The sequence below is a fragment of the Narcine bancroftii genome, chromosome 7 (assembly GCF_036971445.1).
Source record: "Narcine bancroftii isolate sNarBan1 chromosome 7, sNarBan1.hap1, whole genome shotgun sequence".
NCBI lineage: Eukaryota > Metazoa > Chordata > Chondrichthyes > Torpediniformes > Narcinidae > Narcine > Narcine bancroftii.
The window spans coordinates 177,846,423-177,990,601 of NC_091475.1; the positions used below are offsets into that span (position 1 = coordinate 177,846,423).

Genomic DNA, 144,179 nt, shown 5'->3' on the forward strand with positions numbered 1-144,179 from the left:
CATGACAAGACGTCCAGCAGTTCTGTTTTTTGCACTACACCCCTGCATCTGCACATCTCCTGTTTACCTCCAATTTTGTAATTTCATGAATTATTTTGAAAAAAGTTTTTTGTTATCTATGAAGAACAGATGCGTAACATTGACTTGTATAGTTTTAAAGTATAGGAAGTATTAACTTATTTTTAAGTGCTGTATTCAAATCAAATAATTTGAAAATAAAATTCCATAGCTTTGTACAAAATGACGAATTCCTTTTCGGTCAAGATAATGACTCATTAAACTCAAGTTATTAGAAGAATTTGATTATCTCAAACTCAAGTTTCTTCGATTCTAATGACAGAGAAAGCAGGAGCAATTTAATTAATTCAAACCGAATGATTCTGTTAGTTAAATAATTGGAAGGCCCCAGAATCTAAATATGCCAAGATAATTCAAACAAAATGAATAATTTATCCTGCCTCTTGCCGAGAAATTGCAAAATACTCAAAGCCCTTTTGAAACAACAACTAGAAGCTTGCATCACAAGAGGCAATTTAAATACCGTATATTTCGGCGTACAAGTTGACTGACGGATAGGTCGACCTTCCCTTTTTTGCCTCATTTTAATGGTTTTATGGTATATCCGGCATACAAGTCGACCCCCATGTTTTGGGCTGTCCAGGCCTCTCAGGGGCAACCCAAAAATTTTTTTAAAAACACCCCAATTGCAAGTAACAAAGCTGTAAATTAAGTTTTAAAAAAAACCTCGGCCTCCCGGGCAGGAGCAGCGACAGCCCACGAAGCTGGAGTAGCAACATTGTACTCCCAGAGGGAGCAGAAACCTCGACCTATCAGGCAGGGGTGGCAACATCAGGGTCCCAGATAGGAGCAGTTAAGGCGGTGCCCAGTGACAGGGAGGTGCTTCCAACATTGACATGTGCCAAATCAACATCAATCTGTTTTTTTTTCCCCAGTGAATTCAAGGTCTCAAAAATATGTAGTGTATGTTGACCCCCATTTTTGAGTGATTTTTGAGGGTTTACAGCTTGGCACATGTCAAAATATACTGTAGATCCTGTTCATAATTGTTAGTAAACCATAGAATGCTACAGAACAGAAAATAGGCCATTCGGCCCCTTCTAGTCTATACCAACCATTGTTCGTCTAGTCACAATAACCTTATCCCATTCCATAACCCTCCAGACCTCTCTCATCCATGTATCTATCCAATTTATTCTTAAAACCCAAGATCAAGTCTGCACCCACCACATCAGATGGCACCTCATTCCACATTCCCATCACTCTCTGAATTCCCCTAAACCTTTCACCCTAAAGCCATGTCCTCTCATATTTATCTCAGTGGAGCTTACTCACATTTACTGTGTATAACCCTCATAATTTTGTAAATTTCCCTTTATTCTTCTTCGTTCCAAGGAATAGTCCTAACCTGTTTAATCTTTCACTGTAATTCAACTCCTGAAGACCTGGCAACATCCTAGTCAATCTTCCCTGCACTCAATCTTCCTGTAGCTAAGCAACCAGAACTGCACTCAATATTCCAAATTTGGCCTCACCAATGTCTTATACAACTTTAATATCCCAACTCCTATATTCAATACTTTGAATAATAAAGGCCAAGATGCCAAAAACTTTCTTTACAACCCTGTCCACCTGCAATGCCACCTTTAGTGAACAATGTACTTGTATCCCCAGGTCTCTTTGCTCCTCCACACTCCTCAGTGCTCTACATTTACAGTGCAAGTTCTTCCATGATTTGCTCTTCCAAAATGCAATACCTCGCACTTGTCTTTATTAAAAGCCATCATCCATTTACTGGCCCATTCTCCCAGTTGGTCCAGATCCCTCTGCAAGCTTTGAAAATATTCCTCACTGTCCACAACACCTCCTATCTTTCCGTGATCAGCAAACTTGCTGATTCAATTTATATTATCATCCAGATCATTGATTATAGACCACAAACAACAATGGTCCCTGAGGCACACCACAGGCCTCCAGTATGAGACACAATCATCCACTACTACTCTGTTCTCTTCCACACAGCCAATTTCAAATGCAGTTTACAACCACTCTATGGATACCTCGTGCCTTCTGAACTAACCTCCCTTGTGGGGCCTTGTCAAAGGCCTTACTACAGTCCACAAAGTTTTAAGAGGAAGCGTTGAGATGATGGAAGGATTCAGTGAATAACCCAGCATTGTTTAATTACACCAAATGTGTAGTTTGGTAATGAAAAGTAGTTTGCTTGTGAGCAGATGAGTTATTTAGTGCAGATTTACATTCTCCCAACATGTATAGTAAATGCTCATTTAATCTTGTTTTTTTCATTTAAAGGACACGGCAGCAAGGCAGTGAAGTTACTGACCTAGTATCTAGAGTAGCCGTTATCATTGGGGGCCACAACATATTTAAGGGGGGGGGGAAAACACAGACTGAAATCATAAATGAATTTTTAATGTTTTTATAGGACAGAAGTGCTTCACAGGGAAGGGGGTGCATAAACTTTGAGCAGAGTCCTAAGTGGGCCACAGCCAAAATAAGGTTGATTGAGAGCCCTGACCCTTCTGCTCTATAGACACATTTACATCCTGCCATAGCAGTTGGGGAATTTGCATTCAAATAAACAAATCTGGAATTTAAAAAATCTCAGTATGCGTGACCTCAGAACTTCTAAATTGGAATAATATATTTGGTTCACTGATGTCCTTTGGAAAAAGAATCTACTGCCTAGTCTGGCCCCTCACGAGACCCCACGTCCACCTAATGTACCCATCTTTTTAAACAGCAAGTATTGTCTACATCCTATCAATGAAAACAAAATGATTCTTTAAAGTTTATTTATGTATTCTGAGAAATTCCACACATACACATAACCAATTTGCTGGAAGGAAATCCCTGACATTGTTAACCAGCTGGGTAACACCTGGAACATTTTTGGAGAGGCATTCAAATGTGAGCCATTAATAAAGTGGTTTTTTTTTAAAAGGCAGAGAAGAAAAAAAAGTGGGACATCGTTTTTTTTAATAAGTTCTTAAACCAAACTGAACTTTTGCTTCAATTGCTAACAGAATTTTCTCTGAGAATCAATTTCAATTGCAAAAACATCTTCCACTTGAAAGAATAATTTAATTGACTGTTAAATGTTTCCAGTTATTACAAAATTAATGTTTACATACTAAATTAGTCTGTTAATAATAACAGAAATTTCAGGTCAGAGATTGCATTATAAAATCTAGATTTAAAATCTGACTGTAAATAGTGTCCTGGCAAGTATTTTTGGCATAAAATACTATGATCGCAATTCAAATAATTGGGCTACAATTAGATCTTCTTGCTACAAATGTTTTACTTCAAAATGGGACAAATTACATTGTGCATTCATATCTAATAAGATCTTCCTGTACAACATTGCATCACCTACAGACTCCACTTTGTTTACAAAACAAGCCCAATCAATTAGCTTTGTGGCAAATGATGTGTGAAAAAGTACATGCAATAGATAATATTTAAACATTTTGAAATACCATAAGTTTGAAGACTGCCATACAACTAAGCAATACTAAATTTAAGCAATACTAAATTTAACCAACAAGCACTTGTGAATGCTGTAAACTTTTAACAAGTGCCATTCCAGGTGTCTTAACCCCCAGTGAAAAATATTTATGAAATACATTCCCATCCTACTCATCTCAGCAAAGACGTATCAAAATTTTGTTCTTTTTGACAACTGTGACAAACTACAAATATTATAGTTGAGATCGTTTATTCTAACAGGGTTTTTTTTAAAAAAAACAGGACTAAGTATTATCTTGTGCAATAAAATGTAACTAGATAACTAGATAGTGCAGAGAAGGTTCACGAGAATGTTGACAGGATTTCAAGGTTTGAGTTACAGGGAAAGGTTGTGCAGACTAGGGCTTTTTTCTCTGGAGCGTAGAAGATTGAGGGGGGACTTGATAGAGGTGTTTAAGATTTTAAAAGGGACAGAGTAAATGTGGATAGGCTTTTTCAATTAAGAGTGGGGGAGATTCAAACTAGAGGGCATGGTTTAAGATTGAAGGGGGAAAATTATAAGGGTTACATGAGGGGAAATTTCTTTACGCAAAGGGTGGTAGGGATGTGGAATGAGCTTCTGGCAGACGTGGTTGAGATGGGATCATTGGTTACATTTAAGGAAAGACTGAATAGTTACATGGAGAGGAGAGGACTGGAGGGGTATGGACCGGGTGCTGGTCAGTGGGACTAGAAGGGTGGGGATTTGTTACGGCATGGACTAGTAGGGTCGAACTGCCCTGTTCTGTGCTGTAAGTGGTTATATGGTTATATAACACATTTTAAGAAAAATCTCCATCATTTGAAAAGAGAAATAAAATTCAAGCAGTCCTTAGACCAGTAAATTATATATTTTTTTTTATTTATGTAAGACAAAACATAATTAAACAACAGTCTGTCTTGTAACCCCTTAAATACACCTAAAAATCAGTATCAAAAGTGCAACAATTTATAATTTAGAGTAATTTTTCAATATATATATACTGTATATATACATACAATATTATGCTATCAAAGAACATACATTTTTTCTGTAGAAATTTCTGATGCAATATACAAAATATTCAGCTGTGTCCCAAAGAACTTCTTGACAAAGACACAAATCAATTCCATTATTTACTAGTTACATTTTTCCCCTGATTTCTGATGGCTAAAATGCAATTTTGTAGTACTTTATCAAACTATGCACCATCTGACTACAATACAATAGCCAAATCAATTTCTAATCATGAAAATCCACACCCAATACATTGTTTCACAAAGCCCGAACACACACAGGAACAAATGCATAATGCTGCAATATTCAAAACGTTTCTCATTCTACCAATGATTTGGATCATCTTTTATTTAATTGTAGCATTCTCTTTTAAAAAAAAACTATAGAGTGAGTATTAAATGTACAATCCTTCCAAAGAAAAAAGTAGGGAGGCAGAGGAAGCAAAAGTGTGTTCAACAGAATATACATAGCTTCCCTATTCCTGAATCCCAAAAGGTGTTTTAATGCAGGGATAGAAGGGCATTAACTGAAGTACTTTTTGGTCCAACAGGCTTTAAGGACAATTTTTTTAAATTGAAAAAAAAATCTACCTTTTGAACTTAAACAGCTACATGACCTACTTAGAAGCCAATCAGACTGAACTCCTGTTGCCCACAACTTGCCACAATAATATAATACTATATAGCTCTGATGAAATCTATACATAAATGCCAAAGATGAAATGGCATCATTTGTTAAGACCACAGTATTTCCTGAGGCAACACATCAAAAAGCATTATTCTACGAGCTACAGAATGTTTTCTGATGAATAGTTTTTATTTTTTTAGCAGCAGATAGATATTCTTCATTGGATTTCAAAGTATTAATATTAAGTACTGTACAAGTGAAAGGTGGGAAAATTTTCCACCTGGTTTATTCAAAACAGTGATTCTGGTCTTAAACCCTAGGTTAAAGTTTTTGCAGGCCACTTTAAAATTCATATAGGATGAATATAGTAAACTCTCTCAATCAATCAGTAGCTTAGATGCTCAGATCCTGTTGAATTAAATTCCAATCTATCTTCCAATTAGACATTTAAAATCAGACAGCTTCAAAACTTTCATTAAAAAGGCATGGACTGGTGTGTATCATAAGGAGAAGCCAGGCAAAGATTTAATATTAGGTTTGATGGAACTTGATTTGAAACTAATACAGGAAGTAGGAATGTTTACAAAAAACTGCCATTTATGGGAACTATATAAACTGTGTGCTTTGATACCCATAAACAGAAATGAAAAGCTGTAGACAGTGTCTTCCAATATTACATTCACCTGTGACTGTGAGCTTAAGTGTATGGGAGCACAGAACATATTTTTCCCAGGCAAAATATTGTCACTTCATTTGACGTACAAGTTAATGCGAACACAGGAGAGATTCCAAGATGCTATGACAGAATAAGTTTACACAATAATAAGCAACCAAAGATTTATAGGAAATGAGATAATTAATACAAACTACTGAACTTTAAAATGTATAATCATATTATTTATATACTATATACAACTGAAAATAATTAGTGCATGCTCCAATATACCAGAACAGTAGAAGGATTTTATTCTATGGAGGCATTTAAAATATGGTCATTTACCTTTTTCATGATATATTTGCATGGAGACAAAAAAAAATTGGAATTACTTTTGTAACCCTTTGTCACTTAATTCCTCTGGGATTAAAAAAATCTTACAAAATGTAGTTATCTTTTTGACACTAAAAATGTTTTAATGTTGTATTTACAAGGCTCTACAACTCTGCTATTGGTTCTGCTGTTTTTAAAATCTTCACCTATTTGATGTTTCTTGTGCATTCGATAACTCCAGTAATCAGCACCAGATTTTTTTTGAAACAAAGAGTTCAGATTTATGATTAGATAGTAAAATAAAAACTTCAAATTTAATGCAACTCAACACCAAGACCTGCTGAAATAATACATATTCAACTTGTGGAAATTGAAAATAGACAACTGCAAGACTAGATGTTGGTCAAGTTTTTGTTTTAAGTCCATCATAACATGATGGTCTTTGGTGACAATTCCTGCGCAAAGTTGTTATATAAGCTTTTATCATTTTTGGTCAATTACAAGATACAAATTACTTCAGTAGTTCCAAAATTTGAGGATGGAAAAAAAAAAATGCTCAACTTAAAATGCCCACTTAAAACATGGGAAGATTAATCAAATATCAGTTCATTTTGGTTTCATACATATGCATTAGCATGCATCACACCAATTACATCAAATTGAGTTCTGGAACCAACATTCTAGCACCAGCTCAGTGGCCCTCTTATGCAAACATACATAGCTGTTAATTATTTCAATGTGATGTTCATAAGGAATAAAACTGCTTTCATCACATGGATACTTAGGATTTATCATTACAATCAGTATTACTCTGGTGTAACCCTAATTCCACAAACACAATGAGAAGTTTTCCATCTTCTGCATGATCTCAGTGCCTCGTTCCTCAAGGCTGAGCATTTGGGAGTGAGATGGAACTGTTCTGCATTATTTAATCCCTGGACTGGTAGAAAAGGATATAGCCAGATTCAGAGGTCTTTGAGATATCGGAAGTCAATCCATAGAACTCTTCAATGGCTTGTGCATCTATTTTCTGTTTGATAGATAACAAATAATGTTAATGGAGGAAAAAGTACAACTCTCATAAGCTCAGTTTTTCAAAATACTCAAAAACAATTCAATACAGTTAGGGCTAAAATGGATCTCAAAAAGGCTTATCCTAAAGATGCAGATAATCTACATTCCTTGGTATCAAGTCTCAAATTAACAATCTACTGTGTTGGGTGGAGAATTTAAAGTTAATGGAAGCACAAGGGTGACAAGAAATCAAAAGTGGATATTGCAGTGTTCTGATTTACTATCACTTGTTTTGCAAGAGGGCTCAGGAAAATTTTCAAACCCAACCAGTCCTTAAATTATACTCCAAGAAAAGCAACCATTAAATGTAATCTCAAAGTCTTTGAATCCATCAATGGGGAGTGCATCCTTCTCAAATCAGGCTTAATAGAGAAATTTATCTTCATTTCATATTTGCACACAAACCATTCTGAGCCAGTGGGAACAAACCAGTCCCAGCTGGTGCCATCTAATTTATTCCCCCAACACATTTCCTAATCTTTGCCCTAACAATGCAAAACACCAGCTTCTGGAGAAGCTCAGTGGATTCAACAGCATTTCTAACAGAAAAGAATTAACACTTTGGGTCAAGACCCTGCATTAGTACCAAGAGTGTAGAGGGGATAGTCAGTATTAAAGAGGGGAGGGGGATGGATGAGGCAGAAGCTTTAAAGTAATAGGTGGATCCAGGCAAGGAGGGTTTGATGGACAGATGGAACCAAATAGGAGTAGGAAAGGATGGAGTTGTGCCAGAGGCTGAGGTGACAGGTAGAATCTAAGAGCCGCAGATTAAGGAAACTGACAACAAAGTATGGAGTGGAACTAGATAAGGGAGGGATACTGGACAGATGGGAACTGTGAAGAAAGGAGACCAGTGTGAGGAGTGCCTATCTGGTGCATAAATGGAGCCAGGTTGGGGAAGGGAAATAAATTGAGTAACAGGGGTTGGGAGGAGTGCTGTGGAAAGAAAGGTGTGTGTGGGGAACTTGGGTAGATCAAAAGAATACAAAAGGAAATGAGAGGGAGGTTAACCGAAATTGGAAAATTCGATGTTCATGTCAATGGGGTTTAGACTTCCCAGGTGCAAAATGAGGTTCTGTTCCTCTAGTCTGCGTTAGCTTCACTATGTCAGCACACGAGGCCGAGAACAGACAAGCCAGTGTGTGAATGGAAAAAGAAATTAAAATTGCTTGCAATCAGATATCCACTGTTAACAGTGCATTGGTGCTCAGTAAAGTAGTTGCCCAGTACATCCCTTGTCTTGTTAATGTTGAGAAAGCCAAATCAAAAGTACAGAATGCAAAAGACAAGGATGAACGAGGTGCTGTGAATTTCCACCAACTTGAAGTGCTGTTTTGGTCCCTGGATGGAGAAGAGAATGTAGAGGGACAGGACTTGTACCTCCTATGGTTGAGGGGAATGCATCTGTGGAAGTGAATGGATGGACAATCCGAAGTTGTCTTTGGGGAGAGCAGAAAAAGATGGGGAGGAGATTACATGACTGGTGGGATCAGGTTAAAGCTGGCGAAACTGTCAATAAGTGACGTCCTGGATGCATCCGACAATGGTAAGAAGAATCCATGTTTCCAGAGAAAGGAAACTTCAGATACCCTGGAGTGGAAAGCTTCTTGTAGAGAACAAATGCTGGTGAGAATGGAGACACTGATGACATCCTTACAAAGGGCAGGTGCTGAGAATCAGAATTTATTGTCATGAACAAGTCATTAAATTCATTGTTTTGGCAGCGGCGTTAAAGTGAAAACATTCACACAAACCAGCTTACAAAAATAAACAAGTGCATGAAAAGTAAGGCAATGTCTTTAACATTGATCATTCAGGAATCTCACGGCAGAGAGAAAGAAGCTGCCCTTGTGCCACTGAATGCTCGTCCTCAGGCTTCTGTACCTTTCCCCCCCCAATGGTAGCAGAGTGAAGAGGGCATGGTCTGGATGGTGAGTCCTTGAGAATAGAGGCTGCATTATTAAGACACCACCTCATGTAGATATCCTCAGTGAAGTGAAGGCTGGTGCCTGTGATGTCACAGACCAAGTTAACAATCCTCTGGAAATTTTTTTATCTTGTCCTAAGCATTGCATCACTGTCTGGTACAGAGGTGCCAAACAGCCAGAACGCTCTCTACACCTGCAAAAGTTTGAGCCTTTGGTGACAGACTGAATCTCCTCAAACAGTATAGCCACTAGCGAGTCTTCTTTATGATTGCATTGACATTCAGATTCCAGGACAGATCCTCGGAGATGCTGACACCCAAGAATTTGAAGATCTTGACACTCTCCACTACTGAGCCCTCAATGAGGACTGGATCGTGTTCCTTAACTTCCTCTTGAAATGCACAATCATCTCCTTGGTTTTGCTCATGTTGAGTGCAAGGTTATTGATGTGACATCATGCAACAAGCTGACCTGGGGGACATCGCGTGTAGAGGTAGAGTCAGGAAGTGGAAATCAGACTCTCCCGGGAATTAGTTTTTAAAAAGTGTAAAATTGGCAAAGAGATCGAAACCAGAGTTTTGGAAGCTGTTTAAGAATAAACAGGAAGTATTTTTTCTATGTCACCAAAGAGGGGGAAAAACTGGCCCGTCAGGAACATGCCAAGAAAAATGACAAGGAAAAGAAGCAAGGCCTAACACAGATGGATCCTGGCGCCATGGCACGAGCTCCTACTAAATGATATTCAGTGCCATCCTAGCTGCAGTTACAGAGAGATTGGACGAGGATGAAGAAGCGGTACTGCGCATGCACAGATTGGAAGATATGACACAACCTAATGCTACCAAAGGAGGTAGCAAACTTAAAACACAGCCAAGACCGCATTAATGTTAATGAGAGAGTTGAAGCAAGTAAGATTGGATATTAAACAATCGGAAGAAAAATGTAGAAATATTATGAAATAGAATGCAAAAAAGATTTGAAAATATGGAGGAGAGTCAAAGATGCGGAATTTGGTTACGGAAATAGTTCAGGACAGAATGGATAAAATGGAAAAGTCAACGGATGCACTTGTTGCTGAAAATAAATAACTGTGTGAAAAAGTAGACCGGTTAGAAAACATTAGTGCAATGGATTCCTGAGGTTCTTGGACAAAATGATTTTGAAGATGTAATTGAAATAGAAAGAGCACGTAGAGCTCGAAGACCGTGACCATCGCCAGAACAAAAACTATGATCTATATTGATACAGTTTCTTCACTATCAAGTCAGATAAAATATTAGAACTAGCAGAAAAACAAGCCAAAGAGAGAAAGATTCCAATGAAATATCATGGAAATAAGATTTTTCTTTATAAGTTTTGAACTGTTGAAAATTTTTTTTTTGAATCCGGTAAAGAATACCCTGTGGAAAAAAGGTTATAAATTAATCTTATGCCACCCTGTGACTCTCAAGATCTTTGTGCAAGAGGGAGCAAATAAATTATTTATAGACCTTGTTCTTATGCAAAAATATGCTGACAGTCTACCAATTATTCGGCAAGAGGCTGAACAGGGGCGGCACAACACATGAAAAATGAAGATCTTTTGATTAATAAAGAGTGATTTTTCTTTTCTTTATTTCTTTAAATGAAAAATGGGTTTAGAATAACAGTGAATATCCCTGTGGTCTGGGGGTTGGGGGGGAGGGGAAGAGGGGGTTGGAAGTGATATGAACTGACTTCTATCGAATCACATGTGCAATTATGGACTGGGCCATAACCCATTGAATGGAGAGGAGGTAATGTTGTGTATTATTTAAACAACATTAATGGGAGATTGTTGTTATTTTTATTCTATTATTATTCTATTATTATTCTTAACATTACTGAATTCTATATATTGGAAAAAAATCTGAATTTTTTTTTCCTACCTGGATTGATGAGGTGGATACATCTTAAAACGATAGATAATAAAAGTTCAAATTACCAAGGAGATGCCAAGCAAAGGGGAAGTAATGTTTGAAATTGATTAAAAAACATTAATGAGTAAATTAATGAACACTAAGTTTTAATATTAATGGGCTTAACAGCCCAGTGAAAAGAAAAAGGATACTGGCACATATTAAGAAAATGAAAGTAGATATAGCTTTTTTGCAAGAAACTCATTGAATTGAAAAATAGCATCAGAAGCTAATAAAGATATTGGGTATGATATGTGGCAGATTCTTCATTTAATTAGTTGCAATTTTAATAAAGAGTCTTCTGGTTAAAATACAAAATGTCGTAATTGACCCTGCATATGTCATGGTACATTGTCAATTTTTTTTTCAGAACATTGGACACTTCAGAATATATGCAACAAATGAAAATGATGAAAAATTTAAACAAGAAATGTTTCTTAACTTAGCAAATGCACATGACAATATGTTAATAGGTGGGGATTTAAATTTTTGTTCAGTTTCAGTTTTTGATAGATCAACAAGAGCAATAACAAAGACAAAAGCAGCCAAAGCTACAATGCTATAATGAAAGATTTAAATTTGATAGATGCATGAAGAAGAATTCATTCAAGAGAAAGAGACTATTCTTTTTATTCAAATAGACATGAATCTTATTCTCAGATAGACTTGTTTTTAAATCTGCACAACTTCAGGGTAGAATCCAACAAGCTAATTAATAGGCAAGAATTTTATCTGATTACTCTTTCCCTTGTTGTTGACAATAACATTGTGGAAAAAAAAGAATCAGTTGATAGATGGAGATTTAATTCTACGTTATTAAAATAAAAGACTTTTGTGATTTTATTACAGAACAAATAAGATCCTTTTTTAAGACCAACTCTAATTCAGTTAATAAATTTATTTTATAGGGCATGATGAATGTGTACTTACAAGGTCAAATAATAAGATATACTTCTAAAATTAAGGACATATGAAAGAGGTAGAACAATTGGAGAAAGATAATAAATTTAGAAAAAGATTTGCAAAGACAAATTAATGAGAAACAGTGATGACTTATTAAGATAATTCAATACTTTATAAACATAGAACAGAGAAAGACAATAAGAACTAAACAGATATTATGAATTAGGTGAGAGAACACATAAGGTCCTTTCATGCCAGTTAAAAACAGAACAAATTTAAAGAACAATTATGGCAACTAAAACTGATCTTAATCTAATTACTTATAAACCTCAAGAAATTAATGAGTTTTAAACAATTTTATACTAATCTATAACAATCAGGGTCTCAAAATGATAATAAAATAATTTTCTGTCACAAATAAATTTACCAATAGGGGTGAGGGAAGCATTGAGCTCATTACCAAGTAATAAGTCTCTGGGAGAAGATGGCTTCCTGCCTGAATGTTATAAAAAAAATTAGATTAATTAATTCCCCCTTTCATGGAGGCAGCAGAAACACGTACTTTACCAGAATCTTTTTATACAGCAATAATAACTAATACTAAAAAAAATTGGGATCCTTTAAAACCATCATCATATAGACCTATTTCATTGTTAAATGCAATTATAAAATTGTAGCAAAAATATTAGCGAATAGGTTGGCAAAATTTTTACCAAAGTTAATAAATATGGATCAGATATGTTTTAAAAAATCTGCGGATAATGTGACAAAATTATTGAGAATAATACATTTGGCACAAAAGAGAGGGGAAAATGTAGCAGTGGCTTCAGATGTAGAAAAAGCATTTGATAAATTAGAATGGGACTTCTTGTTTAAAATGCTAGAAAATTTGGGTTGGGACAAATATTTTCAAATTGGATTAAAGCTTTATATAATGGACCTATAGCTAAAGTCACAGCAAATGGCAGATATCTATACCCTTTCATTTAACTAGATCTGGTTGGTAAGGGTATCCATTATCTCCAGGAAGTTTTTTTAAAATTAATCAAATGGAATACAAGGTTAAGATATTTGCAGGTGATGTTGTAGTGTTCATGCTACGCGAGCATGGAGAAGAACAATATGCACACCAAAGCCTCGGAAAACAAGACTGATTTATTGCTCTGGCCATTGCACTTATATGAGCCCCAGGCACTGATGTCATGGCCCCACATCGTTGGAGCGCTGTCCTGGCATTGGCTAGCGTTCCTCATCTTCCCGCTATGCAGGAGGTCACCTGGGATGACAGCTGGTGTCACCCACAGGTCCGCGCGGTCACCGCATTCGTTGGTCATTTTGTGGGCCGCTACACGACACCCCATCCAGAACTGGCGATCGGGCCATTGTCTTGATCAGTTTGGCCTTCTCCTTACCGCCGATGTCAAGGACAAAGGTGGAGTCGTTGTCCCTGACGATCCCCTCATAGGGTTGTTATAGGGGTGGTCAGTGTGCGCCCCTTCTCACAAATACGTACCAACAAGTCTTTAAATCCATGGGGGAGTTATGTTTGGGCTGGCCATGTGGTGGAGTTTGCCGTGAGACCAAGGACCCAGTTTTCGCCGCATGTTCTCTAGCATTGCGAAAACTGGAGTCACGTGATGGAGTAGTGGCCAGTAGGAGAATACCAGCCCTCTCCAGAAATGAAGGAAAAAAGTGAGGAAAAAACAAAGCCCCAGACACACAAATCACAACAAATAAAAAATAAAGATGCGGAGAAAATGGCATCAAAGAAAGAAAAGCCAAAAATAACGGGAAGAAAAGAAGAAAGATGCTGGAAGAGAAAGGTGAAGGCCTTACCTGTATGAAGAAGCAGGGACCCGCCGTGAAAAGAAGAGCCCACTCCTTGAGGTCAGTGGAGACCCTGCATGATCGCGACTCATCGAACGCAGAACTGCAAAGATAGGTCACAGAGCCAAACAGACATGCGCAATCACGCATGCGCGATGCGCACAACAAAGACAACACCGACGTGAGGGGGGACCAGCTGTGGAGTGGAATTCAACAGAACAGCTGAGAAAGACCCGACAGCAGAGCTCCCAGTGGGAAAATACAGAAAATAACGGGAACGGGAGGGGTGAGAATGAAAAAAGGAAACCAGAGACACAACAGATAGCCAGCCCAGAAGAAGAGGACCAACATCAAGACACCATTAAAAAAAATACCCAACAAACTGAGACAAGCAGCTCAACAAGAAAGTCAGAAGAAACACAGATACAAGGAAGAGAAATAGAAGACAGAAACCCTAGAGCAGACACAGATGAAGAAGAAGGAGAACATCAAGCTCTGCACAGAGAAATAGAAGGTAAAGTGAATGGACAACATAGATTAAAAAAAATTTCCAAAAATATGTGGAAGCATTAAAAGAATGGCTGACATGAGAATTTAGTGAAATAACAAGAAAAATGAAAAGTACAGAAGAAAAAGTGAGTAGAATAGTCATAACAGAAATAGGGAAAAGATTAGAAAAGGTGGAAGATTGTAGATACGTAGGGGAATATACCAATAGGAGGGGTCTTTAACCTTAATTTGGACTCAAAGATGGATAAAACTGGAAAAAAGACTAGCAGAAAGAACAAAGTAACCAAATTTATGGTTAAATCGATGCAGGAAATGCAACGTTTGGATATATGGAGGAGACAAAACCCAAAGGAAAAGGAATACTCATATTATTCGAGTAGACATAAAACATACACAAAGATTGACCTGTTCCTGTTATCAGCCCACATCCAAGGGAGAGTTAGAAAAATGGAATATGAAGCTAGATCACTCACCCCTGTTATTAGCAATAGAGAATTCATTGAGCGCCAAATTAAAATGTACTTTGAAATAAATACGGAATCAGTGAAAGATAAATTTATACTATGGGATGCAATGAAAGTTTTCATCAGAGGGCAGATAATAAGTTATGCAACCAAGATGAAGAAGGTCTACAATTGGGAAATAGAACAGCTAGCAACAAGGGAAGATACAACAAAAAGAGAATTAGCGGACAAAAAAAAAATACGAAACACTACAAACGTACAAGGTGGAGAAGAACATAATGAAGACAAAGCAGAAATATTATGAGCTAGGAGAAATAAAACGCACAAAATACTAGCTTGGCAGCTTAAAACAGAACAAACTAAAAGAACGGTATTGGCATCAAGGAAAAAGGACAAACAAATTACATATAACCCAAGTGAGATCAATGAAAACTTCAAGGAATTCTACGAGCAATTATATCGAACTGAGAACGAAGGGAAAGAAGACAAAATAGATGAGTTTCTAGCTAAAATTGAACTACCGAAATTGCAAGAAGAGGAGCAAAACAAATTAATAAAATCATTTGAAATAGAGGAAATACAGGATATATTAAAAAAACTACCGAACAATAAAACGCCGGGAGAGGACGGACTCCCAATTCTATAAAACATTTAAAGACTTATTAATTCCTCCTCTCCTGGAAGTAATGAACCAGAATGAAGAAACATAAATCATGCCAGATTCATGCAAAACAGTAATAATTACAGTAATACCAAAGACGGGGAAAGATCCACTAACACCAGCATCGTATAGACCAATATCTCTACTCAACTCAGATTATAAGATAATAGCTAAATTATTAGCAAACAGATTGGCCGACTGTGTACCAAAAATAGTAAAACTAGTTCAAACTGGATTTATTAAAAGAAGAATAACAGATAATATCTGTAAGTTAATCCATGAAGTACAAGGAAACAAGACGCCAACAGTGGCGGTTGACTTAGACGCAGAAAAAGCCTTTGACAGAGTAGAATGGAATTATTTATTCAAAGTACTACAGAGGTTCAACCTACCAGAGAAATATATTAATTGGATTAAGGCATTATATAAGGGACCATTGGCGAAGTGACAGTAAATGGATATAAAATATCAAACCAATTTAAATTAAGCAGGTCAACTAGGCAGGGATGTCCACTATCTCCCTCACTGTTCGCGTTAGCTATAGAACCCTTGGGAGAACTGATAAGAACGGAAAATAAAATAAGAGGGATAAAAATAAAAGAGAAGGAATATAAAATCAGTATATTTGCAGATGACATCATAGTATACTTAACAGAACCAGAATTATCAATAAAAGAATTACATAAGAAATTGAAGGAATATGGAGAAGTATCGGGGTACAAGATCAACGCAAATAAAAGTGAAGCGATGCCTGTGAATAATGCAGATTTCACAAAATTTAAGAAAGAATCACCATTTAAAAGGCAAACACAAGCAATCCGATACCTAGGTATTCAACTAGATAATAATCTAGGCCATCTATACAAATTAAATTATCAGCCATTAATGAAGAAATTACAAGATGACTTAGAACATTGGAAAGATTTACCACTAACACTGATAGGAAGGGTAAATTGCATTAAAATGAATATCTTCCCAAGGATACACTACCTATTTCAATCATTACCAATTTACCTAACAGAGAAATTCTTCAAGGAGCTAAAGAAAATAATAAGGAAATTCTTATGGAAAGGGGGGAAACCAAGGATAGCACTAGATAAATTAACAGAATGGTACAAACAAGGGGGCTTACAGCTACCAAACTTTAAAAATTATTATAGACCAGCACAATTAAGATACCTATCAGGTTTTTATCAACAAAGGAAAAACCAGATTGGACCAGATTAGAGCTAGATAAAATAAGGGAGAAGGTACCTGAACATGTACTATATAAGTGGGATGAAAAGCTGGTGCAACATAAGAATTCACCAGTACTGCACCAACTGCTCAACATTTGGAAGAAGATTCACATAGAAAGGAATAAAACAAATTACCAACTACCAAAATTAATATTGATGCAAAATCAACTAATCCCTTTCACAATAGATAACCTTTCCTTTAGAGGATGGGAGAGAAAAGGGATCAAAAGAATAGAAAATTGTTTTTTGGGAAATAAATTATTATCTTTTGAACAAATGAAGCACAAATATGGTATAACTCATGGTACAATGTTGGCATACCACCAACTGAAAACCTACTTGAAGGACAAATTGGGAAGCAGGCTGAGGCTACCAGAAGGAAGCAGTTTTGAATATGTGATTACAGACACAATGATAATTATTTTATAACAAACACGTACATCAAACTGCAAGAGAAAGAGAACGATGAAATAAGCTGTAAACCCAAACAAAAGTGGGAACAAGATCTAAACATAAAGATAAAGAATGAAACATGGGAAAAGCTATGCTCCTGAACTATGAGAAATACAATAAACACGAGGTTACACATGATACAATATAATTGGTTACACAGGCTATACACCACACCCCAAAAGTTAAATAAATGGCACCCAACAGTATCAGATAGATGTTTTCGCTCTAAGGAGGAAACGGGAACAACAGTACATGCAATGTGGGCATGTGAGGAAGTGGAAAAGTTTTGGGAAGATCTAAATCAGGTATTAAATAAAATCACAAAAAATAACATACCAAAAAATCTAGAGATCTTTCTTCTAAGTAATATAAGAAGTAAAGAACTTGGACTCGATTTGGATGAAGCACAAAATAGATTTATTATGATAGTCTTAGCTGTAGCAAAAAAATGTATAATGTCAACGTGGAAATCAGAAGATAGCCTGAGAATACAGCAATGGTACATAGAAATGAATAAATGTATTCCATTGGAAAAAATAACATATAATTTAAGAAATAACATCACAGTATTCAAACATATTTGGGAACCGTACATGGAACACAACAGAGAGGTCCTACCATGGACCTCCATCACCTAAAATGACAGAATGAGAAGATGACGAAATGAACTGACCTAGTGTGTAAAAGTAGATGACACAATTTTCTTGTTTATTTTCAGAGAGTGATGACATTGTTTAATGTATCATATATGTTGAATGTTTAATGGATGGGGAGGGGGGTGGGAAGGAGGGAGGGAAGGAAGGAGAGAAAATGACACTGTGTATTGTTAGGTCTGCTTTGTTCATGAATGAGTGAGACAAACACCAGGCTGAGTCGAAATCAGGGTTCTTTGTTCTTTATTACCGGATTGTAACACTTGCGACTAACAAAGTTAGTCGGAGAATGCATTCTGCCGTTATCAGCAAAATGGTGATTTTTTATACCCTTGGATACGTGCTTAGAACATCATCATATCATTACTTGTCCAATGACTAAAACTGTTGCTATCCTTTCCCTGCTAGCTTCCTGCCTCTCAATCCATCAATGTCTCTCTTATCTTGTAAGTACAAGGATGCATTCTGTTACTCCTTAGTACTGGGTGACTCCTTCTCCGGTCCCATCTCATGATGTTTTACCTAACAGGAGTACAAGGACACCTCCCCTTCTTGTTACTGCCCTGTACAGGGTAACTCCCTACACATTCCCATCTCATGATGTTTTACCTTACAGTATGTTCATGAGGGAAATGTTTATGTGTATTTTGGTCAATATGATTCATAGTGTGAAAAATAAAAAAATTTTTTTAAAAGTTCTCTAGCATTGCCACGGTGTCTTCTGGATGTTTATCATGGGCCAGGAACTCCCTGGGAATGATTAAGGGCACGTCGTAGACCATCTCCGCCACCGAGGCATTGAAGTCCTCCTTCAGCACGGTACTAATCCCCAACAGGACCCAGGGCAGCACGTCAACCCAGTTGGGACCCTTGAGCCGGGCCATCAAGGCTGCCTTGAGGTGCCTGTGAAAGCACTCCACTAGCCCATTGGGCAAGGTGTGTGGAACTGTGTCCCCAGGAAGTTAACCAGTGCTGCCCAGAGCCCAGAAGTGAATGGTCTCCCCCTGTCTAAGGTTAGGGGCTCTGGGACCCTGAATCTGGACACCCATATGTCAATGAGTGCCCTAGCACAGGTTTCTGTAGAGGTATCAGTCAGCGGGACAGCCTCAAGCCACCTCATGGAGCGGTCAACCATGGTCAAGAGGCATCTTGCCCCACGGGAAACTGGTAATGACCCCACTATGTCAATGTGCACGTGGCTGAATCTCCACCGCATTAGTTCAAAAGTCTGTATGGGCGCTCTTGTGTGAACCTGCACTTTGGAGGACTGGAATTTCATGCAGGTTTTGGCCCACTGGCTGATCTGCTTACAGAGGTCATGTCAGACAAACCTGCTAACCACCATTTTGACCGTGGCCCACGAGTTCATGCTGTCCAATTTACACTTAACCTAAACCCCCAGTGAGGAAACCAGAGCCCCTGAGGAAAACCCATGTAGACAGGGGGAGAATGTACAAACTCCTTTCAGACAGCACAGGCTTCAAATCCTGGTCCCGATCGCTGGCGTTGTAAAGGCATTGCACTAACTGTTACACCGAACGTGCCGTCCATATACAACTGTTACACCAAACACGCTGTCCATTTCTCTGGACCACAATGCCCACCTATACACACAATTCATTTCTCATGCGAATTGGGAAGAGTTGTGGCTGTCACGTGACAGCACTGCCCCCTACCTAGTCGGAGGTCACACCGCTTGGTTCCAACCCACCCATTAGTGCACACCTTGCTGTTGGCCCACTGTAAATTATCTGGACTGCACTCTCCAGTCTGACTGTACTTGGCCTTGGGTCATTGGCTGTTGCAATCGGATTAACCCTCCTAGCACCGAGCCATTGTTCCCTGTAAATGATCTGGGCTTGTCCCTCCAGCACTATAAAGGTGCCATGTGCTCTTTGTTCTCTCTCTTTGCCAGCTTGGGACCACCCTGCTTCACTGCAGGTCTAGAAATGTGCTGGAGAAAGGTGTTGGTAAGATGTGCACTGTTAAAAAGGTTGGAAGTATTTAATTAGGGTCCTTTGTAGCATAGAGCCGTGCCTGCACTGAGTAAAGGGGTGGTGGGCATTGTAGTGATTTTTCCTTGGTCATTGGAAGTAGCAGTTCAGTGTGAGGGTGAGAGAGTGAGTGTCTGTGTTTTGTTCCCAGCTTTTTTCCCCACATTCATTATTAATTGTCCGCTATTTCTTCCCACGGCTGCTGTGTATGTGTTTTTCATTAGGCGCTTTCAAGCTGCCTTGTAAAATGGGGTTAACCAGGTAATTTGACCAGTTAGCACCCCACTCACAAGGCAGCTTGAAAGGATCCAACCCGTTTAGCGAACTCCCAAATCAACCGGGTCCCTGCTCTACCTCGGAGTTAGTTAGGGAACCTAGTTAAAATTATCTAGGTCTCATCCACTGGTGGCTTGAAAACGAAAATGGCCAACCTAATTATTCTGGTGACATCAGTGCTTGCATGCGTGCATCACCGGGCAGCATGTTGGCACCAAGTTCAAATGTAGAGGAATAACTCAGCAGTGGAGGTCAGGAAAGGGGATATTGCAATACGATTTAAACATGCTTCCAAGGAAGAACAAGGTTTAAATCTTTTACTCCATTTCATCCGGTGAGTGTGTGACATGCCACTCACCACATTATCCCCCTTAAATCGCCAGGTTGACGATTTAATGAGGCGATCCCCCGCAGGTTAAAAGGTGCTTGACCCATTAAACGCACCTGGGTCCCAGGAGGGCTACCCAGTTGCAGCAGTTTATGTGCCTAGTTAGCATTTTCCCGCACTTGCCTTCTGTAAATAAAATCCTTTACTACAAAAAGAAACTGTGTTCAGAGTCCTTGCCTTTGAGACCTACCAAACCGGTTTCCTCACTCACAACAACATGGCACATAATAATCATACACAGAAATAATAAAAATATGCACAAACATTTTGGAATAATTTTCTCAGTTTCATAGACAGGAAACCCAAGGTTACAGGATACCATTCAGTAATTTCACAGCTTGTGGGAAGAAACTATTTCCCAACCCTGGCAGGCCTAATATAGATGCCACCGTATCTCCTACCTGATGGCAGTAGGTTAAAAGATTCTGTGCAATGGATAGTGGGGGGGGGGGGGGGGTCATCTATTCAAGCAATGCTCCTGGTAAATAGAGGAAAGGGAGACCCCAGTGATCTTCTCAGCCATTTTAATGATCCAGTTCAATACTTTGCAGTTAACAATAATACACAATGATGCAGCCAGAAAGTACAGTCTCAATTGTGTCGTGTAAAATGTTGTCAAGATGGGGGTCTCTCTCCTTTCCCTCTTTAACCTCCTGAGGAAGTGTAGGGGCTGTTGCACCTTCTTGAATAAATGAGGTGTTATTGCCCCAATTTGGCATTGCTGCTCTCTGCTACAAAGTTGTTAGCTAGAGGCAATGCAAGAACAAAACCTCCCTCAGGACATCATGCAACTCCAGTGCACATTCTGTCATGACCTTTCTCAAAAAGGTAAATAATTGCCTTTAAAAATATTTTAAAATGTATCAAAATACTGATGTTTAACATTTAATATAATGAAACACATTCCATAAATGACATTCTAGTAATCTTTTGTGTATTTGTTCCTCAGAATAAACATTGCCTTCCCAAGCATAGAATCATTTCCAATTGAACTATACAAATTACTACCAGAGATGGGAAATCATGACAAGTTGTTTAATGATTCATATTTAACCTTTAAGTTTAGAACTATGCTTTAAATAGTTGCCAGACCACTTCAGAACATTTGAAATAGAACATTTTTTTTTAAAGAAACACTGCAGGGCCCATGGAATTGAGCAGTTCCATTCTGCCCATCATATCTGACTCTCAAAGAATTACCAAGCAGCTTGGTCTCCTTGCAATTTACAAATGGATTTTTTTATTTAAAAATAATTTTTTCAATTATATTATTAAAATGGTTATCTTTAATATTCTAGGAGAGATAGGGAGACAGAGGCAGACACAGGTGGGGCTAGAGACAGAAGAATGGGACCAGAAAGACTGAGGCAGAGAAGGGTGGACCCAGAGATAGAGACAGAAATGGAAGGGAGAGAAAATGTGCAAGGGCTATAGTTAGTGGGTTATGGTCGATGAGATCAGAAAGCTACTTCAATGAAGATTATACCTTCCAATGCTTTGTTTAAAGTGATTACTGGAAACTAGGTTCCAGAAAGTTTAAACTCCCTTTTATCCAGTTTCTAACGCTTCCTTTTAACACGTTTGTTATACGTATCTGTAGCATTTCCACAAAGGTGAACCAAATGTCTGTTGGTGTATAAATAAAGTAATACTATCTACAGCTCAATGGAATCCACTAATCCAGTATCAAGTCTCAAGGATGTGAATTTTTGGGGTTTTACTGTGACTTGTTAAAAATTGTTCATTAACATAGTAAATTAAGCTTTATCTCTCAACATCTGTTAATTAACAGGTGGAAGTTCTGCCTGTGACTTGCATGTTTTGATAACTTGATAATATTATTGTTGCACTAAAGATATCCTTTTCTATTCATAACCAAGTCTTTTAACAGTTATCGGCAGTCCACAAGAATTTGATTGCTCTATTGCAGACAAATTTCCCTCATTTTGCTTTGATCAGTATGTATTCCAGTGATCCCAAATGATTAATGCAAGAATTCAAATTCTACATAAAACAGGGATGGTTTATATGTGATCTCAAAATTCTATGAAGTTATTCAAAGTTTTGTGAATTATTAAGAATTATCTTTTTTTAATCTATGTGTCCCATTTTAGCCCTTTTTACACTTTTAATATTTTTAAAACATTTAGAGATACAACATAGTAACAGGCCCTTCTGACCCACTAGAACAAGGTGAGGCTTAAGAATATTTTAGTGGGGCATAGGAATATTTTGGGAAATAATTAAAAAGTTGGTTTGAAAAAATAAACTCGTTATGTTGGTGTGAAAGATGTGACTTGGTAACACTGTCAGTCTAACAAAATTCCAAGTAAAATCACTTTGTTCTTTTTATTTTCATAATTTGTTTTTGCTCTTCCAATGTTTCTCTGTTGTTTCTCCGTTGTTTCTCTTATTTTAACTGTTGTTATCCTAAGTTAAACATTATAATTATATTTTTTTTAATGACCGCTCTTATTATCAACCATTCCAAATTATCTCACTGGCAATGAGGATTCCAAATTATCTCAACAATCACTTCTCTGTCCGTACCCCTTTACTTTTTCAGTTCAGTAGCGAGTGAGACCTGTATATGTCTGCATCTTTGTGCACTAGCCTGAGGGGGTCACCAAAAATCAGAAAAAAAAAAATAGGGACCCCAGAAAGCAAAGCACGAAGCTAGTGCAGTTCTGATGTACTTTCTGCGAGAAAAAAAGTGTCAGAAACTGCGCTAGTGTTTTTTCTCATTTTTTTTTTAGGGTCAGTATTCTTCCTTTGATCCAATCATTATTTTTATTACATTTTTTCAATTTTAAGACATAATAAAATATTGATTAATCTGTTTCAGGGAACTCATGTTGTTGTATTAAAATGAACAGACCAAGCAAGCAAAAGATTTGTCAATATTCAGTGGAGTTCTGAAAGTTTGGGTTTATACCTGCTGTACACAATGAACGTGTGTCTTTTTGTCTATTATACCAACAGACTTTGACAAATGAATCAATGAAAGCAGGCAATCTTGAAACTCATTTGAGGGTAAAGCATCCCAACCATGTCAATTCAAAATTCAAATATTTTAAAATCATTGAAAGAGAAGTTTGAAAATAGGTCAAAAAATCACTTCATTATTCACTATGCAAACTACTGCCCTGAATCGTACCCTTGAAGCTAGCTATGAAATTTCTCTGTTGATAGCAAAACATGGGAAGAATCATACTTTAAGGGAGGTCTGGAAACAAATAGCGGGGCGGACTGACAGTGATTTTTTTAAAACACATGGGGTGGTACCACAGGATTGGAGGGTTGCAAATGTTGTTCCATTGTTCAAAAAAGGCAGTAGGTCAAATAATTATCGGCCAGTAAGTTTGACTTTGGTGGTGGGGAGGGTTATGGAGGGTATTCTTCAAGATGGTATATAAGTATATCTGGATAGGCAGAGCTTGATTAGGGGCACCCAGCATGGGCTTGTAAAAAGAAAGTCACGTTTGACGAACCTTGTTGAGTTTTTTGAGGAAGTAACAAAAAAGGTGGATGAAGGTTGAGTGGTGGATGTGATCTATTTGGATTTTAGTAAGGCTTTTGATAAGGTTCTGCATGGAAGGTTAATAAGGAAGGTTCAGTCACTAGGAATTAGTAGAGAGATTGTGACATGGGTTCAGAGGTGGTTGGGAGATAGACAGCAGAGAATCATGGTGGACAACTGTCTGTTAGGTTGGAAGCCTGTGACAAGAGGTGTGCCCCAGGGATCGGTGCTGGGTCCCTTGTTGTTTATCATTTATATTAATGATTAGAGGAGGGTGTGGTTAACTGGGTAAGCAAATATACAGATGACACGAAAATAGGGAGAGTGATGGATAGTGAGGTAGATTTTCTTAGATTACAGAAGGATTTGGTTTGTTTGGAAGAGTGGGCTGAAAGATGGCAGATGGAATTCAATGTAGACAAATGTGAGGTGGTGCATTTTGGTAAAAATAACTAGAATAGGACATATGCAGTTAAGGGGAGGGCATTGAGGCACAAAGAGGAGCAAAGGGACCTGGAGGTTATGGTACAGAGTTCACTGAAGGTGGATTCCCATGTAGACAGGGTGGTTAAGAAGGCATATGGTATGCTGGCCTTCATAAATCATAGTATAGAGTACAAGAGCTGGGAGGTGATGCTGCAGCTGTTTAAGACATTGGTGAGGCCAAGTTTGGAGTACTGTGCTCAGTTCTGGTCTCCAAATTATAGAAAGGATATAGATAAGGTGGAGAGAAGGTTTACAAGGATGTTGCCTGGCTTACAGCATCTGGATTACAGGGAGAGATTAAGGAGACTGGGACTTTATTCATTGGAACGTAGATGAATGAGGGGGGACTTGATAGAGCTATTTAAAATTATGAAAGGAATAGATAGACTAGACATAAACAGACTCTTTCCCGAGGGCAGGGGAGGTTGGAACAAGAGGCCATGAGTTAAGGGTAAGGGGGCAACACTTGAGAAATATTAGAGGTGGCTTTTTCACTCAGCAAGTAGTGGCAGAATGTAATGAACTTCCGAATGAGATAGTTGCGTCAGGGTCCCTTCTGTCATTAAAGAGAAGGTTGGATGAGTACATGGAGGTGAGGGGGTTGGAGGGTTATTGGTGGTGAGCAGGAGGTTTGAGCTAGTGGAGTTGTTCTAGTGAACCAGTGCAGACTCGAAAGGCCGACATGGCCCGTTCCCGCTCTGTAAATGGTTATAAGGTTATATACAAATGGAGAGGAAATTATTTAACCCACAATATTATTGTTCCTCAAAACAGTTCTGCAAAAGGATGACAAAGATATACAAGCAATGCCATTGAGTAATAGTAGTGTCTGCAACAGAATAGATCACATGGGTCAAGATGTAGAAAAAGATTATTGAGAAGTTGAAATCACAAAAGTTCTCAATACAACTGGATGAATCTACCGTACGAGACAGTAAGGCTCTGTTATTGGCATACACAAGATATATTGATCAGGAGAGTTGAGATGTTGTTTTGTGAATCATTAGAAACAACCACTACTGCAGTCGATATCTACAGCAAGCTCAAAAACCATTTGGATGAAAATGAAATACCAAAAGGAAACATTCTGTCTTGTGCTGCAGATGGTGCACCTGCTATGATGGGTAAAAAAAAAACCCAGGATGTTTAAAATGAATGAAGGATGAAAATCCAAACATGTTGGTTGTGCATTGTGTTATCCATCAAGAAAACTTAGTTGCCAAGAAAGTTTCTCCTGTTCTACAGGAGAGACTGCATTCTGTGATCAAGTGTATCAATGCCATCAAAACTAATGTCAAATGTGAACATTTGTTGCGGTTTTGTGTCGATAAAAATGCAGAACATGAGATTATTGCTTCAACTCCAGTAAGGTGGTTGTCAAAGGGAAACTGCTTCAAAAGGTTTATGGAATTGTTTGATCTCAGCAAATTTTTTGAAGGACAAACCTGAAATGAAGCTCTTGCTAATGACACATGGCAAAGCTTACGCGAGTTACTTGACGGACATTTTTGAGAAACTAAGTACATTGAACAAAGATATTTGGATTCATGACACTTCTAGAATTATGCCAAAGGAATATTTCTGCAAGAAATTTAAGTCAATTCTATTGGTTGAATAAATGTGAGTTAACTAATGCTACTATAAATGTCATTGTTGACTATTTCAAAATATTGGTTACCAATTTCAATGATAGATTTTGTGATTTAAAGGCAATGGACTTTTAGTCTTGGTTAACTCCGCCATTGCTGGTGGACTTACCTGAAGTTCCAGTGCAATACCAAGAGGAGTTATCAGAGTTGCAACATGATGAATCTGTGAAAACTCTGTTCAAAGTGAAAGGAACCACAATGTGGCTTTCTAACGAGATTGAAAAGAAATACCCAAACTCAACTACTTTAGCAAGGAAACCATTGATAAATTTTCCTTCATCTTATTTAGTAGAACGTGGCCTCAGTGCTGTTAGTGATTTGCTACAAACTAAGAGAAACTGACTGGAAATTATAAAATGTGGAGATTTAAGGTTAAAACATAAAATTAGTCCCTCAAATCAAAAAATCTGCAGCCTGCAGCAGGGGCAAGGTTCCCACTAAAGTGACAATTGTTGAATGTGTGTTTGAGATGGTTGACATATTGAATATGAAATATGTGTTCCAGTGTATTCTCAACTTTAATTGCATTGAAATACACTTGCAGTAAATCAACTTCTTTTGAATATATAATTTTTTTTCTGCTAATGGTGGGGCATATGTTTTTTTTGAAAAATTAAAGTGGAGCCTAGGCTAAAAAGGTTGAGAACCACTGCACTTGTACACGCCAAATAAATACCCCTCACCATGAGTTTTTGCGAATCATAAACAGTTCTTAGAAAAATATACTTCATCAGTTACTGGAATATATCAATTCTGGCCCTAGATTCAACTGTTGACATTTAAAGTGTGCAAGACCAAATATTACACAGAACGTCATGATCCTTTAATCCAATGGTTCTCTGTTTTCCCCCCACTCACATTACCACCTCAAGTAACCCTTTACTAACCACAGAACACCAGTAGCATCCTAAAATGAATTGATAACAATTTCAAAAAATAACTTGCAATCATATTATTTGGTAATAATTGACTTACCTCGACAATATCATCATCAAACAGCAACCAAAAGTCATGGCTCTTCACTATTGCAATATAGTGCCCTCGATTAGGACCACTAATCAAAAAAAAAGTTGACATTATTAGTGGTAAAATACTCTTCAAAATTCTCAAGATAAATTTTACTCAACTTTTGTATGAAAAAATTGATCGATATTGCCATAAAATTTATTAAACAAAAGATTATGTACTGGATATTGGAAAGGAAAATTAAACTGTTCTCAGTTAATAATTAACAAATACACAGTACTGGTATCTGTACCAATACCAAAAAGGAGAAAATGACATTTCAAAATACTTTGATCATCCAAAACTTAACTAATTTTATCTGCTTCATAATTACACCCAACAATATTTCACTCTTGAATTCATAGATGAAAGTGTATTCTACAGGTACCACACAAGTTTATAAGAATAATTTGATTCATTCAACACAAGAGCAACAAATATCTGAGAGCACTGTGGGGTCATGGGCCCCAAAATCAGCCTAGCTCTGTTGAAAATTAGTCTAATTAGCCCCTTTCATATTACTAACCCTCCTAGGAAGTGGGTAAGCAATTCATACTGGACCATGATTATCTGGATCATCTGGATCTCTTGGATCTAAGGGGGCCCCCACCTCCAGCAGTGGCATTATGAGTGGCATCAATGAGTAAAGCCCTAGCTCCCTTAATCTCCGTTCATAAGGCATACTCTTTAAACCAGGTATCATCCTGGTAAACTTCCTCTGCACCCTTTCCAACACTTCCATGTCTTTCCTATAATGAGGCGACCAGAACTGGACACAGTACTCCAAGTGTGGTCTCACCAGAGTTTTGTAGAGCTGCATCATTATCTCACACCTCAAGAGACTGAGTTTAAGAGCCAACACCCCATAAACTTTCTTAACTATCGTGTCTACCTCAGAGGCAACTTTCAGGGATCTATGGACATGGACACCCAGATCCCTCTGCTCTGCCACACTACCAAGAATCCTGCCATTAACTTTGTACTCTGTCTTGGAATTTGTCCTTTCACAGTGTACCACCTCACACTTCTCTGGACTGAACTCCATCTGCCACTTCTCTCCCCAGCATGCTCATGTGCGTGTCTGAGTCACCATTTTGATTCCCGATGGCGCACTCGAGGATTTTGTTATGGCAAAGAGGTCTGCAGATAGCACTGTGATGGTGAGTGGAATTTCAAGTGTTTGATGATTTATCTTATTTTGTTCAGGTAGTATTTTTGGTGTAAATTAAACATTATTTCATGCTTAAAAAGCCTTTCCTTCTTGTTTGTTGTTTAAACACTCTTACAAGTGATTTGCTGTTGCTACTGGGCTGTTTTTTAAAAAAATGTTATCAAAAAAAATGTTATGTGACATAGGCCCAGTCCCAACCATTTTGGATAATTGGAGCTAGACTGTAGTGTTTTCAGATGAAAATACAAAAGTCAGCAAGTTGATGAGAAATGGAAGAATCTGGTGATCATTCTGTGGGGAAAAGTTGAATTGAAGGAGAGAAACCATTACAAGCCATTCTCTGCCCAAGTCATAATAGATAAGAATAGAACGAAATAAATGCAGACCAATTCAGCTGAGCAAGACAATGGTGGAAAGACACTGAAGACTGTGCCAAAAGTTGCAAATGAATGATATGGTTGGGATGGAGAGGGGTGTCGAGTTACATTACCCCTCTTACAATTGCACAGGATTTCAATAATTACTTTAATAATAAACTACAATAGGAGGAGTCACGTGATGGAGTAGTGGCCGGACGGTGAACTCCAGCCCTCTCCAGAAAAGTCGGGAAAAACAAGAGAAAACACAAAGGCACAGAAATAAAAGTTACAGAAAAGTGAGTATAAAGGTGGAAAGAAGATGGCGACAAAAAAAGAAAAGTCGAAAGCAACGGTAAGAAGAGAGGAAGAGAAGACAAAGGAGGAAAAAGGTGAAGGCCTTACCTGTCCGAAGAGGCCCGCTGCGGAGAGAGAAACCCGCTCCCTCAGGTCGGTAAATAATGGACTACAAAAATGGCTCGCAGAGCCGAACAAAAGTGCGCAACCGCGCATGCGCGAAACTTCGCGCATGCGCGATGCGAATGAAAAAAAACACACCGACGGGAGGGGGGACCAGCTGGGGAGTCGATCTCCACAGCCGGCAACGACAGCTGCAGAACACCGGCAGCAAGAAGAGACCACAGAAGACAATAGAAACAAGATAGAAGAGGAGGAAAGGGCACCAAAGAAACAACAGATGGTCAACCCAGAGGAAGAAGAAGAGGAAGAGTATGGTGAAATAGAAGAAGAAAAGAGAGGCAAGGTAAAGGATATACTTGCTCTTATTAGAGGATACATGGAATCATTTAAAGAATGGCAAACACAGGAATTTAAGGATTTAAGAAAAAGAATAAACAACACAGAGGAGAAAATAATTAAAATGGAGATGATCTTAACAGAAATGGGAAAAAAAATGGACAAGATGGAAGAGCGGGCAGTAGCAGCAGAAATGGAGGTAGAAGACTTAAAAAAGAAATTGGAGAAATCTAATAAAAAAACTAAAGAGACACAAGAACTACTAGCTCAAAAAATAGATACAATGGAAAACCATAACAGAAGAAATAACATAAAGATAGTGGGCCTTAAGGAAGATGAAGAAGGCAAGAATATGAGGGAGTTTATAAAAGAGTGGATCCCTAAGACCCTAGGATGTCCAGAACTACAGCATGAAATGGAAATAGAAAGGGCACATAGAGTATTGGCCTCTAAACCACAACCACAACAAAAACCAAGATCTATTGTAGTAAAATTCCTAAGATATACTACAAGAGAAAAGGTACTGGAGAAGACAATGGAAAAAGTAAGAGAGGGCAACAAACCACTGGAGTATAAAGGGCAAAAAATCTTCATTTATCCAGATATAAGTTTTGAACTCCTAAAGAAGAGAAAAGAGTTCAATACAGCAAAGGCGATTTTATGGAAGAAAGGGTATAAATTTATACTAAAGCATCCAGCGGTATTGAAAATATTTATTCCAGGACAGCAAAACAGACTATTCTCGGATCCAGAAGAAGCACGAAAATTTGCAGAACAATTACAAAAATAGACTGAGGGAGGAAGACGGGTAATGAGAGTTAAAATGATCACGACTGATATGTATGTGGGTAAAGACAAAAATAGACTGAGGGATGAAGACGGGTAATGAGAGTAAAAATGATCACGATTGATATGTATGCAGGTAAAGAGGTATAAGAGTGAATAGAGACAATGAGCATACATGAATGTATCTGTACTTAGAGGAAAATATAGATAGTATAGACAAGAATTAATAAGGGAAGGTAATGGAATAGAGAGAATAAGGAGGGAATTAAAAGAGGGACCTTTGTGACATATGAAAAGTGAAATCTTTTCTGGGGGAGGCGGGGTGGGGGGAAATAGCGGTCACTGCACAATCAGTTGACGCTTGCGAGTAGATTCGCAAATCCAAATGGAGAGGGGAGATGTGGTTGTCCGACAAGGGATAAAGGACAACTCAGGAGGTGAAGGGGAGATTGGGGATAAATAAGATAGAAATAGGAGAATAAGGAAAATGTTAGATGTTGTAGGAATGTTGTCTTATGAAGAGTTGAAAATAAGAAAACAGAAATGGAAAAGGAGGAAAGGTAATGATGGAAAAACGGAAAGAGAAGATAAACAAAATATAAAAGGGCTACGCTGAACTATATGTCTTTAAATATTAATGGAATACATAACCAAATTAAAAGGAAGAAACTACCAAATTTAAATGAATAAATGTATTCCATTAGAAAAAAATAACATATTGGTTAAGAAATAATATTGAAATATTCGAACAAGTATAGGAGCCTTACATTAAATACAATAGCGAAAACCTACCGGGGACAAACATTACCTAAGTTGATGGAAGGAGAAGGAAAGAAAAGAATGGACTCAGTAGAATTTCTGGTGTAATTTTGTTGAATGACAACATTGTCTGACTGGATTAATGCAACCTAGATTGTATACCTAAAATGGATGAGAGGGGGGGGTGGGGGGGTGATTTGGGAGGAAAGGGGGGGGGGGGAGAAAAAGTCACTGTATATGTGTGAAAAGAAATAGTGTATATCATGGCTAATGTGATTTATGGTGTGAAAAATAAAAAAAATTACAAAAAAAAAAAAAAAAAAAATAAACTACAATAAAAGCCCGAAAATCAGGATGCCAGAAATTAGGATCACCTGAGAATCTGGAAAATCTGAACCAACCCATTCCCAGAGCGGACCAAATTTTAGGACTTTTACTGCATTTTGATTCTGAGACAAGGGAAAAATACGACAGAAGTGGTTCAAAATTGTGCACAATATTTTAAAGTTATGATCTGGTCCAGACTTGAAAAATTAGAGATGGAGTTCTTGTCTGCAAAAAAAAATGTATGATTACGATTTCTTTTGAGAGCTAATGAAGGAATATCCTAAGCAGGGACCATTTGTAACACTGTCAGGTGACAAGTGGATCAGGAGTACAAGTTTGAGAGGCATTAATTATAGTAAGAGACATGTTTAAGAGGGAGATGTGCCACATGTTAATACAGAAAGTTGCAGACTTTGTTTGACTGGAAAGGAGATCATTAGATAATATGCTGTGCTCTTACCTTCCACAGTGCACTACCACAGCAACCAGGTCATACATTCTGTCTGGATTGGTAGCATCCCCTGATGTGTTGAACAATCTTAGTTCTAAAGGAAAAACTACTCTGTAAGATAACTTTGTGTATCGATGTAATTGATCCATATATTTGAATCTTTTCAGATGAAGTGCTAAAATCATAGGTAGCTTTTTGACTTTCATCCTGCAAAATGACAAACAGAAAGACATGTGACATATGCTACACCCCAAATTACAAAGTTTCATTTCAATCTCATACTCAAAATGTTTGACGTTTATATTATAGTCCCAAATTGCTGAACTACTGACTAGATAATTAGTTCTCTGCTCTTAGTTTCTCGAAATTTCATCTAAGCCATACCATGGTTGATCGAGAGTGGTTATACAAATAAAAGAATACTTCCCTCTACATCTTACAAGTAAATATTATTGTGAAGGTTAAACCTGTTCCAATGAAAATAGACCCAATTTTCCTTCTCTGGAGTTATTATTTAACACGTATTTTAATTCAATAATTTTTATTTGTTTTATGTACTCATCTGTGATATTTATCTTCTTGCTATACAGCATATTCAACGTAAAGGCCAGTATGCAAAAAAGGTAGTGGTTTTTGTTATAAATGCAATAATTACAGAAACACCTGCCCTACATTGTACAGACAGAGGACCAACTTATCACATCTGAACTTAAAAACAAAGACAACGGAGAATATTATCCTTGAATCTCCACTCTTCAACTTCTGATTTCATCTGTGCCCAAGCATCTTGATAAGGAGTAAAAATCCAAGGCACAAACCTACAAATTCCCAAATTTATCTGGTGTCAACAAAAGTGAAGAGTAAATTCTGTATTCACCAACAAGTGTAGTTGGCAGTGAACAGATCAGAAGAAGTCACAGATCAAGCAGGATAAGTGGGAGAAAAAGAATGGTTGACATTGAGAGCCCAAATTCTTCATCAGGACTGAGGGAAGTTGGTACAGAAGCAGTGTAAAGAGGATAGAGTGGGAGGGGCAAGACAGGGGTCCCACATGGGGTTGGCGAACCAGGCAGAGGTGAAATATAATAGGTGGAGGAATGGCAAATGCCAGTCAAAGGGAGAAATAAAAACTATCTGGTCTTTTGGAGGAAGACTAGGGATGGGTGATTAAAAAGACAAAGGCTGCCAGATCTGAAATCGGAGAAGTGGCAACATTGAGAATAGTGGTACAAAGAGACCACATGGAATTGGAGAAAAGTGGGGTGAAAAAAAGAAAGCAAAAAAATCTAGTGTAGAGATAGTGGTGGAGGAACAGTAAGAAAAACCAGAGGAAGAGCAGAAGGGGCACAGAAGAGAGAGGGGGCTTATTTGCTGAAATTAGAAAAATTTATGTTCATACCATTGGGCTGTAGACTGCACAGGCAGAATACAATGTGCTATTCCTCTGGATTGGAATAGGTGTTGTTCCTCTTCCCTGTACCTGAACAGTTTACTTTACTTTTCTACCCTTCACCAACCCCCCAACCCGCCCCCCTTGTCTGGCAACTGCCACTTCACTGCCTCTGTATATTTTACAGAAGCCTGGTCCACCAATCCCATGTGGGACTTCTGTCCCAGCCCATCCTCTTTATACACTGCTTTCCTCAGTCCTGTTGAAGAGTTTCAGTTTGAAGCATCAACCATCCTTTCTCATGTTGCTTAACCCACTTAGTTCCTCCAGCAAATTGTGTATGGCTCATCTATCACAGCTACCTTAATTATACTTCTTCCCATGGAGGACTCCATTTCATTTTCCCCATTTACTCTATAACATTTGCAAAAATGTTTGCAGATGACAACAGTAGTTGGCCTCATCAGAAACAATGAGTCGCACCACAGAGAAGAGGTGGAAAATCTCATGATATGGTGCGAGAGTAACAACCTGAGATGAAGGAGATGAGTATGGACTTCAGGAGGGCCAGGAACAACCACCCTCCACTATACGTCAATAACTCTGTAGTAAAGAGTAGAGAGCACCAAGTTCCTTGGAGTTCACTTAACTAGGACCTATTGTGGACTCACAACATCATCCCATTTGTGAGGAAGGTGCTATAGCAACTGTACTTCCTGTGAACACTGAAATGGGCAAGGCTACCGGTCACCATTATGTCAACCTTCTACAGGAGTTCATTAGAGCGTCCTGGCCGGCTGCATCACAGTGTGGTACGATTGCTGCAGAGAAATGGATCGAAGGTCAATCCACAGAACCATAAGAGTGGCAGAGAGGATCACTAGTCTCCCTCCACCACCCCCCCCCCCAACCACCCCACCATCTACTGGGATCACTGTCTGAAGAGGGAGTGCACAAAATCATTGAGGACCCTTTCCAGCATGCACATAACATCTTTTAGCTGCTCCCATTGGGGAAGAGATACAGGAGGATCAGAGCCAGCACCACCAGCTTCTTCCCATCGGCAGTGAGAAAGCTGAGAACAACCAAAGGAACTGCTCACACTAACCTTCCGAGACTCTCATACTCAGGAAACAATATTTATTTGCTTGCATACATAAACACTGCATATGTATTATTTGTCTGCATGTGCATTATGTCTGGTTGTGTGTCTGCGTGTTTTGCACCGAGGACCGGAGAATGCAGTTACGTCGGGTTGTACTTGTGCAATCATATGACAATAAACTTGATTTGCTCCAATGATGAGATATTTCTTGCAAAATGTGTCTGAGGTGTCATGCTCCTTTGTGAACTGTGATTTCCCTTTGATCATAGTGGACAGAGTCCTTGACTGCATCTCATTCATTTCCCACACTTCGATCATCAACCCCGTTCCTGGATGAGCTCCTGGCCCTTACCATCCACTCCAACAGCCTCCACATTCAATAGATCAATCTTCACAACTTCCACCATCTCTAACAGGATTTTACCATCAGAAAGGCACCCCACTTTTTTCAGCATTTTAAAGGGCGTTGTGAAAGGAACAATTCATTGGATCTTTGTGGCACTTTCCCATTCAACAGCAAGAGGTGAAAGGACAGGTGCTGAATTTTTTCTCTTCCCAATATACAGGAGCACAAACAGTCTTTCCAAGTGAAGCAGTTTTACTAAGTATACTGTATTCAGTATTCTCAAGGTGGCCTCCTTTACACTGGAGAGACCAAAAACAGATTGGGTGCTTGTTCTACAGAGCATGTGCATTCGGAGTGAACCTAACTAGGCAGATGCTTGCTACTTTAAAACATTGTTCAACTCAGACCTGCCTATGACAACAAAGGCTTGAAGATCTCTTTCAGAACCCACAGTTTTATATTTGATTCTCTGACTCTGCTCAAAATCAACTGAAATTGGAATTTGAGGAATCACTGACCCCTGACAGTTTCACAGCAAGATTTTTCCAGAAAATCTACTGTTGTAAATTGTGCAGCAAACAATGAATATTTTAAATTTAGACAGCACAGTAACAGGCCCTTCTAGCCCATGATCCCGGGCAGCCCATATATCCCAATTAACTACAAACCCGGTACATTTTGAAGGGTGGGAAACTGAAGCTCCCAAAGGAAACTCACACAGACATGGGGAAAACATACAAACTCCTTGGAGACAACAGCAAATAGAAACCCAGATGGCTAGTGCTGTAATAGCATTGCATTAATCACTACACTAACCGTGCCACCCTTCCAATACAATAGCTTTGCTTATTAGAGTTTGCAATACATTCTGATCCACATTGCCAATAATCTCATGACACCTATAGCAAATAAAAAGTCTGCAACACTTAATTTTGTGTGAATAAGTAGAATGAGCACACACCTTCATGGCATCGTGAAGAAAGCACATCAACGGCTCTACTTCCTTAGAAGTCTGTGGAGGTTTGGTAATGACATCAGAAACATTGGCAAATTTCTACAGAGGTGTGGTGGAAAGAGTCCTGACCGGTCACAAAACAGTGGGGTATGGGGACACCAATACCCCTGAGCCTAAAGCCCTCCAGAAGAGTAGTGGACACAGCCCAGGACATCACAGGCAAAACCCTCCCCACTACCAAGAACATCTACAGGGAATGCTGCCATCAGAGAGCAGCAGCAACCATGAAGAGCCATCACCACCCAGCACCCATTTTTCTCACTACTACCATCAGGAAAGAGGTACAGGTGCCACAAGACTCACCCTACCAGCTGGTACCCCTCTACCATCAGATTCCTCAGCAATAAATTCAATCAGGAACTCATTTAAGGACTCTTACCTGTGAACGTTATTGTTTATTCCTCTATGCATTGCACAATTTATTTACATTTCTTTATTTGTTTGCAGTTTTTTTCTGCACAACCAATAAGTGGTAATTCTGCTTCGCCCGCAGGAAAAAGAATCCCAAGGTTGTATGTATATATATATATATATATATATTAATATTATATATATATATATATATATTAATATTATATATATATATATATATATTAATATTATATATATATATATATTAATATTATATATATATATATATTAATATTATATATATATATATATATTAATATTATATATATATATATATATTAATATTATATATATATATATATATATATATATATTAATTATATATATATATATATTAATATTATATATATATATATATATATACAGAGCCGTTGTCATACCCACACTCCTGTTCGGCTCCGAATCATGGGTCCTCTACCGGCACCACCTACGGCTCCTAGAACGCTTCCACCAGCGTTGTCTCCGCTCCATCCTCAACATCCATTGGAGCGCTCACACCCCTAACGTCGAGGTACTCGAGATGGCAGAGGTCGACAGCATCGAGTCCACACTGCTGAAGATCCAGCTGCGCTGGATGGGTCACGTCTCCAGAATGGAGGACCATCGCCTTCCCAAGATCGTATTATATGGCGAGCTCTCCACTGGCCACCGTGACAGAGGTGCACCAAAGAAAAGGTACAAGGACTGCCTAAAGAAATCTCTTGGTGCCTGCCACATTGACCACCGCCAGTGGGCTGATAACGCCTCAAACCGTGCATCTTGGCGCCTCACAGTTTGGCGGGCAGCAGCCTCCTTTGAAGAAGACCGCAGAGCCCACCTCACTGACAAAAGGCAAAGGAGGAAAAACCCAACACCCAACCCCAACCAACCAATTTTCCCTTGCAACCGCTGCAATCGTGTCTGCCTGTCCCGCATCGGACTGGTCAGCCACAAACGAGCCTGCAGCTGACGTGGACTTTTTACCCCCTCCATAAATCTTCGTCCGCGAAGCCAAGCCAAAGAAAGAAAAAATATATATATATATATGACAACAAATTTGAAATCTGAGCACTTTGTATTGTTCATTTAATTGCTTGAGACATTAAAACCAGAGGTTTTTTTGATATATATATATAAAGTGAAAAACCAAATGGGATATTTTTGTCTGAAGACCTGGTCAAGCAGGATCACGTAGTTAGAACCATAGCACATTACAAGCACAGAAACAGGCCCTTTGGCCCATCTAGTCCACACCTAACTATTATTCTGCCTAATCCCATTGACCTGCACCCAAAATAGAATCAGAGAACACAAGAAATAAAAAAACATCACTCCTTCACTAGAAGCAGAAAACAGGCAAACATCCTTTCATACAAATACCAATCACTATCTGAATATTAAGGAAAGCAATTTACACAATAGTCTAAAATTAGTGCAATATACTTAGCTAGAACCATAGAAAATTACAGCACAGAAACAGGGCCCCTCTCGTCTGTGACGATCCATTTTGTAATTTTATTGGACTTGATTTATTTCCTTTTCGGTCTATTCTTTAACCATTCAGTTAAAATTTTTTCTTAAATAACATGATTTTTATGACTTTAGAACAATGACCATTTCAAGTAAATCTGAGAAATATACAGATCCTCAAGGTATCCTCAGAAAAATGGCAGATACTTAACTGTATATTCTTCATAACACAGAAATACCAATCTCCCCTACAAGGTACAATTTATAACTAAAAGCAATTCACTGCAGCCCTTTTTTATATGGTTCATTATAGTCTTACCTTTTCTGGGCTTCTTGTTTACTGCAGCACACTTCACAGTAGTATTTATATTCACTACACAGCGTCTCTGTATTACTAAACCCCCTGTGCAAAAAACGCAAACCTTGTAATAACTTCTAACATTTGGGGAAGAAATCCATTTTAAAAAGATGAAAACGGATTACACTCAAAAGAAACTATTGATAAAGTTCAGGACTAATCATTTAACATGCAAGATTAGTAAAAATTATATGCTGCATGGTTTCCACAAATAAAATTGCAAAGCTATTTAAATATTTTACTCAGCATACCTCAAGCAATGCGTAATTGAAGTGTTCTGCTCCACATCAACAGAAAGGTCTAAAAAGTCTTCATCTTTGCTACTTACCTGTGAAGTAGGGACAATTTAATTATTAATAGCAGCAACCAGGGATGCAATAATCTGAAATTATTGAAATACAACATGTAATAGAAATTTCTGTTCTGGCTTCGGTATAGTTAAATGAATAAAATGGGGTTCTATTTTTAAAGCAAAAAATATTCAAACATGAAATAAGAGAATTGAAGAATTAAAAAATGAAAAGTGCAGGGACATGGGTTGACAATAGATACTCTGATGTGGAGCTAGCACTGGTACAACAACTGATTAATAATGATATCCTCTGTACTCATGCTACAATTGCGAAGGAAAAGAGTCCAAATACAAGCTTCTGATAATTATCATCAGACAAGTTAGTTAATATTCCTCTTCCTCACAGTTCCTTACAAGTTTAACCAATTCAATAAGAATTTGCAAATAATATTTTATCAATTTTAAAACATAAAGTTCACTCTACATTGAACTTACAGTTTCACAGTTAAGACATCTAGTTTCATTAGTTAACATTCCTTGAAACATCTCATGTACCCAGGTGGGTTCTGGTGCGTCATTGCCATTGTCATCATTAATACAACCATTATGTAGCTGGCCATTTTGTTTCTCTTGCTTTTTTTCTTCCTGCAGGATATCGGCAATAGTGTTTAACAGATAGTTCAGGAACTCGTGCGCATCTTGTTGCATGTAATTATCAAAAAGTTCTGAAACAAACAAAATGTGGAGTGGTGAAAAACTTGTGACTGTATAAACAGGGAAATTAACAAATCATACTTTGAACAAGCTACCCAAATTATCTTCAACTAAAAGACCAGTCAGAAGTAAAAATCTTAAATAAATGCTGGAGAAACCTAGATTAGGCCATATATCTGGGAAAATAATGAGTTAAAGTTTCAGAACAAAAATCCTTCTCAAGCTGAAACATTACTTGCGTTTCTCCTCTGACTGATGCTGCCTGGCCTGCTATGCATTCCCAAAATTTCTTTTTATTTTTGCACAACCTAGACAGGGATTGATGAATAGGAATGTAATATTTATATGAAAATGCCAGAAAATGACCATCTCCAACAACAATAGTTCAAAAACCTATACTTGATTTCATGAACCCATGGTTTATAATGGTCAGAAACTACACTGCATAAGCCATATTGGGCTTATGAGGCTGAGAGACTGGTCAGATTCATTATCCTGCAAGAAGTGACTTAACTCGTATAACACCAAACCTTTTCTACCACCTACAAAACACAGGACAGAAATATGATGGTATGCTTTTCATTTGCCCCAATGAAACTCAATCAAGACTTTAAAGAGTTCACTCAGGACAAGTACCACTAATCGATTCACTCCTTCCATTACTAAAGTACTTTGATGGTATTGGATTGGTTCTCCTACTGCCAAAGATCACATCAACATGGGAATGGAACTTTGAGTGGGTGGAAAGCTTATTGAAATTTTAGACAAATTGTGAGGTACAAAAGCTTAGGAACTGAAGATCAAAAGTACATTTCAATTCTAAAGGTTTCAAGGACAAAATGCACCCATGGTTTTGGAACTGGGAATAGGCCATTACTGAGAAGAGAATGGAGTCGCAGAGCAAAATTGAATAGGAAAACTTTTGTTCCTTACAGTAAAATTCTGACAATTCAGCATCCCAAGAGCTTTGGTCAGAATCAGAATTTATTGTCATAAACAGTCAGGAAATTGATTGTTTTGTAGCAGCATTAGAGTGTAAACATTCGTATAAACCACCTTACAACAAGAAATAAAAAAATAACGCACAAAAAAGTCAAAGGAAGGCAGTGTCTTTGTTTCATTGATCATTCAGGAATCTGATGGCAACAAGTGAGAAGTTGTTTTTATGCCACTGAGTGTTTGACTTTAGGCTCCTGTACCTTTTCCCCGATGGTAGCAGAGTGAAGAGGGCACGGCCTGGGTGGTGGGAGTCATTGAGAATAGAGGCTGCTTTCTTAAGACACTGCCTCTTGTAGATGTCCTCAATGGAGTGAAGTCTGGTTCCCATGATGTTGCAGACCAAGTTAATAACCCTCTGGAGTTTTTTTTTCTTGTCCTGAGCTTTGGCACCTCTATAATGCAACCAGCCAGAATGCTCTCCACAGTACACCTGCACAAGTTTGAGACTTTGGTGACATACTGAATCTCTTCAAACACCTCAAAGTATAGCTGCTGGCAAGTCTTCTTCATGATTGCATTGACATGGAGGCTCCAGGACAGATCCTCGGATTGGTTGACAACCAGGAATTTGAAGTTCTTGACTCTCTCCACTACTGAGCCTTTGATAAGGACTGCTTCATGTTCTCCTGACTTCCTCATGAAATCCACAATAGTCTCCTTGGTTTTGCTAACATTGAGTGGAAGTTTATTGGTGTGACACCACTCAATGAGCTGATCTCTCTCCCTTCTGTTCACTTCCTCATTGCCATTTGTGATTCTGCTGACAACCATGATATCATTGGTAAATTTGTAGATAGCATTGGAATTGTGCCTAGCCACACAGTCAAGCACGTGTAGTGAGTAGAGCAGTTGGCTTAGCATGCATCTTTGAGGAATGCCTGTGTTGACATTGTTTCCAATTTGTACTGTGGTCTTCAAATGAGGAAGTCAACAATCCAGTTGCAGAGGCCCAGGGTTTGGAACTTCTTGACCAGCACTGAGTTGTAGTCTATGAAGAGCAGCCATATGTATGAATTGCTGTTTTCGAGGTGATCCAGAGCTGAGTGGAGAGCCAGTGATATTGCATCTGCTGTGGAGCAATTGTGATGATAGATAAATTGCAGAGGGTCCAGACCTTTGTTTAGGTAGGTGTAAATTTTGGCCATGACCAACCTCTCAAAGCATTTCATCACAGTGGATGTTAGTGCCACTGGGCGAAAGTCACTGAGTCAGTTCATTCTGCTTCTTCTTGGGCACCAGAATGATTGATGCCCTTTTGTAGCAGGTGGGAACTTATGACTGCAGCAATGAGAGATTGAAATTGTCCATGAACATTCCAACTAGTTGGTTGGCATACATTTTCAGAACTCTGCCAGGTACGCCATCAGGAACTGACTCCTTGCGAGGATTCACCCTCTTGAATGATGTTCTGACATCAGTCTGAGAGACACAGGGTCCTCAGCCTTTGCAGGGATTCTCATTGGCGCTGTTAGATTCTACTTCTCAAGGTGGGTATAAAAGGTGTTCAGGTCATCGGGTAGTGAAGCATCACAGTCATCTATGGTGTTTGCCCTCACTTTGTAGGCCATAATAGCCTGCATTTCCTGCCATAGTTGGCGTGTAATCGTGTCTCTAGCTTTCTCCAGAATTGCCATTTTGCTTCAGAATTGTTACTGGCCTTCAACAAGTCATACCTGGACTTTTTGTAGAAATTGGAAACCCCGGCTCTAAACACCCTTGACCTTGCCCTCAGCAGGTTGCAAATCCTTTGACTTATCCAAGGCTCCTGGTTGGAGAAACATCCGGTATGTGCGCATGGCCACACATTCATCCATGCAGGTCTTGATGAAGTTGGTGTCACCTGTTGCATATTCATTCAAGTTTATGGATGAGTTCTTGAATATGGTCCAATCCATTGATTCAAAGCAGTCCTGCAGACACGTCTCTGCCTTCCTCGATCATACTTTTGCCATCTTCACTACTGGTGCTGTGATTCTTAGTCTCGGCTTTTACACCGGGAATAGTACAGCCAGGTGATCAGACTTGCCAAAGTACAGTTTTAATATGGCTTGATAGGCATTCTTCATGGTGCAGTTGTCGAGTGTGATGGCTCATCTGGTCTCACATGACGTATTGGTGGTAGTTCATTAGAGTCTTCTTCAGGTTGGCCTAATTGAAGTCCCCTACAATGATCAGAAAGGCATCAGAAGGTGCCATCTCGTGGCTGCTAATCACAGTGCGCAGTCCCTCAGGTGCCAGCCTGATGTTAGCCTGGGACAGAATGAACACCGCATCCAGGTTGATAGCGGTGAACTCTCTCAGCAGGTAGAATAGGTGACACATGGATTGCCAGATGTTCCAGGTCGGGGGTGCAGAACTGGGACAGAACCATGATGAACCACAATGAATTGATAATGACACAAATGCCATCACCCCTGGTTGTTCATGATGCTAGCCCTCAGGCTTTATCTCAGTCTCCAGAATGTCCTTGTTTAGCCATGTTTCTGTGAAGCACACCACACAGCACCCCCTGATGTTGTAATTTGGCTCGGAGTTAAAGTTAATTTTCCAAGGATTGTACGCTGGCCAGGAGGATGGCAAGGAATGGAAGCCCCAGAGCCCGGCATCTTAACATAGCCCCCCTCTGCGTCCACATGGTTGAGTCTTCTTTAAATAGTCAGTGGCTTGGCTGTTGATAACTCCTGCGGTGTTTAAATGGTGTGTGCAATGACTCTTTAAATCTCCTGTAACGTTTAAATGGACTGAGCATCTGCTGCCTGAAACTCTTGCAAAATTTAAATGGCCCATTTGTTGGCTGTTTAAATTGCCTGAGAGTCAGCTGTTTAAAGGTGCCTCTATCCAACAGAGACTGCCTTTTTTGCCAAATGCGAGATTTTCTAGTTCTTAGGACATCCTCATTCACTGGCAAGTTTGATTCTATGGTTCTGGGGTTGAGTTTTAATAGTTCTGAACGGAAATATTTTATAATTCCCGTCAGAGCTGAATGCAGAGTTGCCATTGTAGGGCGCTATCTTGTCCATTATGTTGGACTAACAGATATTACTCAAAATGCATTTTTATTGTTCATGCTACACAGATTAATCAGACGTATCACGATTTCAGAATAATACCAAATTACTGAAGTTTTACTCTTGTTCTTCATATCATCTGTAAGTCCTGTGATCCAAATATTAAAATTAATCCACGATGTCACTTAAGACAGATTATAGATAGGTTTTTGGGAGAAATTGGGGCAGTTTCGTTTTAGTGTAGGTCACATACAAACACTTTATAACAGATCTTATTTAAAATACTGGAGCTCTGCTCATGCTAGACAGGCCAAGAGCCTTTGCAAAAGCTTTGAAGAGTACCCAAGAGGGGAGTCACGTGATGGAGTAGTGGCCGGACGGTGAACTCCAGCCCTCTCCAGAAAAGTCGGGAAAAACAAGAGAAAATACAAAGGCACAGAAATACAAGTTAAAGAAAAGTGAGTATAAAGGTGGAAAGAAGATGGAGACAAAAGGAGAAAAATCAAAATCAACGGAAAGAAGAGAGGAAGAGAAGACAACGGAGGAAAAAGGTGAAGGCCTTACCTGTCCGAAGAGGCCCGCTGTGGAGAGAGGGCCCCACTACCTCAGGTCGGTAGAAAGAGAACTACAACAATGGCTCACAGAGCCGAGTAAAAGTGCGCAACCGCGCATGAAAAAAAACACACCGACGGGAGGGGGGACCAGCTGGGGAGTCGATCTCCACAGCCGGCAACGACAGCTGCAGAACACCTGCAGCAAGAAGAGACCACAGAAGACAATGGAAACAAGAAAGAAGAGGAGGAAAGGGCAGCAAAGAAACAACAGATGGTCAACCTAGAGGAAGAAGAAGAGGAAGAATACAGTGAAATAGATAAAGGGAAAGGCAAGGTAAAGGATATACTTGCTCTTGTTAGAGGATATATGGAGTCATTTAAAGAATGGCAAACACAGGAATTCAATGATTTAAGAAGAAGAATAAACAACACAGAAGAGAAAGTGAATAAAATAGATATGACCTTAACAGAAATGGGGAAAAAAATGGACAAGATGGAAGAACGGGCAGTAGCAGCAGAAATGGAGGTAGAAGACTTAAAAAAGAAATTGGAGGAATCTAATAAAAAAACTAAAGAGACACAAGAATTACTAGCCCAAAAAATAGATATAATGGAAAATTATAACAGAAGAAATAACATAAAGATAGTGGGCCTTAAGGAAGATGTAGAAGGCAAGAATATGAGGGAGTTTATAAAAGAATGGATCCCTAAGGCCCTAGGATGTCCAGAACTACAGCAAGAAATGGAAATAGAAAGGGCACATAGAGCATTGGCCCCTAAACCACAACCACAACAAAAACCAAGATCTATTGTAGTAAAATTCCTAAGATATACTACAAGAGAAAAGGTACTGGAGAAGACAATGGAAAAAGTAAGAGAGGGCAACAAACCACTGGAGTATAAAGGGCAAAAAATCTTCATTTATCCAGATATAAGCTTTGAACTCCTAAAGAAGAGAAAAGAGTTCAATGCAGCAAAAGCGATTTTATGGAAGAAAGGATATAAATTTACACTGAAGCATCCTGCGGTATTGAAAATATTTATTCCAGGACAACAAAACAGACTATTCTCGGATCCAGAAGAAGCACGAAAATTTGCAGAACAATTACAAAAATAGATTGAGGGATGAAGACGGGTAATGAGAGCAAAAATTATCACGATTGATATGTATGTGGGTAAAGACAAAAATAGACTGAGGGATGAAGACGGGTAAGGAGGGTAAAAATGACCACGATTGATATGTATGCGGGTAAAGAGGTATAAGAGTGAATAGAGACAATGGGCATATGTGAAAGTATCTGTAATTAGAAGAAAACATAGAGAGTATAGACAAGAATTAATAAGGGAAGGTAATGGAATAGAGAGAATAAGGTGGGAATTAAAAGAGTGACCTTTGTGACATATAAAAAGCGAAATCTTTTCTGGGGGGGCTGGGTGGGGGAAAAGAGCGGTCACTGCAAAATCAGTTGACGCTTGCGAGTGGATTCGCAAATCCAAATGGAGAGGGGAGATGTGGTTGTCCGACAAGGGATAAAGGGCAACTCAGGAGGGGAAGGGGAGATTGGGGATAAAGAAGATAGAAATAGGAGAATAAGGAAAATGTTGGATGTTGTAGGAATGTTGTCTGGTAAAGAGTTGAAAATAAGAAAACAGAAATGGAAAAGGAGGAAAGGTAATGATGGAAAAACGGAAAGAGAAGATAAACAAAATATAAAATGGCTACGCTGAACTATATGACTCTAAATATTAATGGAATACATAACCAAATTAAAAGGAAGAAACTACTAAATTTACTGAAAAAGGAAAAAATAGATATAGCATTTGTCCAAGAAACACACTTAACTGAATTGGAGCACAAGAAATTAAAGAGAGATTGGGTAGGACATGTAACAGCAGCATCGTATAATTCAAAAGCAAGAGGAGTGGCTATATTAATTAGCAAAAATGTGCCATTTAAAATAGAAGAGGAAATAATAGATCCAGCAGGGAGATATGTTATGATAAAATGTCAGATATATTCAGAGCTTTGGAATCTACTTAATATATATTCACCTAACGAAGAAGATCAAAAGTTTATGCAAGATATCTTTTTGAAGGTAGCTAATACGCAAGGGAACATACTAATAGGAGGGGATTTCAATCTGAATTTGGATCCAAATATGGATAAAACGGGGAAAAAAATTAACAGGAAGAACAAAGTAACCAAATTTATAATTAAATCAATGCAAGAAATGAAACTTGTGGACATATGGAGGAAACAAAACCCAAAAGAAAAGGAATACTCATACTACTCGACTAGACATAAAACATACTCAAGGATAGACCTATTCCTGTTATCAGCCCACATTCAAGGGAGAGTTAGGAAAACGGAATATAAAGCTAGACTATTATCGGACCACTCACCCCTGTTATTGGCAATAGAGCTAGAGGACATCCCTCCAAGAATGTATAGATGGAGATTAAACCCCATGCTACTTAAAAGACAGGATTTTAGAGAATTTATTGAAAAACAATTAAAAATGTACTTTGAAGTAAATACGGAATCAGTGGAAGATAAGTTTATACTATGGGACGCAATGAAAGCATTCATTAGAGGGCAAATAATAAGTTATGCAACCAAGATGAAGAAGGACTATAATCAGGAAACAGAGCAGTTGGAAAGGGAAATAATAAACATAGAAAAAAAATTAGCAATAAAGGAAGATACAACCAAAAGAAGAGAATTGGCGGATAAAAAAATAAAATATGAAACATTACAAACATATAAGGTGGAGAAGAATATAATGAAGACAAAACAGAAATATTATGAACTAGGGGAAAAAACACACAAGATCCTAGCATGGCAGCTTAAGACAGAGCAAACTAAGAAAATGGTATTGGCAACAAGGAAAAAAGACAAACAAATTACATATAATCCAAAAGAAATTAAGGAAAACTTCAGAGAATTCTATGAACAATTATACCGAACCGAAAACGAAGGGAAAGAAGGGAAAATAGATGAATTTTTGACTAAAATTGAACTACCAAAACTACAAATAGAGGAACAAAATAAATTAACAGAACCATTTGGAACAGTAGAAATACAAGAGATAATAAAAAATTTACCAAATAATAAGACACCAGGAGAGGATGGACTCCCAATAGAATTCTACAAAACATTTAAAGACCTAATAATACCGCCCCTCCTGGATGTAATCAACCAGATTGATGAGACACAAAACTTACCAGATTCATGTAAAACAGCAATAATTACAGTGATACTAAAACAAGGGAAAGATCCACTCTCACCAGCGTCATATAGACCAATATCTCTGCTAAACACAGATTATAAGATAATAGCTAAACTATTAGCAAACAGATTAGCAGAACAGGTACCGAAAATGGTAAATTTAGACCAAACTGGATTTATCAAAAAAAGACGCACAACAGACAATATTTGTAAATTTATTAACTTAATTCATGCAGTAGAAGGAAATAAAGCACCGGCAGTAGCAGTTGCTTTAGACGCAGAGAAGGCCTTCGACAGAGTAGAATGGAATTACTTGTTCAAAGTATTGCAAAAATTCAGTTTACCGGAGAAGTATATTAATTGGATTAAAGCATTATATAAGGGACCGTTAGCGAAAGTGACAGTAAATGGACATGTATCAAAGCAATTTAACTTAAGCAGGTCAACGCGGCAGGGATGCCCACTATCACCATTATTGTTTGCGCTAGCTATAGAACCACTAGCAGAATCGATAAGAAGAGATAATAATATAAAAGGAATAAAAATAAAAGACAGGGAATATAAAATCAGTCTGTTTGCGGATGATGTGATAGTGTACTTAACAGAACCAGAACTATCAATAAAAGAACTATATAAGAAATTGAAGGAATATGGAGAAGTGTCGGGATACAAGATAAACGTAAATAAAAGTGAAGCAATGCCTATGAATAACGCGGATTTCTCAAAATTTAAGGAGGAATCCCCATTCAGATGGCAAATGCAGGCAATAAGATACCTAGGTGTGCAAATAAACAAAAATCTAGGCCAATTATATAAACTCAATTACAATCCACTAATGAAAAAATTACAGGACGATTTAGAGCATTGGAAAGAGCTACCACTAACACTGATAGGAAGGATAAACTGTATTAAAATGAACATTTTTCCAAGGATACTATACTTATTTCAGGCATTGCCAATACAACTGACAGAAAAATTCTTCAAAGAGTTAAAGAAAATAATAAGGAGATTTTTATGGAGAGGGGGGAAACCGAGGATAGCACTAGATAAATTAACAGAATGGTATAAACAAGGAGGCTTACAATTGCCAAACTTCAAAAATTATTATAGAGCCGCACAATTAAGGTACCTATCAGATTTTTATCAAACAAGGGAAAAACCAGACTGGACGAGACTAGAATTAGATAAAATAGGGGAAAAGATACCTGAACACATATTATATAAATGGGACGAAAAATTGGTACAACATAGAACTTCTCCAGTATTACACCATCTCCTCAATATATGGAAGAAGATTCATGTAGAAAGAAATAAAATAAATTACCAAATACCAAAACTAATATTGACGCAAAATAAGCTACTCCCTTTTACAATAGACAACCTTGCCTTTAGAAAATGGGAAAAAAAAGGGATTAAAAGAATAGAAAATTGTTTTTCAGGAAGTAGATTCTTATCCTTTGAACAAATGAGAGATAAGTACAATATAACTGGAGATACAGCGCTGGCATATTACCAACTGAGATCCTACTTGAAAGATAAATTAGGAAGCAACTTGAGTTTACCAGAGGGAAGTAACCTTGAATATGTGATTACAGATACAATGTTAATCAAAAGATTTATAAAAAATATGTATATTAAACTGCAAGAAAAGGAAAATGAGGAAACAAATGGTAAAACTAAACAAAAATGGGAACAAGATTTAAATATAAAGATAAAAAAGGAAACATGGGAGAAGTTATGCTCTGGAACGATGAGAAATACAATAAATACGAGGCTGCGTATGATACAATATAATTGGTTACACAGACTATACATTACACCGCAAAAGTTAAATAAATGGGACCCAACAGTATCTGATAGATGTTTTCGATGTAAAAAAGAAAGGGGAACAACAATTCATGCAATCTGGACATGTGAGAGAGTAGAAAAATTTTGGGATGATCTCAATCAGATATTAAATAAAATAACAGAAAACAATATACCAAAGAATCCAGAGATCTTTCTCCTAAGTAACATAAAAAATAAAGAATTTGGAATTGACTTGGAAGATGCACAAAAAAGATTTGTCAAGATAGCCCTAGCCGTAGCAAAAAAATGTATTATGTCAACCTGGAAATTGGAAGATAATTTGAAAATACAACAATGGTATATAGAAATGAATAAATGTATTCCATTAGAAAAAATAACATATAGTTTAAGAAATAATATTGAAATATTCGAACAAGTATGGGAGCCTTACATTAAATACAATAGCGAAAACCTACCGGGAACAAACATTACCTAAATTGATGGAAGGAGAAGAAAAGAAAAGAATGGACTCAGTAGAATTTCTGGTGTATTTTTGTTGAATGACAACATTGTCTAACTGAATTAATGCAACCTAGATCGTATACCTAAAATGGATGAGAGGGGGGGGGGGGTGGGGGGGTGGCTTGGGAGGAGGGAGGGGGGAGGGAGAAAAAGTCACTGTAAATGTGTGGAAAAGAAAAAGTGTATATCATGGCTATTGTGATTTATGGTGTGAAAAATAAAAAATTTAAAAAAAAAAAAAAAGTACCCAAGAGACGTCACTAATGGATTGTTGTTCACAAAAAGACAACAGATGAAAGAACTCTTAGAAGCCGTAGGTTGTCTGAGTGGAACTTGTAGTTCTAAGAAGGTCATGTGGTTTTGCAAGCAGAGAGAATAAAACAGGCTTTCTCTGAGAGAGAGAGAGAGAGAGAGAGAGAGAGAGAGAGAGAGAGAGAGAGAGAGAGAGAGAGAGAGAGAGAGAGAGAGATCAGTTCTGCAGTCTTATAGTTAACAGCAGCAACTGGGACTGAAACAGGACAAGCTGGCAAGTTTGTTGAAAATCCCATTTGGAAGAAAGGTTTTGAGTCCTTAGTTCAGCCTGGTCAAAGCCCTCATGGTTCATGCAAGAGGAGAGAACTGGCTGCCTAATGTTTCACTTGGAATAAAAGAAACAAAAAGGAACTCTGTAGTGACCTGAAAGAAATAAGTTATCATCTGGAGAATCCTGAGGGGGCAAGTTTCTTCAGCAAGACATTGAAGTGGCTGATTAAAAGAAATCAGTTGTGGGTGTCCAGTGAACAACAAATCTCTCTGAAAACCAACCATTTACCTTTCAAGCACCAAAGCCTGGTGAACTTCATAAATGTTAAATTCTGTGCACAGTATAAGAATTGCCAGCAACCAGTGAACTTAGAGGAATAAGTGAGATTGGACTGTGAATCGAAGAACTTTTTTGAACTTATACACACATTACATACACGTGCGCTTAGAATTAGAAAGGAGTTAAGTTGGGTTAGTTTAAGTTAATAATGATAGGTTAAAGTAACCATTTGTCTTGGTGAATATCTATTGCTGCTGGGTTTATGGGTCCTCTGGGCTCGTAACACACTACAAGACAGAAGTTAGACATTGGTTTTTCCCAGTGATTTACTCAACGATCAATCATCTCCATTTATTTTGTCAGTAGCTTCTGGGTCAGATTTTAAGTCATTGACGATTACTCTATTGACTGTATCCCTAATAATGATCAATTTAAACTAAACTAATTCCCTTCTTTTTTTAAAATCTTACCATTTTCTTTTCGTAATCTTGTTATAAACTTCTTGGGAGGTATTACACCGACTTTCTTCTTTTGTGTGGCTATATTATGGAAGAGATCAGCTAAGCACATGAGTAGATTTTCCTTTCTCCTTGGCTGGTTCTTGTAGGCGAGAACCTTTTCTCGAAATGGACGACAAAAATAAAGTGCCTGAAGGACTGAATTACAGTAGCAGGTATTCCCAAACTGAAAACAAAGGGACAAAACAAGTTGAAGTCTGTCACAGAGTAGTGCCAAAAGCAATTGATTGAAACAAAACTTTACAAAGTTTTACAAGTAAATGATCACATTCCAGCCATTCTAATATCTATCATAATTCCCAAGTGAAATATTATTGCTCTATTTTAGTTTTCAACCCAGCGAAGAGCAAAAAGGTTGCAGTTTATTTTAAAATAAATGTTAAAGGCTTATGTGACATATCATGCATGAACAAAATAAGAATCTTATTTTAATTATCAAAATAAATGAATATAATTAATAGAAATGGAGGAACAAAAACAATATGTCGTGAACTATATATACCTCCTATCACAATCGGTTCTCAGAACTTCTTGCTTCCATTGATCCTTGCCCAGTGCAATTATTGTGCTAAACTTAGATCCGCCCAATTGTAATGTAGCACAAGCTATTTCATGTGAATAGTTGCGCAGAAATGGGGTCAAGTGTAAAGAATGTCAAGTGCAAGGAGATGGCTCTCTTGACATACATTTTGCTTGATTTAGTCAGAATGAAATTAAATGAAAAGGCTGAAGTTCAGTACCAGGTAAAGATGGGTCATTTTGAACCAAATATCCACTAATTCATACTGATATTTCCAGGCTATGCAAATGAGGAAAGAATACCTCAGCCTATACTGTAATCCACATTAGCATTTTTCTCCCTCAGCCTGGCATTCAAAACTTATTTTAAATAAAATGGTGCAATCCTGGCTCAACTATAGTAATATTAAATCATCCCATGAACTCGCCTAACTGTTCAGAACATATACTGAAGCCATGGTCCTGCACCAATTCAAATCAATTAAAAGTATGATGCACTTATTGTCAGAAGCCCAATCTGCAGCAATCGACGTTCTGAAGTAATATCACATTGATGTGTCAAATTCTAGTGTTGAGACATTTCACATCAAGGTGGTACAGAGAAACCCGCAGTCAGTACAGGGTATGCAATCAAAAATGACTGTATATGCTACTCCAGTATATCTTATAATAGAATACAGTGAATTGGGTGCCAGTCAAGTGAGTAGCTTTGGACTGAATGACATCAAACTTCAAATGTACAGAGGTGGATAGGGGAATCCTGTATAAATTAGTGGACACAGCCCAGCACATCACAGGCAAAACCTTCCCCACCATTTAGAACATCTACATGGAATACTGCCATCAGAGAGCAGCCACAATCATCAAGGATCCACATCACCCAGGACACACTTTGTTCTCGCTGTTGCCATCAGGAAAGAGGTATAGGTGCCAAAGATTCGTACCATCAGGTTTAGAAACAGTTGCTACACCTCCACCAGACTGCTAAACAACAGACGGAATTAGAAGCCCCTTTTCCACTGGCATCCTAGTTAATTGGCTGTGCAGCGTCCTGGAATAGGAAGTCCTTTGCGCAGTTTCCACTGGCCACCCTTAACTGGTTCACTAATTACTTTTCCACTGAACACACTCATCCCCAGGATCGGAGTGTTCTACCTTCAACTGGAAACAGGTGATTATCTGCTCTCTTTTTTCTACTGGTTTTATCAGCAAACCGGTGTCAGCAAATGCCAGGAATACAAGTAGGGGTAAAGGGGGTTAATCCCTGGCGTGAAATGACATCACTTGATACCAGCATTCAGCAGTGTTCCTTTTCCATTGGACCCTGTCCCAGTAAATTCCTGGGACAGGGTACCAGTCAAAAAGGGGCTACTGACTCATTTAAAGACTTACTTTGCATACAATTATTACTGAATATTTATTTTTTTCTGCATTTGCACAGTTTACATTTATTTGTTTACATTTCTCCTCGAGTACAGTTTACAGTTACCAACAAGTAGAAATTCTACTTGATCTAAAGGAAAAAAAATCTACAAGTTGTATGTGATGTCATGTATGCACCCTGATAATGAATTTGAATGTTGAATCTGCACTCTTTCAAACAAGTCCTTCATAGTCCTGCCTTGTAGACAATGGAAAATCTTATGGGACTCTGGAGTAATTCACGTGTCAAAGAATCTTCCCAGCTATATTCTTTTAGCCAGTTTTTATGTGAATTGGCCAATTTTGTCAACAATAACTCTCAAGAGGCAGATAGGAGACTTATTGATGGAAATATCATAAGAGAGCTAAACACTCTTTTGTTGGAGATGGTCACTGCCTTCCACTCATGTGGCAGAAATTTGACTTCCATTTAATAGGCCATGCCTAAATCTTACCCAGGTGACTTCATTATCTCTGGAGTTGTTAAATTTTTGCACAATCAGTAGCAAAAATCTCCATTTCATGCATCTGAAAGAGATTGTGGTTTGGACAGTACTCTGAGGAAATACTAAACTGATGTCCAGGATTGAGATAATTGGTTTCCAAAACAAGTAATTTTTGGTGAGAGATACAGACTCCAAAAACAATATTTCACTCAAACTGAATTTAGTTTTACTTGGGCTCCAAACGTGCTTATATGCGGACATGGAAATCACAGGCAGACACTCTCACCTAATGAGATCTGGAACCAAATGCTAATAGTAGAATCCAAACAAATGTCTTGGTGTGCGTGTGTTACTGAATAACATTATGAATGACACTTTCATCTGGGAGAGTAATTAACTGGATTGAATTTATCCTTTTTTTAAATATATAGCCAGGACATGGCTGAACAATTTTACATATTGGTAGGCAGATGCCACTGCAGCAGTCATTGCCTCTGGGGTACAAGTCACCAACCTGGAGTTTGTCCCTTGTCTTTGCTCTATCCAGCTCACAGCCTTTTCTTTGTGCAACTGAAGTAAACTGAATGGTTGAAGACTGGTTTTGCTAATGGTTAAGAGTAGCTATGAAGTATTGAACTGCACGTTTCACAAACATTTCTACGACTGATTCCACCTGCAGTGACCAATGCCTGAAGAGGGCGCACAAAATCAGTCAACCGGTACGGACTCGAAAGGCCAACATGGCCTGTTTCCGCTCCGTAAATGGTTATATGGTTATGACTGAGACATTACCTCTTGCTGACGATAATTTCTTCATACAAGTTTTTTACACTCAAATTGTAGGATCCGCCATAAGTGAGTATGGGAATAATCTTGGAGGTACCTCAAATTAATTCTGCTAATTTTGAATGAACTACATGACAAAAATCAGTACAACTTAACAGAAACTCCTGCCCAGAGTTAACAAGGTTTTTGGTAACTACATGACTGCGCTAGTCCTAGCTACGCTAATGGGTGATTACTGTGTTTGATGTTTTGTTTGTACTGGTCTGAGCTGCAGTGAGGATGGGAACATTTTATCATTCCTCATTAGTAATAATTCTGCAATTTAATTTGTGGGACTAATGATGAGTACCAGAAAGGTCAGAGCCCATTCTTATGCTAGTTCTGTCAATTGTTGTCCTGGTAATAATAGACACTTGCACAAACTCAGAGGATTAAAGGCGTGCACTTGAAATATAACAAGTGTAGCATGGCTGCTTTCAAAGGGGATGATGAGCTTGAGACTTTGTGAACCAATTAGATAGTTTCATTTTATACTCTAATTCAATCTCATGGAAAGTCGGTTCAGAGATCTGCTCACTTCCTCCATTCTAATGAAGTATTTTAATCTCATTGTGGAGGGCATACTCCTTCCCAACCTTTTTTTTCCCCCCAAGTGTAAAGGATATTGGATGTACAGTTGAAAGTTAGGATGCCATTTTAGCATTCTTTTCCTTGTTGGTTGTAATTAAAAAGATATCTATTATATTTTAAATAAAGTCACAAGCTTCCAAGTAACTAAATTACACATGTCCTCTATCAAATTCTTTTACAATTACTGTATTTGACTGCATACAAGACCCACAGGCATATAGACAACGCGCCCCCCCACCCCCACCCCATTCAGCGGGGAATATAAAGGATTTTGTTTTAGTGTACTTACGGGTAAGCATTTAAAACTTGGACAAAACATGCAACTAGGACAATAGGAAAAATCTTTTTAACAATAATACTGCTGTAATTAACAAAAGCAGCTTAGTTATAGCAGAGAACAAGCTATCAATACAGTTATCATAAACAAAAACACATGGTAACACCAACCTTCTGTTCCTGCAAAACCCTGATTCCTTTGTTGTTTTCCTAATCTCCTAGTCTCATTAATGATCATTTTGGTAAAAAACGCATTTCCCCGAATTCCTCTCATTTATCACCCAGTTTTTTTAAAAAACTCCTCCTCAAGTTCTGCCCAATGTGGGGTGGAACAACAAAGGTTACGTTTACCCTTTTTTAGCAGCCTGTAGCTGTTCTTACTTTTTCCATTCTTGTATCATTTTTTCTGTAGGCAGTGCCCCAAAAACACTCTCTGCCACTCTGTTACCATGCTCCTTAGCGTAGTTTACCACTTTTAGTTTGTATCCAACAGTACAGCTTGAACACTCCTCTGGTAAAACTTTTCCACTGCTATCACCATGAGTTAATATTTTGGTGCACAACGAAAAATGTCGGTTATGGTAGTGAGTCACGATGATCACGGTCGGGAAAGAAAGTGGGTCTTATATGCTGTCAAATATGGTAAATCTCTGGCCATAACAAACTTGAAATATCATAAAGGATGAAATCAAATATTTAAAACTTTGCTATTCAGACATTTACACTATTATATAGTTAAATTACTTTTAAAATAGTTGACTTATAAATAATCTAATCAATATTGATTTGTTGATGCCATTTTGTAATTTAAAATACTTACATTGACTAAACCAAAATAATGTTCATTGATTGGAAATTGTTCAGGCCCAATCTCTTTCTCTAAAGCAGAGGCATTGATGCCCTGGAAAAAAACACCAAAAAAAAATTGATTATCTGTAAATCAAAGTAGAAACTGAACATCAAAGTACAAGCAGATTACATTTCTCATGCCAAACAGCAACACTCAAGGAATTTATAAACTTCTTGATATCTCACACAGCATCTGAAGTTCAGGAGATTCAGTGCAGGTATAACCTTTAGGTTGCCACTGTATCATAATCAGATTAAAGTGCAAACATGTGCACCTTGTTATTGTAACTAATTGTTGCACAGGACATTAATAAGCACATGGAATTAATTTAAGGTCAACAAGAAGGACAAGTGGCAAGTGATGACTTATTTACTGTGTTTCCAAACTCAGCTGTGAAAAGATTTTGATCATAATAAACGAGCCAATTACGTGCTTTTCCTCAAAAAACTTTCTGAAATCTTTCAGGTTATGCTTAGTAACTACATAGTAATGTACAGATTCAGTTTGGCATTAGGGTTTAACTTTTTTTTGAAACAAGGTTTGCTCTCTTCATGTACTGCATCCGCCTCTAACAACTTTCTTCATTCCAGACTCCAGTCTTCTAACTGCTTCCTGGCTAGCCCCTGATCTTCCACCTTAAAAATGATCAGGTTTATTCACATTCTTTATACTCATCACAAATTCTCACCCTAATACTGGTCCACCTCTCAATGCTGTTTTCAGATTTTGAAATATAATAGAAAGTAGTACTTTCTCTTTGAGAATATTTCCATGAAGTCTCAGGTGCATTTTATTACATTGAAAACATGGTACAAATGCAGGTTGTTAACATTTTTAGTAATTGATCCTTATTTATTGTGAAAGGCTGTTGGAGATTATATTACCAGCACCAGACATTTTCCACATTCTTTTTATGTATATTCATACAAATAGAAAACAAAAAGCTGTTCAAATGAAGGAATGTTTCTCTCGTTCCCCAAAGAGAAAAGAAACACTGGCAGTGAAATGCTGGGATAATTGACCAAAATTCATACACATTTATTTTGTTGACTGACAATTTATGCCTTTGATATGTTACTGTTATCTGTCAACTACTTGGATCGTTTTTGTCATCACTTCTCCCTTTTACTAAATTCAGCATTTTTTACACTGCTGTAGATAACCAGTTATCAAGCTTCCAACACCAATTTGCTTTAAAATGCTGAATGGAATAACAAATCTAGCTTCAGATGTTAATTTTGCACGGCGACATCTTGTCAAAGACAAAAGCTTGGATCAGATTAGAAGCATCCATTTGTAAAACATTGTAAAATAAAGTTTTATTCAGCTGCCAATCAAAAACCCTGCAGTCAATATTCACCATATTTTGCACAATTCATAATCGTAGTTCACCCAATGCGATTTTTCTTTGTACTTGCCAGGTTCTGCTGTGTAACATTAGTGTTTTTTTTTAATTTTCCCTCCATCTTGATGGGATCACATTCCTTAATTTTTTTTTACATCATGTTCTACCTTGGTGATGTTCAATAAACCAATGAATTATTGCAGTACTCCATTAACTTGTTTAAGACATTTTGTTCATTTGGATTTCCCCGTGTAGTTTTATCATCCTTGCATAGACTTGGGAATTAAATATTTAGCTAGATTTTTTCCTTTTCCAAATATTTATCCACTTTTCTTTCAAAAGCAGTTATAGATTCTGCCTCAATCTAGAAGACCGAACCTCTGCAAATAAAATTTCTTTTGAAAGTTTCCATTATACATTAGGTAACTTCTTTTATGTCCTCCAATGGTCAACTAATAGAAATTGTTTAACAGTATTTATTTTATTGAAAACATTCACTTGAGGATAATAATCAGATTTTATCTTAACTTTTTTGTTCCTTGTAAATTAAGTCACACACATCTGTAAGGAACTCAGTGAATTTCTTCTGTGCCACTCTCATTACAACTTTCCTAAAGTAGGATAAATTATCAGTTGTGTTGTAACATTTAACTGCCTTTGTACTCAATATCCTTGGACAATTTTACATCCCTTGAAAGTAACTTATCCATTGTAAATGAACATCAAAGTCTCTTTACAGCAGAAATGTAGAGGGACCATTTCTGCAGGGTTCAAGATAGGTTTGTCCCACTGAGAAAGGGAAAAGAATGGTAGGATAAAGGATCCATGGTTGACAAGAGAGATGGGGACAACAAATCAAGAGGAAGAAGGAAGCAAAAAGGTTTAGGAAACAAAAGTCAAGAAGAGCTTATTAAATTATATGGTAGCAGTAAGAAACAAGAAAGGACTTTAGGAGAGCTTTGGGGGGAGGGGTGGGGGCACAAGGCCTTGCCCATTTGGATTAAGGAAACCCCTGAAGCATTCGACAGCATATGTACATAAAGAGAAGGATGATTAGAGGTTAAGACGGATTTGAGATGGGGGAGGAGAAGGGGGGTGAGGGGAGAACATGTGGTTGAAAACAGAGGGGGTCCAAAATGAATACTTGCCTTCAGTTTTCACCAGAGAGAAGAGCCTTGGTCAATGCTGGAGCATTTTGACATTAAGAAAGGGGAAGTCCTCATTCTCTTTCTCTTGCAGTTTGATGTACATGTTTGTTATAAATCTTTTAATTATCATTGTGTCTGTAATCACATATTCAAAATTGCTTCCTTCTGGTAACCTCAGTCTGCTTCCCAATTTGTCCTTCAAGTAGGTTTTCAGTTGGCGGTATGCAAACATTGTACCTTGAGTTATACCAGATTTGTCCTTCATTTGTTCAAAAGATAATAATTTATTTCCCAAAAAACAATTTTCTATTCTTTTGATCCCTTTTCTCTCCCATTCTCGAAAAGAAAGGCTATCTATTGTGAAAGGGATTAGTTGATTTTGCATCAATATTAATTTTGGTAGTTGGTAATTTGTTTTATTCCTTTCTACGTGAATCTTCTTCCAAATGTTGAGCAGATGGTGCAGTACTGGTGAATTCTGATGTTGCACCAACTTTTCATCCCACTTATATAGTATATGTTCAGGTACCTTCTCCCCTATTTTATCTAGCTCTAATCTGGTCCAATCTGGTTTTTCCTTGTTTGATAAAAATCTGATAGCTATCTTAATTGTGCTGCTCTATAATAATTCTTAAAGTTTGTAAACCCAAACAAAAATGGGAACAAGATCTAAACATAAAGATAAAGAATGAAACATGGGAAAAGCTATGCTCCGGAACTATGAGAAATACAATAAACATGAGATTACGCATGATACAATATAATTGGTTACACAGGCTGTACACCACGCCCCAAAAGTTAAATAAATGGGATCCAACAGTATCAGACAGATGTTTTTGTTGCAAGAAGGAAACGGGAACAACAGTACATGCAATTTGGGCATATGAGAAAATGGAAAAATTTTGGGAAGATCTAAATCAGGTATTAAATAAAATCACAAAAAGCAACATACCAAAAAATCCAGAGATCTTTCTTAAGAAGTAAAGAACTTGGATTCGATTTGGATGGAGCACAAAACAGATTTATTATGATAGCCTTAGCTGGAGCAAAAAAATCTATTATGTCAACCTGGAAATTAGAAGATAGCCTGAGAATACAGCAATGGTACATAGAAATGAATAAATGTATTCCATTGGAACAAATACATACAATTTAAGAAATAACATCACAGTATTCGAACAAATTTGGGAACCAAACATGGAACACAACAGAGAAGTTTTACCGCGGACCTCCACCACCTAAAATGACAGAAGGAGAAGACGAAATGAACTGACCCAGTGTGTAAAAGTAGAAGACACAAATTTCTTATTTTCATTGTGCGATGACATTTGCCTCATTTTTACAGGTAATTGATTTGTTTGAAATAAAGATTCTACATGCATTTTGCATTCAAGGGTATATGCTTTCAATTAACTTAGTTAGATTTTTGGCAGTCTCCCTATTACTTTACCTAGCAAGATAGAAATCATTTTAAGCATGTTGCACCATAAATAAAGCAATAGGTCTAAAACTAGATTGTAGAGTGGTACAGTAGTTAGTACTGCTGCCTCAAGCTCCAATGATCAGGGTTGACCTGTCCTGGTGAGTAGGAGAATTCATTGGTGGGATGGAAATAAAGGAAAAACATGGTTGGCATAGATTGATATTTGATGGTCATTGCAGACATGGTGAGCAAAAAGGTCCGATTCCTTTTCAGTGACTTTCTAAATTCAAGTTAGCAGTTAAATCACACCAGAGATATGCACCACTAGCCTTTCTCCAAAAGATTGATCTTCTATTCAGTTAATTTCTATTCATATTAACTAGTATTAACAAAGTGCAAAATGCATCCTTGCCATTTTCCCCCAAATAATAGGACATATTATCCATATTTGCTCATAACACAGATTCAATTGAGCAATTAGCCTTCTTCTATGCTGGTTGCTGCAGCAATCCTATCAATTCCACTTTTTTTTTTAATAATTTGCCAGTAAACAGTTCAGATTTCTTGTCAGAGTACATCACATGCAACCCTGAACTTCATTTTTCCTGCAGAATCACCAAATGGTAATTACTAAATGGCAAAAAATAAACTGTACAGCGTAAACATGTAAACAAACAAAAGAACTGTAAACAGATAAAAAATGTAAACAAACTGACTGCAATATAGAGAAAAGAAATCAATAAAGTGGACAGGAGTCCTAAAATGAGTCTTTGTTGTTAGGGAGTCTGATAGCGGCTGTTCCTGAACCTGGTGGTGTGAGTCTTGTGGCGCCTATACTTCTTCCTTGATGTCAGCAGCGAGAACAGAGCATGTGCTGGGTGGCATGGGTCTTTGATGATTGCTAATGTCCTCCACAGCAGCATTCCCTGTAGAGGTTCTCAATAGTGGGGAGGATTTTATCGGTGATAGTGGGCTGCGTCCACTACCTTTTAGAGGACTTTATGCTCAGGGGCCTTGGTGTTCTCTTATCAGACCATGATGCAGATGGTCAGCACACTTTCTACTACACTTTTTTTGAATATTTTATTTAAAATCAACACATAAAATAAGAAGCAAATATCACATTGTTACAAATAATTGATTAAATACATGTTGATCTACAATGATAGAAAAAAACCCATCTAAATCCCCCCCAGTCCCCATCCCCTACCTACCCCCACTAAAACTATACTAAAAAAAACTAAATTGCTAAAATATTATATTAAAAATAGATTTACATTAAATTGGATTACTTTAGGAAACACTCAAAAATCCCAAAAACATTTCACCAAGACACAATTTATTAAGGGAAGACTTCACTGGCCTGGAGGATTCAAAGGAATTATTTATAAATTCAAACCTAATGTTTGAACATACGGGCTCAAAATCTGTAAAAATATAGACTATTTACCTCTCAAATTAGATGTATTTTTTTTCCTAATGGAATCTGTTTGCCATCTTCCTACTGTTAAAGGGGTATCTGATTTCCAAGTAACAGCAATACATGTCCTTGCTATCACCAGAGCTCATTTAACAAATTTCAATTGAAAATCTAATAGATGTAATTTAGGAGTTATATTTTCAAAATTCCCCATCAATAACAACTCAGGATTCACCGGAAAAACAACACCTATAACCTGTTGCAAGAATTTACTTAGAAATTGAAAAGGTTCAACTTTTGAACAAGACCATATAGGATAAAGAAAGGTTCCAGTATCCTCACCACATCTAAAACATTTATCCGACCTGCCCGATTTCCAGTTATTCATTTTTTGAGGGGTAATATATAATTGTATTAGACATGGCATCTTTACACAGATTTTGCCAAATTTGTTGATCTACTGATATATTTAAATAGTGTTCCCATTTTTCTCTTGTAATTTCACATATGCCTAATGAAATAAACTTCTTGACAATTCCATCAGTAATCAATTGTTCTAATTCTGTACAGTCCTTTAAAACCATTTCTGATCTTAATTTTTCTCTCAAATAAGATCTCAATTGAAAATAATAAAATAAGGGTATTACATGGAATGTTACATCTAATTCTCAACTGATCAAATGACATCAATCTACCACCCTCATAATCTCCTATTTTAAAAATTGCTTTACTATACCATATACTTAAAAAGGATCATCTTTTGAAAAAGTTATGAGGATTACCTAATGGCATTTTTAGTGAGAGAGCTTCATCATTTTCTAATTTAATCTTATTCCAAATACTAATCAAATATTTCAATAATGGGCATCCCTGTCAACAATCATTAATATTGGTTCCCATTTATAAATAAGTTCTTCAGCTATATCCTCTCCAATTTTATTTAATTCAATTCCCACCCATGATGGTTTCATACTTCCAAATATAAAGGTATAGAAGCAAGAAACCTTAATTGTGCTGCTTTATAATAATTTTTAAAATTATGAAGTTGTAACCCACCTTGTTCATATTTCCATGTTAATATTTCTATTGATATTCTCACCATCTTACCTTTCCAAAGAAATTTTCTAACTTGTTTATTTAATTTCTGAAAAAAATGTTGTGGTATAAAAATTGGCAAAGTCTGAAACAAGTATTGAATTCTTGTAAAAATATTCATCTTAATACAATTAACTCTTCCAATTAAAGTTATAGGTAAATTTGTCCATCTTTTCAAATCCTCGTTTCTACTACACCTCTGTAGAAATTTCCCAGGGTTTCTGGTGTCACACCAAACCTCTGCAAACTCCTGAGGAAGAACAGGCGCTGACATGCTTTCTTCATGTTGGCATTGATGTATTGGGTCCAGAATAGATCCTCTGAGATAGTAACCCCCAACAACCTAAATCTGCTCACCCTCTCCACTTCCGATCTCTTAATTATCACTGGATTGTATACCTTTGGCTTCTCCTTTCCTGAAGTCAACAATCAGCTCCTTAGATTAGGTGACATTGAGTGCAAGATTGTTATTGGTGCAACATTTAGCTAAGTTTTCAATCTCCATCCTGTATGCTAACTCATCCCCTTGCTTTATACAACACATCAGCAAATTTGTTATGGTGTTATTGTAGTACTGAGGTACACAGCCATAGGTGTAAAGTGAGTAGAGTAGGGGACTGAAGTTCTCTTGCACATTTCAATTACTCCCCATCCATTAACATCAAGGTTGGTGCAGGGCAATCTCCTTCGGAGTAATGGCAGTGGGGGTGGGGGGGAAATCATCCAAATCATGCATCAGCCTGACTTGTTTTTCCATTGTATTGCAGTTAGCTCCTATTAAACAATTTTTTTTAAAAAAGGGAACTCCCTGGACTATGAATGACCAGGCTTTTAGAAATTTTCCTTCATACAAATTCTTGCGCACACATTTTGTAGCTGAGAATAGGTTTTGTGGTGTTTATTGAAATTGGAAACAGTATATATTCCATTAGTTTAACTAAGAGTAGCACCAAGGTAAACATTCATTGAAATGAAAGAATTTGGGAGGATTCACGTGATGGAGTAGTGGCCAATTGAGAAAACCAGCCTTCTAAAGGAAAATAGGAAAAAAGTTAGGAAAAAGCAAAGCATAACAAAAATAGAATACAAGAAATAGAAGATAAAAATACAGAGAAGAGAAAGAAGGTGGCTTCCAAGGAGAAAGTAAAAACTGGAAAAAAAAAGTAGAAAAGTCGCCAAAGAAAGAAGGCAGCCTTACCTGCATGAAGGAACAGGACACTGAGGTGGTGATGAGCGCCCGAACCTCGAGGTCACTGCCTGCCCTGCGGAGTCGTGACCCACCAGCCGGTGCACTACAAAAATAGTTCTCAGAGCCAAACAAAAGTGCGCAACTGCGCATGTGCAGTGCGCAATCAAAGGAGAAAGAGGACACTGGCGAGAGGGGGGCTTAGCAGAGGAGCGAGCTGTCAGAGCGAGCAGCTGAGGGACGCCCGACTCCAGGTCTCAGCTGGAGGTCAAGGAAGACAGCAGAAGAGGGAGCGATGAAACAAACGTGGGAAATAGAGGGAAGACAGACAAGACCAACATCAGGAAGCACAACAGACGAGCAGCCCAGGAGGGGAGGACCAGCAACAAGAGGACCAGCAAGAACAAAGAGATACAAGCAGCTCATCAGGAAAAACAGAGACACAGACACAAAGAGAAGACACAGAAGAAGAGGAAGAAGACCAAGATCTTCACAGAGAAATAGAAGGTAAAACTGTTGGACAAAGAGAAATAAGAGGTAAAACTGATGAACAGAATATAGATAAAGTCTTTCTTTGAAGATCAAATGAGATCACTAAAAGAATGGTTGTCAATGAGAGTTTAATGTAATTAAAAGGAAAATGAAAAGAACAGAAGATAAAATGCAAAGGTTAGAACTGGTAATGGCAGAAATAGGGAAAAGAGTAGAGAATGTGGACGAGTGGAAACGGCTGTAGAAATGGAAGTGAATGACAAGAGAAAAATTGGAAGAAAGTGACAAAAGATTTAAAGAGACACAAGAGTTGTTATCTCAGAAAATTGATATGTTGGAAAATTATAGTAGGCGAAACAACAAAAATAGTGGGCCTGAAGGAAGAAAGCACAGACATAAAGGATGGAACCCGAAGGTCCTGGGAACAACAGAAATGCAGGAAGAAATGGAAATAGAAAGGGCACACAGAGCATTAGCTCCAAAACCACAAACACATCAAAAACCAAGATCCATCTTAGTAAAATTTTTGAGATTATACAAGAGAAAATATACTGGAACAGGCAAAGAATAAAATTAGAGAAGATAATAAACCATTGGAATACAAGGGTCAAAAAATATTTTTTTTACCCAGACATTTTGAACTCTTAAAGAGGAGGAAGGAATTTAATACAGTGAAATCGACTTTATGGAAAAAAGGCTACAAATTCATATTAAGACATCCAGCTGTGCTTAAAATATTTATACGCGGGGAGCAAAACAGACTATTCCTGGATTCAGAGAAAGCGCAAGAATTCGCAAAACTTTTGCAGGACAGGAGAAGAGATGAAGAGATGCAACAAGAATGAGGAACGACGATAAAGTATAGATAAAGATGTAAAAACAATGTATATGTAAAGAACTAAAGGGGGAAAAGAAAAGGGAAGGGAGTAAGAGGGGGGAAAAGAAGAGAGAGCTTTGTTATATGTGTTTATAAAAAAGTGTTTTCTGGAGAGGGCTGGGTTGAGGGGGAATAACCATCACTGCAAAATCAGTTGATGCTGCAAACAAGATCGCAATTCAAATGAAAGGGGGAGTTCTAGCTGCCCGGCAAGGGATATGGGGCAACTCAGAGAGGGGGGAACTTTTGGGGTTAAGGTATGAGTGGATGTGGGAACTGCAGGGGTACTTTATGTCTTAAATGTGTTGTCGTACCTTAAGTGTAATAAAAGAAAACTAAGAGATGAAAATGGGGAAAAGGGGGATAGAGGTGACAAAGAGATGGAAAAGAGGTGTATGCAAGATATAAGATGGCCATGTTGAACTATATGACTATAAACATTAATGGAATACATAACCAAATTAAAAGGAAGAGGCTACTAAATTTATTGAAGGAGGAAAAAAATAGATATAGCATTTCTGTAGGAAACGCATTTAACTGAAGCGGAACATAAAAAACTAAAGAGAGACTGGGTAGGACACGTAACGGCAGCATCCTATAATTCAAAAGCTAGAGGTGTAGCCATACTAGTTAACAAAAATGTACCAATCAAAATAGAGGAGGAAATAATAGATCCAGCAGGGAGATATGCAATAATAAAGTGTCAGATATACTCAGAAGCTTGGAATTTGCTCAATATATATGCGTCTAGCAAGGAGGATCAAAAGTTTATGCAGGATTTTTTTGAAGATTGCAGTCACACAAGGAAATATATTGATAGGAGATTTTAACCTTAATTTGGACCCAATGTTGGAAAAAACTGGACAAAAGACAAGTAAAAAGAATAAAGTGGCCAAATTTATGGTTAAATCAATGCAGGAAATTAAACTTATGGATATATGGAGGAGGAAACACCCAAGAGAGAAGGAATTTTCATATTATTCGAGTAGGCACAAAATTTACTCAAGGATTGATATGTTTTTGTTGTCAGCTCATATTCAAGGATTCAAGGGAGAGTTAGGAAAACTGAGTATAAAGCTAGACTACTATCAAATCATTCACCCCTATTATTAGCAATAGAACTGGAGGACAGCCCACCAAGAACATGTATATATTTTTTTTAAACTTTATTTATTAGTTCAAAAAACAAATAATATGACATATGCAGCAATTAAACATAAACATGAATGTTTTTATATATATATATATATATATATATATATAGACAAAAAAAAGAAAAGAACCCCCCCTTCAGCAAACTCTCCTAAGGAGAGCCATAAAGAAAAAAGAAAGAATATTAAAGTTAAATATACATATTAAAATCTAATCAATATAAATTGAAATACAAATATTCTGAGTATAACAACCACTTATTAATAAAAAAATTATAATTATCACGCGAAACATACATAATTTTTCCATTATTAAACAATATTTCATCTCATTATGCCATCTATTAATATCAATCATATTTGCATCTTTCCACGTACTACCAATACATTTTTTCGCTATGGATAAAGCTAAATATACAAAAGCAAGCTGAAACTTATCTAATCCCAAACCTTTCAGAAGTTGCAAACTACCCAATAAAAATACTGTTGGATCTAAAACTATTTTAATTTTATACAGGTATTCTAAAAAAGATTGAATTTTCTTCCTCACCAAGAACATATAGATGGAGGTTAAACTCCATGCTACTTAAAAGACAGGAATTTAGAGAGTTTATTGAACACCAAATTAAAACATATTTTGAAATAAACACAGAATAAGTGAAAGACAAATTTATATTATGGGATGCAATGAAAGCCTTCATTAGAGGACAGGTAATAAGTTATGTAACTAAGATGAAAAAGGACTACAATTGGGAAATAGAGCAGTTGGAAAGGAAGATAGTAAGTACAGAAAACAAATTAGTAAAAAGGGGTGATATAACGAGAAGGAGCGAATTGGTGGACAAAAAAATTAAATACGAAACATTACAAACGTACAAGGTGGAGAAGAACAATGAAAACATAGCAAAAGTATTACAAACTGGGAGAAAAAACACAAAATATTAGCCTGGCAACTTAAAATAAAACAAGCTAAAAGAATCAGACTGGCATCAAGGAAAAAGGACAAACTAATTACATATAATCCAACAGAGATTAATGAAAATTTTAAGGAATTTTATGAACAATTGCATCAATCTGAGAATGAGGGGAAAGATGATAAAATAGAGGAATTTTTAGCTAAAACTGAACTGCCGAAATTGCAAGAAGAGGAACAAAGCAAACTAATAAAACCATTTGAAATAGAGGAAGTACAGGATCTATTAAAAAAGCTGCCGAACAATAAAACACGAGGAGAGGATGGATTTCCAATAGAATTTTATAAAACATTTAAAGATTTATTAATTCCTCCTCCCCTGGAAGTAATGAACCAGATAGAAGAAACACAAAACTTGTCAGATTCATGTAAGACAGCAATAATTACAGTAATACCAAAGACGGGGAAGGATCCATTAACACCAGCATCATATAGACCAATATCTCTACTTAACTCAGACTAGAAGATAATAGTGAAATTATTAGCAAACAGATTGGCCGATTGTGTACCTAAAATAGTAAAACAAGATCAAACTGGATTTATTAAGAAAAAACGAACAGCGGACAATGTCTGGAAACTTATTAATCTAATCCACGCAGTTCAAGGAAATAAGAAACCAACAGTGGCTGTTGCTCTAGATGCAGAAAAAGCCTTTGACAGAGTAGAGTGGAATTCCTTTAAAATTTAAAGTATTACAGAAGTTCAATCTACCAAAAAAATATAAATTGGATTATAGCATTGTTTAATGGACCGTTGGCAAAGGTAACAGGAAATGGATATGTATCGAGTCACTTTAAATTAAGTAAGTCAACTAGTCAGGGATGTCCTATCCCCCTCATTGTTCGCCTTAGCAATAGAACTTTTGGCAGAACTGATAAGAATAGAAAATAAAATAATGGAGAGGGAGTATAAAATCAGCTTATTTGCAGATGACATCATAGGATACCTAACAGAACCAGAGTCTCAGTAAAAGAATTACACAAGAAATTGAAGGAATATGGAGAAATATCGAGGTACAAGATCAACGCAAATAAAAGTGAAGTGATGCCAATGAGTAACGCAGACTATACAGAATTTAAAAAAGAATCACCATTTAAATGGCAAGCACAAGCAATCCGATACCTAGGGATCAGGTTAGATAATAACTTAAGCCACTTGTACAAACTAAATTATCAGCCACTAATAAAGAAATTGCAGGAAGACTTAAAACACTGGAAAGAACTACCGCTAACATTGATAGGGAGGGTAAATTGCATTAAAATATACGTGTTCCCAAGGATACAATACTTATTTCAAACATTACCAATTCCCTTAACAGAAAAATTCTTTAAGGAACTAAAGAGAATAATAAGGAAATTCTTGTGGAAAGGGAGGAATCCAAGGGTAGTGTTAGATAAATTAAATGGGAGGTATAATCAAGGTGGTTTGCAGTTACCAAATTTTAGAAATTATTATAGAGCCGCACAATTAAGGTATTTTACCAGACAAGGGAAAAACCAGACTGGACTAAGATAGAACTAGATAAAATAGGGGAAAAGGTACCGGAACATATACTTTATAAGTGGGATGAAAACCTGGTGCAATATAAAAGCTCACCAGTATTGCATCAATACATGGAAGAAGATCCACTTAGAAAGGAAAAAAAATGAATTATCAAATAACAAAATTACTATTGACACAAAATCTACTAATCCCTTTTACAATAGACAACCTTTCCTTTAGAAAATGGGAGAGAAAAGGAATCAAAAGAATAGAAAATTGTTTTTTGGGAAATAATTTAATAACATTTGAACAGTTGAAGTACAAATATGGAATAACTCATAGTACAATGTTTGCATATTATCAATTGAAATCTTATTTAAAGGATAAATTGGGAAACAGCTTGAGATTACCTGAAGGAAGCAGCTCTGAATACATGTCTACAGACACAATGATAATTAAAAGATTTATAACCAACATTTACATTAAGCTGCAAGGTAAGGAAAATGAAATAAACTATAAACCTAAGCAGAAATGGGAAAAGGATCTAAACAAAAATAAAAAAATGAAGTATGGGGAAAGTTATGTTCTGGAACTATGAAGAATACAATAAAGACAAGGTTATGCATGATACAGTAGAATTGGTTACACAGGGTATATATTACTCCTCAAAAATTAAAAAAAAAAATGGGATTCAACGTGATGTTTTTGCTGTAAGAAGGAAATGGGAACAACATTACATGCAACTTGGCCACGTACAAAAGTAAATACGTTTTGGGAAGAATTAAATCAGATACTAAATAAAATTACAAAAAATAACATGCCAAAAAAAATCTCATTTTTTTGGCAAGTAATACAAGTAGAGAATTAATCCTCAAATTGGATAAAGTGCAAAAAAAATTCATTATGATAGCCTTAGCGATAGCAAAAAAATGTATAATGTCAACTTGGAAAATGGAAGAGAGCCTGAGAATACAGCAATGGTACATAGAAATGAATAAATGTATTCCACTGGAAAAAATAACATAAAATTTAAAAATAAAGTCACAATGTTTGAACAAATTTGGGAACCATACGTGGAACATATTAGAGAGAGCTTGCCTATGTCCTCCATCCCCTAAAATGAGAATGAAAATGATAAGAAGACAAAACGACTAGATTCAGTGTGTAATAAATAGATGATGCATTTTTCTTGTTTATTTTCCTTGGTGTGAAAATATTGTTTTATGGTTTTATTGTACTGTATATGTTGAATATTTATGGTTTTGGAGGGGGGAGGGAGGGAAAGGGGGAAAAAAGGGGAGAAAAGACCACTGTGTAAATTTAATGAGAAACATTTGTACATATTTTGGTTGATATGGTTCATATTGTGAAAAATAAAAAATATTTTAAAAATTAAAGAATTTTAACAAATGAACGCAGAGCAATATGACACAGAGAGCTACAAAAAGCAGGTATATCTGACTTGGAGAAATCAGCTTATGATATACAAAAAGAATGTACAGATACATTAAAAAAATTCTTACTGCAGTCAAAAATGTACGTAAAATACACCAACAGCAATAACACAAATTAAATTACCATAATGCACCACGAGACAGAAAAACTGATAATAAATAGAAAAGTATAGATCACTACCTGGATTGCTGTTAAATAATACTTCATTAATACAACTCACAGGAGATCTGTAGACTGTGACTTACTCCATTAACTGCTCCTTCATGCCCCAGCAAAGTATAGATCACACATGTCAAACTCAGGCCCGCGGGCCAAATTTGGCCCGTGATATAATTATATTTGGCCCGCAAGATCATATCAAATATGTATTAGAGCTGGCCCGCTGGCCGCCGTGCCAGTATAGCGCATACACAGCTAATACTACAAATCCCAGAATGCTTTTCAAACACGTTGGCGCCAGCCCGTCAATCGCCCCCACCTCCTCTCTTTACTTTCATTAGCATCTGCGACCTGTCGCCCAACTCACACGTAATAAACCCCTTACGAAAAATGGCCAAACGAAAGACAGAAAACAGGACCTTTCAAGACAGGTGGGAGGGAGGCTATATGCTCATCATTTTAAAAGACAAACCTCTTTGTCATTGAAGCAAGTTGTTATTTTTTTGTCTTGTTGGCTTGTGAAAAAAAAATACATTTAAAAGGAGCTGAAAGGCTATAGAGAAATATTATTTATTGAATATTTTATTTCTCATTTGTTAATGCTTCTTCTGGAAAGAGTTTAACCAAAACTATTATTAAACATTTATTTTAATAAGAAAAAGTTTAACATTACATATGTTGAAAGAAGAGAAAACATGCAGATATTGTTGAAAATTTTCAATCAATATTTAGTTTGGCCCACGACTTAGTCCAAGTTTTTAATTTTGGCCCTCTGTGAATTTGAGTTTGACAGCCCTGGTATAGATAAATAATGATTCATAGTTGCAATTAGTGGAACAAAAAATGTATCAGTTGTACAAACAAATCTTTTGAAGGTCTCAGAGAAGTTTATGGTTAAGGGAACTGAGGGAGGTTGAAGAGCCTAATATTGGTTGGAAAATAAACTTCTTGTACCTTGAGGTACTGGACCTTAGGCTTCTGTACCTTCTGCCTGAAGGTTGCAAGAGATCATTACCAGGTTTATGGGATCCTTGATTATGTTGGTTGACTCATATGGATGCCTTCAATGGCCAGGAGGTCATTTTCCACTTTTAGCAGCCTTTTGTGTTCCTGTACGCTCAAGTTTCCAAACTAAACCAGCCAGTACACTTTCCAGAATACACCAATATTAGTTTGGAAGTCGTGTCAAATCTCTTCAAACTTCTTATAAGGCAGAGACTTTGGTGTGCCTTCTGCACAGCTGCTTCAAAGGTCTGGTTCTAGCAGAGGTCCTGATACATGGATTCCCAGGAACTTGAAGGTCCTATCTTTCTCCTCACCGTCTCATCAATGAGGACGTGCACAATCCCTCGGCTTCCCCTTCCAAGACTCCACTATCAGCTCTTTGATCTTGTGAATGTTTAGAGCAAGCTTGTTCTGACATTACACACCCAGATTCTCTTTCTCCATCCTATATTTTTAGTCATCATTTCCAGTTATTTGGCCAACAACTGTGGTGTCATCAGCAAATTTACAGACTGAATTGGAGCCAAACTTGACTAAGAATAGCTGACATAGAGGGTAGGTAACTAAGCACACAGCCTTGAAGTGCCCATGTAAGAGGTGATGTTGCCAATCTATAAAGACTAGAATATGCTGATGTCATAGAGCTGTAAAAGGACTAACAGAGGCCCAGATCCCAGAGATTATTGGTTTTCCTGATGGTTCTCAGTTATATATCTCTTACGGAACCGGGGGACTGCTGGTTTATCCTCTCTTAATAGTTCAAACATTTGCTGATCCCATAGGTTTTGTGTTTCTAATTTGTAATCTTGTCATACACCATCAATGTTTCAGATACTTCTAAAACTTTATACATTAAGAATTACTTAATGTTTCTTCTTTATCACCTACTTTTCCTTTTCTGTGTTCTGATTAAGACATCTTTCCACACTTTCCAAATATTATCTGATTTTTCAATTTTTTTTCCTTTGGTTTCCCACTCATCCTCTGAGCATCTGATTCGATGATTTCCCATCCATATGAAAGCCAGCCACCACGTGCTGAATGAAACACCATTGAACATTTCCATTTGACAATATTCTTAGATTATCCAGATCCAAATCATTGAATAAATTTTTCCAAGCAGTTAAGGCTAACTAGAATAATGTGAGATGGAGTCACTTATAGACCACATCATGCAAGATCACTGGACATCAGTTCCTTCAAGGACATTATGGAATGGTGAGTTTTACAACAGCTTAATTATCTTGTTTACTAGGTCCAGTCCTTTTGTAAATGTTTGATTCCATCCCCAACCCGCCGCACCCACCCCCCCCCCCCCCCACCAATCACCTGGATTTGTATCTCAAAGAAAATTGCAAAACTACTTGGTTTCAAAGCAAAGCAGATGAAAAATGTGTTCCACTTTATATTTCTGCCCTGCAACAATTTTATCTTGGTCCCATCTTATTGGATTCAACTGGCAAATGTCCAGGCTTCTTTTTCTTCCATTGGAAATAAATACCATGTGAAACTTAGATTAAAAAATACTAATTCTTTCCAATCAGATCACTGCTCTAGGAAAAACTGCTGAGCAGAAATCAAGTAGTTTCTTGCCTTGTCCATGCAAATTTTAAACAACAATCAAGCTTGACTGCACTGGTTTACCTGGAAGATGTCACAAATGCATCCAAATTCATTCATTCAAATGCCTTGCTGTTCAGCGTAGGTGATCATGTTTCTCCATCCCACATGATCTCTGACCCTCCAAATTGTAGTTGTTGCCTCTTCTTCTTTGATGAAGGTCCCATCTTTGAGCTGAGACCATAGTCGATGTCAAGTTCATGAGTTGCCTTCTTCAGGTGCAGTGTTCATAATGGATGGGTAACCCAGGCCATTGATCAGCAGATTCATCTGCCCAGCGTTTTTAAGTTTTACAACCATAAATTCCAATTTGTAGAATCTGCTTGTTTAAAAAAAACATCCACCATCTGCAATCCATGGCTTCAAGTGACCCAGATTGGGAGGCTAAACAGGTGCCTAAAGGTGAACTGTTGGCGATCAGACAGAAGGAGAGCCTTACAACTTTTGCTGAGCAATTGCACCAGCACTGACACTGGCAGTGGAAGATACTCATTCCATTTGATACAAATGCCTACATCTTCTCAAAAGTCAAAATATAACTGTCAAATCTTTGCAGTAAAACACAATGAAGTAATCTGTATGAAGATGACTACCAAACCAAAATGTGGTTTCATTTTAAGAAACCCTAAAACACTCTCCAACCCAGGAGAAACAAGGGCATGAATACATCATGTAAGTAAACAAGGAGCCCCCCCACCACCCCGAGACAAAAGCAGAAAATGTTGGAGGCACTCATCAGATAAAGTAGCATCACATTTAAAAAAGGGCGGCACTCTTAAATCAGCAGTTAGCACAATGCCAGTGACCTGTATTCAAATCCAGTGTTGTCTGCAAGGATACATTCTCCCATGACCACGCGAGTCCACGTGAGGACCCCCCCCCACCCACACTCTCTCTACCTGCCTTTTAGCCACACCTTCCTTCCTCTAGCTCACAATCCGTTTCCCCAATCCATAATCTGCTGTCTTATCAGCGTACATCTTCCTTAGCTCTCCATCTCTTACACCTTGCTTACTTTCTCCCCCCCCCCCCCCCCCCCATCTGTATTGGCCTATAAATTGTCAGGTCATGCTCCTTCCCCTCACACTTTTATTCGGGTTCTGCCCACCTGCTATTCCTGATTGAAGGGCTACAGCCCAAAACATTGGCCATCTATTGTCATCCATGAATGCTGCCTGACCTGCTAAGTTCCTCTCGTATTTTGTGTTACTCATATACAATGAATATTTCTTCCTTCTTTATAATTGGAATAGTACTTATTTTTTCCTTTTTTTTTTTAAAAAAAAGGAATAACAACTATAAAGTTATGTAATACTAAATAAGGGGTGACATGGTTTGCGCAATGCCTTCACATCACCAGCAATCGGGCTAGTGATCGGAACTAGGGTTCAAATCCCATGCTGTCTGTAAGGAGTGTGTACGTTCTCCCCACGTCTGCATGGATTTTCCCTGGGAGGCTCAGGTTTCCGCCCATTCAAAATATACTGGCGTGCAGGTTAATTGTGTATAAAATGGGTGGCATGAGATTTGTGGGCTGAAATGGTCTGTTACTGTGCTGCATGTACAATTTTTTTTAATTTAAACACAAGAAATGCACTGGGCTGTGGGAGCATAACACTATCAAGCCCACAAGGACATTGGAGGAGAGTGGCTGCAAAACTTCGTAAAATATTTAAAATTATCAGGTTTAGGAACTGGGAAAACCATAAGGATTTAGTAGAAGATATAAAATCCTAAAAATATTGGGGAAAGATCTTGGCTGGTTTGATAGCATTTCAGCTATAATGGATTGTTTGGGAACACTAGAATGGAGAATTTCAACACATCTTGGAAAAATTCTATCACTAGTACACGCACATGATAGAAATGGAGAAAGATGGTGGAAAACTATGAGCAACGAGAGCTGGCATGTTTTCTCAAGTATTATTGCAGAAATTACCTGGTGATATGAGATATGTTAAATACAATGCCAGTTTCTCCATATTAATGTTGCTGAAAATTTCCAAATTCACATTGCCACACCAATGACTGGTCTTTGTCTTAGCGCTGGAACAACTCTCCCTTCCTACAAACTATTAGAAATGTGGGCATACAAAACCACCCGAGTTTCTAACAAGTTTTTAAACAAACATTTTAATTTGATTAAATTGCAGTTCAGGAAGCTCAAACAAGTTTGTTTCAACAGCCATATTGCAGGTCACAGAAGCACAGATGAAGTGCAAAGATGCATGTTTAACTGAGGAGTTAAGGAGAAAATAGATATGACAGTGAGGGAAGTTGTCAGCATCAACAGCCATATTGCAGGTCACAGAAGCACAGATGAAGTGCAAAGATGCATGTTTAACTGAGGAGTTAAGGAGAAAATAGATATGACAGTGAGGGAAGTTGTCAGCATCGAGCCTCCGTCACAGAGTTCCTTGGCAGATTAGATATAATTGAAGAGATAAATTCAGTTTTGAAAGCAAAAGTTGGAGAACAACATACATAATTAACCAAAAACATCTGTTGAACAAAATGACCCACATGAAATACATTGAAAATGATTGGTACAGTACTAAAATGGAACTGCAACATCGGAATCCTTTGCATCTTTGAAATGGGCAGATCTACCATTTCAGATAAATACCAGTATATTGCATGTGACAGCACTATTTGAAACAATAAAAATTGTGATTTCATGGTACTCTGGCCATTAATCTCAGACACAAAACCGTAACCAGTTAATTACTTATTTTTCTCATTTTCTTTTTGTATGAACTTGCAATAACCAATAACCCCCACCCCCCCAAAAAAAAAGTGCTCACTCTTGTAAACTAATTAAGGGGTTCTGATGGATTATGAAGACTTATAACAATATATTTTCAAACTAGTAAATTGGTATGGTTCTTTAAAAGACAGTCATTGTGATTTTAACAACTTCCTAAAACGTCAGACCTATTTTCAATGCACTCCCCAGCACCCAGCTCGCGCTGTTTAAATTCCACATTGGAATGTGAAGCAATGTCAACATTGGCAAGTATTCAATCATCAACTAACAAGAAATTGCTTCCATTTAAGAGAGACAAAATTAAAATTGAAGAATCCTCAGGATGTCTCCTGAATAATGAATTGCCACAACAATGAAAAAAAAATTACTCAATCTTCAAGTAATCATCTTCAAATGAAGGTTTTGTCGTGTGAAAATAACCAAACTATTCACTCTGAGTACTTCAGGGGGTGGGGGAGGTGATAGAGAAAGAGTTGAATAAAACACCATCCAAGTGATTTTCTATCGATTTACTATGAAGGCAGCCCAAAAAAAGTGAAAATTGCAGTACTATCAAAATAAATGAAAAGATACAACATGGATTGCATATTATACAGCAATAGTATAGCTAAATTTAATTTGCAGATTCCACGACACTAAACTGCAGAACTTATTCTGTAGAAATACAATCACTGAATTCCCATTAAAATCGGAGAGCTCTCATGAAACTCAATCCAAAATAAGGAGGAGCTTGAAAGGGTGGTTCCTTGAGCCAAGTGACAACTCTGCCCTTTGTTGCCTGGACTTTCTGGTCACCCTCAGCCTTCATTAAGGTGCCACACATCACAGCCAAGTTCCCAACGTGAGGGTTGCAGCACATTGCTTGGCGGGTACGGTTCACACTCGACGCGCTACCCTACACCTGCCTCCCGCCCGCCCGCAGTCCCGGACCTCCAAAGGCCTGTTTCGGCACAGCGATGGGCCAGGTGCCGAGGAACCAGAAGACAACGCCTCGTTCTTCCATGCAACTTGAACGATCGTTCCCCCTCAACCGCCAACCACCCCCCCCCCCCCCCACCTCGTTTTTCTCTCGGCCTGTCAGCAGCCGAACGGGGCCGGAAAGGAACGCAGGACCGCGAGTGAAGCAGGGCCATGGTGCGCCCGGCCCCAGGAGATCTTGGTCAAGGGCGCCGCTGCAAAACGAGCCTTGCACGAACGCTTACCATGGTACAAATGGAAGCGAGTTTTCCGACCGTCATTAGTATTTCCATCCGTCCAGCGCCATGTTTCATCCGCTCACTGAGCGCCGGTTAGGGGCGGGGATAAAGTGGGCGACGCTGCCGCCGTGGGTGAGCTGAGGCCCTCGCGCCGACTGTTGAACTCCGCCCCGGGGCCGGGACCGACCCCCTCAGCGCAAATGCATTCACAAAAAGAGATAAACCACGTGGAGCCAGTGCAGGCCATGTCGCTGGCGTGCCAGCAATGCTGGCCTGGGCTTCATTTGTTGGCATTCTCTTCGTCAGCCAGCCCGTTCTCCGGGCACCAGGGGATTTCCTGCCAAATCGGCTTGAATGTGGGATCACAGATCGAGGGACAAGTGCTTCATATAAGATCGGCGAATGGCTGGGTCATTTGGGAGGCGGCGTACCCCTTCGATACATTCCGCTGAGTATCCATGTCCTTGGTGCTGTTCTCCACTTTGAGCGGTCAAGTGGGGACGTTGCAACCCCCCGATGCTTTTAAAAGCACTCCATCTCGTTGTCACCTGAATTGGGGGGGGGGGGTTAAGTAACTAAGAATTGACCTGATGAACATTGAGAAGAAAACTAGCAACTGCCAATAAAGCAGGAGGATTAGTTCGTTTATCGAGCGAAGCAATCCGGAATCACGGTCAGATCTTGCAACAAGTTATTTCCCAGGAGCAGAGACTTTTCAACACAAAAATCTTGACTACTTAGGGAGACGGTAGATGAGACAGTAAATCTCCACTTCTCTGCTTTCTCAGTTGGACACGAAATACGTTCCGGTATTAATGTGAGGAGAATTAGCCTTTGCTAGCTCCTGCCTTGTGCCTATCTCTCTCATACTGCCTATCTTCATATAAAGGATTTGAACTAGATTTTGTATTAATAATAATGGAAAATAAAGACGTGCACAACCTCGAAAAGCAGTGAGAAATCCAACATAAACCATGAAAAGCCTGCTCTTAATTAGAAGCAAAATGATGGGTGGTTGAGCTATTGTGTTATTTATTCACAAATTTATTATTCGAGCTTACTTAGGATTTCACCAGATCATTCAACAGCCTGTTTAATCCAAAAATAAACCTGAATTCCTGAGATGTAGTCAGAGTGATTGTCATGGCAAAATATGTCATTAAAGGAGCCTGTAAATTTTTATGTCAAGGACACTTTTGCATTGGGTTCAATCAAGTATCCCTCAGATCTCAGATTTATTGTCAGAGATTCTTTTTCCTGCAGGCAAGGCAGAATTACCACTGGTAGTGCATAAAAACTGTAAACTGTGGAGGGATAGCAGCTGAACCTGGTGATGCAAGTCTTGTGGGACCTATACCTCTTTCGTGAAGATAGCAATGAGAACAGAGCGTGTGCTGGGTAGTGTGGATCCGTGGTGATAGCTGCTGCTCACCGATAGCAGTGTTCCCTGTAGATGTTCTAGGATGGTTGCCAGTGAGATGGCATCGCCATAGACCTGTTGCGACAATAGGCAAATGCACTCGACATGTGAACCAGCTCCATACTGATGGCCTCCCATGGGGTAATACACTTTGTTGGCTGAATTATACATAATCCATAGAATATTATTGTGTTTTTAGCGACCAATAAATTTAGTTATAGAACATCACCCCAGATCTTCCTTGAGAAGAGTCAAAGGCTTAGCTATCATTAGCTGCCTCATCAATGACCCTTCTTGGATGGGATTACTGGTGCTGAATGAGCAATGAAACATGAATTTGAATGGATGGAAATTCTAATGTCAGCCAATCATGCTATTTGTTCTGAAACAGTGGCCTTGTCACCAGTTTCCTTTTACAAAGTGAGAGTAACATGATAGGCTGCAGATGGTGTGATTGTAGTAGAAAACCAAAATGCTGGAGGAACTCAGTTTGTTTATTCAGCATTTATAGGAGACAAAGATATATTGCCAACATCCTTCTTCAAGGAAAAATCAGAAGTAGAGTCCTTTTACAAAGTGCTTATCCTGGTGGCCTACTGAACCCTCCATTACTTACACTCCTGTTGGCAGGTACGTGGAAAAACAGTGTGTCAAATTTATAGATATGCATCCACATTTCCAGCTCATCTGAGTTCCATCACCTCTCAAATTGTAAAATGAAGCAGTTTAAAATGTGTTTTTAACTTATGTAGAATATTTGTGTGTGTGTGTGTGTGTGCCTGTGTGTGTGTTTGAGATGTTTCCCCCTACTTCACACATGTCAAACACTGGCCCGCGGGCCAAATTTGGCCCGCGATATAATTATATTTGGCCCGCAAGATCATATTAAATATATATTAGAGTTGGCCTGCTGGCCGCCGCGCCAGTATAGCGCATGCACACTGAAGGTGAAAATGAAGACGCCAGAGGTGTGGAGGGATCTCAGAGTCCCGAATCCCGGGGATCAGAGCGCCGCACTCAGCCCACCCGGCTTCCAGACACACAGACGCGGCTGGAGTTCGGGACCATCCTCGCTGGGTCTGCGCTTCAGCGGCAACGCCGGACCGAACATCTCGTTGGCGATGCCTTCCCCCTCGCTCCGTGCGTGGCGGACCCTGCCTCCCGCTCCTTTTGTTGGAGACGAGGTCGGTGCCGTGAGATCGCAGTTTAATCCCTCTCCAACCATGGGAGGGGGGTGGGAGCAACGTGCTCTTCTCAGCCAATTCCTCCACCGCCCCGGACGCCGGCGTTTCAACGGGGGGTTCGGGTGCCTTCGTCAGGCGACCGACCTGTTGGTCCAAGACAAGGGGAGAGCGTACAAACTCCACACAGACAGCACCTGAACTCGGGTGAACGTGCGACCCCACATTCCACATCAGAACTGTGTGTAAGATTGGGAGCAGTGAGACGGAAGCTTATTTTGTTCCTGTGATTTAAGCCTTTCTTGGGGGGGGGGGGGGGGGTCCTTCTCTGACCACTTGCCTAACAATTAACCTAATCAGATGTGGAGTTACCACAATACAACAGTTCTCAACCTTTTTCTTTCCACTCGCGTCCCTGTGCCATTGGTGCTCTGTGATTAGTAAGGGATTGCTTAAGGTGGTCTGTGGGTGGAAAGAAAAAGTTTGAAGACCACTGCTTTATTCATCCCTCATTGACTCGTCACGTGCACGGTTTCAGAATGCTAAAGGAAATGGGCCAATGACAATGACAATGAAAGAGTTTATCCAAAACTATTATTAAACATTTATTTTAATAAGAAAAAGTTTAACATTACATATGTTGAAAGAAGAGAAAACATGCAGATGTTGTTGAAAATTTTCAATAAATATTTAGTTCGGCCCTCGACTTAGTCCAAGTTTTTAATTTTGGCCCTCCGTGAATTTGAGTTTGACACCCCTGCCCTACTTGAGAGAAATAAAAAGATCTCCAATCACTGATATCAATGGGTAATTTCCACATCTGGGAATGTTATCTCAAGAATTATATAAAGTATGAATAGAGAATTTAGCAAAACTATCATTTTGCTATGAGTGTTAGACATCAGTGTAAGGACATGTTTAAAGAATATCGTGTTTGTATCTGACGTGATGAAACAGAGAAACTCCAAATTAATATATTTTAAGAAGATAAATCGTACAGTCAGCTTGCTATGTGATTTTCAGGTATGGACATTTAAAGCACAAAATAACAGAGAATTGATTGTCATTTTAGATTTGCTTCATGTTGGCATGGAAACATATGGTCAAACTTCTATTCTGTTAAATAAGATTGTATAAGTTGCAAGGATGGATGCATACTGTCTTGCCAATTATCCATTTTTTCCCCCCTATTTCACTCTGCTGGATTTTCATTGCTAATTAGTGTTGATACAGTCTCCAGAAGCAGCTGGGACTTCCAATTAAGTTACAGTGAAGCTGCTGGTCATTTTTTTCGTCTTTTCAAGCACTTGTGTTAAGTGGATGCAAATTATATCTTGAGCTAAGTGTATTTTCACTTATAAAAATAACAAGCTAGCAGAAAAGAATACCAAAAGGGATCTCAGGATATTTGGATATAAACTCCAGGATTTCTGCATTTTTAAATTTATTTGGTCACAGACATTACAAAAACAAAACTGCAATGACACTTCCTATCCTTCATTTCAATGCCAAATCAGAATTCTTTAACTGGCCATTGCACAATATATTATAATAAATTTGAAATTCATCATGAAAAACTGACTCTCACAGACACTGCCTGCCCAATTGAAAATTTTAAGCTTTTTATGTTTTTCATATTAGCTGCTGTTAATGTACCCTTTTTTTTTTATCCTGTTGGATAAAAGAAGAGCAGAGAGCTGCCTCAATGACTATCATCCAGTAGCACTCAGATCGACTGTGATGAAATGCTTGAAGGGTTCTCATGGCCAGAATTAACACATACCACTGCAATTTGCCTACTGGCCCAATTGCTCCATGGCTGATGCAATCTCACTGGCTCTCCCCTCAGCCCTGGATCACCTAGACAACAGTCACACATACATCAGGCTGCTTTTCATCAATTACAGCTCAGCTTTCAACACCACCATCCCCTCAGTACTGGTCAGCAAGTTTCAAACCAGCAAGTCTGAACACCTCTGCAACTAGTCAGTATGAATTGGAAACAACGTCTCCTCCTCATTGATGCTCAACAAAAATGTACTTCAAGGATGCATGCTTGTAGAGCTCGTCGAGAGAATCAAAGACTTGTTGATCCAAACCAAGGCTTTTATTAGCAAAAGACAGGAGCTCTTCACAGGTGGCCGACCAGTCCGGAATGATCCGACCTGGCTAGGGACACAACCCTTTAAGGCCCAGACAATAGGCGTGGCTTAGCTCTCAGCCAATCGCTGTAAGCACAGTCTAGATACAGTAACTATATACACTATGTACATTGGTGATAGATCTGTACTATCACAATGCTAAGCCCACTGCTCTACTCACAGTACACCAATGACTGTCTGGCTAGGCATAATTCAAATGCTATCAACAAATTTTCCGAAGACACGATGGTTGTCAGCAGAATCACAGACGGCAATGAGGAAGCATACAGGAGGGATACAAATCAGCTAGCTGAGTGGTGTCACAACAGCAACCTTGCACAATGCAGTGAACTGTCCGTGTATTGTTCTGATAGCTGGCCTCTCCCTTGGCTCCACCCTCACCTACCCCAATATAAACCCTGGTTTTCCTGCCTTACCTCAGATTCACCTGAAAACTATTGTATCTACTGGTCATTAATTGTAAGCTATTAAAAACGTGTTTTGTACTCCTCACTTGTCTTTGAGTGCAATCAGTCACGTTACAATTTTAATAGCTTAACTTTGAAGCAGGATGAAAGCCCTATTGAAACCAGGGATGCTCTAGGTCAACCCTCTGTCCCCAGAGGCCCCAGAGGAATTTGCCTACTGGCTGGAGTGCTTCCAGTCCTACTTGATGACCATACAAGACTTCTTCAATTCCAAAAGTCGCTGGAGATCTGCACTTCTCTCTCGAGTTGGCCCCAAGGGGTTCGCTGTCAACAGGGACTGTGCAACTTACGAATCTGCCATAGAAGGCTTGAAGGCCTGCTACATGAGGGCTCAAAACGACATGTTGGCGAGGCACTGGCTCTCTCAGTGCCGGCAACATCCGGGTGAGCTGCTGGACGACTATGTTCTTGAACTATAGGCCCTGACTAGAAAATGCCACCATGAAGCAGTCGCAGCCCAGGTGAGAGAGGAGGAACAAATTTGGGATAACCTCATTATGGGAGTGACACGTGAGACAGCGACTGCTAGAGCTGCCAAATGCACTTGAACAGGCCCAACTAGGATCTGATGACCTCATGGGCAAAAGTGATACCTTTTCAGAGGACCAGGTCATTGGGGAGCTGGTTATCCATGCAGCCCCAGCGCCGACTGCTGCAGCAATGTGTGTCTGGGGGTGCTACTTCTGTGGAAAGGTACAGCACCCTGTGCCAAATGCCCCACGAAGGACACCGTATGCTCAGGATGCGGTAAGTGAGGGCACTGGGTGAATGTTTGCAGGACTAAGGGGAACCCAAAGAGGGTGACCACATGTGTGAACCCCGAATCAGCATTCAACCTGTGCCCGAGCCCTGAAGTGCAGGCCTCAACTTCTCCGAGCTGCTTATCGCAAGCATCTTGCTGCACCACGTGGCAAGACCCACCGCCGGAAATAAAACATCACGGGAAAGAACGACAGCCATCATGCCGTGCCTCGTGGTTGACGCCACTTAGTCCTTCTTCGGATCAAGATGGAGGGTGGCCATCGTGGTTGACACTATCTTGTCTGTGGGCCTGTGGGCCAAGAGAGATGATTTCGGCATGGGGACCAATGGAGTTTCCAGAGCACTGGCATCGGTCGTCCTGGATCAGGCAACATCTCATCAATTGAATAATTCGACAATGGAGGTGACTGATTGTTTGATAGACACTGGCTCAACGGAGAGCTTTATAAACTCTGCGTTACAACTTAAAAGTGTACCCGTTGAACTATCGTATTTTACTAGCATCGCACTCACACTCTGCAATGATCCAAGGGTATTGCAGAGTACATCGAACTGTAAAAGGGGGGAAATTTTGGAAGTTCCATTTGTATGTACTAAAGGATCTGTGTGCTGTGCCTGGACATTTTGTGTTACCTTAAAATTGTGACCATGGAGAACACTGGCCCACTTTCTCCAATCACAGTGCAGAACGGAGGGTCCCAAAAGCTGGATGCCACATATGGTATTTCTATCCTAAATATTGATTTCCTCCCCCCCCCCCCCCAAACTTATGATATAGCATACAGGCCAGGTACTCTCAATGAACCTCCAGATCCTGTCAAGACAAAGCTGTTTCTCTGCACACACCAGCACGATGAGCTTTGCCACCTGGGCATTAATTACATGGCTCATTTCATCAAGGCATGCAATCTGCCCTACACCATTGAGGCTATCAGGGAAATGACCAGGTCCTGCCAGGTCTGCGCTGAGTGCAAACTGCACTTCTACTGCCCTGACAAAGTGCACCTGATAAAAGCATCCTGCCCCTTGGAACGACTCAGCATCAATTTCAAGGGTCCCCTCCCTTCCACCAACAGAAACATTTACTTTTTCAATGTAATTGACGGGTATTCATGTTTTCCATTCGCCATCCCCTGCCCAGACATGACCACCACCTTGGTCATCAGGGCCTTGCTCTCTATTTTCACCCTGTTCAGGTATCCCAGCTAAATCCATAGCGATCGGGGCTCATCATTTATGAGCAAAGAGCTACATCAGTATCTGCTCGTAAGAGGCATTGCCTCAAGCAGGACAACTAGCAACAGTCCCTGGGGGACCAGACAAGTTGAAAAAGAGAATGCGATGGTATGGAAGGCCATGAAATTGGCCTTCCAGACTTATGCTAGCAAGAAATCCTACCCACGGCACTCCTCTCCATAAGGTCACTCCTCTGCACAGGAACCAACGCAACTGCTCACGAGCTCATGTTCACTTTCCAGAGGAAATCCACGCCCAGGACCACTCTATTGGCACCAGGGCCAGACCTACTGAGAAAGCACGCGAGGAAGAGCAAGACAGACCCCCATGATCGAGAAGGTGCACCTGCTGCTTCGTCAACCCAACGTATGTCTACATGGCATATCCTGATGGCAGAGAGGACAATGTCTCAATCAGACACCTGGCATCTGCCAGAACTGAAGATCTGATACCTCAAATGAGCCAGGAACTGCCAAGAACCCCACCCAGGGTTCCAAGCGACTTCTTGGGAAGTGGGCCAATCCACTCTGCAACCAAAGCCGGAGCCCTCGAGACCCAGTAACGCTGTACCACAAGGGGTCCAGGAAGTTCAGGAAGCCCAAAGTCCTCCAGTACTGAGGTGCTCAACCAGAATAACTAGACCTCCTGACAAGTATGTAAATATTTGTAAACCATTAGTTTTTTTTTAATGTATGGTCTCTGTTTTCACCCACAGATTCTATTCTGAAGGAAGGGGTGAATGCAGTGAACTGGAATTCACTGTTTGTGTATTGTTCAGATGGCTGGTTCCTCTCTTGGATCCACCCTCACCTACCATAATATAAACCCTAGATTTCCTGCCTTACTTCAGATTCACCTGAGAACTATTGTGTCTACCGGCCATTGATCTCCTGTTAGGGAATGAGCTAGGTCAGGTATCGGACATTAATGTTGGAGAACAAATTGGGTCTAGTGATCATAACTCTGTTAGTTTTCGAGTAGAGCAAGGGAAGAGCAAGGAGGGGCCTAAAGTTGAGGTTCTGGATTGGAGAAGAGCAAATTTCGAAGGAATAAGAAGGGATTTGGGGAGTATTGAGTGGGACAGGATATTTTCAGGTAAGGATGTAAATGAAAAATGGAGGATATTCAAAAAAGAAATTTTGAGGGTACAGAGTAGATATGTCCCAGTGAGGATCAAAGGAAAGGCTGGAAGACATAGGGAGGCTTGGTTTTCGAGGAATATTGAAAATTTGGTTAGGAGAAAAAGGGAGGTGTACAAGAGGTATAAAGAGCAGGGAGCTGAGAGTTTGAAGAAGGACTACAAGGAGTGTAGAAGGAATCTTAAGAAAGAAATTAGAAAGGCCAAAAAAAGGCACGAAGAGGCTTTGGCAGACAGAGTAAAAATAAATCCAAAGGGTTTCTATAGGTACATTAAAAGTAAAAGATTAGTGAGGGATAAAATTGGACCCCTTGTAGATAGCGAGGGTAGGCTGAGTGAGAAGTCAGAGGAAATGGGGGAAATTTTGAATGATTTCTTTGCCTCGGTATTCACTAGGGAAAAAAATATTGAACCAGTTGAAGTAAAGAAAAATAGTGGGGAGGTCATGAAGCATATAAGGATAACCGAGGAGGTAGCGATGGCTGTGTTGAAAAAGATAAAGGTGGATAAATCTCCGGGACCAGACAAAATATTCCCAAGGACACTCAAGGAGGCTTGTGGACTGATAGTGGGGCCATTAACAGAGATATTTAGGATGTCACTGGTCACGGGGGTAGTACCAAAGGATTGGAGGGTGGCGCATGTGGTTCCACTGTTTAAGAAAAGGTCCAAATGTAAACCTGGGAATTATAGGCCCGTGAGTCTGACGTCTGTGGTGGGTAAGTTGATGGAGAGTGTTCTGAGGGATGGTATTTACAAATATTTTGAGGTGCAGGGATTGATAGGGAATAATCAGCATGGTTTTGTCAGGGGTAGATCATGTTTGACAAACCTGATTGAGCTTTTCGAGGGGGTTACAAAAAAGGTTGATGAAGGGAAAGCTGTGGATGTTGTCTATTTAGACTTTAGTAAAGCTTTTGACAAAGTTCCCCACAGGTTAGAAAAAAGGTGGAGGCATTAGGTATAAATAAGGAGGTAGTGAAATGGATTCAGCAATGGTTGGATGGGAGGTGTCAGAGAGTAGTGGTAGAAAATTGTTTGTCCAATTGGAGGCCGGTGACTAGTGGAGTTCCTCAGGGATCGGTCCTGGGTCCACTATTGTTTGTTATATATATTAACGATTTGGAAGTAGGGGTGGAGAATTGGATAAGCAAGTTTACGGATGATACAAAGATTGGTGGTGTTGTGGACAGTGAGGAAGATTACCGTAGATTAAAAGGTGATTTAGGAAGGCTGGAGATGTGGGCTGAGAAATGGCTGATGGAATTTAATACAGATAAGTGTGAGGTGTTACATTTTGGAAAGGCAAATCTAAATAGGTCATATGCATTAAATGGTAGGCTATTGAGATGTGCATAGCAACAAAGGGATTTAGGAGTGATGGTAAATAGTACCCTCAAGGCTGATACTCAGGTAGATGGTGTGGTGAAGAAGGCATTTGGAATGTTGGTCTTCATAAATCGGAGTATTGAATTCAAGAGTAGGGAGGTTATGATGAAATTGTACAAGGCATTGGTGAGGCCAAATTTGGAGTACTGTGTAGTTTTGGTCACCAAATTATAGGAAAGATATAAACAAAATAGAGAGAGTGCAGAGAAGGTTCACGAGAATGTTGACAGGATTTCAAGGTTTGAGTTACAGGGAAAGGTTGTGCAGACTAGGGCTTTTTTTCTCTGGAGCGTAGAAGATTGAGGGGGGACTTGATTGAGGTGTTTAAGATTTTAAAAGGGACAGACAGAGTAAATGTGGATAGGCTTTTTCAATTAAGAGTGGGGGAAATTCAAACTAGAGGGGATGGTTTAAGATTGAAGGGGGAAAATTATAAAGGGAACATGAGGGGAAATTTCTTTACGCAAAGGGTGGTAGGGATGTGGAATGAGCTTCCGGCAGACGTGGTTGAGGCGGGATCATTGGTTACACTTTTTTTTTTTTTTTTTTTTTTTTTTTTTTTATTTTTTTTTTTTTTTTTTTTTTTTTTTTTTCTTTTGGTTACACTTAAGGATAGACTGGATAGTTACATGGAGAGGAGAGGACTGGAGGGGTATGGACCGGGTGCTGGTCTGTGGGACTAGGAAGGTGGGAATTTGTTACGGCATGGACTAGTGGGGCCGAACTGGCCTGTTCTGTGCTGTAAGTGGTTATATGGTTATATGATTGTAAGCTATTAAAAGCGTGTTTGTACTCTTCACTTGTCTCTGAGTGCAATCAGTCACATTACACACTTAATGTAAGCAAAACCAAGGAGATCATTGTGGACCTCAAGAGGAAATGAGGAGAACATAAACCAGTCCTCATTGAAGCATTAGCAGTGGAGAAGGTCGAGAACTTCAAATTCCTGGGAGTCAATATTTCTGAGGATCTGTCCTGGAGCCTCCAGTCTGATGCAATCAGGAAGAAGGCGCATCAGTGGCTATACCTTGTAAGGAGTTTGAGGAGATTCGGTATGTCACAGAAGACTCTTGGAATCTTCTACAGGTATACTGTGGAGAGCATTCTGGCTGGTTGCATCAATGTCTTGTATGGAAGCGCCAATGCTCAGGACAAGAATAAACTCCAGAGGGTTGTTAACACAGCCTACGACATCATGGGAAGCTTCATCAAGAACATCTACAAGAGGCGATGTCTTAAGAAAGCAGCCTCTATCCTCAGGGACCCCCATCAACCAGGCCATGCCCTCTTCACTCTGCTACTATTGGAAACAAGGTACTGGAGCCTGAAAACAAGCACTCAGTGGCACAAGGACAGCTTCTTCCCCTCTGCCATCAGGCCATCAGATTTCTGAATAAATAATGAACCAGAGGCACTACCTTATTTTGTCTTTTCCTTCTTGCACTATTTTTATTTTGTAATGTGGTTTCTTTAAATGTTTGCACTGTGATGCTGCCGCAAAACAACAAATTTGGTGACGTGTCATGACAATAAATTCTGATTCTAATAAGCATTGTTCTTAATTTTTAGAGATCAATAACAGACTTATTCATCTGTCTGTCAAAAGAAGTAGCACATTTGTAGTGATTTCACTTATTACTTTACAAGCAGAAATCAACAATAAGAACTCTCATTGTTCATAGCAATTACATTACATTTCGAAGTATTTAACACATAAGCCTACATGTTATTCTCAACAATGTCTTGTCCATGGAATAAGTTATTTCCTTTCAGGTGTAGTAAACAAATATCTGAAGGGTACTGGATTACACTTGAGAGCTAAAGTTGGATGAATATGGGTAAATCAAAAGGGACAGTTCAGATATTAAAGCTATAGTAATTATCAAAAGCAAATACTGATATTGCTAACTGAAATAAAGGTGGAAATTGTGTAGCCAAAAGGGAAGGAAGAGATTTATGAGGGACAGCATATATTCCTAACAGTTTCAATTCAAATATATGGTTCCATTATTTCACCAATGTTCCTGACTCACACAAAAGGTTGCAACTATAAAATCCTCCTCTTTGTACTTTTATTTCAAGATGATTACTAGGAGAAATAATTTCTCAGGAGCACAGTCACTTTTTCCATATGTTACAGACATAACACATAAACGGACAAATAATGCATATGCAGGACAAGTATTCATATATATATATATATATATATATATATTTATAGTGATTATAGGGAAAGTTGTTTCTGGCACTAAGGTGAGGGAGGAGAAAATAGTTGTGGGAGTCAATTAATTAGCGATAACTGTCCATGGATATTGTTTCATGAATATGAGAGTCTTGGATGGTGAGTGTGAGAAGTTCCTTTGGTTGTTCAGCATTCTCATTGCCTGTGGTTAGAAGTTGTTCCTTAACCTGGTGATGCTGGTTCTGATGCTCCTGTATCTCTTTCCCAATGGAAGCAGCTAAACAATGCTGTGTGCAGGGTACAGACAACAATCCTGGAAGATCACATCAATGGTGGGGAGGAAGACTCCAGTGAACCTCTCTGCCACACATGGTCCTGTGAATGGACCTCAGATTAATTTATCTGCAGCAACCGTACCACACTGTGATGCAACTGGCCAGGTCACTCTCAATAGAGCTCCTATAGAAGTTTGACATAGTGGTGGCCGGTGGCCTTGCCCACTTCAGTCTTCTCAGGAAGTGCAGTCACTGTCGCGCCTTTCTGACAAATGAGGAGTTGTTGTGTCCACAATAGGTCACTAGTTAAGTGAACTCCAAGGAAATTGGTGCTGTCCGCTCTCTCCACTACTGAGTTGTTGATGTGAAGTGGAAGATGGTTGTTGCTGGTCCTTCTGAAGTGCACGATCATCTCCTTTTGTCTTGTCCACTTTGTGCTTTTACTGAGTGTAGAGCACGTAGAAAGAACCAAAGACTTGTTGATCCAAACCAAGGCTTTTATTAACTAAAAGATTGGAGTATATCACATTTAGGTCGACCAGTCCAGAATGACCTGGTCTGGCTAGGAGCAATCCTTTAAGACCTGCCAGTAACTAAAAGACTGGAGCATATCACATGTAGGTCGACCAGTCCAGAATGACCTGGTCTGGCTAGGAGCAATCCTTTAAGACCTGCCAGTAGGTGTGGCTAAGCTCACAGCCAATCACAGTCATCCTACACTACAATCTGTACATATACAGATTGGTGATAGAATCTGTACTATCACACTGAGGGATTTCACAGAGGACAGAATACTCAGTTTGTTACTCTTGCACCACATCCAAAGATTTTCCACCTCTTCGCTGTAGTGCAACTCATCGTTGTTGCTGATAAGGTCAACTACCATTGAGTCATCTGCAAACTTGATGACACTTTTGGAGCTGGATCTGGCGATGCATTCGTAGGTCAGTAACATGAACAGGAGCGGGCTGAGCCTGATGTGCACCAATGCTCAGCGTGAAAGTGCTCGATACTCTGCTACCAACCCAGAGAGACTGTGGTATTTCCAGTTACAGAGAGGGGTGTTGAGTCCCAATAAGGATAGCTTCTCCACCAGGCTCTGGGAAATGATTGTATTAAGTGCCAAGCTGGTCAATGAATGGCAGTCAGGCATATAAGGCACTATTCCCCAAGTGGGTCAGAACACAATGAAGGTTCAAGGCTATAGCATTATCTGTGGAACAATTTCTTCTATAGGCGAATTGAAATAGGTCCAGCTTTTCTCGGAGGGGTGCTTTGATGTGTTCCAACACCAGATGCTAAAAACATTTCATAATGGTAGAGGTCAGTGCCACAGGGCACTAGTTATTGAGGCCTGTTATTGTTGCCCTCTTACGTACCGGGATGGTGGCTGCCCTGAACCATGCAACAACGATGGACTGCAGTAGTGAGTTGTTGAAGATGTCTGTGAAGACTTCCATCAATTGGTCAACGCAGTACTTCAGTACATGACCAGGTATGTTGTCTGGTCTTGCTATCTTGTGTGGATTCACCTCACCTCAGCCGTGGTTATGCAGGTAAAGAAGCCATAACGTTGCTTTTTTGGGAAACTATTAATTTAGTTGGTCTGTGCCCAAGATGCCTGTGCTTGGCAGCAGCCATGAGGGATTGCAGTCTCTGAGGAGCAGCAGACCTGCGCAGTATATCAGGAAGAGCATGCCACCGCCACCCCCCAATTGAGAAGGAAAAGCAGAGGAGACAAACCTACAAGATGGTAACCATAGCAGCAGTCCAGTGAGGGGCCCACACTGGCTCTGGACAACTTGTGGCCAGGGGGCCTGCATGGGCTGCTGGTATTGAAACCGGGACACGAGTGGGTGCTGAGGTCATGAAGGGCTCCAGAAGGGCTGTGGTCATTGAAGGCTTCCTGATCGTGTAGGAGGTTTGGATCTGGAGCTCGATTGCAGATGGATCAAACAGGAGTCTATGTGGCTGCTGAGACTGCAGATTTGTGTAATATCACATGTTCTGTACCATTAGATGACAATAAAGGAATCTTGAACAAATGTGCAAGTCTCTTGTTAGGTTCAGCACCAGCACTTTCTCTGTGAAACTGTGATACTGATACAGAGGGTGATCTTTTCACCAGCCAAATATGAAAATGTGAGGAAACACGAATCTCTCCTATTTGAGTTTAATTGCCATTTTTACTGTATGTAGAAATGTCAATGTCATTTGGTCTGACTCATTAAACAGAATGAGTAGTTGATAACAAGGCAGAACACATCCTCGATTTGCTTTGTATCTATTACAAGTGGGCTGAAAAGTTGAAAAGATTGGGTGTGAGATGGAGCTGGGAACTTCAACCAATGTACAACAGGAATGTTATTTTTACATTAATATGGACACTCAGGCATTAAAGATAGAATAACTCCACCAAAAACATCTCTTTAACTGCCCTTGAATTTCTCTCCCAAACGCTACCTCTCTAGCTTCGGTCAAGTCTGCCCTAATATTCGATGTAAAAAAGAAAGGGGAACAACAATTCATGCAATCTGGACATGTGAGAGAGTAGAAAAATTTTGGGATGATCTCAATCAGATATTAAATAAAATAACAGAAAACAATATACCAAAGAATCCAGAGATCTTTCTCCTAAGTAACATAAAAAATAAAGAATTTGGAATTGACTTGGAGGATGCACAAAAAAGATTTGTTAAGATAGCCCTAGCTGTAGCAAAAAAATGTATTATGTCAACCTGGAAATTGGAAGATAATTTGAAAATACAACAATGGTATATAGAAATGAATAAATGTATTCCATTAGAAAAAATAACATATAGTTTAAGAAATAATATTGAAATATTCGAACAAGTATGGGAGCCTTACATTAAATACAATAGCGAAAACCTACCGGGAACAAACATTACCTAAGTTGATGGAAGGAGAAGAGAAGAAAAAAATGGACTCAGTAGAATTTCTGGTGTATTTTTGTTGAATGACAACATTGTCTAACTGAATTAATGCAACCTAGATTGTATAACTAAAATGGATGAGAGGGGGGAGGGATGGGGGGGTGGCTTGGGAGGAGGGAGGGGGGAGGGAGAAAAAGTCACTGTAAATGTGTGGAAAAGAAAAAGTGTATATCATGGCTATTGTGATTTATGGTGTGAAAAATAAAAAATTAAAAAAAAAAAAAAAAAAGTTATCTGTAATAAACCTAGAAATAAACATAATGATTGAAACCAAAAAAAAAAAGTCTGCCCTAATATATAGCTGGCCATGAATTTTTATGTGATAAAATTCCTACGAAGCACCGGATTAAAACAGAAAGTGTTGTAAATGGTCAGTAGGTCAGGCAGCTATTGTGGAGAGAGAAACAACATTGAAAAAAATTCTGTTTCATCACCTTGGGAGCCTTGGGATATTTTCTACCCACAGGTGCTTTATAAGTCTGGGTTGTTTTTGTTCCATGATCTTGAGCAGCTGCCAGAACAGATTGTGCTCAGTGGGGATTCTCTCACCAGAGTTGAATTCTGAAATTAAGAATGATATAGTCATTGGGATCAACATTTTTAAATAAGCTGACACTATTGACCTTTCATGATTGCAGTAACTAACTTGAAACATTCATATTTCCACAGTAGTTTAAATTCACCCCGAGAATAGAGAGGAGTTCAACGTGAGCTCAGATTTGTTTCCTTGTACTGTAAATATAATTCTGTGAGAAACAGAAGTAGCTTCACAGAATTTGCTCGAGACAAAAATTGAGAACAAAGAACATTTATTATACAACAATGCAAAGTTGGGTGTTTATTCATTACACATAGATCCATACTAGCTTTCTTCATCTCTCATATTTTCATATTAGTTTACTCATCTCTCACACTACCATTAAAATAGTAACTGTTTCTAAACTCCTACAATTAAAATAATCTGTTTATAAACTCCTACAATTCCGCACACTATATAGCGAGAATATTCAAAAACCCCTTATCTTTGAGAAAACTCTAAGAAGTTATTCTTGTTTTAAAGATCACGCTTATCTCGAACCAAATGGATCCACACCATCTTCCAACGTCGGAACGTCAACCCTCGTGACCTCAGATTAGCCGCTGGGTCCTTAAAACAATCTGGCTGTGTTATTTTAATATCGTGTGGATTTGCTATCTTTCCATGGTGCTTGCGTGGAGATGTGCATGTGTCGTAGTTGTGAACCTAAGGATAGCGGGGTTTTCTGATCAGGCGTGGGTTAGTCCGCTATCATTGCCCTGCCTCGAGTGTGAGGTCCCCGGGCGCTCTCCCTTTCCGCCGAGCGGTGCCATTTTGCAGGTAGTGTTTCTGGTCAGGCGTGGGTTAGTCCGCTATCATTGCCCTGCCTCGAGTGTGAGGTCCCCGGGCGCTCTCCCTTTCCGCCGAGCGGTGCCATTTTGCAGGTAGTGTTTCTGGTCAGGCGTGGGTTAGTCCGCTATCATTGCCCTGCCTCGAGTGTGAGGTCCCCGGGCGCTCTCCCTTTCCGCCGAGCGGTGCCATTTTGCAGGTAGTGTTTCTGGTCAGGCGTGGGTTAGTCCGCTATCATTGCCCTGCCTCGAGTGTGAGGTCCCCGAGCGCTCTCCCTTTCCGCCGAGCGGTGCCATTTTGCAGGTAGTGTTAGGCAGGGTCTGCGTTCGGATCACGGATAAAGTGGCAGAAATATATGCAAGATAGTTTGGTGCGGCTTTTTTGGGAGGCTCTCGGATGTTAATACGTGTGGGGTTATGGCGGTACGGGGCTGGAGCTTGGATTTTAGGCCGATTACTGGTGTTTGCCGCTGGAATGAGGCCTGAACATGTGGCGGCGGGAGGGGAAGGGGAGGTTCCTGCGGAGGATGAGAAGTTGTACCAAAGCGCGGCTCGGACAGACCCAGTTTAAATCTTAAATGTCTACTTTTTACGATCATCATTATTTGGTTACCTATATTCATTCTTGCCGCGCTACCGTTAGAGATTGTCAATAAATTAAAGCTCTCATCTATTCCTTTCTAGTGAACCTCCAAGATGACAAACACCAAGGGTAAAAGGAGGGGAACGCGATATATGTTCGCAAGGCCTTTCCGCAAACACGGTGGGAATCCTTATTTTCTTTATTATAATTACCTATCCTGAGACATTTTCATAAAAATTGCGTTGCTGTGAGAAAGAACTTTTAAGTAATAAAAACATTGTCTCTCCATGTTTACTTAATCGACTCTACTGACTTTCCTGGGTATTAAACCCAATTTCAGGGAGTTTTAGAAAACCCAATCTATTCTTGCAGCTGCTCAAGATCAGGAGATAGCTGAAAGATTATTTAGAAGAGAAATGGAAATTGACCACATGGTGTAATGCACATGATGTGCTTAACCATTTGAATAATTTCGTTTTTTAATTCAAGATAAGTGCACTGAGTAATGCCTGCCTTCTTATCCCTCTGTCCTTTGACGAATGTAGAGTTTATATTTGATTGATAATGTTAGTGTATAATTTGTTCTTAAAATAGTGCTCGATGATGATTCAACTCGTTTGATTGCCCTTTGTGGCAAAATGAACAGATTATTTCACCGGTGCTGAGAGCATTTTAGAACTTTGATTAGTTTTAATTGAAAATTGTATGGGTGAATTAACATTCTGAAGAAAATTATTAAAAGCTTTATCCTCCAATGTTTTTCCTTCGAAAATTAGTTGGTTCACATTCATTATTTAGGAGTAGGTCACTTAATTCTTTATATCTGCACCAGCATTTCATAAGATTGTAGTTTATTTCATTGTAATCTCAACTCTTGGCTGTATTTGTCTTTCCACCCCTGCTGCTGCATTTATGATCGATCTGGCTCTCCCTTAAAATTATCCAAATCTCTCTTTCCACGGGTCTTTCAAGAGTTCCAAAGGCATTCATTAGTTTTGACAATTTAAAAATTGTAATTTAGGTCTTGCATTTTGGACACCATAGTTAGCACAGCCATTAGTGCAACACTTGCTCCGCAAGCAACCAGAATTAGGGTTCAAATCCTGTGCTGTCTGTAATGAGTGTACTTTCTCCCTGTATCTGTGTGGTTTTTCTGAGTGCTCCAGTTTTCTCCCACTGTTCAAAAATGTAATGGGAGTTGTTGGGTAATTGGGCAGCACAGGCTCATGGGCTGAAAGGACCTGTAACCGTGCTGTATGTCTAAATGCATCTTTTCTTCTTTGGCCTGGCTTCGAAGATTTATGGAGGGGGTAAATGTCCACGTCAGCTGCAGGCTCAATTGTGGCTGACAAGTCCGATGCAGGACAGGCAGACACGGTTGCAGGGAAAAATTGGTTGGTTGGGGTTGGGTGTTGGGTTTTTCCTCCTTTGTCTTTTGTCAGTGAGGTGGGCTCTGCAGTCTTCTTCCAAGGAGGTTGCTGCCCGCCGAACTGTGAGGCACCAAGATGCACGGTTTGAGGCGATATCAGCCCACTGGCGGTGGTCAATGTGGCAGGCACCAAGAGATTTCTTTGGGCAGTCCTTGTACCTCTTCTTTGGTGCACCTCTGTCATGGTGGCCAGTGGAGAGCTCGCCATATAACACGATCTTGGGAAGGCGATGGTCCTCCATTCTGGAGACGTGACCCACCCAGCGCAGCTGGATGCATAGATTTCAAATAAATGGGCAGCTCTCTATTTTAAACTGTGATCCCAGTTCTAGATTTTTGCACCAAAGGTAATAGGGGTAATTCTGGTAACTATAGACCAATTAGTCTTCCAACTGGTGGGCAAACTATTGAGGACAGGATTGACAAGCCTTTGGAAAAGTAGTATTTGGGATAGTCAGCATAGTTTTGTGAGAGGCAAGTCAAAAGGGTTGTACTAGCCATAGTCAGATTTAGTTAAAGAGCCATGAGGTAATGAAGCACTAGAAAAAAACTACTCTTGAAGTGTTCTGTTTTTAGTTACTTCATTATGGAAAAGCTGTGGAAGGTTTGGAGAGGACACAGGGGAGATTTACCCGGATGCTATTTGGATTGGAGAACATTTCTTGTGTACAAAAGTTGAGTGAGCTAGGGCTTTGGACAAGAGACAAAAAGAATACAAGGGTTGTAGAGAGAGTGAACATTCAGCACCAATACCAAAGGACATCTGTGTAAAGTGAGTGGAGGAAAGTTTTGGGAAACGTCAGAGATGGCTTGTTTTTTTTTTACACTGGCAGCTGCCTGGAACACACTGCTGTGGGGGGGGGGGGGGGGGGTTGGTGGGCATGAATGCTGATACAATAGAGATGTTTAAAAGACTGGGATAAGCACATGGATGCAAGAATAATTAAGTTTTCCAGGTGTGAGGGGGGAGAATTAGATTAATCATGGAGTAGGTTTATATAGGTCAGCACTTGTAAGGAGCATCCTCTCCGCCCATCCTGTCAAGACTAAGGATCTTCTGCTTCATTCAAGTTCTCTCATTTTTTTTTCCAAACTTAAATACAGACCTAGCCTGTTCAACTTACTCTTTAGGGGGAACCTGATCACTCAAGAAATTAGTTTAAATTAGTAAAACTCATTGAATAGTTTCCAGTGCAATCTTCCAATAGGATACCATTACTACATTGTCAAGACCACATCTAGAGCACTCAATGTCCTTTACAAGTGACACCCCTTCCCCAACATGGCAGTTTGGGTAATGGAAATTTGATTTTGCGAAATTCACAAATTGCTACATAAAAATTTGAGACACAGAACAAAATAAAATTGCATAGCAAGCAGGCTGTTTTCTCATAAGGCAAGACCTGCTCCGCTCCATGTGCAGCATAACCTATTTCATTTCAATCCCCTTCACAATTTAGTTTTACATCATGGAAACAGGCTCTCAGCCCAACTTGTCCACGCCATGCAAATTGTTCACCCAATTAAATCTCATTTGCTTGCATTTGGCCTAAATTCTTACAAATCTTTACAAATGTTACAATTGTACCTGCATTTACCAGATCTGGTAGCTTGTTCCATATACCTACAACCCTTGTGGGGGGAAGGGGTGGAAGAGAAGTACCCTTTTAAATGCTGAATGAATGGTTTTATTGTCCGGTATACTTGCTCTTTGGTCATCTGAGTTTCTCCAGCATTGTATTTTTCCTTCAATCACTGTGTCTGCAGAGTTTCACATTTAACTCAATTTGATTTGTGTAGCACAGTGATTTTCAAGCTGCCCTCCTAAACTGACATTTCACTTTAAGCAATCCCTATGCCATAAGTGCTCTGTAATTGGTAAGGGATTGCTTAAGGTGGTATGTGAGTGGGAAGGGAAGGTTGAGAATCACTGCTCTGGACCTAATTGTTACTGAAATATTTTGCTTGAGAAAAATTGTCATTAGCTCATTTCCTTTGGACCTATGAAGCCATGCACGTGATGAGTCAATTGGGTACCATTAAAACGGTGGTTTTCAAACTTTTTCTTTCTACTCACACACCACCATAAGCAATCCCTTATTAATCACAGCACTATGGCAAAGGGATTGCTTAAGGTGGAGTGTGATTTTAGGGGGACAGTTTGAATACCACTGGTATAGCAGATTGTGTAATAGTAACATAAATGTGACGATGAAGCAACAGTTTGGGGATAATCAAATAGTGCAGGATGTGGAGAAAGGAAACTGCTACTAAGTCTTACTTGTATCTATGCCCCATAGTTTTAGATTTCCCCAACCCTGGAGTAAAAAGTTTGTTTCTGGGATGTATCCTGCCCTGGCTGTCAAAATGGCTGTGATTTTGTATACTTCGTAGGTCCCCTCTTGGCCTCAAACTCCAGAAACAAATCCTAGCCTGTCCAGCCTCTCCTTTTAATTCCAGCCCACCATTCCCATGAACATTCTTGTGAATCTTTTCAGCAGCCCATCCTGTAGCTGGTGGCCAGAATGGCACACAATTCCTCCTTGAAATATATTTGAAATTTCTCTAATAGTGCCTGAGTGAGCCTGACTGCTTTCTAAATGTATAATTTTACATTTGCATTTTTTAATTTAGACATACAGCTGGTATTGTAATAGTATTGCATTAACCACTAAGTGCTTAAACACTTTTTTTGTGAAAAATCTTGATGCATGGTTGGCAAATGTTCACTTTGACATTTTCACAATTCTCAAACTGGATCTTTTGATATTCAGGGATTATATTAATCTTATAATCTTGGAGTGAGATATATCCCAGAAACATACACTTTACTCCTTTGAGTACATCCTGACCAACTACCTATTTACACATAATCCAATTTTATTCCCCCATGTTATCAGGCTCTTTCAGGTGGCCAAAATACCCCGATGTAAAGCCGCCTATTGTACTCCAATGCGGCTGTCAGGTGGCCTCTGAAAGTGGAGAACCCGGCCAGGAGGAGCACTTACCTAACCCTCCTCCTCTAGGTATATTCTCCAGTTCGGAGAATACCCCATTGCACCTGAAAGCGGCAGTGGAACTACGGCCACAGTCCACAGGAGCCAGCGTTCGCTTTGACGCAGCCACCTGAACGTCCCCGCTGCCCTCCCCCAGCCATGTCTGCCAGCACATTATCTGCATCCAAGCACCTGAAAGCGGCCATCAACTCTAGATTCTACTACTTGTGCATGCACAATGGGCAATTTACAATGGTTGATTAATGTACCAACTTGCGTATCTTTTGGAATATGGGTGAAAACGAGTACCTGGGGGAAACCCGTGGTCAACAGAGGGAATGTGCATACTGTATTAAGTATTTGAAATCAGATTGAGCCAGGGACCAAGGCACAAAGACAGCAGCACCACCATGGACCAATTTGTAATAGAACTACTATACATGAGGACACTAAGGGAATTCTGCTCATCTATGTAGTGAGGAAAAAAATATGTAGTTTAATTGTATTGGATTGTACTCTGATTTTTTTTTTTAAACTATTCACATGCTACATTTAATTGTAAAATTTATTTTTTTAGGACCTATTCCCCTCTCTACGTACTTCAGTATCTACAGGAAGGGAGATATTGTTGATATCAAGGTATTTAAAATATATTTTGCAGTTTTGATGTTTAAGGAAATCTTGGTAGTATTTGTTTGAGTTATTTTGCAGCAAAAATTATCCCAATTAATTGGATGTTTTAAGTATTTTTTTGTGGAAGCAATAATATTAATGTCATCCACATTGCACAATGTACATCGGCACAGAAGTTCTTCCTTACTGCAGCCAAATGGGTACTTGTAAATTAGTAGACTAATTAAATTAAAAGGGAATAAATAAGAATCAGAATTTATTGCCATGAACGTGTCATGAAATTCATTGTTTTGCGGCAGTGTCACAGGTGCAAAAATTGCTATAAATTATAATCTTTAAAAGTAAATAAATTAGTGCAAAGGAAGAGAAAAGTTGAGGTAGTGTTTGTGGTTCATTGTCCATTCAGAAATTTAATGCGGAGAGGAAGAAGCTGTTTTTGTACAGTTTGGTGTTCATCTGCAGGCTCCTCCTCTACTCCCTTCCTGATGGTAGAAGAAGGCATGGCCTGGGTGGTGAGGGTCTTTAATGATAGAGGCTGCTTTCTTGAGACATCACCTCTCCTAGATGTCTTTAATGGAGTGAAAACTAATGAATGCCCATGATGGCATTAGGCAAGTTCACAACTCTAGCCACTTCCTGTGCATTGGCACCTCCATGGCCCACTAATTTGGCCATTCATTGTCCTGGGATAGGAATGGCGTTTTGCTGTTCTCACTTGACCGCTCCTAACTAGAACACTGAATACTTTCACAATTGCAAGGAGCCATCCCCGGGGTTAGGACTGTTCTATTTTCTGGTGACGTCATGATGCCTCAAGCGATGGTGGACCTGCTCTAAATCCTGATCAATTTATTATGGTCTTGTATTTGAACAAAATTAATCATAACATAATTAAGCTTTATGTACATCACAGTACATATTTGCCCTTCAGCCCCTGTTGTTGTGCCAACCTATATAAACCTTTATAAGAGATAGTGGGAAAGTGCTAGCAATAAATAGCAATAGCACACAATTTATATAGCGTGGGAAAGTTGGTAGCACTATCACGTACAATTTATAAATACTGCGGGAAAAAGCCTCCCAGTATTCCATGCGACAGAAAAAGGCCTATATGCCCAGCTGCAGGCATGGAGCATTCATCAAGGGATTTCTCTTCCACATGGCATTCTGGGAGGTCAGGTCTGCCATTGCTTTTTTTTTCCCCATGGTCTTTATAAATTGTGCACTTAGCGCTACCAATGTTCCCACACTGTTTAAAAATTGTCCTCTATTGCTATTTATTTCCTGTCTCCTCCCTCCACCCCTGTGATTTTTCCATGGCAAAGTTTATACCTTCATTTTAATCTTTATGTTCCTATACTCACAAAAACTTCAGTCATTTCAATGCCACAATGCAATTACCTGTTTCACACTTGCCTGATTACAACGTTAATGGCTGCAGATGCCAGATATTGCCCAATGGGTCGAGGCCGTCGATCCCTGGTGTGAGATGACATCATCTGACACCGAGTTGATTCTGCTTTCACAGTAGATACGTTAAAGGCCGTTTGGCGATTAATTCCTGGGATCACTTGCAAGTGTGAAAGGGGCTCATACCAAACTGATGCAACAAGTCTGAATGCTCTCCACAGTATGATTGTAGGAATATTCAAGTGTCTTTAGTGACATACCAGATCTCAAAAACCTAATGAAGTATAACTGCTAGCAAGTCTCCGTAGTTGCATTGACATGAAAGTTCCACAATAAATCTTCAGAGATGTTGACTCCCAGGAATTTGAAGTTCTTTACCCTTTCCACTGCTGACCTCTTGAGGACTGGTTTGTGTCTTGATCCCATTCCTGAAGTTCACAATCCTTTCTTTAGTTTTTCTGTCCACAGTCAGTTCCTTTGTTTAGTTGAGTGGAAGGTTGTTGTGATACCATTCAACTGGCTGCTCTTTCTCACTCAAATGCTTCCTCATTGCCATCTGAGATTCTGCCGACAACTGTGGCTTCAACAGCAAATTTAGTAGATGGCATTGGAATTGTGCCTAGCCACACAGTCGTATGTGGAGAGAGTAGAGCAGTGGGCTAAGACTGCAACCTTGAGATGCGCCTGTGTTGATTCAGTGAGGAGACATTAATGATTCACACTGATTGGTTTTCCAATGAGGAAAGTCAAGGATCCAGTTGCAGGGGGAGGTGCAGAGGCACCAGTTTTGGAGCTTGCTAACCAGTACCAAGGGGTTAATGGTGTTGAAAGCTGAGCTGCAATCGATGAAAAATAGCATTTTGATGTTGTCTAAGTGATCCACAGCTGAGTAGAGAGCCAATGAGATTGCATCTGGCATTGTGGCGGTAGGCGAATTGTAGTAGGTCTAAGTCTTGGGTACGAGTTCATTCTGACCATGACTAACCTCTCAAAGCATTTCATCACGGTAGATGGGAGTGCCTTAAAATAAATATTAACTTTTATTTGGATGTTTTTCTTTCGTATGGCTTTTTTGAATTTATTTCAAAATTCACTAAACTACCTTTCCCTTTAGGGCACAGGCACTGTTCAAAAGGGCATGCCCCACAAATGTTATCATGGGAAGACTGGAAGAATTTACAACGTTACACAACATGCTGTAGGCATTATTATCAACAAGCAAGTCAAGTGAGTACAAAGGGTTTGGTACTTTTTTTAATATCAGAAAATGTTCCAGAATAATGAGGAGGATTGATCAGAAAGTTTGTCACCAAGCCATTGAGAGTTGCTTGGAAGGCTAATTGAAAGATTTTGATTTTTTTTTAAAGCACTGTGGCAAAGGAATATTCTTGGGGCCCTCAGTGGCAACAGTGACTTTACCAGTAAGTGGCAGTATTCAGGAATGGGATTTGATCTAGATCAGGGGTGGCCAACCTTTTAACTTGGACATACAGCAGAGTAATGGGTTGTTTCTGCCCACGAGTAGTGCTGTCCAATTAACCTACACCCCCACCCCGGTATGTTCTTGTGGGCCGAAATGGCCTGTTACCATGCTGTATGTCTAAATTAAATAGTAAAAGGTGTGCCATCCTGATCTAGATGGAAAAGGTAAGGTGTGAAAATGAAGTAAAATATGTGTAATCCACATCCTCAGAACTTTGATAGCTCTAGATTATTTTTCAGAACTTTGGTGTTAATCCCCAAATGTTATTTTTAATATATTATGCAGTATTTCCCATTAGGCCTGGTGATTAAAGGAAGCAGCAAATATGAAAGCATTCTGGACCCAGGCTCCAGCCACAAATCTATTTGTGCCCCTGATCACTAGTGTTCTGGATCCAAGTCTTGACTCTGGCAGCTTTTCTAACCTATAATTTGGGCTACAGCTGCACAATCTACTTGCATCCTAGGATCACATTCTGAATTAATGAGCCACGTTTCATTGGGATTTCTGAAATATTGGGTGCTGGGTGAGGTCATGTGAGTAGGTTGGTTTTGAGAACTTGCATGGTTTTTTTTACTGTAATCTGTATTCTAGACCCAGGAACTTTTCTGTGGAAGGAATGTGAAGAGGAGGAGAAAGGTGTCTGTCAGAATACATGTTGGTGACAGTCAGATGGATTCTAGAAGAATTTAACAGATGATTGTTCCTAAGATCTAAAAAAGGAATAATGCAGCAGATAAAAATATAAAATTTGAATGTTTGGGTGTAAATGTAAACTATTTCATGTCGCCCCTCTTCACTTTGCCAATGAGATGTGTGTCTTTATTGGTCATTCAAGTGGGGTAAATCAAGATGTCCTTTTTTTTGAAAGCCAAGTATATTTTATTTTACTTGGTTTCTACCACTAGGAACATTTATGAATATTGCAAGGTAGAGTTGTTGTACCTTTTGGTCTGTCCTTCAAAATTATAACGTTTGGTTTCGATATTCATTTACTGTCCGAGTAATAAAACAGTGTCCTACTACATGAAATTCCTTTTTGCCTGCTGCAAGGCAGACAGATTCACCTCCAGCAGAAACTGCCTAAACTCCTCTTACGTTTCTTACAGTCAGAGAAAGAGAATCCTCTTCCCCCCCCCACCCCAACCCTCCAAAGTCAAGTGTCCGTAGATTTGCCTCCAGTGCTTCTGCAGCCACCCAGAGTCCAGTCCAAACCATTGGTGACCTGAGTTCCAGATCTGAACCTCTGACAATGATCAGAGACCCTTCGGCGCCCCCTCATGTCCCGGTTCCGATACCTGGTACTCCTCCGGCCAGTTAGAGCCAGTCTCCAGCAATCTGCAAGACGGCGCTAGTCTCCTGACGGCAATCTCCAGAAGCCCACAGCTTCTGTGGGTGCCTCGCCTCAAGTCACCAGCAGCCTGCCACACTAGTCCCTCAGCCACACAGCCCCTTCACTGGTCCACCTCTGTGGTCACAGTCCCGTGGGTTGTCTTTCTGCTTTTCAGACTGGGGGAGATCCTTCTGACCTGTAGTCCCCCGCTCCAGTTCTCTGGTTTCCAGGAGTCTGCAACCCCTCATGGCTGCTGCCGATTAATAGGCACCACTATTTTGGGCGCAGACCCAGAGGTTGTAGGATCTCAAAACCACTGTCGGCTCCCTCAGTGAGCCATTCCAAGCCCATGCAGAGCCAACAGCAGTCAACTAGGTGGCTGGACCCCGCAGGAGCGCTGCATCTCCGCTCCCCACGGGTCCACACCAGCGGCAGCGCTGACATCTTTACAAAGCTTGGTAAAGAAATTGGTTTCTCCCAATATCTTATTTTTTAATTGTATCCAAAATATGCAAAGAATTATGTCATAACCAACTTAATACTCCTTATACTTCATGTAATTGTAAATTAAAAATTTCAGTGTTTATTTAACTATATTGAATAATTTAATAGGGCCTGATGCACCAAGCTTAATTAAAATGTACTTGTTAAAATTTTGAATTGTTTTTCCTTGATCCGTATTTTGTATTATTTTATATTTAAATTTATATTTAAATAGTGTTTTTTTTAATTTAGACCTATAGCATGGTAACGGGCCCTTCTACCCCATGAGCCCATGCTGGCCAAATACCCCAGTTAACCTGAAAGTCTTATGTTTTGAAGGGTAGAGTAAACCAGAGCACCTGGAGGAAAACCACGCATGCACGGGGAGAACATATAAACTCCTTACAGACAGCACCAAATTTCAACTCTTATCACTGACAGTGTAAAAGCATTGCTAGTTGCCAATTCTAACTGCCATTCTGTATCATGTAACATTGTAGGCATTTCAAATTGTGTACTTCAGGTAATTATTTTAGCTACTGTAGCATTCTGATTCATTTTCTTTGATTTGTATTCTAGGGGCAAGATCCTCGCCAAAAGAATTAATGTGCGTATTGAGCACATTAAGCATTCAAAAAGCAGGGACAGTTTTCTGCTTCGTGTGAAAGCAAATGAACTGGCAAAGAAAGAGGCCAAGGAGAAGTGCACCTGGGTTGATCTGAAACGCAAGGTAAGGACACTTGTATGAAACATCTTTGGTGACCGTTCAAAGTACAATAGGGATATTTATCAGCACTTGAACAGTTAGGGTTGGTTTTATTGGGTGTAAAAAGCAAGCCCGTCCTGTTAGTCTGAGCATTATTCCGACACATTTTATATATTTCAAATATTGTGCTCTGAATCCGGGATACAATGAAACCAAAGGGTGAAACTGAGTAAAAATGAAAGGGATTGAGGTGATGGGGAGGAATCCATTTCTGTTTGGGCTTAAGTGACGAAGAACTAAATTTTGTTCACAATATGTTAACACTTTCTCCATGTCGTGTGGTTAGTTTCGCAACAGATTTTTTCTCTACCTTGTTATAAGGCATAAATATTTTCTACTTTTGGTCACTAAGAAAGATTTGTTGACTGGTGAGGGAAGGAGGTGGGGTTGTTGATGTCTTCATTAATTTGAATGCATATAAACAACCAGATAAATGCAGAAAAAAATGTTCGTGAAGTAATTTGGTTTGACCTAGATGCACTAATTTCTCTGTTATGGATAATATGATTTCACTGTGGATCAGATTCTAAGCTTCATACTTTGGGGCAATATAAAATTAACATAATTGAACTAAAATTGTGATATTTTTGTTCTACTTTCCAGCCTGCTGAGCCCCAGAAGGCTCACTTTGTGAGGACCAAGGTCAACAAGCCACAGCTGCTGGAGCCTATTCCATATGAGTTCATGGCATAATTGCTACGAAGTCAAATAAACATTTCCTTCATTTTATACACTGTATTAACTCTGTGCATTCTTTCGTAACTTAACACCTTGCTGGCTTGGATAGGGTTGGGGTTCTGTGACTGCTGGTCTTTCATGATTAAAGTGAGAATGTAGCAACTGTGTCACAGTGCAAAATGAAGAATGAGAAAATGATCAGACGTAGTCAAGTCGAAGTTCAGTAAAAGTCGTTTATTTAAACAGTCACGCAGCTTTTTAAAACCCAGTGCGTTTCAAATGACATTGCATCATGATGTCATTTGGAACCTCCCAAGCTGGTTTGATTAAGCCCCTGGTGAGCCAGTGATAGGAGGCTAATCCTCTGTTGCCATTACTGTCCACTCCTCTTTGGGGGCAGTCTGCGCCTTCGCATCGGGGGTCTTGGCAAGAGCCGATCAAGGTGGAGATGAGCAGGCTTTAGTCAGTCAATCATAAATGTCTCTGGATGTTCCCCCCCATATCCAGTACACAAGTTATACAATTGTTTTGTAGCACTCTGAAGGGGGCTTCATACAGCCTCTAAGAGTGGCCCATGTGCACTACGCACAAACTCAGTCTCTGGAGCCCCTTAGGGTGAAGGGTGTAATTGTTCCATTCCTTGATGTGGAAACTGGCCAATTTTCCAAGCCACTCCCACAGTCTGCCTAAGACTTCGGTTAGTGGCATCTCCTGTCTGTGCTGCAGGCACGAACTCCTCAAGTACAGTGAATGGAGCTCCATAAACCAACTCTGCTGATGAGCTGAGATCCTCTTTGGGTGCTGTTCTTATTCCCAGGAGGATCCAGGGCAGCTCATCTGCCCGATCAGCTCCCTGGAGGTGGGCATCAGTGCAGCCTTCATGTGCCAATGGAACTGCTCCACCAGGCCATTGATTACAGGTGGAGCTGCATTCCCAGCAGTCGTGACAAAACGTCCCAGAGCGTGGAGGTAAACTGGGCCTCTGTTGGAGGTGACATGTATGGGTAGGCCAAACAGATTCCCAGGCAGAAATAGAAGCTCTGGCGCATTAATTGGTCAATGAGTGTCATAGGAACTGCCTCCAACCACCTGATTAATCTGTCGATGACTGTTAACACGTACCTAGACCCGCTTGACACTGGAAGTGGCCAACAATGTCAACATGCATGTGGCCGAATCTGTGCTGAGGTGGCTGGAAAGGCTGAAGTGGCGCCTTTATGTGCCTTTGCACTTTTTGCAGATTGGCAGTCTGCATGTATTTGCCCAGTACGTGACTTGCTTTTTGAGTCCATGCCATGCAACCTTGTCAGCTCTCAGGCAGACCATCGCTTCAATGAAGGAATGGGACAGTCTGTGAATGGCATTGAAAATGCAACATCTCCATGCAGACCTGTAGAAATGTTGCACAGGAGAGTGGTACCTTGTTGCCGAAAGACAACATTCTTGAGTTGCAGGCTTGTGACAGCAGATCTATAAGGTGGGAGTTCATTCTCCTGGTGCTGAGCTTTGGCAAGCACCATCTCCACACCTGGAGAGAGGGTACATACTGCTTGAGACAGGGCATCAACTGCCACCTTACTCTTACTGGAGATGTGTTTAATCCTGGTTGAAAACTTTGATACATAAGATAGGTGGCATTGCTGGTGGGCTGACCAGGGATTTGATGCCTTTGTGAAGGTGAATGTTAATGGTTTGTGTTCAGTAAAAACTCTGAAATCCCTGCCTTCCAAAAAATACTGGAAATGTCTGACCGCTAGGTACAGTGCCAGCAGTTCCCTATCAAAAGTGCTGTATTTCGTTTCCAGAGGAAGGAGGTGCCTACTAAAAAATGCTAGAGGCTGACATTGTCCATTGGTGTACTGTTCCAAAACTCTGCCTACTGCTGCATTGGACATGTCTATCAAGGCAGTTAGTGCATCCATTTGTGGATGGGCCAGCAATGTTGCCTTTGCGAGGGTATCTTTAGTTTTCTGGAATGCTACCGTTGTCTCCTTTGTCCACTCGAGTTCTTTGGAATTGCTGGATGAGGTCGAAAAGGGGTTTTGTAATATAAGCTGCAGAGGGTAGAAAGCGGTGATAGAAATTAACCATCCCCACAAATTCCTGGAGTCCTTTGATGGCATCAGGCTTTGCGAATTTGAGGATGGCTTCCACCTTGCTAGACAATGGAATGACATCTTGGTTACTAATATACCACAAGAACTCAATAGAGGACTGCCTGAATTTGCACTTGGCAGTTTGCCAGAACTCCTGTCGGCAGCGGTGGCAGAGTAAAAACAGATGCTGCAGGAGCTCTTTGTGGGAGTGGCTGGTGATGAGCATGTCGTCCAAGTATACAAAAAGGAAGGCCATGCCACACCCCAGTGAGTCCATTAGTCACTGGAACATTTGTGCAGCATTTTTGAGTCCAAAAAGCATTCTCAAAAATTTGAAGAAGTCAAATGGTCTTGGGCACATCTTTCGGGTTTACAGATATTTCTTGGTACCCACGCAATAAGTCAATTTTAGAAATATTCTGCCCCCTTGAAGATTAGCTGCAAAGTCCTGGGGCGTAGGATAGCAGTCTGCAGTGGTAGCGTCATTGAGATGCCTGTAATCCCTGCAAGCACTCCAGCCTCCTGTAGCTTTGGATAGCATATGTAGCAGGGAAGCCCACAGGCTATCAGACCTGCATATGATTCCAAGTTCTTCCATTTTGTGGAAATCTTGTTTTGCAAGCCTGCAACTTGTTGGGTGACAGGCGTGGGACTTAGGCAGACGCAGTCCTGTTCATGGTTGGGGCGATCGCTCCCATGCACCTGATCTCGTGCTCGCAGCCCCCCACTCCATGGAGGGACTTAATGCACCAGTGCCATCTTGTGTCCTGGAATGCAAGGAAGGCACCGGTGTAATACTCAACTTAGTCTGTAGAATCCTCTGCTGCTTTGGGGCCTCTCCATTTGACTCATGGATTTTTCTGGAAGGTAGGCCTCAATTCTTCTGCACATTTAAAAGTTAATTTCTTCACTAGTTGACCTCTTGTTTTCTTCATTATTGCTGTAGACAAAGTTCGAGCCACTTAAAAAGTTTCAAAAGTGCCAAATGTCTTTATAATTCTGGGATTAACTACAAACAAACTACAATATAGAAATTAAAATATGCAAAAATTAATAATGTGCAAAGTAAGAGTCTTTCAATGAGTCCCTGAGTTTGTTGTTTAGGAGTCTGATGTTGGAGGTCTACTAACTGTTCCTGAACCTGGTCATATAACTCTTGTGGCACCTATGTCTCTTTCCTGATGGCAGTAGCGAGAACAGAGCATGTCCTGGGTGGCGTGGATCCTTGATCATTTCTTATGCTCTCCGACAGCAGCGTTCCATGTAGATGTTCTCTACAGTGTGGAGAGCTTTCCTGGTGATGTAGTGGGCTGTATCCATTACCTTTTGCAGGGCTTTCCACTCAGAGGTATTGGTACCCCCAAACAGGCAATTATGCAGCTAGTGATCACACTTCCCATTACCCATCTGTAGAAGTTTGCCAAGGTTTTCTATGTCATCCCAAACCTCTGCAAACTCCTGAGGAAGTAGGGATGCAAATGTGCTTTCAGGATGCCATTCATGTGTTAGGTCAGGAAAGCTCTGAAATAGTGACTTCCAGGAATTTAAAATTTGCTCACTCTCTCCACCTCTGATTCTCCAATGATCACTAGATTGAACATCTCTGGTTTACCCCTCCTAAAGTCTACAATCAGCTCTTTGGTTTTGGAGACACCGAGTGTGAGGTTGTTAGTGCAGCATTCAGCCAGGTTTCAATCTCCCTCCTGCATGTTGACTCATCACCCCCTTTTTATACAGCCCATACCATGGTATCATCACCAAATTTGTGGATAGTCTTGTTGTCATACTGAGTCACACAGTCATAGGTGTATAGTGAGTAGAGTAGGGGGCCAAGAATGCAGCCCTGTGGTGCTCCAGTAATAATGGAGATTGTGAAGAGTTCTTACCAATCCTCATGGAGTATGGTTTGGAGGTATGGAAATCCAGGATCCAATTGCACAGTGCAGCACTGAGGACCAGGTCTTGCCATTTGCTGATTAATTTTATGGGGATGATGGTGTTGAATGCCGAACTATAAAGAGCATTCTGATGTATGCCTGTTTGCAGTCCCAGTGTTCCAGGGTTTTGTGTAGAGCCAGTGAGATGGCATCCATGTCTTGTCTACAAACTCACACATACGAATACAAGATGAAACATAGAGGTTTCACTGTTAATCCAAGAATAACATTTAAAACCTACACATCTATCTCACAAGTGTTACCATACCTCAAAAGTGAGCAACCAGGTTGGCGACTTAACAGGTAGGTCTGCCTACAATTTGAAAGGTGCGTTCTGCACCCAGAACCCAATAATCGGACCTGGGTCCCACGAAGCCTGCCTAGGTGCTGCAATTGAAAGCACCTAGTGTCTGTACTTTTCTAGTGAAAATTCTAACTGGCCTGTTTTTAACATGAAATATGAAACACTTCAAAGCACTTCATAGAAAATGATAAAATCTTAAGTTTTACCTTCTGTTTGCTCTAATGCACATTTCTGTTACAGGCAAGCAGTGAATATTTTTTGAAAATCACATGCAACTGGAGATGTGTGTGGGTATGCTTATAGTAAAAATCAACAGTAATGGCATTTTTATGACATAATAATCAACTCCATGAATTGTCTCTCAGCCATTCATAAGATATTTAAAGACATGGGAAAGTATATAACACATTCCTTTCAAATTGCTCTCAATTAAATATTCTATCAGCAATTTGGTTACGACATTACTTCCTCAATGCATCACGATATATTTAGAGGTGATTACATTATTCACTTTGTAAAGACGAACCTGTTTTATGATCTTTAGAAAAATTGGATCACACAACTTTGATAAGAAGCACAATATTAGTAAACATTAATTATGAATTAATTTATTTCATTTAATTGGGGAAAAATGGGCTGTTGGGCAATGGAAAAATATTTTGGGCAGGGAAGAAAGATGTGTTTAGTAGCAGTATCACGCTGAAAATGTTGGAAATTATGCATCATTGTAGAAGTTGCTTGAGTCTCACGGTGCATCTGGGGGAAAGGATAGGAATGCAAGTAGAAGTGGAAAATGGAGCAGAAACAGAGACCCCATTAAAAATAATGGAGAGAATTCTGTTGAGGAAAAAGAAAGTAATTTACATGCAAAGCCATCTCAGATGTCATTATTCACCTCCACAGATATTCAATATTTTTGTAAAAGTACCAATGCTTTGATGTAACCAAGGACTCGGATTACATCATAAATGGCAGATAGTCTGCAAATAAACCATTTCAAATCACTGCCCGTACTGAATTTGCAAAGGGGCAAACTGGAAAATGATGATTTAACTATTGGACAAAACAAATTTGGTTACTTCTGAGGTATGGTAACACTTGTGAGATAGATGTGTTGGGTTTAAACGTTATTCTTGGATTCGCAGTGAAAGGTCTATGTTTCATCTTGTATTCGTATGTGTGAGTTCTTAGACAAGACATGGATGAAGGAAAAGGTTCTTTACTTTAAAGTTGTTGTAAACAGCACCAATGAGATATGTCATTAGGCTGCAAGTCTCTATTACAGATCTGCATACTGTGTTTCAGCCCCTTGCTGGCAGCCAAGTCTAATCAAATAGTAAGGCATTGCTAGTTGCCATCCAAACATGATCACTATCATTACATCTCCCTTTCTTAAAACAAAAGTAACAGAATTCTAACATGTTTTCTTTGTATAACTTGTGGCGGCCCGCAATTGCATAGATTGGGCTGGCACATCACACGGCAGAAGACGCAGAGATCGCTAAAGTGACTCCCAGGACAACTAACCGACGGGGGTAAAAGCTAAAGCAGTACATGACCAGCAGCCCTAAAATGGTGCTGGCCAAGCTGCCCAGCTAACAGATCAATAACAGGCTGGGGAAGAAGGGTACTCACATGCAAGAATGTTCCCGCCTGCTATTGTTATTCATGTGGCTGATGTCAGCCAATCAAACAAATGGCAGGAACTCCAACTGTATAAAAAGAGTCTTTCCGGCCTCAATAAATCTCAGAGTTTAACCTCCCACTCTGCGAGTGTGTGTGTTTCTTTGTAGCAGTCGGCTACAAACTCTGAAATTTTAACTTTAACACCAAGAACTTACATTTTTATTATTATCAACATTGTTAACATTTTTAAAACTTGTTTTGTGTGTTCACATACATTAAAACTTGAAGAGTGAATAAGATAGCACTACTTTATTCTATAACAGGAGTCTTTAAATTTGCTCAATGAGTCTCTTTGGAGGATTCACATGTCTTGACAATCTCCTGATTGATTGTTCTTGAATCTGAGTTGTTGCCTCTGACGATGTCTTCTCAGAAGTGCATTCAGGTTGTACAACAGTATCCGTCTTTCCATCTACTATGGCTGGTCCCATTTGAAGATCTTGACGATTTCTTCCCAGAACAGCACCTTCATCTGTCTGAATGGTGTATGATCTTGGTTGGACTTCACTAAGGACTTCACTTCTGAGGCCATAAGTTTGTTTGGTCTTTTAGCCTTACTTGGTCACCAGTCTAGATTTTCCAGTAGGATTTTTGTTCCTCTGTCAAAGTAATACTTTTGGTTTTCTTTCTGTTGTTCTTTGAATTTCCTCACTTTCTCCCCCTCTTGTTTTTAGGAGGTTCTCCTGAATGGGTAGGTTTGATCTTAGCCAGATCTGGAGTTTCGCTGGTGACATACCACGCTTGAGCAGGATTGTGCGGTATACTAGCATGCTTTGGTAGAAGTCTGTTCCACTACCTTTTGCCTTGTACATCAGTCTTTTCACTGATTTTTCCACTAGACCATTGGACTGTGGAAAATTAGGATTTGATGTGGTGTGTACAAAATCCCACTCTTTGGCAAACTGTCGGAACTTTAAATTGCAAAACTAGGGTCCATTGTCTGTGAAGACCTCGCTTGCCAAACCATGTCTGGAGAATATGGCTTTCATACCTGTTATTACAGGTATGTCAGTGCCATTCCTACACTGACATGTCTATCCATGGTCTCATGCACTGCCAAACTGAGGCTACCCACAAATTGGAAGAACAGCACCTAATATTCTGTCTGGGCGTTCTCCAATCAGACAGCATTGATTCCCCCAGTTTTAATTAAATCCCTCCCCCAAGACTCTCTTTCCCTGTCCCTGTTTCCTTTATTCCTGCTCCCTACCCTCTTCCCTTCCTTCTCCAACCAGAGAGCTAACTCCCCTGCTATCCCTCAACTTCTTTTCTACCCTCTTATCAATATCCATGCATGATCTCTCCTCCCCAATGCCTTGCCCCCTCCTCTCTTCCCCCACCTTTTATTTAGGTACTGCCAGTTTTTTGATGAAGGCCTCAAGTCCAAAACATTGGTTACCCTTTATTTCTTATAGATGCTGCATTACCTGCTGACTTTCTCCAGTACTTGTGTACAGCACAATTATCACTAACTTAACTGCCTTTATCTCTAATTTGATCCGTGAAGAACTAAAACATGATTTTCCAGCAGTCCTCTTAAAAAAAATTTGGTTTTCATAAGCAGGTCAAAGCTATTATCTAAAATTATTCCTATTGAGAAAGGCCCTGGGAAGGCTAATCACACCTGCGTTCCATCGTGTCGCAAGTACGGCTGCCTTACCTCAATGAATGCGGCATATCTCCCTCAAGTTATAAGTAATTTTCTCCAGGGGAACACAACTCTGCATCTCTCTGTTCCATCTTGCTGTGCTTAGCTGAGAGTCAGATTTCCAGGTAACCATTATGCATTTCCTGGCGACCTTCACAAATTGAATTTGGTGTTTTGACAATCTTGGACTCAGGTCCATAATATCTCCCAACAGGAACAATGCTGGATCCACCCCTGTCATTTTTTTTTCAAAATATCGCCTAATTCTACCCAGAAAGGTCTCACCTTGGCACTGGCCCTGAGGACATGGCCATAGTTTACCATATATAGTGTGTTTCAAAAAGAATTTTAAAAATCAAATTAAACTGTAGTTCAAAAGTGACAAATGCAAACAGATGATCACTGTAGTTATTTTATTAAATAAAAATTCTAACATGAAACTTTTTTGTCTATGTAAATCCAGGAAAAACCTAACTATTTCAACATAAATCGGTGATTATCTGCTAGATCCCTTTTTCCTATTCAATGATTTATCATTCTGCATATTACATACAATATATGCATTCAAACTGTATAAAGAACTGAAAGAAATTAATATTAATTTCTTTACACATGCTGAAGCAGATATCCTAACCAAATTAACGAGAGTTTCAGATTTATTGTCAAGAGTATATACATGACATCACATACAACCTGGAGATTCTTTTTTCCTGCAGGCACGGCTAAATTGCCACTAATTGGTCATGCAAAAATAAACTGTGCACAGTGTACATGTAAACAAATAAAAGAACTGTAAACAGATAACAAATATAAACAAACTGACTTTGCAATACAAAGAGAACAAAGAAACATTTCACAAATGAAAGGAAGTAGCCTACTTATGTCTACCATGAACTGCCAGGTTTGGATGTCTATATTTTGTATTTCTGCCCTTTACTTGCCATCTTCAGGGGTTTTCTGTTGGCCAGGAGTTTTTTGTACATGACTAGGCACTCTTCTGAGAAGATGTTACAGATTTGGAGCTCTGCTTTGAAGGATTGAGTCCACTTGCAGACGGTTTCTCTTGTTTCTCCAAGCTGAGGTCATCATTGAAAAAACACATTCTGTGTGAACATTGCTGCATGGAATAGAGAAGATATATGCACTCACCTTCTTTAGGTTTGTAAAAGAAACCTCAGGTTTACTGAACAGCTTGAGATAATGCTCTTCACCATGGCTAACTACCATCTAATTCTCAGGAGTATTGATAAATGCCTCCACAATCCCATACTCTTCATATAATTGATCAATAACAATATCATGAAGGTTACAGGCCTTGACTGCATCACAGAATTCTTCAAAAGGTATGACGCTTGTTAGGCTCAATTTTGACATGTTGTTATGAAAGCTGTTTTCAGAGAAGTCATACCTGACACTTAAGTACTTTCTGACTCTTTCATAGAAAACAATGAAGTCTGCTTCATATTTCTTTGACACTGCAGGGTATAGCTTGGTTTTCACTGTGAGGCAAAAAAAAACATCTTTTACTCTTCTCTCGTTTGTTTTTCAGTTCAGCCATTATTTTAAATACTGAAATTATGCTGAATGACTTGGCTTCTGGTACTGCAATAGTGTCTAAGACCAATTTAAGCTGTGACTGAGGAAGAAGAAATAGATCTCTGACAATTTACAGGCATTTTCTTCATCTCCAAAGCAATTCCACAGTACCTTGGGGCACTCCTCCTCACATAGACTCTGAAAATAACTTTTTTAGGACTTCCCAGCACTTAAATATTCTGTCAATAAATGGCAAAAGAGAGAGCCATCTCATAACAACGTGCCCTAACAGATTACAATGACCAACATCCTCAAATTCACAGAATTCCTTTAACTGTTGTTTTTTTAGCTGAGATGCTGAAATACTTGTACACTTGGAGCACAATATTTTCAACCTCAATTTCCAGTTTTCCTGTAGCAAATCGTGTTGCATTGTGCAAAATATGGGGCAGACAATTTACAGCAATCATGTACTTTTGAGTCATTTTGAGCTTTTGATAAACACTTGTGTTGTCCATAGTTTATACTTTGCATTGTCAGCAGTGTATGCAGACACTTTATTCAGACCCAGTCCTGACGTCTTTAGTTTAACCAGTAGCTGATTTGTTATGTCCTCTAGTGCTTCATTGCTATCTCTGTTAAAGTCAAGTCACACATGTTGCACTCCCTTCTCAAAATGAAAGTATCCCAGTATTGGGAAACATGTGGACACACCTTTGTTTTAAGCATTAGTTGCTACTGAAAAGAGCAATCCATGTTCCTTGATGTACTGTACATGCTCTTCTACAGAATGCGATGCGAGAATATTTTCACACCAAGCTTTTGCTTTAGTTTTCCCATGTTACACCTTTCACTATTAATGAGTCAATTTATATTCCTTTGTCAACTTTTACCCCATAATCAACACTTTGGTATGACTGATGATCCTTCACAGCATGATACACTTTACACAGTTCTGCAGCCAATATTTTATGACCTTGAGGTGATCAAGTGTCACCTTTATGTTGATCTGTGGTAGCATGTCATTCAACTGTACCTTTTCCCTTGCAGCCAATCTCCACATCACAACAGCAGAGCGTACAAAAAACATGAAAGTCATCTTTTCTGTTTTAAGAAATACATCCAAATTTTTTGGCCCATTTAGGGTTAAATTTAGTCTTTTTGGTATTTCTTTAGGGGCTTGATTTGATTTTGAAACAAAAACAAAGTCAACCACTCAGTCTCCATCCACACTTCCACTGTCCATTGAATTAATGTAATGCAAGATTTTTTAAATTAATTTTTTTATTGGTTTAAACAAACATTTCCATAAGATGTATCTCAGATGTTATACATATTTCATATATTCATATTTACCATGATTTTCCACATATTTAACTGAGGTATACACTTATAGAGAAGAAGAAAGAAAAAGAAGAAAAGTAGGGTTTAAAAAAAACCCAACATAATCATTGTACTGTAAGAATAAGGTCAGGCTTATGAAATATTATGTCGGTTAACCATTTTTCCCAGTATGAATCAAATTGTTCCAATTTATAATTAACAGATGCTGTTATTTACTCCATTTCATAATTTCCTTCCATGTGTTTAAAGTAGGGTGTAATAAAATATCAGGTTTTTCCACCCAAATTCCCTCCATTTCTGTGAACTGGTACAGTTCTATTGATACCTGCATTGGTCCATATTATTTTCCATTCTTCCTCAGAAGTTATCCTTAACTAACTTAACTCCCTTATAATTCTAAGTGCACATGTATGTAATGTGTGTATGTTCAAGAAAGTTCTATGTTTCACTGTCCAATCATTCACTTTTCACTTCTCCAAGCTCAAGGGTATCAGGCAATTCTCATACTGTGCACAGAATTTAACATTATGAATTTTCACCAGGCTCTGGTGCTTAAAGTTAAAAGGTTACCACTCAGGAAAGTTCGTGTTGGTTTCAGAGAGAGATTTGTTGCTTGTTGGACACACACAAACTGATTTCCTCCAATCAGTTACTTCAGTGTCTTGCCGAAGAAACTTGCCTCATTGTGGGTTTTCCAAATGATAACCTCTTCTTCCAGGTCATCGCAGAGTTCCTCATTTCCCTTCTTTCAGGAGAAACACTCAAGTCAGCCATTTCCTCTTGTAAGGACTACAAAGGCTTTTCAACAGGCTGAACTCAGCACTCACAACTCGTCTTCAAAATGGGATTTTTCAACAAGTCTGCCAGCTTGCCATTTTGCCGCCTCAACTGCTACTGTAGAACTGACTTCTCTCTCTCTCCGAAAGAGAAATCACCCGTTTATTTATTCTCTCTCTGCTTGTAAAAACCACATGACCTCTTCCAGGCTCCAAACCCAATTGTCAAAGGATTTTATCGGTATCTCTGAGCCTGGACTTTATTGCCCATACACAATAGATCAGCATTCTTCATTGCTTCTGTAAAGTCAACCGGGGTCTGAATGCCTAGTTTCAGCAAAGCTCTTGCATTTTAAATGACATATCTTTTGTGAATATATTTAAGAGGGAATGAGATCGATTTCTTCAGTATAAGGGAATTAGGGGTTACGGAGAGAAGGCGGGGACGGGGTACTGAACTTTAAGATCAGCCATGATCTCGTTGAATGGCGGAGCAGGCCGAATGACCTTCTCCTGCGTTTCTATGAAACGTTACTCTGTTTGTGAAGTGTAACCTACACTAACCCCCCACAATCTATCTCTTTTAAAGACGTAGTTCACCCATAACTACGCCAACATATCCGTAACATGTGACTAAGGTGAAAGGCATCTGAATCGATGTTTGGACTGGGCAGTCCGAACCCCCCTGACCTTCCTTAACCCCTCCCTTGGCTCCTCCCCGGATTTCCCAATAAAGGCAGTGGTGCCCAGACTTGTCCCCTCCCGCTCCGGTACCTGGCCAAGGCGTGTATCAGGAAAGCTCAGGTTTTTGGTCATTCACCATGTCGACGTGATTAGGGTGTGCACCCCAGTAACATGACATCATCACTCCATTCTGTCCTGTCTCCTTCTTCTTTAGATGGGAAAACACCCCAGATTGACACAGACCTTTGCCCACCGTGAGTGAACGCCAGGGGTTGAAAGTGCGTGGACAGACGTCCTCCACCCCACCTTGTTGCTCCTCTGACATCAGCGCCGGCACAATAGGGCTGTCGTGCGCGTGTACGTGTTTACGTCAGAAGAATGCGATTGGTCCGTGAAAGCTGAGCGGGTGGGGCAAATGGCCAGAGTCCCTCGGGGAACCGCACCAAGTGACCAGGCAGGGCATTTGCAGCGCGCACCAGGAAGCCGCCCTGGCGCCGTCCTGGGGGCTGCTTGAAGTTGCCTCGCGGTGATTTCTTACCCTGGAAGACTGATGCGTTTCCATAACATGTCAACGAATTTATTATTAGTCCCGATCCCGGAATCCGGCGATAACGTGACGAACAAGGAGACGAGGATCGCAGTTTTAGGATCGAGCACGGTGGGGAAAACCGGTGAGACGTGTTTCTAAATCGATCTGTCAGAAGCGGTTTCATAGGTTGTCTTTCTACTGTGTTTGACCATCTGAACTGGGTGGTCTCATTACACCATGTGGACAGGGGTAGCCGGGTCTCGCTTTGTAACTGAAACGAGCTGCTTCCAACTGCTAATAAACCCAGGGACAAATTAACACTTGCAAGCTTTGAATCTATAGTAGGGTGTTCGCACAACGTCCAATTTCACAGAATATGTCGTGGACGTTAACTTGCAGTTCTATTTCACATCAGCCTGTGGCGTTCGTTAAGTCGGTTTTCGACGATGGAACTGAGAACCATCACCTTTCGCCCTGAAACTTAAGATAAAGGCCAGCTCAAGTAGGTGGTGCGGGGTCTTCCCCTGAGCCCTGCTGAAAGACGAGGAAGTGGCAGCCTTTGAACTGGCAGTATGGTCAAAATTATTCCTGGCTTTAGCTTCCTACTCCATCATTGAGAGCTGTCACCAGCTCCCACATGTCTCCACTTGAATCCACGATGAGGGGAAATGTGAGGACAAACTGAGAGATTTTGTGGCAGAAGAAGCTAGGGTGGACTATTGTGAAAGTAGAACACACACCAAATTTGACCTCAAACGATGTAGTCATGGAAACAAAATGTGGTACTCACATAATGCCTTTGACTACATCAGGACAGAAACAGAAAAACAAGGAGCAGGAGAAGGTCATTCGGCCCTTCGAGCCTGCTCCGCCATTCAACGAGATCTTAAAGTTCAGTACCCCGTCCCCGCCTTCTCTCCGTAACCCCTAATTCCCTTATACTGAAGAAATCGATCTAATTCCCTCTTAAACAAGGATCCTTTGAGCTCACCCCATCATTCATCACACTGCTCTCCCTATTGATGATTCAGAGGTCTTAATGGCATGTCCAAAATCTCTTAGCAGATACTCAAGTAAAAATGATGTAGTGATATAGAACATGACTCTCAACTTTGGGGAATTCTTACAGCCAGTAATGTTCTTATTTAAGTCCAGAAAGCCACAGGCAAGTGTCCACAAACAATAATGTGATTGCAAAAGCAAAAAAAAAACTGAAAACAAACAACAGCTCAGGCAGCTTCTGTGGAGAAACTGAGTTAACTTTTCAGATCACCAACTAGAAATGTTAAGTCTATACTTCTCTCTCACATTTTTTTATTTCAGATTATCAGCATTTCTGGTTTTCTAGAAAAGTGACTGACCTGATGATCAGTAAGAGTGAAGTTTGTTGAAGGCAAGATATTAGTGAATCCCTAGGATAACTCACCTGCTCTTCAAGATTGCACTGTGGAATCTTTTCATACACCTCAGAGTCCAGACATACCACTATTTCATCTCCAAGCCTACTGAACGGATAGATCAGCTCATATTTTTGTATTTGGGTTTAATCTTGAATACATAACTCCCTAGCATGCATGAATAATAATGATTTGATAGCTTAGTTTTTGTGATACTAACTGATTGATAAACTTTGGCAAGGTCCTGAGGGAAATGGTGCTGTCCAATCTGATTTGAACACAAATAATGCAGAAAGATAATTGGTGTAAGTAGTCATTGCCTCACTAATTCTGACCTGGCTGTTGGCTGAGTAATTTAAAAACAAGTCACTGAATTCTTGCACCATCTTTTTAAAAGGACAGTAGAACACTATGTATGTGTGCTGACAGACGCGCATTGTGTCTTAAATTCAAATTTGCGCTGTTAGTCTGCCTGCAAAAGTTGAGGTAAGGGAGGAGGATGTGGAAATTACCATAGGTGAAACAAGCTAGGTAATGGAATTGAAAAAGCTTTGGCTATTCTGACACACACTTGAATTTTTGTTGATGGAAACTGATTCTTTAATAACACATGGCACTGGCTTTTCCAAACTTCATATTTTTTTGTTTCTGGTTATTACCATAGTTCTGCAACACCTGTGTTTTTGGCTGTTTAAATGACACAATGTTACACTTGCAGAATTCACAAATGACTACCCAAAATTATGAGATTAACATTCAATCTCCCAGAATGTATGTAAGAAAAATAAATATTTTTCAACATGCAAATCTTGACACATGCCATGATGCAGCTTTGCATTATGGAAAATTGTAATGTGAGTCATTTTCTAGGAACGTATTGTCACCCTTATCTGTGAGTTACTCAGCTCTTGCTAAATTTTAGGGAAGCAGAAGTGGTGGAATGTGGAACATTTTAATATTTTCTATCTATTTTATTTCTGCTTTACATATTTAATTCTCCATTTATATTCATTAAACAATCAGAGCCAGGATGAAAGGACAGCTTATTGATCTAATTCTTAGAAAATGGGAGTCAGCAGCACAAATTGGTGTCTGTTGGAAACCACTTTGTTGGAAAGTAAAATATCTGATGGACTTGTGTTAAAGGGATACTTTTAAAATGTAGTAAAGGTAGACAATGAGGACAATGTTGAGGGAACCTGATTAGCAAAGTATGATTTGTCACTAGGTATAAGTGCTGGAGGAATAAAAAATTCTTCTCCAGGATGATTGTACAGGACTTTTCCCACATGGACATTTAAAATAAACAGACATATTCAAATAATTTGAATAAAAATGAACAATCCATCCATATTAATAAGCTCAATTGCAATGGATATTTTAATTGTGTATTCACTGCAAGTAAAAGTCCTTCTATAAAGTTTAGGAAGAAAATGTGACCTACTGACAAAGTCCACCATGTACACAAATGCATTTTGTGTAAGATAAACCAAAGCAATGCATTATGTGCCAACACTCAAATGTTCTTTAAACATTTGTCATTTGTGGCTTTTTTTCTTTGCTCTAAATGTGAAATTAACTGAACAGAGTGGTACTGAATGAGTCAATTGTGAAACTATGTTTTTAAATTGTATATTTCTGTGGCTTTTCCGAAATTCATGTGTATCTGTTTCTGGTTAGTACCATGGTTGCATAATTCTGCAACAGAAAATTACCTCTGGGTTACAGGCGGTGTTATGTCTGTTTAAACTGGTTAAACCATTGACACATGAAATATAATATTCAGGTGATTTACAAACTTGTTCAAAGTTGAATAACTGTTCATAATTACAGTTCCTCACTAAATAAATTATTAATATACACTTGCTATATTTAGAATTAGCTATGTGTTACATTTACTTCCTGTTTTATTCTGTACTACAGTGACTTTTAGCTGCAATGAGTCTGAAAGGAATAAAGAGTTAAAGGTGTAATGTAAAGAATAGTTATTTCTAGAGCTGGAATCACATATTACATTAGTGTCTTTTTTTTAGACTTAGCCCTGTACAATCATCATCAATTATAAAACTAAAAGCCTAGATTGTATACCTAAAATGGATGAGAGGGGGGGGGGGGGGGTGGGGGGGTGGCTTGGGAGGAGGGAGGGGGGAGGGAGAAAAAGTCACTATAAATGTGTGGAAAAGAAAAAGTGTATATCATGGCTATTGTGATTTATGGTGTGAAAAATAAAAAATTAAAAAAAAAATATAAAACTAAAAGCATCTGGAAATGTAGAAAATTGCATAAACTCAGTCTTACATACTGCATTAATGAATGCTGACAATGAACTTTATAATTTCTAAATGACAATGAAAGAATAATAGAATTAGTAGCTGCAAAGCCATATTATCATTTCTTTTTATTTTCTGCCAGCCTTGATCGTTCGATTCCTAACCAAGAGGTTTATTGGTGATTATGAATCAAATACAGGTAGGTGTGTTTTTGTTTAAATCATGAGGCCAAAATTGAACAATAAAACTCAATATTTAGCGAATGGAATAAATTATAACAAACCATTACTTTTATCTTCTAGGAAATCTTTATTCAAGGCTAGTTCTGATTGAAGGAGAACAGCTTTCACTACAGGTCCAAGACACGCCTTGTATCCAGGTATAGGAGCATTACATTTTTGGTAACGTACTTTACAAATTTGCAGAATTTTGAGCATTATATGATTTAATAGATATTTATAGTGGATAAGCATTTCCCTAATTTAAGAATGAGGTAATTCCTCCTTGTTTGATTTTTTTTTTCTCCGATGTATTTGGACTGGTGAAAAAGAAACACCATGTTGGACAATTTTACGATAAATGTTCTTTATTTTTAGGTTCAAGGAGAATGTGCACATTTTCCTGATCTTGTATCCAGATGTATTCACTGGGCAGAGGGCTTCATCTTGGTGTATTCAATAACAGACTACAACAGCTACAAATTGATTCGTCCCTTATATCAGCAAATCCGCAAAATGCACCATGAAACAAAAGTCCCTGTGATCATTGTTGCTAACAAGAGTGACTTACTACATGCCAGACAAGTCCAGACCAACGATGGAATCCAATTAGCCAATGAACTTGGTGCAGCATTCTTAGAAATCTCGACCAGAGAAAACTATGGGGATGTATATGATGTATTTCAACTTGTTCACAGAGAAGTTAGCAAGCTACATATGAACAGTAATACAGAAAAACGAAGAGGATCAATTATACCACGACCAAAGTCCCCAAACATGCAAGACTTAAAGCGACGTTTCAAGCAGGCTCTTTCATCCAAAGTGAAATCTAGTGCCACTTTATGAAATTATTTAGTCCAATAGATAACAAACAAAACTGAACTGTGAGTGTTTAAATTTTGTAAATGATGCCTTCCACATCTAGCTAGATTACAAAATCTATAAATTATGATTGGGCATATAAATTGATATAGGAATAATTGCGGAGCAGGCTAAGTCAAAGAAAAGCTCATTTACAAAGCTCATGTAATTCCCACTTCTGACATTCTAGATGTTCAGTGATTGTGAAAGACTCGTGTTTGTAAGGAAAAGTATGGGCATTTTTTTTTAAAAGATGTCCTGTTGGAAAACTCTCATTGCATAGTTGTGGTCTATTTAATCTTGAAACAAATTGTGAAATGAGAAGTAATTTCTGCTGGAGGTTGGCTTGGATGAATTGCAGTCATGTGAAGAAAATTAATAGCAGCTGAGGACTGCAGAAGTGGTACAATTAAGGCTGGTTTTGCAGGATTCAGAGACTCGCACAGGTACTAAGAGGCTGCTGTTATCAATTCTAAATTAGCCAGTGAAATGCAAGATTATTAAAATATTAGTGGATTTGGTTTGTACTATAAATTCTTCTTTAAGATATTCTGATAAACAATATTCTGACTGATGCAGTCAATCATGATTATTGAATTTGTAATACACAAGCATGCGAGAGAAAATGAGCAGGTCATACTGCATCCATAGGAAGTAATGGGTAAGCAACATTTCAGTCATAGGCCCTTTGATACTGCATGACCTGCTGAGTTTCTCCAGCACACTTGTGTATTGCACTCTACCCCAGCTTCTGTAAACTTTCTTGTTTGACTTGTAATCACACTGTTTTGATTGCAACACTGCAGTCTGTTTACTGGAAAGAATACGTTTACTGTATTTTGTATAAACAGTGATTACTTGTTCTTTTGAACAAACAATTTGACCATTTCTATATTCATATAAAATGTTTATATTGTTCTCAGAGTTATTCTTTTACTATTAATAAGTAAATTGGAAGTCTATTATCCACAAGGTTGACTGTTCTTTATTTATTTGTCTGAAGTGGATAAAGTTTCCATTTTGTATTTGATTTAATCACAAATACAAAGAAAAATGCATTGAATTATTGTGCATTTCCAGTATCTTTTTAAAGCCATATAGCACAGAAACAGACCATTCAGCCCACCTTGCCAGTGCTGGCTATCAGATATCTATATTTGGCAAATCAACTTTCCAACATTCTGCTTTTAGCTTTTTATGCCATGGCATTTTAAGAACATCTGAATACTTGAATATTGTAAGAAAATCCATCACTCCATCAGGCAAATTGTTCCAGCAACCACTCTCTTTGCAAAGTTCTTCCTCAATTCTTTATCTTAAATCTAGTATGGATCTGGACATGGACATATCTTTTAAGGGGAACAGTTTCTCACTGTCTATCCTATCTCTGCTCTCCATAATTCTGTACCTCTCCACTTGGGGAGTGGAGACCAGTCTGTCTTTATAACTGAAATGTATCATCAATATTGGCACATGCCTCAGTACACTCTCCAATGCAATCACATCCTATCATGGTCACGAGAACTACACATAGTATTGGAGCTACAGCCTAACTCGCGTTTTACATCATTATACCATCTCTGCTCTATTATATCCCCTAGCCATCAAAGACAACTATCCCATATTCTATGTTAATCACCTCCTCTGCCTGTGCCTTAAGGGATCCTTGGACATGTACATCAGATACCTGACAAAGGGCTTGGGCCCAAAATATTGATTGCCCTTACTTGACCTGCAGCATTTTTGTGTATTTCACTTGACCCAGCATCTGCAGATTTTCTTGTTTTACACCAGGGTCCTTCTGTTCCTCAGTTTTTTTTTTAAGGTCCTATTATTCATTATGTATATCTTAGCCTTAAAAGTTCCAAAATATAACTCCTCACATTTTTTTTCCAATTAAATTTTACCTGCCCTTTCTCTTCCCATCTTTCAGATCTTTCTCACTTCCTCCCACACCATCTCTCTTCAAGTTGGCTGTAAATGGTGTGATCATGCCTCCAATATTCACATCCATATTGTTAATGCATATGACCCAGCATGGCTTTCTGTGGTGGACCAGCTTCAACTATCATCCCCTGCTTCCTATATCCATGCTAATTTTTGATCCAATTTAGACTCTTCCATTTTGGATCAATTCCCATGTGGGATGTTATCTCCTGTAGATGACATCAACAGCACTATCCTTTTCAATGCTAAAGATGAGCTGAAAGTACTACTTTGGTTTGTGTTATGATAATCCTAAAATGTGATTAATAATTGGAGAGGTGGGCCAGGTCTGTTGCCTCCATTGCAGGGGTACCGGGCATGGGAAGCTGGTTGTCATACAGTAGCATGTTGTGGCTGCCCAGTGGCTTCAGGTCTTTGAGACCTGATGGCGGTTCGGAAGGCCTGCATCTCATCCCCTTTCTAGGCCTGAGTTAATTTGGCGTAGTTCAGGCCGGGGGATAAATTGTGGATGGTGTGCCTTGAGAGTGTCTCAGCAACGACATTGTCCATACCCGTCCGGTGTTGGATGTCGGTGGTGAACTCAGAGACATAGGAAAGGTGCTGCTGGTGCGCCAACCAAGGGTCCTTTGCCATGTGTAAGTGGCTTATGGTCTGTGAAAACAGTGAAGGGTCTGCACTCCAGAAAGTAGCGGAAGTGCCTGGTGGAAAGGTACAGGGCCAGGAGCTCCCTGTCGAAGACACTGTATTTCAGTCCAGGAGGTCAGAGGTGCTGGCTAACAAACACTAGCGGGCGCCACTGTCCATCGACTGATTGCTCGAGGATGTCCCCATGGCTGTGGTAGACGCGTCCACTGAGAGCACTGTGTGGGCATCGGGCCATGGGTGGGCCAGTAAGGTGGTGCTAACAAGGGCATCTTTGGTTTGGGCGAAAGCTCCTTTGGCCTCCTTCGTCCACTCGAGAGTCTTTTGTTTCACTGAGATTAGGGTAACCAGTGAATGCATTATGTGAGTGGACCCTGGGATGAAGCGGTGGTAGAAATTAACCATCTTTGTGAACTCTGCTTGGGGGTGGTTTGTGGTCAACTGGATCCAAGGCGGGTGACCTGACTCATGGTAGCCTCATACTCCTGTTTAGTTCTCCAAAGTACATCGGCGTGGGCTGAGACTTTCCGTAGGTCAGAGAAGACCTTGTCCTCCAGTAGGAGTTGGATGTCTTCTGGCACTTGTTCCAGGAAGGCTTCCTCAAACATCAGGCAGGGTTTGTGGCCTTCTGTCAGTGTGAGCATCTCATCCATCAGAGTAGATGGGGCTCTGTCCCCCAAGCCGTCGAGATGCATCAGCCTGGCTGCACGTCATCAACGAGAGAGACCGAAGGTGCCGAGGAGGAGGACTTTGAGAGTGACATATTTACCCTCTTCTGGTGGATCATGGATCAGGTTGTCCACCCTGGCTGCAGTTTCTTTGTCGAGGGTACTCATCATGTTGTAAAATATCATGGAGTCAGAGGTGATCTGTCTGATGTGAAACTGCGCCTCCACCTGCCCGAACCATGTGCGTGGGCAATGCATCCAAAAGTGGGGGGGGGGGGGGGGGTGGTGTTTCACTGCTACAGCAATGATTGGTGTACAATCCATAGCCAGAGACCAGATAAACATCTGGGCTCTGCGGGATCACCAATGTAGAGGTAGCTACAAGCACAGAAACACACCACAGGACTTGGTGGGGTTTCAGTTGAACTGCTTTATTTGAATTTCGTGTGTGCCCCTTTAACAATCAGCTGCCTTTCTTAACTAGTGGCATTACATTTGCTATTCTCTAAAAAGTATCTGCAGAATTTTGAAGATGATTGGCAATACACCTGCTATCTCTTTCAAAATGCTATGGTGTAGATCATTAGGTCCTTGGTCCTTTTCGTTATTGCTATTGGGCCAAAATGCTGGAGCTGTCTTCGCCACAAAGGTTTCAAGAAGGCAGCTCACTACCTGGAATGGGCATTAAATGCAGGCCTTACTGACATCTCATCAATGGAAGTATCAGTATGAATCACCAAGGAGGATACAATTAGATTGTTCTAATTGGGCTTTTGGACCACCAAGTTCTAATACATCCACTAACAATGTGTGAAAAAGAATATTGTGGTGAAACGCAAATCAGTTTAAAGAATTATAAGCATTGGAGAAGCAAAAGGAATAACTGCTAGCAGATGGAGTTGCATACTGTATGGTGTTGCAGTTCCAAAATGAGGCCAATAGCCCTAAGACAGAAGCATTAGAAATTAATCTCAGGAAGTTTTAAATCAGTTGTTGATTTATCCCATCTTCCCTGGGGGAAAGCATCTGTCGGTGGATGTAATGAGAACAAGATTAAATTTGGCTTTGATGATTTATGGTCAGATTTCAAACGTGCAAAATCTTAATTATGGAGTAAATAGAATCATTGGAGAAAACAAATTTTTTTTTAAAACAAAGCTTTTCTCAACCATTTGCATTTTTATGGCTTTCACCTAACAACAATTTCAACAGCAATAATTAACAGCTATTTGTTTATTTCTTGCACTCGAATGAAGAGAATAAAATGTGACCATGACGAAACCTGTTATCATTGCAGCCTTGAGTTCACTTGTTTACAATGCTTATAATGACTGACACTGGAAAACATAGAAGATGTCTTACTGGCCATTTTAGGACAATCTGCTTTAATTATTTTTCTTGGCTCTCTGGTTAGCATCGTCTTGACTTTATATTATCCTCTTTTGGTTGGGATCATTCCCTTTCTCTCCAGATATCATTAGGATTTGGCCCCAGTCTCAGAGATTTGTTTGAATGGTCCAGCCATTATTACCATGTAGCCAGGATGTGAATACTATGTACACCTGAATATGTTATAATTTAAGATTGGTTTTCAACTTAAAATATGATCTGCATTTTTCACTGTTGTTCAGGGGAAAGACTTGTACAACTAAAAACTTCTGGAAAAACAACTGATGTTGAGTTTATTATTTTCCCCCATTTTAAAAATCAAATAAAAGTATGGCAGATGAAAGAGGTAAATTCAGAATAACCTCCCTATGTTCAAGAAGTATTGTTGAACTTATATTTAGGTGGTGAAAGCTTCTAAAAAGATGTCTGGATTAATAGATATTTATTACTTGTCAGTATTGTTCAAAATTATATGGAACTGAAGTATTTCTAAGAAATGTTGTGCCTAGTGGACAGCAGGGGTTCAGTGCTAATTTTTTAGGTGGCAGAGCTCACCAAAAATGGCGACAAGCTGGTCTCGCGAGACCTGGCTTTGGTGGCTGCCATGTTGTATTTGGCGTTGTATAATTGAGAGCATTGTTTAATTTAATAATATGACAAAATATTGCACAGTTGCAAGCACTAATTATCATAAAATATCATTATCAACAAGATAAAGATGGCAATCATATATTTTACCAATTTAAAACTAATTACCTACTTACCAAATGCCACCAATGAGAAGTTTCACAATAATTTCCACAAAGGGCCAGGCGTAATATATTTTTGGGTGTCTGAAGCAACTCTTGTCCTGGTGTCATCTGTTGATCTGTGGTACCGTAGCCATGATGTGGCAGGATTCCACTGAATTAGAGAAGGTCTGTGTACTTTAACAAACTTAAGTGCTGATATATGATTTATAAGAATTCTTGAGTGTGTTGCTGTTATTATCAAGTTCGTGTGACTGAATCCCCTCTCACATTCAGTAGTATTAATAGGAATAATTTGTGAACAGCTGAGTAATGGGTGTAAATCTTAGGGGATGCAGTGTCCATCATCCTCCACATAATCTCAGAAGGCATTTTATTACAGAGGAAGAAGAAAGCCTAAACCTCTTTCAGAGAGATGATCTTGCAACTTCTCTATAATTAGGTGGTATTTAGCAGGCCAGTAGCCTTTATCAAGAGCACACATGTCATTTGCCAGGGATGTATACATATTTTGAGATCCATAAGTTTGAGAATCTTTCAAGGATGTTGTCATGAACATAGGGTGCTGCAAATTAGACTAGTAAGAAACATTAGATAATTAATGGAGATAAAAAAATTTTTGTTTTTATACCAGGTTGCTCTTGGCCTATAGCTTCATTTGCCCTTCCACCCTACCAACAGTGCTTTCCTTTGCAGCTATTATAGTCATCTCTACCTTCCCATCTCTTATCAATGTATTCAGAATAGTTTCTATACGTTCCATTGACAGGCCCACCTTGCTGATTCCCAATTCATTGATGTATTTACACACTTCAGAAGATGAAGCAAATCAACAGTTCCTTTGCATCACAGGACTTTATTTACTCTCCTGGGCCTCCTCAGCCTTATTTTTTAAGAACTTGAAGCATTTTGGTTCAACATTTTCACAAATACTGACCCCAGTTTCCCTGGCTATCCCATTCCTGGATCTTTAGTTTGCCCCCCTGCTGCCCCAGTTTCCCTGACTGTCCCGGCCCTAGACCTTGGGGTTCCCCCCCCCCTCCCCCAGCCCGACAACCCTGGTGACCCTGTCCTGGCTTTGATTCTTGAGTTTGCCCCTGGATCTTGAGTTTGGTTTCTCTTACTCAGTTTTTTGTTGTTTTCCTCTTGAGTTTCTTCTTTTTCTTTTCCCTGCTGCCAAACAGATGCTTTCTTTGCCCGATGTCATTATCTTTTCATCTCCGACGTCCTTTTTTAGAAATCCTGAGAATCCCATTGTCCAGGGTGTGGACTTTTCATCCTTATCGCCACTTTGTCCCTTTGGAAATATCATTGCTGGTCGCTCGAGATTCAAAGGAGCCGTAATTCATTTGCAGATGGTGCCAAACTCCCCGTAGAATATAACTCCGTGTATTTGATGTCATGCGCACATGACCCACGCATGTGCTTTCTATATTTATTTCCTGCATTTTATATGCGGCCGCTGCTGCCACTGTTAACCCCCACTATGTAGTTTTAATCTCCTGCTTATTTATTTTTGCCACTTTTTACAGAGGTGTTCGAGTGGCGCTCCAGCGAAACTGCACCCTAGTAGATAGATGAAAACAAAAATGCAGGGAATGCTTCTCAGAAACAATTAGCCACTGGATCGACTGACTTCACATGTGCCTTAGAAGCCAAAAATTACTTGTTTGCTGCAGAAGAAAAATCAACAGTAAGGTTGTTTGTACAGTACACAATGGAAACTGGGCAAAGAACCCACTGTAATATCCAAAAGATGGATTAGGTTAAAAATTGAAAGGCCAAAAATTAATAAAGCCAATATTTGGCTCAGAAATACTCACTGCACCAGAAAATATATAAGACCCCCAGCACATTTAATCATAGAGCCATACAAGTTCAAGTTTATTGTCATCTGATTTGTTTATATACAACTCAATGAAACACCATTCCTCACACGCACACAATACACCCTACACATAAACGGCATATGTATATAGTGATCCAAAATATATATAAAATTAATTTATGGGTGGGGGCATGGCCATACTAATGAGCTGAGCAGAAGTGTTTTGAAAGAGCTTTCCACAAAAAGTATTAAAAAAAGTTTAACAGCTCAAAAGCCAGAATTTTATCATCAAAAATAGATAAAGCAAGTACTAAATGACTGAGGAAACCTAGAAGAAAAACTGAAGAAGTGACAGCTCAGTCAGGAACCATCGAGTGAAAACCTGATGAGGAGCGACTCAGCAGGGGCCTTGGGACCAGCTAAACCCAGCAGAGCTGAGGGATCTACCCAAGATATAGCCTCTATCCTGAACACGTTGGAAATTTCATGCAGTCATTTTACGAGTATGGAATCAGCAATGAGAGATATATCAGAGAAGGTCATGGAATTTAAAGAAGTTGCGGAAGACTTAAGTGAACAAATGACTCATTCAGAGGCTGAGCTGAACAAAACTAAGATATGCTGAAGGCACTGGAAAATAAAGCAAAAATATGGGACACAAAAAAGAAAGGACTGATGGACAAGATCAACCATATGGAAAATTTTAGTAGACGTAACAATGCAAGAATCTGAGAGAAGGAATTGAGGGGAAAAATGTGGTGAATTTCTTTGAAACATGGATCCCACAAATGCTAGGACAAAATAATTTAAATGCAAATCTGCAAATCTTGGGAAGATAGAAAAAATCTTGCAGAAATGAAAAAGACTTACTGATTACTTTGGTGGGAAGGATTAACTGTGTCAAAATGAAATTGATGCCAAGACTACAATACCTTTTTCAATTGTGGCCCATTCCTTTACCTAAAAACATTTTTTAAGCTACTAAACCACCATATTAGACAGTTCCTATGGAATAATAAGGTACCAAAAATTGCATTGGAAAAACTGACATGGGACTACAGACTGGAGGACTTCCAGATTTCCAAAAAATATTACCTAGCTGCACAGGCTGGATTTCACGCAGCCTTCTTCACTGAAGACAATCCCCCATCTTGGGTTCAAATGGGAATGTACTCAATGGAGGAGGGGGTAAGCAAAGGACTTTATCTATAAATGGAGTTTCAAATCACTAAAGAAAGACAGATAACCCCATTGTAATATATATGATTAGAACGTGGCAAGAAATTAATAAATGTATAGGAAAAAGAGAAAGGATATTAAAAAAAAACACCATTGTGTAAAAATGTGTTATTGCTGATGAACATGAGCAATAGTATATTAAATTTGTGGTATGACAAAGGTATAAGTATTATTAAGGACTCTTATGTCCTTTGAACAATTAAAACACTAATAAAGAATGGCCAATGGGACCTTCTTCTGTTTTCTCCAGCTTAGATCGATCTTAAAAGGAAGATGGGGACCAACGTTGACCTCACCTGAAATTAGTGAAATTGAACGAACGGTTTGGATGGGGAATACATCCAAATTTACAACAAAAATATACTATGCTCTCCAGAGCGAAAGTATAAAACCAGGGTTGCAGAAGTCAAGGGAAAAATGGGATTTGGACTTGGATGTGGTGATTTCAGGAAGAAGCTGGTCAGATTGGTGTAAGGATAGCATAACATCAATTATAAATGCAAGATGTGGACTGGTTCAGTATAATTTTTAACACCAATTATACCATACCTCACAAAAGTTACACAGATCAAAAGCCAAAATATCAGAGATGTGTTTCAGATGTGGACTGAGATAGGAACATTTTTACATGTCATGTGGTCATATGTGAAACTGTGGCCATTTTGCAAAGAATCGCTGAAAAATTAAATGGGATAACAGGAGTGGCCTTCACGGGCAATCCGGAATTATATTTATTAGGTAATTTCATGGAAATAAGTGACAAATTGACCAAATATCAAATCTCATTTATAAAAATAGCACTGGCAGTAGCAAAAAAATTTATCGCGATCACTTGGAAGTCCCAATTCCTCTTTACTTGTAGCATGATAGACTGCAGAAATGAACAGCTGCATACCTATGGAAAAAAAAATCACACATAACTTAAAGAATAAATATGACACTTTTGTAAAGATCTGGCAGCCATACCTGGACCACATAGGAGCCAAGATACAGTAATAAAAAGGAATAAAAAATGGTATAAAAGTAACTATTACATCTTCAAAAATGTAGCTTCCCCAATTGTACTCTATATGCTTAAAAGATATGTAAGTTCTGACGGTGAATGAATCTGTATGTATGGAAAGGGAGAAGGGAAAAGGGGAGAGAGGGAGGGAGGGGCTATTTTGTTTTTGTTTGTTGTGTTTATGAGAAAAAAGTTTCATATATTGTATATTTAAAATGTCACAATGTAAAATTTTTGAAAAAAAAAACAAAAACAAAAAAATTATGAGGTTCTCAGATTGTTCAACAGTCTCACCACCTGCAGGAAGAAGAATTTCCAGCCTGGCAGTTCTAGTTTTATGCACCTGTATCTCTTTCTTGAAGGTAGTGTCTCAAAGATACTGTGGGCTGGATGGTTAGAGTCTCTGAGCCCTCTTTAAAAATCACTCCTGATAGATAGTTAATGAAGTATGGGAGACCCCAGAGTTTTTCTCAACAGTTTTAATCACCCTCCGTACTGACCTCCATTCATACTACATTATGATGCAGCCAGCCAGGACACTCTCTGCTGTGTTCCTGTAGAACGTTGTTAGGATGGTGGCTGGAGGACTTGTCCTCCAACATGGAAGCAAACCCCTTGGCCCAGTCTATATGCATTTATTTTGTTACTATAAATATAATCAGTCTATGAGAGAGAACAGAACATCCTTTAATGAAGGTAGTAACTTTCAATTCAACTGCAATACAACAATGTATCAGAATCATGCTCTATAACAGAATTTAATTCTTAAAGTACTCCATATTCTATGTATATAAATATTGGCTTCCAACCTCATCCAAGACCACCAAGCTCCAGCTGTTTACTAGATTCGGTATCTTCAATCAACCTTCATAACTATTTCTTGAGTTTGGCGCAAGCAGTCAGGAAGGGGATGGGGTGTCCTTGGGAGGTAGGAATGGAGGAGTAGTCTTGGTATTTGTAACATTTGATCTTATTTTAAAATATATTTTATTCTTCGCAAGAGCTTGAAGTGCAGGAAAGAGAATGGGGAAAAATAAAAAAATCCAATAGGCAAGTCGGGTCATACTCTTTTCAACCCCTCTGTCAGACAGATGATTCATGAGCTTGAAAATGTGTACCTCCAGCCCAAGAACAGTTTTTTCCTTGCTGTTATCTCTTATCTGGACCTCTCATTGGTAAAATATGATGTCCTTGCATTGTTGTAACTGCACTTTTCTCTATGCCCTGTACACTGTCTTTGTAACACTATAACTTGCACTCTTTGACCCAATGTAACACTGCACCCTACACTCTTTTTAAAAAAATTCTTGTACTACCTCCTGTATTTACCTGGAAAGCTTTTCACTCTACGTGTGACAATAAACATTTCGATTCAAACACAAAGTAGTAATGAATTAGTTGCACAAAAAGAATGATAAAGGGTTCTGGCCTGAACTGCTGACAATTCTTTCTTTCCCACTGATACTGCTTGACCCATTGAATTCTTCCAACAAATTGTTTGTTGCTCCAGGTTCCAGCAACTGCAGCCTCCAGCCTGAAATGTAGCATAGTGCTGCAGTGATTAGCTCTGGTGCCTTATAGCTCTCAGAATCCAGGTTCAATTCTGTCATTGGGTGTAGTCTGTGTGGAATTTGCACATTTTTCCCATGACTGAATGATTTTCTCTGGGTTTCTTCCCACATCCCAAATATGTGGCCCTTGATAGGTTAATGGGCTGCAATAATTTATCCATGGTGTAGATGGTTGGGATTGGTCTGAGAATTAACATATACTTGGTGGCTTCTATTGTGTAAGAATAAAAGTCAACGATTTAGATTAATAGTTTGTTTAACTCCATAGGTAACATATTTCTTCTCTAGCATAAACCATGCAGAACTAGGAGTTTGGAAGCGTAACTTTTGACCGTTTTGGATCCATGTAATTCTTAAGCAGGTGGACATAGTCCGCATGATAAAGTCCTGGCTTGTGCACAAGGAGGAGATTTTCAACACCCAACCAAAGCCACTGCATAATTGCTGAACCCTAATCCTCTATTCATCAGACATGGGCTCATGCACCTAATCTCCATTGGCAGGTTTATTGGACTAGGTCATTAAAAAAATGTGCTAAAAGTAAAAACCGAATGCTGGAGAAACTTAGCAGACTAAACAATGTACTTTATATAGCAAAGATAAAGATACATAACCAACGTTTCAGACTTGAGCCCATCAAAGTATGAGCAAAATGTAGGCAGGTGCCCCATAGAATTTGGCGAGAGAATTGAAGAGAACAACAGTCAATGCTGTGTAGATTCTTGAGATCCTTGTGGGGGTCAAACTGGGAGGCCTGGAACCAGAGCTGGAAGTTACGAGGTACAAGATGACGGTGGAGACAAGTAGCAAGGAAGGCAACATGGTTGTGGAATGGGGTCATGGTCATAAAGTTTGAAAACAGCATGGATTACAAGTGGAGAGCAATAAGAGAGATTCCCACAGAACTCCTTTGGAGAGCAAAGGAGAACTTCTCCAGGGTAGACACCCCTTGAAGAGATTTTGCAGCATTTTGCAGTAGATAGGAGTAAAATAAAAGTCTTCAAACACGGCTGCAGACTCAAAGTTGGCGGTTGCCTACATTTTGCTCATACCTTGATGAAGGGCTCAAGCCTGAAACATTGGTTATGTATCTTTTTCTTTGCTATATAAAGTGCATTGTTTGATCTGCTGACCTTCTCCAGTATTGTGTTTTTACTTCAATCATGGTGTCAATAAAAATTGTGCACTTTTTGATTTAAATAGCACCATTGAAGCAAACTGACGGATTGTCAGCTGTACATCTACCAAAATGACGAGGTTGACTGGACATTAGTCATTGCACTTATCAAAGGCATCTGAGACATTCTGGGTGAGTATGTAACATTTCAAGAATGCTTGGAATGCAGTTCATTGCCTGAAATAGAAATTGAATTGTACTTTTGAATCAGTCTTTTCCCTTTCAGGACAAAATGGAAGTGAAAGTTATTCTCATGTGTTTTTGTTTGTCCATTTTAAATTTGGAACCAAATAGAGCTTATTTTGAAATTCAAGTTCACAATTTTCTGGATTTTGGTAGATATAGAGTAAAATCCCTGTACTGACTTGGGATGGGAAAATAACAGGGTGAATTCACTTCAGGTGAATCAATCCAGCTGGCCAAAACAGAAAATCAGCCACAGAGGATTAGCCAAATTTTTCCTTAATTTAAACCGGGGAGTGTTCTTCATGGATACTCCACGCAGTGTCAATTTATTTACTCAGCTACAGGATCAGGGAAAAATTGCCTCTCCCTGAAGAATGACTTCAATGCTAGATTTTCCTTGGGGATATTAACTAATCATGCCCCAGAACTTTATAAAAGATTGGTGGAAATTCCATGAAAGTCACAGAAATATTGCCGCTAGCAACTTCCACCAGAAATCTGCCAGTGAACCGATCAGACCTCCTTAAGGAAATTCCCAGAACAGGGTTTCTCCTGCTTTTGTTCAAGAGGCATATTTTGCTTCTATTTTAAAATGAGTTTAAAAAAAAGTACAGGTATTAAACTGAATAGACATATAACAACCATTTAACAAAGTAATATTTCCACAGAAGAGTTTATAAACCATAACACTGCTAACATTTTGGCATATTCTAAAGAGTAACTTTCAAATGGTCTGATGTAGATAAAACATATTCATGCCTGCCTCTCACCCTATACAACTTGGGCACTTACTTCATCAGTAAAGGGTCACATCTTAAAAATCTCAGACCTCCTACTCAGCCTATAACCTATCAATTTACAATCATCTGCATGGTTTTAAAGTACTTTTGCTACCACTTTAGCAACTCAGGTCAATGGGAAATAAACAACAATTTTGTCTGAGAATAGTGATACAATTGCACAAATTCAATACCCTCCTTCAGTAATGCAGCAGTTCTGAATTGTTCCCTTTTCATGTTTGATTGTGGTTTCATTTGAAAGCACGCTTCATGACAATTTAAGGATATGATGGATCTGCAGGTTCTTCTGTGTTGCTTCTGGTGTTAAGCTATCAACAAATGTCCTTTATAAAACAACTAAATTCAATACCACATATCAAAAGTCATACCACATGGGAGCCAGCTCTTAAAGATAATTTTCATGTTTTATGCTATATGATAATACAATTATTTAGGATGAAATGATAACATTGGATAACAAATTTTTTTCATAAGATTTTCTTCCTGAAAATGAATTTGGAATTATGATAGACAACTTCAGCTGAACATAATTTCAGATTTGCTGTATCAAGTAGGAAGTTGGGGAAACATTAAATTAACCCTCATTGAATTTAGCATGTTTAATCGCATAATAATTCTGACACCTTGTGTTAGTTTAACTGACCTAGAAATGTTTGCCACTGATTTTCATTTGTACGTAGCATCTGATGCCTCTCATATCACTGTCCAACAATAGTCGGCCAGCATTGATGGATTCCAGTTGTCTTGATTTTGCTTTTTCAAGGCCATGATGTCCTGGTTAAACCTTTCACTATTTTCGTCACTGTATCAAGAACAGCAGGGAAGAAGTCCAAGTGCAAATGCAGAAAATGAATTTTCAAAGACATGTTGCACTTCATGGCTTTGTATGCTTGAAGCATGTTGTCAATTAGATGGATGATTCATAAAAATAGGTTATAGTTTTAAAAAATGGTATGTGATAGGAAAATGTTAAGGTGATTTTCATGATCAGCAGCCCAAAGTTCATAAAATACACCCAGACGTGTTCTGAAAACAAAACCTTCAATGACCAGTGTAATTAAATTAATCCACAAGACTACAGTACTTAAATATTAATTTATTGTGGCGAACTGCGCCACTCCACTATCAAACCGACGTCTATAGTTGCAGGCCCCCGCAGGATCAGGAGTTCCCGGTGGCCGAGGGGCACAAAGAACTCTGGCAGGTGCATAACTTCAGAGGTCGGGTGATTGTGATAGCGCACCAACTGTAATAAATAGCACGCCAACTGTAATTATTTAACCTCCTGGAAAGATTCCATTAAACAAATGTCCTTTGGTTCAGCTCATAGACAACTTCTGTTGTGCTTTATTCACTGCATCTCTTGCTACATAGGTGACCTCGATGGTCCAAGTGACATTTTGGGCCCCTCTATGGATGCACAGGACACCGTTGTGCTCAAACTTACAGTATTTTGGATCTCGCAGCCACAGGTCTGGTTCAAGCAGGCCGAGGCCCAGTCCATCTACGACAGATTACCGCTGATGCAACGAAATACTACTATGTCGTTGCACTGCTGGACCAAGACATCGCAGGGCGTATTGTTGATTTTTTTATGCCAGCCTCCAGCCAACAACAGATATGAACCCAATAAAGTCCTGCTCATATGTATTTCGGCCTTTCCCGATGCAACAGGGCAGCATGACTTCTCCATATGGATGACCTGGGCACTCCTTCTGAACTAATGAACAAGATGCTGATGCTCATGGATGGACATATGCCCTGACTGCTTTTCAAGCAACTTTTTCTCGAGCAAATGCCAGAAGACATCCATTTGCTGTTTTCAGGCGAAGATTTTAACAACCCCCTTCCTTAGTAACCCATGCTGTTGAGTTGTGGCAACTAAGCAGCATGGTAGACCTTTGGTTGGGCATGTAGTGGTGCCCCTGAAAAGGGCACAAACCCTGCCCACTCCAGGTAGTGGTGTGGTGTCAGACTCGACTGGACTCAGCAGAGACAGAGCACAGTGGTGCTATTACCATCAGAGATGGGGAGCTGCAGCCCGCTGCTGCTGTTTCCCCTGCATGCATCCAGGAATGGTAAGGCCTGCCATCACTAGTGGCTGCGACGGCTGGCCACAAGAACAACCTCCTTTTCCTCTGGGATTGACCCTCAGGCCATTGGTTCTTGATTGACACTGGAGTGGAGGTTAGCGTGTTTCACTACTCCAGCCCAGATCCATGGCCGCCAACAACAGCACCATCCAGACATATGGGGTCGTTGGCAATTCCACTCAATTTCGGCTTGTCATGGTTCAGTTGGACATTCATCTTTGCTAATGATTCACAGCCACTCCTGGAAGCTGATTTTTTGTGAGCCCACTCCCTTCTAGTAGATCTCAAAGGTCGCCGCCTAGTTAATTCGAAGACTTTCAAGTCCCTCATCTTGCACCCTGTGGCATTGCCCACACCTTGTCTCAACTCAGTGACGCTCTCGGACAATGAATACACCAGAACACAAGCAGAATTCCTCAGCATTATTACTCCGCAGTTTTCAACAGTCCAACCCAAACATGGAATACAGCATCACATTCTGACTCATGGGCTTCCCCTGCATGATGAAGTGTGCAGGCTACCTCCAGATAAATTGCGATTAGCTAAAGATGAATTCCGACACATGGAGGAAATAGGGATTGTTCATCGCTCCGACAGCCCTTGGGCATCATTGCTGCATACGGTACCTAAGGTGCCTGGAGAGTGGAGACCTTGTGGGAACTATCAGCACCTAAACGACATCACTGCGGATCACTACCCAGTTCCCCATAGACAGGATTCCTCCGTGATCCTTCATGGCATTAAGATTTTCCCCAAAATCAACCTGGTGCATGGGTACCATTAGATTCCAGTTCACCCGGATGACATTCCTAAGACTGCCTTGATTACCCTGTTTGGGTTATTTGAATTCCTCTGTATGCCTTTCAGTTTAAAAAACGCAGCCAGACATTTCAATGCCTAATGGACAGTTCCCCAGGGCCTGGATTTTGTATTTGTTTTTTTGGACAACATCCTTATCACCAGCCACTTATGCAGCGGCACCGGGCCCATTTCCACCAATTATTTCAGCGGCTAGACGACCACAGGTTAGTGATCAACCTGGCCAAATGCCAGTTTGGCCTCACGTCAATCAATTTCCTTAGCCACCGCATCAGTTGGCACTGAGCGGTTCCACTACCTTCCAAGGTCGAAGCCATTTGCAAATTTCTAAGACCCTCTACTTTTCAAACTCTTGTCCAGACATCCCAAGGAATTGAAATGGTATGATCAGGCTGCAGCCACATTTAAGACTGCCAAAAGAGCGCAAGAGAGAACCATTATGATCATGCACTCGAGGGTTGACATGCCATTGGCTCTGATGGTGGATGCGTCAGGCACTGCCTTGGGCGGGTTCCTGGAGCAACTCATCAACAGCATCTGGAAACCCCTCACTTTCTTTAGTCATCATTTGAGACTACTGGAGCAAAAATACAGTGCTTTTGACAAGGAGATCCTTGCCCTCTACTTGGCCATACCACATTTTCACTATTTCCTAGAGGGCAAAGGATTCTTGGTCTACACGGATCACAAGCTGTTGATTTTCACCTTTGCCAAGATGTCAGATCCATGGTCAGCCGACTACAACGACCACTCTCCTACATTTCAGAGTTTACAATTATGATAAAACACATCGCTGAGAAGAACAATCTAGTCGCTGACATGCTATCCCGCACCACCATCGCTTCCCTCCATTTACCTGCTCCCATTATAGACTACATGGCTTTGGGAGCAGCTCAGCAGGAAGATGAAGAGATGGCCACATATCACATGCCATATCGGGACTGAAATTGGAGGATATATGTTTTGGTCCAGCAAATGCCTCCCTACTTTGTGACATATCCACCAGCCAACCGAGGCCTATTGTACCTGCTGTGTGATGTCAGGTGTTTGATGCCGTACACAGTTTGGCACACCCTATAATTAGGACAAAAAGGCTCGTGGTGGGCAGATTCATGTGGCATGGCCTGTGCAAGCAAATCAGCATTTGGGGAAGGACATGCATCCAGTACCAGACCTCAAAAGTTCAGCACCACACCAAAGCCCCTCTACAGGTTTTTACACCCATGCAGCACAGGTTTGATCATATCCACATGGATATTGTCGGTCCATTGCCCCCGTCAAAGGGCACTACTCACCTCTTCACAATAGTAAACAGGTTCACGAGATGGCCAGAGGTTGTCCCGCTCTCTGACACCTCCGCCTCAGCTTGTGCAAGAGTCCTCACTGCCAATTGGATAGCGCATTTCAGAGGTTGTCCCGCTCTCTGACACCTCCACCTCAGCTTGTGCGAGAGTCCTCACTGCCAATTGGATAGCACATTTCAGACTACCCATGCACATCTTCTCTGACAGAGGAGCTCAGTTTACATCCAGGTTATGGTCCACAATCGCACAGTTGCTGGGTATGCAACTGCATCAGTCGATGGCCTCTCATCCCCAGTCAAATGGCTTAGTGAAACTTTTCACTGTCATATAAAAATGGCTCTCATGGCATGTCTTAAGGGACCAGATTAGACAGATGATCTGCCTTTAGGTATCTGTACCGCACTGAAGGAAGATCAAGCTATGTTCTCCGCAGAATTGGTTTACGGAGCCCTCCTAACTGTCCTGGGGATTTCATTCTTGCAGCACATGGGCAGCAGGAATCTCCCACTTCAGTACTCACATGCTTAAGAGAGAAGGTGAGTACACTGGCATCTATCCTGGCCACCAGCATGGGTCTATGACTTCATATGTTACGCATGAACTCAAGAACCGCCTTTATATATTCTTATGCAGGAATGCACACAGGGCGAGATTGCAATGGCCCTATGAAGGTCCTTTCAAGGTGGTACGGAATGACGGCTCCACGTTTGTTATAGATATTGGCAGCAGGCAAGAAATAGTTTCAGTAGATCGCCTTAAGCTAGCACATGTGGACCTAGGGATCAGCTGGTATAAGTGGCATTCCCCCGGTGCAAGGGGCGTCCGCTGCCCCATTCTAGTTGTATAGATGAGACTGCGATATCACCTCCGAACTCCAGTTCTGGGGGTGGGGGGAGAGGGTAGCTAAACATAAGCAACCCATGCACCAACTCAAGTGCCACCTATGCCACCTCTGCCAGAGTCTACAAGTCCCAGAGAGATATCTTCAGAACCTTCAGAATTGGAGTGGAACCAAATCATCCTTGACAACAAAACCCCAGCTATGCAACATCTCAGTTTTAAAATCCTCGTTTTTTTTTGTAAAATTCCTCTGTGATCATGGCTTTTCCAACCTATATAATTTGATCCAGCCCTATAACCTATCGAGATATTTGTTAATCTATTTTTCTGGCTTTCTGCTCCAATGGATTTTATTTGCTCCACCTTCGCCCTTGGTTACCATAGTCCAAATCTTCTGCCTCTCTTTTCTCCTTTAAAGAGCTTCCTAAAATCTACCACATTCACCAAACTGTTGGTCATCTGCCCTCAGGGCAAAGCACCACTTGATGATACTCCTGTGAAACCACTTGACACAATTTGTTACCTTAAAAGTGCTTCACAAATATACTTTCATTATTTTGTTGTTGAATGAAATATATGTTAAATACACATAAAAGGTTAGAATTAAAAGTTTCTGCAAGCAGATTGATTGCACCTCCTCCACAACTTATGTTGCCAGGAGCAACATTCAGCTCCTGGTGGCCTAATGCTATTGCTGGAGTTGATTATTTATTACATTTGTTTTTTTTAGAAAGGTTGACCTTACACCTTTATAACTTGCAGGACTTCAGTCTGCTTTTGATGAACTAAACTGGAAATGCACCTGTGGAAAGGGGAGATACCAAGCATAAAAAGGGTGTTGGGCAGGGAGTCCAAAAAGTGATAAGATAATGGACAAATGAAGGTGGGTGAGGACTAATGATAGGTGGGGGAGTAGACAACTGGTGAGGGAGGGGTTGGGGGAATGTTGAGAATAGGAGCAGTAGAACCAAATATGGGTGGGCGGGGGGATGTATCTGAAACTTGGAAAACCCAAGGTTCATTCCATTGGGTTCTAGATCCTGAAGGAAGAAAAGTGTGGTAGATTAAGTTGAAAGAATTGCCTGTGAATTTCTGCATCACCTGGAAGGTCTGTTTATAGCTCTGGATGGAAATGAGGCAGAATTCTGTAATTACAGCAGTAAGTCTCTAAGGGGATGGATGGTTGAAGAGAATGATCCCTGCAAAAAGCAGAAAGGGGTGGGGAGAGGAAGGTATGGCTGATGGTAAGATGACATTAAAGCTAGTGGAAGTGCTGATGCAAAGGCTGGGTGGCTGGAAAGCATGGACCATGAGAACTCTCTCCTTGTTCTGTATGGGAGAGGCGGGGTGAGAGTGGAAGTGTTTGCAATGTAGGAAAACTGATGTAAGTAATGAAATCGGGAGAAGCCAACGTTATGGAAGTGGAAAGGCCTCATCCTGGGAACAAATGTGTGGATATGAAGGAATTGGAGGTAAGATATAGTATTCTTACAAGAGACAGGGTGGGAAGAGGTGTAATCCAGGGAATGAACTGCTTTATTAGGTGATCTACGTAAACTGTTGAAAAAGATTGCAAGCGCTCCATGTTCTCTTGGAGGCTAGATGGGAAGGTCCACTTGAAATAAAATGGGACTGGGTTGTCTGAAATTTGTCAGTCAGTAACAGGGAAAGAAAATCTAGTAGCATCATGAGGATCAGTGTAAAGGTTTGTGGAAGAATTCAAATTTGGATAAAAATAAAGATGAACAACTCAGCCAATGTTTGTATGCAACACTTGCAAATTACATAGTTCAAGATAGAGGAGTCCAAAACTAGAGGACATAGATTTAAGGTGAGATGAGAACTATATAAAAGGGAATGAAGAGGAAACTTTCTCACATAGAGGTTGGTGTGTAAATGAAATGAGCTGTCAAAGAGGCTTTACAGGCAGGCCAATTACATTTAAAAAACATTTAGACAGGTAAATGGACAGGAAGGTTTGTGAGGGATATAGGCTAAATGCAGGCAAATGAGACTAGACTGAGGCAGACAATTTAGTTGGTGTGGACAAGTTGGGCCGAAGAGCCTCTTTCAGTCCTGTACAATTCTATAACACTGAGGGATTACGAAATCTTCAATAGTGGAAAATTGTGATAATTATTGTATCTCAATGAGCATGTGGTGACTTGCGATAGATAATACATATATCTTAACAGCCACATTCTAAGGATAAGGGTAAACTATTTCAGACTAAGAAGAGGAGAAATATTTTCACCGAGAGATTTCTGAACTTGTGGAACTCCCACCCAGCTCCACAAAATGTTGTGGAGACCATTTATTAGATAGATACAAAATATTTAGATGTGGCCCTTATTTATGGGTGAAGGAATTAAGGGGCATGGAGAGAAAGCAGAAATGATTTATGAAGTCACATGATCAGCCGTGATCATACTGAATGGTGGAGTAGACTCAAACAATTGCATGCTCTTCTCCCATACCTGTTTTCTGTGCTTCAGTGATAGATTGTTAGCATCTGGTTGTACATTGATAATGATATGCTTCCTGTGTAATGGCATTCAAGAAAAAAAATCTTTGAGAAATAAAGCTCAGAAAGTCAATACAGTACAAAATTGTAACTAATGACGAAGGACCAGAGAAAAGGAAAGTATAGATTTAATTATTGTATAAATATGAACATTTAAAATTAAAATTAAGGTTTGAGACATACTGGGAAGTTCATGGTGAAAGGCAAGTGTAGGTAGCAAGTAAAATGATTACAGCAGATGTTTATATGCTCGATTACTCTCTGCATGTGCCAATTTCTTATTGAGGTTTCAGTTCTGATTCCAAAAAAAAGCATGTCTTTTTAAGTTGGAGAGGCAATGTGGGAAGGCAAAATGAGGCAGAAGCATGATATCAAACTGAGAGGAAAGAGAAAGGGCCTTCAACCTGGAAAACCTGAGAGATGATGATGCAAAAGTATTAAAGACAATTAAGAGAACAAAAAAGGTCAATGATAAGTATTACTTATCAAAATTTGAGAGCAGAGAAGTATAGATTTAATGTAATTTAAAGTATAGATTTAAGGTGAACTTTTTAATGTCCTAGAAAAATATGTAATCAAAGATAAATCAGACTCCATCAGAATAATGAACTAGAAATGTTTAGGAGACAAGTGAATGGTGAGGTTGGAAGGAATTCTTAGATCTCTGGAAGAATTAAGCTGGGCTAAGAAACTCACTTGATGAATTTATTATGCTTAAGAGTAGAGAGGTATTAATGAGGCTCTATGGGGCACTGGTGAGAACCCATTTGGAGTACTGCATTCAGTTTTGGGCCCTCTATCTTAGAAAAGATGTGATGTTATTGGAAAGGGTGCAGAGATTAATGATTTCAGGAATGCAGGTGCTGGAGTGTGGGGAACGTTTGGCAGCTCTTGGGTTGTACTCATTGTAGTATAGGAGAGTGAGGGGGGATCTCATAGAGACATTTGAAATATTGAAAGGTTTTGACAGAGTGAATGTAGATAAGATGTTTCCCTTGATGGGTGAGTTAGGGACAAGGGGGTCATAGTCTTAAAATTAGAAGTTATCCAATTAAAACAGAGAGGAGTAAGAACTTCTATAGTCAGAGGGTCATGGATCTGTGGAACTCACCGCCGCACAAAGCAGTGGAGGCCAGATCACTGGTAGTAATTAAACAGGAAATGGATAGGTGTCTCATTAGTAAGGGTATTAAGGGATATGGGGAAAAGGCTGGTGAGTTTAGTTTAGTTTAGTACATAGCCATGGAACAGACCCGATGGGCCAAGTGGCCTGCTTCTGCTCATTTATCTTGTGATATTGTGATGTGTTGGGGATTATGTGTAAAAATCCTTAGTACTAGCAGAAAAATAAACAACTAGTCAGTACTTATTTGGACATCTTAATACAAAAATGAATGTCCTCAAAGCTGACAACAATCAAAACCACAATCTGCATATCTACTGGAGGTTGAGGAAATGAATTCTGTTTAGTTTTCTACATTGAAACGATCAGTTTACAGTTTAATTTCCATGTTAGGGCAGCACAATTAGCGTCGTGATTAGTGCAATACAGTTGCAGTACCTGCAATTGGGACTGGGATTCAAATTCCGTGCTGTCTGTAAGGAGTTGTACGTTCTCCCCGTGTCTGCGTGGGTTTCCTCCAGGTACTCTGGTTTCCTCCTACTGTTCAAAATGCACCAGGGTTGTAGTTTAATTAAGTGTAGTTGGGTGATATGGGCTTGTGGGCTGAACTGGCCTGTTACCGTGCTTTAAGTCTAAATTTGAAATTTAAATTACAAGCCATTAGCTATAGTGTCTTTGTACTGTGTAGTTGTTTCTTTTTCTGATACCTT

At 39.4% G+C, this 144,179-nt stretch overlaps 3 protein-coding genes, 1 long non-coding RNA gene and 2 other non-coding genes across 7 annotated transcripts; 4 read left to right on the plus strand and 2 right to left on the minus strand.

Annotated features, from left to right (window-relative positions):
* Positions 1–4,418: 4,418 nt before the first annotated feature.
* Positions 4,419–76,140, minus strand: usp12a (ubiquitin specific peptidase 12a). Of its 2 annotated transcripts, XM_069891482.1 has the most exons (9): positions 75,963–76,137; positions 55,133–55,213; positions 50,186–50,399; positions 38,595–38,824; positions 38,059–38,135; positions 37,769–37,852; positions 31,743–31,940; positions 27,098–27,176; positions 4,419–7,191 (listed from the first exon to the last, which is right to left on the minus strand). In XM_069891482.1, the coding sequence occupies exons 1-9, from the start codon at positions 76,029–76,031 to the stop codon at positions 7,090–7,092; spliced, it is 1,134 nt and encodes a 377-aa protein (XP_069747583.1). In that variant the 5' UTR covers positions 76,032–76,137; the 3' UTR covers positions 4,419–7,089. The 2 variants fall into 2 exon arrangements, with proteins under 2 accessions (XP_069747583.1, XP_069747584.1); XM_069891483.1 differs by lacking the exon at positions 37,769–37,852 and having other exon boundaries at positions 75,963–76,140.
* An 11,559-nt stretch (positions 76,141–87,699) lies between these two features.
* On the minus strand, positions 87,700–116,950 carry LOC138739440 (uncharacterized). The gene is made up of 4 exons (XR_011342243.1): positions 116,383–116,950; positions 113,361–113,451; positions 91,557–91,683; positions 87,700–90,466 (listed from the first exon to the last, which is right to left on the minus strand). It is a non-coding gene; the product is annotated as an uncharacterized lncRNA (long non-coding RNA).
* On the plus strand, positions 92,726–104,332 carry rpl21 (ribosomal protein L21). The gene is made up of 6 exons (XM_069891485.1): positions 92,726–92,791; positions 93,172–93,250; positions 98,073–98,134; positions 100,653–100,765; positions 103,417–103,567; positions 104,207–104,332. Exons 2-6 carry the CDS (start codon positions 93,184–93,186, stop codon positions 104,294–104,296), a joined length of 483 nt encoding a protein of 160 aa, XP_069747586.1. The 5' UTR covers positions 92,726–92,791; positions 93,172–93,183; the 3' UTR covers positions 104,297–104,332.
* Positions 93,665–93,740, plus strand: LOC138740220 (small nucleolar RNA SNORD102). Its single transcript, XR_011342752.1, has one exon. It is a non-coding gene; the product is annotated as a small nucleolar RNA SNORD102 (small nucleolar RNA).
* LOC138740223 (small nucleolar RNA SNORA27) lies at positions 101,808–101,937 on the plus strand. Its single transcript, XR_011342755.1, has one exon. It is a non-coding gene; the product is annotated as a small nucleolar RNA SNORA27 (small nucleolar RNA).
* On the plus strand, positions 109,631–122,485 carry LOC138739438 (ras-like protein family member 11A). Its single transcript, XM_069891484.1, has 5 exons — positions 109,631–109,704; positions 116,507–116,963; positions 120,631–120,687; positions 120,791–120,867; positions 121,085–122,485. The coding sequence occupies exons 2-5, from the start codon at positions 116,843–116,845 to the stop codon at positions 121,550–121,552; spliced, it is 723 nt and encodes a 240-aa protein (XP_069747585.1). The 5' UTR covers positions 109,631–109,704; positions 116,507–116,842; the 3' UTR covers positions 121,553–122,485.
* The last annotated feature ends 21,694 nt before the right edge of the window (positions 122,486–144,179 follow it).

What these genes read in the sequence shown, in the direction of transcription:
- usp12a (XM_069891482.1), bottom strand. Translation starts at nt 76,031, where the DNA reads ATGAAACATGGCGCTGGACGGATGGAAATACTAATGACGGTCGGAAAA. An exon ending in TCAATTACGCATTGCTTGAG is followed by an intron (nt 37,853 to 38,058) that starts GTATGCTGAGTA and finishes TTTTTTGCACAG; the next exon opens with GGGGTTTAGTAATACAGAGA. An exon ending in AAACAAGAAGCCCAGAAAAG is followed by an intron (nt 31,941 to 37,768) that starts GTAAGACTATAA and finishes GTCATTTTGCAG; the next exon opens with GATGAAAGTCAAAAAGCTAC.
- rpl21 (XM_069891485.1), top strand. Translation starts at nt 93,184, where the DNA reads ATGACAAACACCAAGGGTAAAAGGAGGGGAACGCGATATATGTTCGCA. An exon ending in ATTATCAACAAGCAAGTCAA is followed by an intron (nt 100,766 to 103,416) that starts GTGAGTACAAAG and finishes TTTGTATTCTAG; the next exon opens with GGGCAAGATCCTCGCCAAAA. An exon ending in GGGTTGATCTGAAACGCAAG is followed by an intron (nt 103,568 to 104,206) that starts GTAAGGACACTT and finishes TCTACTTTCCAG; the next exon opens with CCTGCTGAGCCCCAGAAGGC.
- LOC138739438 (XM_069891484.1), top strand. Translation starts at nt 116,843, where the DNA reads ATGCGTTTCCATAACATGTCAACGAATTTATTATTAGTCCCGATCCCG. An exon ending in TGATTATGAATCAAATACAG is followed by an intron (nt 120,688 to 120,790) that starts GTAGGTGTGTTT and finishes TTTATCTTCTAG; the next exon opens with GAAATCTTTATTCAAGGCTA. An exon ending in AAGACACGCCTTGTATCCAG is followed by an intron (nt 120,868 to 121,084) that starts GTATAGGAGCAT and finishes CTTTATTTTTAG; the next exon opens with GTTCAAGGAGAATGTGCACA.